A 112,167-nucleotide genomic window follows, 5' to 3' on the forward strand; every position below is an offset into this window, starting at 1 on the left:
ACTTTGGCACCAGCTTCTGTGTCCCAAAAATTATCTGTGAAATTCATTCTCCCCAGTAAAACACTGGGGTGTTGCAACATTCCAAAATATTGTAAGGGCTGCACAGATTAAACTGCCTGAAACTTCTGGAAGAAATTACAAAAGGCATGTGCATTCTCAAATATCTAGCATTTTATCTTATAGAGTTAGTTTTTAGATATTTTAAAGAGCACAGTTTTCCTGTCACAGGGCATGATATCGGAAAAAAGAAAAAAAAAAAAACCTTCAGAAAAAAAGAAGGGTGAGTTTGAGAGCAACTTTTAAAGAATTCCAGCTGTATTTTATTCCCTGTTCTCTCGTATCTCTTGCTGCTGGCCATGGTGACAGGGAATTTTTTTTAATGACATAATCGAATGGTACAGAAGACTGTGAGGAAATATTACCCAAGGTCAGAAATGGCCTCTTTTGGGCTGTCCTTGGGCCTGTTGGAATATTTCACTTACTAGATGAATCTTCCTTAAGGCTTTCTTTTCTTTTCTCAAACAATCATTTTTCCAAGGGCAATAATTGTGGCAAAATTATTGATCTTATAAGGGCTAAGGAACTCAACTGTACTTTAAATTTATAACACAAGAGTTTATAAAGCCATACAAAAGGCTAACCTCAGGAAATCCAAGTAGAAAACCTAATTCTACCTACGTTTCCTTTCATTGTTAATTTTTCTCTTAAATTATTTAAATAATCTACTTTGTACTTTGATTGACACTGCCTGGAAATATAACTCCCTTCTAATAGAGCATATTTGAATGAGGGTTGATTTTTTTTCTCCTTCTACAAGTGAACAAAACCATGTAGAGGTTCACATATAGTATCTTAGTATCAGTATTTGTAGTCAGATGACCCGAGATTGACATTGATTGACAAGCGCCTTGATTTCATTGAGCTTTTGTTTATTTATCCATAAAATGGTAATAATAATTTTCCTCTCTGACATTACCCCATGTATATGAAAGATGCGTATGAATGTAGTCAGTATAAACACATAGACTGTACTCAAAAATATAGCCCAATGCAACTAATTTTCTCTTCTCTACCCTTTGGAGTTCAACTTTTGTAAGGAAAGAATCCGAAAAAAAATTTTTTAGGTTTACTCTAATAAATATACAAAAAACTATTCACATACATATGTAAATATATGATTTATTTATGTTTTTAATACTGAAGAAACTAGGGAAGATCAGTTCAGTTGAACGTACAAATAATTTTATCAACATAGGATTTGCAGAGAAATAATTCACTTAGTCAAAATATCACAACACTGAATTTCACAGTTAAACCCACATGCAGGTTGAATAATTGTGTTACAGAATGTTTTGATAGAATGTGTTAAATATAAAAATAATTCAATGCAATTTCCATTTAGCACATTGTACAAAACTCATTTTTAAATGGAATTAACAAGTTTACAATCTTTCCCATAAGGTGCTATGCATTCAAAGTGCTCTGTAGCATTGAGGTTGAAATCAGAAAACAGATACTATAGAGCTCCCCAGTAACACAGCTCAGTAATAAGTGAAATTAATTGTAATGAAGATGCAATCCACTCAAAACCATAAGAGTGATGGAGATTTATGATGTGCAATGAATAATACTTATCCTTCAATAAGGGATGGAACAAGAGTCTTCATATATGTATCAATATAATCATAACAAAAATGAATTTAAGATTGACTTCACCACTTTTATGTGAATATCATTTCTTGGAGAAAGAAAGAAAAAAAGAGAAAGAGACAAATAAACCAAAAGAAAGACAGAAAAAAGAAAGAGACAGAGGCATAGACAAAGAAGGAAAGTTCACAGTGCTTTTGCAATCCATTTTCTGAGACTAATCCTCAGTGCAATTATAGTCCATGACAGCAGTTTTCAGATTTTAGTGCACAACATAATTTCCTGGATTAAACCAATTAAAAATTTGCTTAGTAGGCCCCACACACAGTTTCTAATTTAATAGGTAGAAGGAGAGACCAGGAACACATTTCAGGTGATGCTGATGTTCCTGATCAAGGGACCGGTCCTTTATCTGGTTCATTATATCCAGAACAGTATATCTTTGATCACTAAATGGCTCCATTATTCATTAAAATGAAAAAAAAAAACTTATAACAGTTATATGCCTGGTCCCTAGGGACATTAAGTATAGGGTGGCCAGCATGGATTGTGTGATGATTTAGGGCAGCGATTCTCTACTTTGGCTACATAGAAGAATCACGTGAAAAGTATATATATATATATACACACACACACATATATATATACTGGTGCATAGGCCCATATAAAACTAATGAAATCTGAAAATCTGATTCTCTAGGGTAGGGCCAAGGGTTGAGCCAGTTAAGAAAGTCTGGTCCAACTTTAGGAAATTCTTTCACCTCATCACATAGAGAAAAGGTAGACAAATAAGTGCCTTGTGGGGCACTGGTATGTCTTCAAGGAAATCAAAACTCCTAGGAGGCAGGCTGATACACAACTAGAAAATAATATCAGGGTAATTTAGGAAGTAATTGTGACTGTTGATTTATAGTGGACTGCAAGTTTAGTTCATGGGTTTGAAATAAAAGAACTTGGGAAGGTGAGCAGCACACTAATTTAATCCAGGTTACTTTGCCATGAATGACATCAGTCTAGACTGCTGGTGTATGTGCTGATGTGCTGTTTACCTTCTATAATTATTATACTTATTCCACTTAGCTAAATTATTTACTACTATGATTGAAATTTGAGTGGCCCTATAAATAAGGCCCCCAGCGACAACATGGAAGTTACCATTTTTCTAGTCTACCTCAGAAAGCAGAACTATAGAAACACACACAAAAACTCAAAGGGTATTTTGAAATAAGATTTCGACTTTAGTCTTCTGGCATAAATGAAAAGAATGAATATTTCTAAGTATAAGTGAATATACATGCCATGGAGTCCTTTCCTGGAAGGACTTAGAGCTCTGGAGCAATCTTTAGTCTTGAGTGTACATGGAAGGAACTTTAGAGCTCATTTTCACAGACCAAATCATTAAAGCCCTGAGCCACAAATTGTAAATAAAACTCCATATATGAAATCCGGATTATGGAATGGATTGGGGGCTATGAAACTGAGATTATGGATTGTAAAATAAAAAAGGAAACAAACTCCAGACATCAGGACTGGGCCTTTTGGTGATCTTTGGTAAAAGTCAAACATTTGAAAGCCATCATGTGTATTTGAATATAGACAAATATAGCTGTATAGAACGTGTGACAGCCTTACAGCTCTCCATTAGGGACCATAGCTCCTGTGGAGGGTCCTGCAGATCTACTTGAGCCATCCTCAGAGTGCTTTGCTTACTGAGCTACTGACCGGCACTGACAGACTGAGAACCACCTCAAACACAGTGATTAAAAAAAAAGGAAAAAAATTTCAAGTCCTGGTGAGATGATTGGGTGAATCTTTCTCCATTCTTTATATCTTCCAGAAGACATCTTTTAAATATCCTGAAAAATAACAAAAAGAATAGTAGTACTGTGGATACAATCACTCAAAAGAGTAGAAATTAGACACTAACGATGTTAGGTAGGGGTCAAATCTGCAGGAGGCCAGGAAGGGTGGTTCCTAGGGGCAGAGAAGCCACGGACCAATCAGGGGAAGGGACTGCAGGAAAATGCAGAATACCTGATATTCACTTGGTACTATCCCACGCCTCCTGTAAGCCCACCTCCATCGCACCAGGCCAATAAAAGGAAACCACCTGGGAGTCCCCAACATCTTTTTCCACGTGTGGAGACTGACCCCTTCCTCTCTCTGGAACATATTTTCACTTTGAGTAGCTTCCTTCTTTACTTTCACTTTGTAAAGTTTCTTCTTTTTCTGTAATAAACTGTTTGTGTGGGATTGCTTTGTGTTAGCGACCATTCCGTCATCGGCTCAACTCAGTACCAGTACTCAGTCTGGACACTGAGAACCGAGGCCAGAACATCAAGACAGACCTAACAAGGATGTGAGGGCATCAAGGCAATACCAGGATATGCAAAAAAAAAAAATTTTTTTTTTGCTTTTTAGTTCCCCTCTTCAATATTTGTATAATTAAATATATATTAAACAATATATAATATTTATGTCACATATATAAAAGGTATATACAGATTAACTTTTAAAAAACTGCATAAATGAAGGCACAGAGCCCATTTAAAGGCAAATGATCACAGACAACCTTCATTCCATCCTTGAAAACACTAAAATGGAAATGAATTCTGGACTAACGTTTGATTCTGTACTTCTGTGGCCTGTATCCTCTGTATTTCATCTTTGGGGCCCTGTCAGGGAGACAGGGATCTCACTGCTTCAGAGTGTCACTTGGTCACACAGGGAACAGCCGTGGGTTTTGGCCCCTGCTCCATCTTCCCTAGCCCCTCTCTTGCCCGGCTGGGGCCAAGTGGCACAGAATTGAAGCCCATGTGTTTACGTGTGCCCAGACACCAATAAAGGGGCATGTCAGTCCCCAGGGCAGGAGACCCACCGCAGGGTTTCTATTCAGTCCTGCAAACAGATCAGACTTAAACTCACCACCTGCCAGGAAGCCTCCTACGCCTTCAAGTCACTCAGGGAAACATCTGCATCCTCTTTTTTTTGCACTGCATGCTCTTGCTTCTCTTGCGTTCCAGTGAAATCGGGGTTCACAGGAACCTGTGCTGTCACCTCCTGCAGACCCTCACTACTGGGTGGTCTCTGTCTCTCCTGTGATAATCCTATTTGGGATTCTTCCACTGCTCCCAGCTCCTGCCCTCCATCACCACTCCAGGTTGCTGCCTGCTCTCGAGCTGCCCCTCCGTCTTGGTCCTGTCCTTGCCCTGGGGCCTCCCCTTCCAGAGGAAAAGGTTCTTGGGGAGCTCCCACCCAGCCCTCTGGTGTTGACGTCACTGTCACCTCCTCCACCGCTGGCACCCCCTCCCTGCTCGGCAGCGCTAACTCCTCTACTGCCACCCTCTCTGCAGCTGCTGTTTTGCCTAGTAACTCATCCTCTTGGTGCCAAGTTTCTTTCTCAGCAACATCTGAAAAGGAGGAGGCTTTATTTGCTACTGTTTTCCCTTCAGCTGTCTGGGAACCTGCCAACACCTCCCTCTCTGCAGCGGCTTCTGCTGCCATTCCTCCTCCTTGGTGTAGATCTTCCTCAGCCGCAGCAGCCCCTCCTCCCATGCCCCAGGGCCCCTCTGTGTTCCTGTCCTGCATCACTCCTGTCCCCAGAGCGCACTCTTTATCCTCCTCCTTTGAGTCCTCATCCACCCCTTCTTCACCGAGCTTTCCTGCCACCACACGATCTCCCTCAGGAGCATCTTCCTGGGTGGTTATCATGGTCCCCATTCCTTCTCCTACAGGCAGAGGCGCTTCTTCATCCCTCCCCTCCGGCCCTGGGAGGCAGTCTTGGTCTCTGGCCTCAGGCTCCTCCACCACATCTGGGATGGACACCTCCACCTTGGGGGCCTGTGCCTTTCCTTCCAGCTCACTGGCAGGAGCGCCCGAGGTACCCTCTCCCCGGCCAGGGCTCTTGTCCTCCAGGGTCACATCGTCCCTGTCCAACAGCTCTGCCCTGCTGCCTTCCTGCTGTGTGTCTCCAGCTTCGCTCAGTCTCCCCTCTCTTCCTTCTTTTCTCAGAGCTGTTACGTTTTCCAGTGACTTTTCAAATCCAGGTGTGGCTTCAAACATGCTAGCCTCTCTCTCTCTCAGTGAATCTTCTAGAAGCCCTGGATCTTCAGACAACTCAGATGCCTTCTCCGGTGCTGCATTCTCTGCATCAGATTCCGTTTCATTTGGGGGAGCTTTAGGGTTTTCCTCAGATCTTTCTTCCTTCGCTGTTTTCTCCTTTTCCCCTTTAAGTTTTTGCTCTTTTTCTAAAGTGTCTTTGTCCTTAAGTTCATTTGCCCTTGTCACCTCTTCTGTCTCAGATTCGGTTTCCCTCAGAGGTGTTTTTGGCCTCTCAGCTTTCCTTTTCTTTCTTGCTACATCTAATTCCTCAGGTAATGACTCTTTCCTGTCGTCTTCCCTATTAGATTCTGCCTCATTCACAGTCTCCTCCTTTTCTGCGTCTTCCTTACAGAGGACTTCAGGGCTGCCCTCTAAGGCCCGCGTCCAGCTGGCCGCTGCCTCTCCGGCTGAGGGGCTCAAAGGCGTTTCTGTTCTCACAACTTCCTTCCTCTCTTTGGCTGGTTCCTCTCCCTCAGGAGTTGCCTCTTCAGAGCCATCCTCTCTTTCAGATACTGTGTCTTCCATGGGTCCCAAGTCCTCTAGGTCTGTGAATGTTTCCTCTTCACTTCCCTTCGCATCTGGTTTTATGGACCCTGCCTCACTCCCAGCCGCCCCTCTCCCAGCCTCTCTCCTCTCTGGTGTCACTGCCTCTCCCCGGGCTGCTGCTGCCTCCTGAAGATGCTTTGGGTTCAGGGCCGCCGCCTTGTTTGAAAGCACTGCCTTCCCCAAACCCTGTTCCCCTTCAGAAGCTGCCTCCACTGTCTCGAGCGCGGATAGCATCAAGGCCTGCTCTTCCTGAGCCTCATCTTTATTCAGACTCGCTGTGTCTCTTGCTGCTGCTTTTCCTATGGGGTCTAACCCCACCCTACACAGCCTTCTTGCCCCTTCGGCCTCTGCCCCTGCCTGGGCCCCACTTGCTATGGCTGGAGGGCTGTCTCTTTCTTCTGCAGACGGTTCTACTAATGCTGGCTCTGCCGTTGGCTTTCCCTCCCCCAAGGGAACCTCCTCAACCCCTGCTCCTCCCCACAGTGCTCCATCCCCTTTTCCCTCTATTGCAGCATCTCTGTGCTGAGGAGTTTCATCTTCCTCCACTGCTTCTTTCTTCCCCAGTGTATCCGTTTCTTGTGCAACTTGCTTGGGTTCCTTGTTTGAGTTGACTGTCGCTCTTTCCCCCACCACTAACTTCTTACTTGATGCTATAAAAATAAGGTTAGAAAACAAGGTTACTTTACTCCAAGTGGACAAAGGAGGAGCTATTATAATCTTACATGTATTTATAATATGATATATTTATATGTGACATCAAGAAGCCACTGACTTTATATATAAAACATGTTCTCCATTAGTTCTGTGATGCCATCAATATACATCATGACTTAATAACAATGGCTTTTCATTATGAAAAGAAATACTTTCAAATTCAATAAAGGAAAGTTGGACATCAGAAATGTTGAAAATGAGCAATCAATAAAACCTTCATGTCCCCATGTTTTAGAATCAATAAAATATCCTTCTCATTGTCTCTCTTATCTCCCGCTTTCTCTCTCTCTTTCTCTCCTTCACACACATACAAACCTCCTACTTTCATTTGAAATATTAAGACTTGCAGGAAAATTTTGTAATAAGAAAAATAGTGAGTATTTCTTCTTTTTAAAAATCATTATTCCCAATAGCACCATAATATGTCCATCTTCTGCCTGTGTTTTTGGTACTCAGGTGGGCATTTAGCAACACAATCATAATACAGTGAGCTGATCATTATTATTCCCATGTTGTAAGCTACCGTATCTAGATTTAGTCATCAAAAAACTTTGTAGCTTAAGGAAAGACTTTTTACTGAAGACACCAATTTGTATTATAGGTCAAAATACCTCTTATGTACGTTCAGAAACTAATTTGCCTTTGGCAAAACAGGATCACAGAACATTTGTAGACTAGGACAATTTTCAACATAAATAATCTTCTTGAAGTATTTTATAAGTCCGTATCCACAATTCCCTGGCAAATTTGGGTGTACTATTTATCATGCTTCAATAAATATAGGTTTGATATGTTTTTTAAAAGGCTTCAATTGAATTTCTTATTATTTAACAAAGATATATATTTTTTTAGACTTATAAAAAAAGACATATATTTTTTGCTCCATGCAAAATAAGTTAAGAAAGGTACATCATACCACATGCCAAAAACATTTAAATTTCCCAATTGCAGAACAGTAGTCATTAGGGAGATAGGAGCTTTGAAATAGTCATCTTAATAATTTCTACCATTTAATCTTCTTTTTCATTTTAAAGAGACATTGGACTACATGCTATAAAACAAATTATCACATCAGGGTGTTAACTTCTAAATTACATAAACTTAAGAAGTTGGCAAATGTGTCTTCCTCATTTATTTTTTACTTGCTTGCCATTTTGGCTAGCCACCTTAACACCAACACCATCACCAACAACCTACCAGAAACCTAACAGTCTGTTCTTACTCACTTCTTCCTTATTCTTATACCCCATCCAAGACTGTGTTACCATTCCATTACCTCTCCTAACACAAAGCGTGGCTATTCTTTGTTGTGTTTCTTCAGTTTCTTGCCAGCTACTATGAAAACCATTTTGAGGTAAAGCAATAATAGCTGATATTACATTTCCCTTGAAAATGTATTTAGAAAGTAATTTATGATGTCTTCTTTCAAAGGAGTAAAAACAATATCAGTTCTATCCATGGGGCTGAGGTTGACTTTTATAGGTTATCCTCTGCCTATCACAATAGTTATTTTCTAAATTTTATCTAAACGCTCCTAAAGAGAAATGTAGAATCCAATGTTTACTCAGAGAACAAAGTAGCCAATGCACCTGAGAAAATATGGTCCATTTTATTTCATTATAGGTTATTACTGGATTTAAAACAAAAGTAAATTGAAACAATGAGAAACAATAATATGTGTCAAGTCTCAATAGTATATCTGCTGCTATTCAAATTCTTTCATGAAGTATATTAAAAAGTCAGTTATGACAAACATTTAAATAAAGTCCTCTATTTTTCTAAGCCAGCCTCTAAATTTATGGATTAATTAAAAAACATTCAGGAAAGCAGGGGAATAAAATCACCTAGCCACCATGTAATAATATACTATGCCTAAATTCTAGGAAAGAAAGTGCCAATGGCATCCAGCTGGGCTATTATATGAACACACACACTATACGGAGTCAGCCATAACATGCCTGAAGCAAGGGAGAAAGAGTAATTGAAGCCTTTCTGAGAAATATCAGTATGAAACATGACATGTTTTTTGATGGTAACTTCATGGGCTTTTGAAAAAATATTTAATATAAGATAGCAAGCAATACTCACAAACAGTGGCAATTTGACTTAGTGGAATGAGTATGTGCTTGGGAATCAGACAGACTCAGTGAAAATGCCAGCTCTGCCACTTGCGAATTGTATGAACTTAGGAAGTAACTCCTCTCTAAGCCTTCATTTTTTTATCCATAAAATGGGAATAGCAATGCTGGACACATAGAATCCTCGTCACAGTAAATGTGATAGCTTATGTAAAATGCTTTGCACAGTGCCCGACATACAGAATGCCTAACACATCTTCCTTCCACACTCTCCTTCCACTGCTTACAATTAAATAGGGTTTCTTTGCTTTAATTAGATTTGATCAATAATAACTACTATGCCTGCATGGCAAAATGAATAGGGAAATGCACTAGAATGCCTCTAGTTGAATGCCCACCATGGAAGATTTGGGTTCTCCAAGCTCAGGGTCCCTCTGGTGTAACTCAGCTCACTGCATATTCAAGTGTTACCTGGCCCTCTTTATGTTGCCCAGGAAGAACTGGAGGTAAGGAACCAGCATAAATACAATAGTCTATTTGCTGTAAGTAATAATGTAATTTTTCTCTGAGCTGGGAGTCTCGTGTCTTCTGCCAGCATCCATAAAACTATGGCTGGCTAAGTTGTTCGCTCGAAAGTAGGCTAAAATCTCAAATGCCTTACAGTGCTTGCTGACTATCTTTTAATATTAAAGGTGGGGGTAATGTGACCATATGATGAATAAAATGATTATCTTCCCCATGACATACATACATATATTCAAATCAGGACTTTTTTAAAAAAATCATTCACTAAATTTGGGAAACCCTGATGTCAAGGACATGGGAAGTTTGACGAGATATGTATGAGTTGTGGTCTACCGGATCACTCTAACTGGCACTCTTGCAGATGGAATGTTTGTCACCAAGACACAGGTCATATGCTGATGGTAATGAATTCTTTTCTAGTTGAAAAAAATCAAGACATTCAAATGAATCATTGTGAAATGCGCCCTTGGTTCTTGAGGTCTCCAATTGGGTCAGTTGGGGCAAATTCACCTACCTGGTCAAATAACTGGGAGGCAGGCTATGAAAGAAGACTAGTCTCAAAATACCTACCAGTATTTTATAATCTAAAGTCATTTTTTTCATACCCTAGGCACCAATGTATTCAAAAAAGAATAACAACATTCGTACCTGATGTTAGTTTTAAAGCTCCCCTTAGGGCCTTCCAACCACTTCTGGTCATCGTATTCATTAGTTGAAGCGAGGGGGGAAAAGGTGGCAGAAGGGAGGCTGAGACGGGTGGATTGCTCGAGGTCAGGAGTTTGAAACCAGCCTGAGCAAGAGCGAGACCCTGTCTCTACTATAAACAGAAAGAAATTAATTGGCCAACTAATATATATAGAAAAAACTAGCCGGGCATGGTGGTGCATGCCTGTAGTCCCAGGTACTCGGGAGGCTGAGGCAGTAGGATTGCTTGAGCCCAGGAGTTTGAGGTTGCTAGGCTGATGCTATGGCACTCACTCTAGCCTGGGCAACAAAGTAAGACTGTCTCAAAATAAATAAATAAATAAAATAACAAAAAAAATTTTTTTTAAAGATAGCAGAAGGAAGAAACAAGGATAAGAGAATGAAAGATGGAAATAGGCTGTCTTTTGCAGAGGATTTCTGAAGGTCTCCCCTAGGTAATGATGCACCCTTACCTCCACCTGTGTCCACCTCCAGCTTCCTCGAGGGCTTCCACTCCTCATCTGCGCTGCTAACACCAGACTCAGTGTCACAGTGGCTGTGGCAGCCTGATGCCACAGCTTCAGTTATTATCTGGCCAACTGATTGAAGATCATAAAAAATATCAAAAGGTATAAAAACAGGTCATGGGAACATGGCTGAGCTATTGCATATCCTTTAAACAAGTGGGGTCGGTTTAAAAACATTCACATTAAAATGTGACCTTGTTTTTAAAATCTCTTAAGATTGAACAACTCCCAAGCTATGATTTCACAAAGAAAACAATATACAGAAGAAGGTCATGAATTAAAGAAATCCATGCAGAGAAATACTTGCATTAAAAAAAGACAATAGCCAGAAGCAGTGACAGATTTGCCAAGTGCACATGCAATGAAATGATTGAAAAAAGCAGTGTAGTTGCCTTTTCCTTTCTAGAAACGTGTGTTATGGCTTTTATGACACCAATCATCACCACTCTTTTAAATTGCTAAAACTACTAGCACTGACTACACTGTGAGCATTTCATCCATTAGTGGATTTTAGTGATTTGACCCCAATACTCACTCTATGTGGACAGAAGCATAAAAGCTGTCACATGATTCCTATAAATTTGACAGTAAAAGCTGTTGTAGAAATTCCTGTTATCTGTAGCTGATTACTAAACACAGACTTCAGGATCACAGAGACCAAAGACCAAAGTTCAGATCCCATATTCCATATTAACTATATCACTGTGGGCAAGTTCTTTGGCCTAAGCCTATGCCTCTGTTTATCCATTTATCAAAAAAGATACCTACTCAGTAGTTCTTGGGAGGATTACATGAAGTAATATATGTAGGACATGCTCACTTTCCACTTATTAGCAAGTGCCTACACACTTATTAAATAACAGCTATGATGATGAGGATGATCATGAGCATTTCTATTATAATAAGTAGCATCACCCAATGTGGTACAATTCTAGGCAAAACTGTAAAGTCAATTAAATTTGTCTTTAGTTTCTGACAATTTCCTGTCTACATCCCTTGCTTTTTATCTGATGGTCCATGTCTCTAAATCCCTGACATTTCTCATCCACTTACCACCTCCTGGTAACAAAAAGCTTATTCAAATAAAACTGGACCTAGAGCTGCCTTTTGAGGTAAGAACATGATATTTCCAAAAGAAACTTCCTTCTTTCCTTTTTTCCTTTCTTCCTTCCTTCTTTCCCTTCCTCTCTTCTCCTCCCAATATTCTGATATAGCTGATTCAAATACTTTACTTTGAGAAAAACAGAACTAGAATATAGTCTCTTGCTTATTTTAAGGTGAATTGCTAAGGGCAATTACTTACTGACCTCTTGGTGTTTGGAAACAAATAGTGAAATATGTATCTCAAGTGGGTTTTGACAGCAAAATGGTGACTTAACTATATTAATCCTATGAGGACAAACATGGAAATGATAAGCATAATATAGTTCAAATATATTCTCTTTAAAAATTTTTTGAATATCAGCTTTCTTCATTCATTCAATATACCAAATTAAAAAGTGTTTTAAAAATAACATAGTTCAGAGATGACATCAACTCATGACAATTATGCAATAGTTGGATTTGTTATCAAGTCAATCTTTATTTTAGGAACTTTCTAACCATAGTACATATGAGTTAAATATCATCTTACCTATTATAATAATGTTAATATTATCATTAGAGAGTTGAAATAGCAGTGTTTTAGATCTTCCCTAGAAATCTGTTTGGCTGACTAACAGAAATAGAACAAGGGGATGGGAAGCGGTCTGACTTAGTAGCAATTATGTGAAGCTTTGTTTCATCTGTGCTAACAAGACATCTAGATTTTTTTCAGTTAGTCTACAGGCTATAAAGAAATATAGCTTACAACAATAATAAACAATAATTAAACAATTAGCAGCTACTGAACCAAAAGGCTATTCTAAAAAGCCAAGCAATACCAGCATAATCTATAAATTATAACTCACTCAGAAATAACAGTGAAGCTGTAGTCACTCTGTCTCAGGACTATAATCACCACTTGCCCACATCTGCTGGCTTCCCCTGGAGGTTTAGGCTTTGGAAGTAGATGAGAGCCTGTATAGTTAGGTATCGCCTAATTCAGGTTCAGCAAGAATGGGACCCTTGGCCTAAGTATCAAGGACGTATTAGGTGTCAAACCAGAAAAGGCTTCACTTGGTCAGTTTTTTTCTCAGATGTTCTTCTGAAACTGAAACTTAAAAGCAAGAACTTGGTCGGTGTCTAACCTCAGCTGTTTTCCACCCATAGTAAGAGAGGACTGTGCACGCTGAGACTCCCATTTCAGCAATGTGATACATCACTTTGTTTCCTCTATCTATTTAGTCCTTCATCCCTTAAGGCTCCTGTCCTTTACCTCTCCATAAAGGTGACCACTAAAGGCAAAGGTAATTGTCAGTTCTCACAGCATTAGTAGCAAAATGGAATAGTCTCATACAGAGAATTTCTTAGAAAAATCACCTTTTTCTACTCAAATGATATAGGATACTTTGAAGTATTTTTTAAATACCAAAAATATTCTTATATTATAATTTTAGTTTTTTTATTATGAAAAATGCATTTTTAAATAATATATGTTGTATTTTTATCTAAATATAAAAATAGTATATATTCATTATCTAAAGTTTGAAAAAAATAAAAACATACAAAGAAGAAAATAATAATGACCCATAGTTTTACCACTCAGAGAGAACTACTAGTTAACATTTTGGTAGATTTCCAAGCTTTCTTTTTACTCTACTCTTATTATAGATAGTATTTTGTATCCCACTTTACTCATTTAGCAATATAGTGTGACTATTTCCCAATATCACTAAATAAAACAATTCTTCAATAGCACATAGAATATTATAATAGTCTTACTAAAATTTGGTTAACTAATTGCTTATTGTTGGATATTGAGTTACTTCCATTCTTTTGTAATTATAAAGCTATTTTAAATACCACTTACAATTATTTTTGTATATATTTCTGACTATTCTCTTACAATAAGTTCCTGGAATTGGAATTGCTGGGTCCAAAAGCATCAACTTTTTAGAAGCTTTTGATACATGTTTTAAATGTTCCTTGGAAAAGAAGGTATCAATTAATAATTTCATCCATAAAGACTGAAAGGCCTATGTCTCTGCACTATTGTGACAATTTCTACCAATTCTCTCTGTATTTTATAATTTAGTAATTGAAAAGTGGTGGCAAGGATAGAGCTTTCAATATTAGTAGGCAAGCTTTTCTTCTGTAAACTTTTTGCTATATAATGTATATTCTTCTGTTATAGTATTTGCCTTTCTCTTATTGATTTGTAAGAACTCTTTATGTATTATAAACACTAACCCTTGTCATATACATGTTGCAGATTTTTCTCCAGAGTTTTAGTTTTCCTTTGATACAGCATGTTTTCATTTTGTTGTTGCTATAGCAAAGAATTTTATATTACTTGGTACTATTTCTTCCAAATTAATTTAAAGTTGTTTTTCAAATCCCCCATATATTATTTTTAGGATTTGGAGACATTCTACACCAAAGTTAGAATTTAATCTGGCAAAAAACATCAGCATCTTTCAACTTAGTCTTCTATTCAAATACCTAGAATATTTGATATTCTAAGTAAAAAATACTTACAATGATTTCCCATTTATCATATTTTTCTTATTCAGTCCATATGTGTTATGCTTTTCTTTCTTAAACATCTCTTAAAGTAATATAATAATAGATATTGCTCTATTATTGTTTATTACTGTTTTTGTGTGTGTGTGTGTGTTATATCTTGTGTGGTGTTGTTGTTTGAGACTACAGTTTGAAATTGGTCACCTTACAAATACCACTTGTTGGTTCCAATAATTGCACAATCAATTACGTAGGGAGTTTATTTTTTTTTAGACCCCAAAATTACTTAGAGTACTGCTTTTAAATTTCTAATTTTTTTGGTGAGAGTCAATTATATTTTATGAATAATTTCTAGTTTTATTGCACTGTTATCATAGAATGTGGATTCAGCAACTTCTGTGATGCTGAAAAAAATAGGCACATAGAGAATAATAATTATCTGATAAAACAACTTTCTAAATTATATTAATCCTCTTTTCTATTTTCTTATTTATTATGAAAAGGACTGTTTGTGTTTATATAAAAATGAGAGTTGTTAATTTTGTATTTTCCTTTAAAAGACAGAGGTTAACTTATTGGATTCTCTTAAATCCCAGTAGGATGCATATCTTCCTCACAAATGTTAAGCAGGAGTACTTTCCAGTTCCAATTCAGTGATCCAAGAGCGAGAGAAAAAGGAAAGGAAGGTGAAGTTTTGAACCCTCTTAGGTGAAACAGAATTCTACGTGTTAGTTTCCTATGTCTTAGTTGCAGGAGCTGCCAGGCTTAGTCAGACACTCACTCTTGGCATTGCCATCTTGCTCGTTAGGGAAGAGACCCTATGAGTTCAAGGGGAAGACCCTCTGCTAGTGCCGCTGACTGTGTGTTTGGTGTTGCCTCCCAAGCTTTTCCTGAAAGTAGGTAATGCTGAAGAACCCAGAGGAATTAAAGGGCTGCCACACTGTCTTTCTGCTTGCTCGTAGCTCATCCCTGCTTCCAGACTCTACATTCTAATCTTTGAGGTCTCCGATTATCTTTTAACTTCCAAGAGGCCCTTTGAGATATCTCCAAATATATCTCCAAAGATATCTTCTCTGTGGAAAAGAATTTCCACAGAGGTTTGGTGCTCACATGGCAATAATATTCTCCAGGGATTAGGGGGTTGGGGAGGGGGTAAACTCACAACTAAAGGACACTGTGAGCATTGTAGAGGGGAAGGGCATGCCTGTAACCCTCGCTAGGGTGAAGCAAAGACATAAAATGTAACCAAAATGTTTGTACCCTCCTAATACACTGAAAGAAAAAAAAATTTCCATGGGGCCACTCCTCCTTTTGATGGGAAAATAAATTCACAACAGCTTCTGATGTCTTTTTCTAAATATGCCCACAAAATTTAATTTTGTACATGTGGTACCTTTTCTAGATTCAAGAGCAAACTTTTAAAACCTTTTAAACTGCTACTTTTAGATATTCTTCCTTATTTCAGAAAGATCATAGGGAGTGAAATGTCAGGTACCTGAGTACATATCACCAATTGGTATTTCACAGAATTTTTCAGATTTACATTCTCCTTAAGGTTTATAGCCTTCATATTACTTGCTGTTATGTTAATGCAGAAACATAAAAACTCACTGCAATAATTTAAATACTTTTGTGGAAACAAATCAAAGCACTACATTTTAAAATTCAAGCTATCATAAGTGACATGTAAAAGTTGACTCTTTAATATCTATTAGTCAAGATGCAAATGGAAGTATTAGTCATAAATATTTACTAAATTAAAAAACAACGTTCTTCTGATGATTTTTGAAGCATTTTTTGTTTACATGGTTTAAATGGATAATTTGGAAGCATTGAGAGATTTCCTTACCATAAGCTTTGATTTTAAGAAAAAAAAACATATTTAGAATGATGATGATGAGGGTTGTAATCGTGTAAGCTGGACATAGTTGCAGGGTAGCACGTATTTCCTTTTTTCTGATTTTTTGGTGATTCTTCTGTGCTCATTTCATTCCTTCCTATTCCTTTTCCTTTTAACCTCCCCACAAATTAACAGATATTCTAGGCCATTTTTTTTCTCCTTAAAAATAATGTAAAAACGGGCAGAATAAATCCACAGTATTTCTTTTCCGTAATTGACTGTTCTGTACGGTAAGGCTTTAGATGTCATTATTAGCCAGCTCAGATGAAAATAAAAATATGCAGAGAAATGAGAAGGAAAGTCTAAGAAATCATCCAAGAACTTCAATTTATTGGGTATCATGGGTTTTTTAAGGATTTGTTGTTTGTTTGTTTCTTTTTAGAGTACAGTTTTTTCTCCTTCTCTGTGGGGGATACATTCCAGGACTCCTAGTGTGTGATTGAAACCATAGCTAGTATCGAACTCTACATATACTATTTTTTTCCTATACATACATACCTACAATAAAACAATTTATGTAGACACAGTAAGAATGCAGTTGGCAGTAGGTAACTGAAACTGCAGAAGGCAAAACCACAGATAAGGGCGGGACTACAGTACTTAGTATTTTCCGGCCAATGGTGTCTGAGGGGCTTGGGCATCAGAAAGGTGAGGGGAAATAGAACCACCAATACATGTAACTTTAAAAAAATGGTTTAAGCCATAAAACTAAAATGCCAGTCTATTCCATGTAATACTTACTTTAATCTCCATCATCAGAGTTCCTTTTCCCAGATTCCCAAATGCCAAAACACTGTTCTAATTTAGTACACATTACATCTTTTACATTCCCTATCCTGTGTCCTCAGTGACACCCAAGTCATTCCCTCTCCTATGCTCCCTTTCAAACAAAACAAACTGATCCCATCTTAAAATATGCTAGAATCCTGAGCAATTTAATATGAGAAGAAAGTTTTGCTGAGAATTTTCATCTGAATTTTAAGAACATAAGAGTAAAGATATGCCCAAGTTTATTCCAGTTCCCAGTCACCTTGAAAAGTATCCTTGTGCTTTGAACATTCCTTGTGTAGCCAGTCATTTATCTCCCCAACAACTCACCATGATAAAATTCATGACTAACATCATCAACCTACACAGTAAAGATGTTCTTGTGTTACCTTTGACATTGAAACATAGCCCACACAAAAAAACAGGATTAATTATGGACTCAAGACCACAGCTGCTCAAAGACAGTTGCAGAAAGCTAGCCTATCCTCTATCTAGTAGCCAGAATAATCTTTTCAAAGTTTTCAGTTCATGTCATTTATCTGCTCAACTCTTGCCAGAGGAAAAATTTCCTATCTCAAAATAAATTCCTCCCCATGACTTGCGCTCTTCTCCCTCTGACCTCGTCTTGTGCTACTCTTTCACTTGTCCATTCCACTCCTATCGCACTGGCCTCCTTTGCAAATCCTTCACTCAGCAACTACGCCCCCAACTTGGGGTCTTTGGACTTGCTGGACTCTCTGCTCCACAGGCTGTTCCTACAGATGATAGAGCGCCCCTCCCTGCACCTCTGCCTCTCCCACTTCATTCAGGTCTCTGTTCAAACGTCCCATTACTAGAGAAGAAATCCCTAAAATAACAACCCTTCCTCAAACCATCACTCTTTTCCCTCACCTGTTTATTTCCTTCTAGCACTCAGCCCAGATACCTCATAGCTGCCTCCTAGAATATAAACTCCATATAGACAGGGACTTTGTTATGCTCACACTGAGAACAGATATTTCTCAACAAATATTTATTGACAGAAAAAAGAAATCTATTGGAACGAACAACTACATCCTTTCACAGTTCATTCAGAAATTGTATTTTAGACCTCAACTCGTAAACCATCTCCTTTCATCAGGACCATTTTATCCTGCCTGCATGATGGCAAAATTACATTTCACTGTAGTTATAACATTATTTGGGTTTGGCTAACCACTATGCCTTTTCCTGATTCGCATATAAAAATGTAAAATGCCTACTTGCATATACATTCTACACTATAATTTATATTAAGATATAGTATATTTTATTTATATTTATAATATATAAATTATATTAACTTCACAAATGCACTTGAATTGTTCCACCCTTAGAACATATTGCCAAGATTGTGTCACAATGCATTATGACATCTTAAACTGAAAATAACAGAAAAAAGAAACATATTAAAACATAACTATGCCCTATAACACCAAATTAACTCCCAAGGACACTATCTCATTATAGCTAGAAATTACAATCTTTTACTTTATCCACTTCACTGCGTACAGTGAATTCTATATAATTCATCTGACTTGTTGATGGACTGTACAAAGCCCAATTAAATGAAACATATTATAAAATAAAAAGAAGGAAGATATCATTTTATGCTATCAACCTAAAAGTTATGATTGACAATGACTGTACTTATTCATTTATCCAGTGCTATGATCTTCAGTAAAAACAATTCAGATTAAATTGTATTAGCTTAGACACTATAAAATATCATTAATTGTATATAATTTTTTAGCTTTTAGGTCTATTCTTAACATAATCACAGTTTTTATTCTAAGTATAATTGAAAAATGATTAATTCAGGAACGTACAAATATGAGAAATAGTCTTTTATACATCATCTCAGCCCTCATTTCACTTCAACCTAAGGTTCTAGTCATGTCAGGGATCTAAGTAAAATAACCACATTTCAATCTTGGGACTTCCCCAGCCTTCTGTTCTAATTACATGCACTGTGTTTTGCAGAATAGCCACCTCAATGGACTTTCATTTCAAACATACAAATTTGGTTCCATCCCTCTCTTCCTGAGCCATCTCACTGAAGACTCAATTAAGAAAGTTGAACTTGCTGTAACATCTTTGTTTGGTGTCAGTATTGATATAATGATCTATACATTCAGGATCTGGATGATTTTATCTGAAGTTTTCTTAGAAGTTTTTTATTCAGATAAAAAACTTTGAGAATATTTATGACTTTTTAAATCTGTTGTCTAAAATATTTACAAATTTATTGCATCATTTCCCTAAAGATTAATGATTACATTTAAAAGACATGAACACCCAACTATTATGGTTTATTCACTCTTAGGTTTTTGATAACATTAATCCTTCTACACCGTTCTGAAAATTTTATATAGTCTTTGTTTTGTTTTGCCTATTAATGTCTTATTTTCCAGTGTGCTTTATATTCCCTGCCTCCAAGCTTCCTAACCCCAAAATTTTGTTCTTTTGTGGAAGATGCATCATAGAAAAAAACTGAGTTCTTGCACAGAAGGCAACACATTTTAAAGAAAATTTGCAACCTTATGAAATATTATGGTGATACAAGATGTAAGGTGAATGAGAACAAAATAGAGCTGTCTGCTGATGTGAAAAGACATCAAAGATACAGCGTTAAGTGAAAAAAATCAGGTCACAGAACAAAATGTATCCTATGTTTCCATCTCTATATAAAAATAATGTATATACATATATAATATATCTATACATATATATACATCTCTATCTACCTATACATACAAAATTTCTGAAATCTTACACAAAAAAGCTGTTATCCACAGTTATCTTTGGTGAAAAAGAGTAGAGGTTGGGCAAGGAAGACTTTAAATTTCACTTTATTCTTGTCTGTTTTGTAATGTTTAAACTTTTACACCAATCTTTTGTGAGAACAAAAGTATCAAAAACCTTGGAAATCTGTAACTTTTGATACAGAAATTATACTTATTGGAATCTATCCCAAGAAAATAATTATCAATTTGAAATTACCTTACATAATAAGATACAAAAATACTAATAACAAATAGTGAAAATAGGAAAAAAATATAAATGTCCAACAAGGGGCAAATGGTTAAATTATGAGAAAACCACAAAAATGAATAATATGCAGACATTAAACATGTTCATAAAGATCACATGATAACATAACAACAAATATCAAAAAGTGATTATGGTATATTGTTAAGATAAAAGCAGAATACATTTTATAAAAATATGACAATATAACTTTGTAAACCCTAAGTTTAGAAATAAAAAGCCTAACCAAATGTTAAAAGTGGTTTTTTTATGCATAATAAACGTATGGGTAATTTTTCAAAACTACTTTTCTCTATTTTCTAAATGTCATTCCATGTGTATTTACTATTATTAAAAAATTAATAAAAAGATTTTGCACATATGTCAGAGCTTAACGAAGATAAACAGTCCCAAACCTTGCCATCTAGTGTTGAACCAACCTTAATAAAAAGATAATAACAAAATGTTTTGAAATTATGGATGTTATCAAGTCAGGAACATAGGTTTCTCAATATATTTGAGAAAGATAATAAACTGATACCCTTTTCATTTTACAAATCCAGAAGAAAAAAAAACTACTCCCTTTCAGGAAACATGATCAGAATCCAACATCTCTGCTATCTATCACCTAAGTACAACCTCCATTAAGTGCAAAATGATGTTTACTTACGTAAATCCAGGTAAACAACCTAGTTTTCTGAAGTAAAAATAAAAAATAAACAAAAATAATGTCAATGTTTCTACTGAAACTTAACACCTCTACCTTTTTGATTAGCAGCTTGCTACATTGTGCAAATTTTCTAGATTATACCTTATATGCACCAGAATTTAATAATGAGATCAAACATTTGAATTATTTTATAAAGGGTAGCAAATATATTTTAACAAGAGTCTTGATTCATATAGGCAAAATCCTTTTGAAAATGTTAGCAGTCTTTGTATGATTGTAGGGCAGGAGTTGACAAATCTTCTCTATAAAAGGCCCAGTTAAAATTTTTTGAGGGCTTTGTGGGCCATTTAAAAATATAAAAACCGTCTTAGCTTGCAGGCAAAACAAAACAAAAAAATATAGAAAGATAGTAGTGTGCCAGATTTGCCCCAAAGGCTCAAGTTTGTCAAACTCTGTTCTAGAGCTATTTTTGAAAATTTATTCAAAGGTCATACCCTTTGCTATACCCCACTCTCTGGGATGTTTTTATCCTCCTACATCCCATCTTTAAAATTTTACCTAATCTTAAAGTCTCTCAAACCTGTCCTTCATGAAAACCTCCAATGAAATGGGTCTTCTCTTCCTTTGAAGCCCCGTAGCATTTTGTGGGTACCTTCTCTGATTTTACGTATGACTACTAACCGGGGGTCCTCAAACTTTTTAAACAGGGGGCCAGTTCACTGTCCCTCAGACTGTTGGAGGGCTGAACTATAGTTTAAAAAAAAACTATGAACAAATTCCTATGCATACTACACATATCTTCTTTTGAAGTAAAAAAACAAATGGGCAAAAACACCCGCATGTGGCCTGCAGGCTGTAGTTGAGGACGCCTGCTACTAACCTTTGTCCAGTAGTGTGCCAAGCCTTCCTCTTAACATTTTATGAGAGGAAGCCTCTCTTACACATTTCTTTTTGACTACTGCGGCTTGCACACATAGTAGAAGGTTAAGAATAATAATGGTTGGAGTGATAGGTAACTATTCAACATCCTCAACTCCTAGAAGTAGGTCCCACTGGTTTGATAATAGCTTTAAGGGCCTAAAAGAAACATACCCATTAAAAGTATTCATAAGTTTTTAAAACACAGATGGAATTTAGTAATAATAAAATGTGAAAGCAAATTGTGTCCTGAATCAAGAATACTCACTGCATGGGCAGAGGAGACAGATGAGAGAGAACAGGAGAAGGACCACGAACCAGTTACAGGACACAGGATACTATGAGCCAGGTATCTGGCAGGCACAATTGCTGTCCACAGAACACAACCCAAGCTTTTCACTGTCATCCCATAGTTGAGAAAAGCATCAGACTTTTACGTGTCTAGGATCCTGAGGCCTGACTGTCCTGACACTCCTTACTCTTCCAATTTCAAATGGAACAATCTTACACACTCAGGAGCCCCATGGACCAGAAAGTATTCATAACTCAGTTTTAGGGAAGAATTCAAAGTGGAGTTCAGGATTTCTTAGAAATGTTCATTTTTTTTTATCTATATCTAATTTCTTACTACACAGATACAGTAGGAAATCTTTACAAACTCTGGAACCACTCTGCCTGAATTCAAATCATAGGAAGGCCCCTTATTAACTGTATAATCCTTGGCAATGTACTTATCCTCCTCAAGCCACAATTTTTTATCTGGAAAAAGGGATGATGACAGTAGGACTTAATTCACTGAGAGATTGGCCTGTTGTGAGGATGCGAAGAGATAATATATGAAAGTGTTTAGAATCATGCCTGGAACATATTAAGCATCTATCAATGTTAGTTAGGTATATATAAATCCATATATAGCAAAGACCAAATGGCATTACTAGTATTAAGTAACCTCTAGAAAGCCACACATACCCTTGCCTTCAGACATACGTTGTGCTTTATTTGATTCTTGAGCTAGAATTGACGGAGTTTACAGAAAATAGGAAACAGGCTATATAAGAATTATCAGGTAATTTTTAAAATGCAATAGAAGGGAAACAGCAAGCTGAAAATACATGTATGATCATGTGACAAAGAGAGAAACAGAAAAATATTGAATCTCTAAAGCATATCACAATAGTATTTCCCAAGCTTTGGCAGAATGCAATGACCAAACAGCTTCCATGCGAGCAGACAGTGACGGCTCAACTCAGTGGCCATACTTACCACCTTTCTCCACCCCAGGGAAGCCTGCCTGTTTGTCCTTCACCTCAGCAGTGCTTCCTTCCCATAGCCTACTCTTATCCTTTTCCTTTTCTTCCTCAGACGAATGTTTCCTGGACTTCTCAGATAACCTCTCTGCAATCCCTTGGGTTCCCTTCTCCATTTCTTCCTCAAGAATGTTCTCAAAGCTTCCCTCTATTGGCAGGGTTTTGGTCTCCACATCTGCTTTTGTTATTTCTTGTTCTTCAATTTCAATTTCTAAGGATTCCTCAGTTGGGAGGCGGGCTTTTCTTGGCTCATCATTTTCACTCAGTTCCGGAGAAGATGAACTTCTGGCACTTTCTCCTGCACTGTTTTCAGTGTGGGCTTCCCTGTCTCCTGCTTGAGATTCATCCTCACTGCTGCTAGAATAGTGGTGACTTCTGGATGAGGCTAATGAAGTAGTTTTTATATCTATAAAAAATAAAAATGATGACATCATTGTTGTTCCATAAAGCAATCAGTTTAATTTTAAGACTTATGTTAATAATTAATCATACTAAAATTTTAAAAATATACCTTAGTATAGATTTGATGCCTTTCCCCATATAATCTACATAAGTGTCATGATAAAGAAAAACCTATATAAACCATGAGTCTGTAGAAGTTTCCAATAGGAGATCCCATTTAACTAAAAACCAACCCTGTTGTTTTTGTTTTTGAAAGCCATTTTATTGGAAAACCTTCATAAATATCTACTTTGCTATAGAAAAAAAAATTGAATAATCCTTTGTACAGCAAGAGCACTTATTTCTTTGTATAGCCACAGTATTTTATGTGCATGAAACAAATTTTTATCTACCGTAATATCCTCAGTCCTATTAATAGTATACCCTGACATCTGGGTATAGTAAGATCTATGCATTTGCACAGTACCTAGACACTTAATATTTTTAGGTGATGTTTGTGCATGTGTGTGTTTGTGTGTGTAGAAGGAGGTTTTGTCTTCTTTCGAGTTCCTCAGAAGCAGACATGGACTTGAAGATTCATGTGCAGGTGATGTATTAAGGATGTGCTCCGAGAGAATCTCTTAAGGGAGTGGGGGAAGCAAGGCAAGGAGGGGATGAAATCAATCAAGGAAGCTATTTCAAGCAACATCTCAACCTCAACCTGATCCCACAGGGGCCTCTGAAGTGTAACTTATATGAAGGCTATCATTTATATTAGGAAGGAGCTGGGCCTTTGTACTTTGGATCAATCAGACATTAGCTATGGGCAACCATAAGAGGACGTCAACTCCCTGGCATTTCCAGGCTCTTTGTGGCCGAGGGTGAAGCACCTCCACTAGCCCAGGGCAGTTCTCTGAAGAGGGCAGAGGGTGCAGAAGCTGGGAGTTGGGCACACAGAGTCGGTAAAAGAGATTCTAGGAGACCTAGGCATATATATATTGATAGGGTGCTACAGATACACAGTTTAGAAACTTACAGTAGCCCAGAATGGTGTATGTGCTACTCAAAAATCTTTTAACAAACTCCAAGAAAGTAACATATGCACTGGCTAGAGAGCAAGATGCACAGCATAAAAGTCACTGCATATACTGTCGTGAGCCAGAGAAATACAAGCTCGCTTTTGCTTTTTTAACCAATAGGTCTGTGTTTATAATTGTTTTTTATAGAATATATTTTCAAATAAAATATCCTGCATTTAAATGCTGCCTGGATTTCTTGTTTTCTCTGCACTCCTCACTCTTCTTTCTGTTTCTTTCATTTCTGTGGAGCTACAGCTACACAGATGGCTGTAGCAGCTAATGCAGAGTTTTAGGGAAGAAACACCTGTCTTTCCCTTATCCTCTTCTCTCCATCTCTCTGGCCCCACCAGCTCTCCGTGACAGCCCTTGGCATTTTAAGCATAGTCTCAGAGATGTTATTAGAGTTGCCACAAAAATTCGTGAGATTACACAGAAGTAAAACACAAACTCAAAAAAAGCCTTTAAGCAACAGAACCCCTTAAGTACAATTCCATTTGTTCTTATCTACCGATACGTTGACAAACACCAGATGACCACTATTTTTCAAAGAAATCACATACTCTAGCCGCTCATTCTTCATTCTCTATTTTGTAAAATCTGGATATGCTGTCTCTCTGTAGGGAACAGCAGATCAAGGAGAATTATTCCACATCTTATCTGTATCAATTCAGAAACTTTAGGGTCTATGAGCTCCCCCAACCTTAAGCATATTATGCTTTTTTTTTTTTAAAAGCAACATAAGTGGTTTATTCAACGGTTTTCATTATTTGTGGTTTAATCATTAGTTTTCCTTAATTCCACAGTTAGCTAGGACACAAGGTTATACTTGTTCTGAGCTTCCAAAAATATACCTACCATCTGAATATGAACATGATGACTCCCACTTTTGTCTCTGAGAGTTTTTCACATAATAAAAAAAAATGAGAGCTCCTCTATCTTTCTTTACTAGCCTCTATTAATTGTATTATTTTATTTCAAAGGGCTGAAACACACTCTGGTTCAATTTTGAGTCAGTCCTTCAGAGAAGAAAGATCAGGAGAATGAATGGCCTCCAAGTGGCAAGGGCACCTGACCTCCATATAAATTCATTTCAGTTTTCAAATTTCTCTCTAACCTCATGATATAATTCAGTTTCACTCTCATTTCTTGCTCTCATTTTCATACAGACACTGGGGCAAGACTTTGCCTACAAAAAAGCTCCAAAAGCTTCAGGGCCATGGAATAAGATTTTCAAAACTAATTTTATTTATTCTTTTAGAAACAAACCACATGTTATATAAAGTAATTTTAGAGAGCACATATATAAATCTGTTTTGTCATTAGGAGGGGGAAATTATCTTTAAAGCATGCTGGTAAACAACTCTGCTTCCTACCCAATTCCGTTTGTCCCTTCAGTGTCCTCTCCTGGTACTTACTCTTCAAGGACCTGCCATTGATCTTATTGGCAAAGAAAAGATCTGCACTCATTGCCAGAGGCCTTGGCCAAAGCCAGATGGTTTGGTGCCATTGTTCCATGTCCTAAGCAGGACCTCTGACTTTTCTCTCCCCACATTCAATCAGTCCCCAGATCCTTCTTCCCTTTTCATGTCATTGGTAACTATTCATTGATAACTCTTCCTCCTTTTGCATCCTATAATTAAACTCTCATTTCACACAACATAACACTGAAAGCAAATAATATGTTCTTCTGTAAGACAAACTTAGGTGTCTCAATCACAACTCAGATACTTATAAGCTTTGACTTTGGTTACGCTACTTAACTTCTCTGAGCCACTGTTTTCTTGGCTGTAAAATGGAGATAAATTTACTTGCTTTCCATAAGTCTTTGTAGAAATTACATGAGAAAATTTTTAAATTAATCAAGTGGAATAATCCTTTCTTTGTAAATTAGTCTTTTTTTCTCTATGACATCATACATCAGGTATAGACTAATAAATTTCTTTCTTGTGTTATTAAGAGTAATACCATGGCTACCATTGAGAAAAAAAGACAAGACTTGATGATGATTATGCACCTACTGTATATCAAACAATGAGGTAAGCACTTTATAAAAATTCCATTTAATTTTATGGAATAGTTGTTATTTTCTTTTTCTAGACCCAGAAAGTAAGGTCCAAAGAGGTAAAATAATACTCTGTGTCCATTACCTATAAAAATAGCAAGTTTTGTACAACACTTACTTTGTAATGATAAACCAAGACCCTTCTACTTGCTAAAAAGCCTTCAAACAGGAAACAGGGACTCACCATTGCCCTTCCTAGCTAGTTTTCCACTGTTATCACTCAAGGATAACAAATGGAAAATAGTTCTCTGCCCACAATCAAAATGCTCCCCAAGGTCAAAATACATAGTTTGTCCTCCCTTTTATATCTCTAGTGGTCATTCTTCATTTCGTCCACCACTCTAGAGTCCACAGCCCATTTAGAACAGTCTGAGGCATGCAATGTGAATACAAAGCAAAAATTAGCAGTTAAAACCTTCCCTGGTTTCTATGTTAATAAAACATTGACCATGATGCTATTTGTATGAACATATACATGCCATTCAGTTACCTAACAAATATTTGTGGAATACTGTGTGGGCATTCATAAAGATGGGATGTGTGTGTGTGTGCCCGTATGCCAGTAATCCCCACTGTCTATACTGCCTGGTCACCAGCTTGATATCTGCCTGACCAAAGGCTCCAGTCACCCACATAACCACACATAACCACACATAACCACAGTCAACACCAGCCCAGAAAATCCAGGATGAATCCTGCTCTCCCTCATAACTGAAGTTCTGAGTTGTCCTCTACCTTCCTACCCACTTACATGGATTCATTTGTCCACTAAATGCATATTGGGAACCTCCTATGTGCCAGGCAATGTACTACAAGAAAAAGGAAGTTCAGGTCCCTGCTTTCATGCAGATTACATACTTTCAACAGAGAGTAACTAGTTATATCCCTCCTTTTTCATGAGGACAATAGATCAACTGCACCTGCTCAAAGTATGCATTCATTCTCCTAACAATGACTGGATAATTCTCTCGGGAGCTGTTGCCATACTCTTACTGCAACAAGTAGCCACAGTGTATGTTTTAAACCAATGACAAGTCCTGACCTTAGTCTTCAATCATTTTTTCACCCCTTAGCATGGAGCATGGTTTTACTACAGTTTAAATTTACCGTTTCCTCAGTTAGTGTCCTGATTGTATATACTTTGTTTTGGGTTTATTATCTGGAAGCAAATACAGATACCTCAATTTAAGTACACAAACTAAAATGGCAAATTCAATTAAAAATTTAGATCACCCCAACATACCATGGATTCCAACCCAATGGATCCAGTACACTTCTGAACTCTAATACTGATCAAATGTCTCTTTCTTATTCCTTAGTCCAAGGGCTCACAGCAAAATCTGCACAAACGCTATTCCTCTTTTCTTCAAATTAGCCATGACACATGAATTTATATATCCTACTATTACCTGTATTAATAGTTATGTCTTGATTATACTCATGAGTTCATAAAAATCTGTTTATATTCTATATCAGACACTGTAGCTAAGTCAAATTCTTCATGTATTATAACTAATTAGACAAGTGTTTTATACTCAATAAATAGTGTAGAATCAATGTGTGCTTAATGAAAATAAAAGTATAAATCATTAAATTCCAGCTATAAAAATTAACTAGATTTTTGTCTTAAGAGAGAGTATATGCCCTCATACTGATAGTTATTATCATGAATTAAAATATCCCATTTATTGATGACACAAATATATATATACATTACTTTGTAAGAATACATAACTAGGGGTAAATGTAGATATAGCCTAAGAATAAACATTAATAAAGCTTAAAATTTCCTCCATATTTACCTTTCATCCCACTTTCTAAACATTAAAAGAGTTAAAATATAGAAAATTCAATCAAATCATGTGATACTTTGTGCTGCATGTATCATTTTACTTGTATCCATTAATCTAGTCAATCAGCCTGTTGTTCACAAGACTTTACTGAGTGCCTGGGTTGTGACTTTGCTATATACAAGTTAGATTCAAAACTATAGAGAAATACCTTACATAAAAGTATCTTATGTGAACTAAATGGTGCTGCATTTAATTAGACAGCTGAAAATTGTGACTTCTTACTTCAACAATGAAAAAGTGACTATGGATTGAGGAATTCTTACCATTAAGAAAATTAAAGTTTGCCTAGCCATGCAAAAAATTCACATATAGTCTCTAACCAGAAGCTGCCCATAATCTTCCCATAGTTCTCTCTGATCCAAGAGGCAGGCAAGTTACACTGAACTCCAAGGGTGTGGTTTCAAAGTACATAATAATTTCAACACAGAAGGAGAAGGCTTCACCCATATGCTTCTCTTCAAGCCCTTAATCAGGCCAAAAAATAAGGAGATTCTTGAAGTCAGTAAGTCAAGTAAGTAGAACATTATTGTGATTCTGGGATTTTAAATCTATAGGCCTGTTTCTTCAACAGACTGGAAAATAACACAAGTGAAATCATTATCTTTCTTACCAGAAAAAAAATGCTTCAAGTCTTGCTTTCATTTCTTTATAGTCTGGGAAACATTTTTTCCTCTATCTCTACCTCTACTCTTTCTTATCAGGAACTAATTAGTCTTTTTTCATTATTAATTAATCATTAAATTTATAATTGACAAATAATTATTGTACATATTTATGGAATACAGTATGATGTTTCGATGCACGTATCTATTTCATAATGATCAAATTAGGATAATTACCATATCCATCACTTTATGCATACATCATTTCTTTATGTTGATCCATTCAAAATCATCTCTTCCCACTGTCTTGATATACATACTAGGTTATTATTTGCTAGAGACACCCAGCTGTGTATTAGAACACCAGAACTTATTCTTCCTGTCTAACTGTAACTTTGTACCCGTTGACCTCTTACTCATACACACTATCATCCAAACTGTTCATGAAAGTATACTCTCAGCGACATGATACTTTTCCCCTCAATCTTATAACATTCATCTATGACAATATATTTTCAACTGGTGAATTAGTGCCTGGGGTTGCCAACACAAATGCAGAGAAAAGGAAGCTGTCGTTCTTTTTAAATGATAGGAACTCTCACACATCATTCCTAAACCAGGGTCCTCTCTTAGTCAGTTTTCAGCTGGTAGCACTCTATCACTCACCAGCTGCTCAGCGCAGTGTATTCATCAAGGCGGGCCAACGCAATTGTTAGCTGGCAGTTTAAATGGGGCCGACTTGTCACAAGAGTGACAGCCTGGGCAATTGTTTGCCCTCTGGGAACAGGTGCAGGCAGGTTCAAATGAAACACATCCAAATACTAACAGCAAGATTCTTAATCATGTCAATAAAAAGGATGTACTGGTGTCTGGGATTCAGTGGTCACAATATGCCTTTTACCCCTTTGAAAATGAAATGCTGCCTGGCTTTTCAACAGAGTGTTCCAAGGAATCTATCATGTCATTATCATTTTTAATACATGCTACTTGTCTGCTGGATGAAATTTCTAATTCTGATACTCCGCATGCGAAAAGGCATGTTTTTGAATAACACAAGGGCAGGTTATCGAAAAAAAAAAAAAAGGATGGAAAATAAGAGAGGCTGGATGTGGAGGAAAGAAACGGTAATAAGCAATGAGATTTTATTTCAGAATAATGGCACTGTTTTAACATAAATGCCGTGGATGCAAAAGAGCCATTAAAAAGGGTAGCTTTATAACATCATTATTGAAACATCAAAAGAAAATAGCTGGCTAATTTAAATTTTGCCTCCTAAACTTCCCAACATTTGTGGACTAGCTATAAGCTCTTATAACTTTCATTGCATATCTATTTTAAATATTATATATTCTGTATCTATACAATGCTACTAACTATATAACTTTTTCAATAAAAATTTCCATAACAATCATATAGCCTAAATTGTAACTAGATATCATGGCACTAACCAAAGCACCTTAGTATTTCTGGTGTTGCCACTCAAGTATAATGAATGCTTAATATTTACAAAATATCTTTTAGGAAATCAGCTCTGTGAGAAATAACAAAAACAACATACAGTCTTAGCTTTTCAGAGTATAATTAATTTGTGGGTTATTAACTTGTGTCATGAATTTGAGGGGCAAAATTTAACACACATAAACAATGAGTGAAAAATAAACTACTGAATGATAGGTTTTCATAAAATAAAGAGCTCAGTGATGGCTGCTCAGGTAGGAGAGAGTCATGGGAGAGGAGGAAGATGAGCTGGAACTAAGCAAAAGGCCTGGGAGTTGGTAGGGAAGTCCATCCAGGAGAAAGGTAAATTTAGGTAAAATTAGAAACTTTCTCATTTAATTTTCTTCTTCACAAACAAGTTAAGAATTTAATCCTGGGCTTCCTGAGAGCCAAAGTAGAGAGTAAAGCACAATGTGAAAAATTTGAATAATATTAACTACTGGTACATTTGAAAATAAGATTTGCCATCATTTGTATTACAGTTGAAAGAACTACCCAAGAGTAATGGTCAGGCAGTGAACATTTTAAAAGTCTTAAACAAGGCCTTTTCTGTAGTTTTTCTTAATACTTATATTTTGTTTCTTAGATTAGACATGCCTAATACATAAGCTCTTTTCTCAGAGCATCATGGTCCCATCTCTGGTTATAAAATTATCTTCTCTTTTCCTCTAAATAATTTCCATTCTGTATTTTATGGCCTTCTATATGCCTGCATGAAATTTTAGAGTAGGCTTGCTTGACTTCTTTTAGAAGAGAGTGGAACCATAAACTAACTAGTTGCTCTTATGATTACCTGATTACTTAATTTACTTTTATTTTATATTATGCTAATAACCTACATCTTGAATTTGAAATTTTGAGATTTCATACCCCAAAATAGTTGAGAGGTGAAAACAGTGGCAGAAATAGCAACTCAAAAAGTCATCATAATGTAACCAATCTTGTTCTATAGTTAAAAGCAAATTGTGAAGACATACACATATGTGAATATAAGAGAGGGTTTTTGTTATTAATGATAAATGCCCAAGATGCACCAAGGTAAATCGTTGATTATATAAGAACCACACAGCCATGGCCAAACCGTCTTATAGGAGAAAGAAGTAAGTGGGTTTCTTTTTTCACTAAGACAGAATTTAGGTGAATTAAGGTCTTTAAAAAGGTCTTAAAAATTTAAAGTATGCCTCAGATAATAAAGGTTTCTTTCTCTACCTGAAAAGCTCTGTATCTTCCCTGTGAACATATACAAGTCATTGTAGAGTCAAAGATTATAAAAAAACATACGAGTAACTTTTCTATAAAACTAATATGTTATCATCTTATGTTCAAAGTAAAAAAAAAAAAAAACCTAAGGCACAAATCACAACTCTTCCTTTATTGAATAGGAATTACTTTTTATTTTTCCAAAGCCACAAAAAGGTGTGTATGTGTGTTATGTGTGCATGTGTGTAAAAGGAGATAGTTTGGGATTAAAAAATGGTAACTTTCTAAGTAAATAGAAGACTAGTCACTGCAAGCTTTATCTGACATCTTATGTAACAATCTCAGCAAACTAGGAAAAGAGAAAGGATTAAAGAATGACTCTATAATTTGGATATCTGTGGAAGGTTGATTGACTGCCATCCTCTGGTTAAGGAACCACACTCTAAACATTCCCTTAAAAGAGGATTATCTCACTAAATAGAAAACAGAGAAATGTGGTAAGCACAGTCACTAAACAGCCTATGTCATATGACAAGCTACACAACTCGCCTTGTTTATCCTCTTCTGAGTCACTCTCCGAGTATCCATCATCACCATCTTTCACATTGTCATGGGCATCTGATGCCTTCTGTGATGAGCTTTCACTCTCTTTTTCAAGGTATAAATTATATTTTTCATCATCTGAGGGTGACTTTGAGATTCCATTCATTTGATAATCAGCCTGTCCTTCTTCACTAGCTCTCTCATAGTATTTGTCGTCATCCACTTCAAAATCTTCTTCATATTCTGAAAAAAGAAAACCTCCACTATAAGAATGAAAATAGAATCCCCAATATTTAACCTATTTCACTTTAATGAGAACTTTGACTCCATTATCCTCTCTTTTCTGAGACTTTCTTTGCTTCTTCTTTTTCACCCAATTAGTGAACACAGAAAACTAATAGCAAATGATCAAAGATTGCCATCAGTTACATACACAACAGCATAAAAGAAATGAAGCTCCAAATGACAAGGCTGAAACCTAATAAAAGTTCATTTACAAATGGACATCATCATCCACAATGACCAAAATGGAAAGAGAAAAACTTGATATAAAACAATAAATTAGAAATAAATTAAAAACGAAGAGAACAGGATTATAATAATGAAAGTTAATTTGAAGACCCAGTGAGGTCATATTTCATATGAAAAATGTTCAAAATATTTGGATATCACGTTAATGAATAGTGAAGTGGAAAAATTCAATTAATCAAGTCCAAAGGCCCTGAGAAGTAACACTGTGAATAGCACATTCTTTGAGAACCAAATGGACATTGAGAAAAGGCATTATGAAAGATTCTATACCTAGGCCAGAACTGAAATCATATGCATTATTCATTCCTACAATAAATGAAATGATTACATTCCAAGGATAAAAATTCATACAAAATAGAATATTCCTGTCACGGCCACAAATTTGCTTCATTCCCTACTGAGGTGCAGCAAATCTGTAGCAGGCAAAGGAAATTGTCACATCAGATAAACCCCAGCTGTCCCTTGTGGTTATAATTTTTCACCTTTCATATTTAATTGTTCCCCTTTTTCTTCCACCAAAAACTAAAAATCTTGAAGTGACAACATGCCATGGATAGAGAGCAAAAGGATCTCATGCAGAACCAATTAAGCAAATAAACAATTATCCTTAAAATAAAAATTACAGGGAAAATAATGGCTTCCCAATTTTGTGTGTTTTAGTTATTAGATATTCTGGCTTCTCTTCCAGTGGTGGGGGCCTCTTGGGTAATTTACTTAAGGGTTGTGCATGCTGCTGCAATGAAAGAAACTTAATTTAGAAATGTATGCTCTGTGCATAGGAAGAAAGCTCTGTAAATGCAGAGAATGAGTGAGGGAGATATAAGAGGAAAAGTGAAATCAAAAATGGTAATGAAGAAAGTCAAAGAGAATTAATCACAAAAATGTTTTCACAAGAGATTTAATACACTTAAGAAATGTGAATAACAGTAAAATAAAATCGCAAAATAAGCCAGAAGGGTAAGAATCCTCTTTATATTGCGTGACAGAAACAGGAAATACTAACAAAAACAAACATATTTTGATCCAAGTATTGCTGGCCAAGTTATAGGATAATTCCTTACTTGGCCCAGTTAACTATCAATCAATAAAGCTTTATTGACAGCCTTCTCTGCAGAAAAGGATAAAATTGCAAGATAAAAGACATTACAATAAGACAACACCTGCCATCAAGGAATTTCCAATTTCTGTTGAGGAAATAAGATGTAGGTGCACAAGAGATACCATACTGATTTTATAGTAGTTTTTATACATGGCCCTCAGTAATGTTAGTTTCAACACTACTGGGCTCAATTGCTATGGATTTTTATATAGGACTCACAATTAATTGTGGGAAGTAGTGTCAAGTAAGTGGAATGGAATCAAAGGAGGATGAAAAGTCATTTTAAGGGTTCAGGGAAGACTCCATAAAAGGAGAGGGTGAGGTTGGCTCCAAAATACACACACACACATGCATACACACACACACACACACACACACACACACACACACACACACATAATTTTACAGGTATTTGCTACTGGTCACAAGATAAGCAGAGGGCCAGACAGAATATGAGTGCATTGCTGCAATCCCTTCTATAGTATTATATAGTAGTGAAATGTGAGGGTTTTGGACTCAACCAATCATGTGCCCAAACCCAGTTAAAACACATACTAGCTATGTGACCTTGGGCAGTGTGTTTACCATCTTTAAGCTTAAATTTCTTCATCCAGAACATGGATAGTACACAAAGCTGTGGTGAGTATTAAAAGCAAAAATTGATGGAACCTGCTTAGCACAGTGCCATGAACAGCAAGTGCCTAATAAATATTAGGGATTAGCAGTAATAGTGGTTGAGATCGGGTAGTAGAGGGAGTTGGTCATAGAACAGAATTAATCACACATAATGCATGTTCCATTGACAGCAATACACTTTAATGGAGGCACCTGATTAAACTTGGAGCAGCACAAGTGTCCACAATTAGGACACAATTACAGTTAAATAATTGACATGAGCACGAAATTGAAGGAACATGTAGTGAACCACAAAAAGAGTCCTTGCATCCATCCCATTTTGCAGGAACTCCTGTGTTTTCTTTCAAATATGGAATTCAAGGCTCCCCTGGCTGTGTTCTACCCCTACTATCATCATATCTCAAGATCAGCCTTCTGTTAACCAAGGGCCTTCCATCAGCATTATAGCCCAAAGCACATCACCTTTGTGTCATCAACTCATGTTTTCAATATGAATGAACTTAAAATGAAAATTACAAACAAAAAAGTGGCATGCTTTCTGAAATCTTTTTCATAATTTCTTCTCTTCACCCCCCATCCCATTTGCCTTCTTATAGAGAATTTAATTAGCCTGTTGTTTACCAACCTCACTAATGAAGTTGTGAGTCAAAGCCAGGTCAAAACCAATCCAGCTACAGCCTTTCCTCACTGACCTCAACTCAGGCTTCTTGCTGCCCTTACTGATAGCTGATAGCAGCTATTCTGCAGTGCTAAAGCCTTGCTGCTGCTTTTTATTAATGGAAATGGACATTTAAAGTCCATTAACTAGCCAACACAGAAGAAAGACCACAGGAAACGCTTTATCATAGCTATAAAGTATGTCACACATAACACTAACCGTGTTGGTTTAAGGAAAAAAAAAAGAAGAAGAAAATGAAAAGCTTTTATTAAACCTAACTTTAATAAACCTTCATGTCTTAAAAGGTAAAACACAGGAAAATACAACCCATTTGTCAATCTCTCTGCGATTGCTGTTGCAGTAGACATTTTAAATTTCCAGTTCAAAATAAGAATAAAGACTAGATGGGATCTTGGAGAGATGTGAACTGGATAAAAGTGTTGTGAGTGAAATCTTTTTAAAGATAGACATATTATTTCAGTAATAAACAAACATAAAATCCAGTGCTTTAGCAGGTGCTATAATTATTCTCTTAGATTTCTGAAAACCCTGAGTAGCAACAATATGAGATGCAGAAGAAGATACCTAGGAGTTGCCCCTTTCCTGAAGGCAGCTCTTCCACCACAGGTCACCCCAGCTCATGGCTACCATTTCTCTAACCCAGGCTTTGTCTCCTGGGAATAAGGACACTCAGGCAGTTCGCTCTCTCTCCGACGGTTTGGATACCTCACCCTGTGCCTGATTTCCCTCTGTGCACATGTATGCTCATTGATTACTTCCAATATAATAGCAAATACATGTGGTATTTATGTTTCCAATCCTTAGATACTTCACTCAGCATAATGGTCTCCAATTGCATCCAGATTGTCGCAAAATGCATTAATTCATGATCCTTTTCATGACTGAGTCGTATTCCATGCTATACATATACCACATTTTGTTAATCCACTCATGAATTGATGGGCACTTGGGTTCATTCCACATCTTTGCAATTGTGAATTGTGCTGCTATAAACATTAAAGTGTAGGTGTCTTTTTGACAAAATAACTTCTTTTCCTTTGGGTAAATACCCAGTAGCGAGATTGCTGGATTGAATGGCAGGTCTACTTTTAGTTCTTTGAAAAAAATCTCCATACTGTTTTCCATAGAGTTCGTACTAATTTGCTGTTCCTTTCTCTCTGTATCCATGCCAGCACCTATTGTTTTTTGACTTTTTAATAAAATCCATTCTAACTGGGGTAAGGTGATATCTGATTGTAGTTTTAATTTACATTGCCCTGATGATTAGTGAAATCGAGCAGTTTTTAAAAATTTCAAGAACTTTTCCTTTGCATTCACAACTTGACTAACTGGCACAAGAGACCTAGCTTTTGGCCTATCTTAGCTTTAGATATGCCTTCCTGAGTAAGATTTATCATTTCTATCTTTTGATTTAAACTGCAACTCTTCTTCTCATTTAAACACTTACAAACCATTGTAGGGTTATTAATCAGCCTAATTTTAACATTGTTTTGTCCCAGGAAATAGGCAGGCCCAAGTAGAGTGAGAGAGATAAAGGAACAGCTGGCTGGTGGAGCAGTCAGAACACACACAGCATTAAGTTGGCCGTGTTATCTGGGTGCAGTTCATGGCACCTCAAAACAGTTACAATAGTATCATCACAGATCACTGATCACAGATCACCATAACAGATATAATAATAATAAAGTCAAAATATTGCCAAAATGTACGTGACACAGACGCATAATGAGCACATGCTTTGGAAAAATGGCACCGACAGACTTGCTCAATGCAGGGCTGCAACAATCCCTCAATTTGTAAAAAGCACAATATCTGCAACGTGCAATAGAGTGAAGCATAGTAAAACAAGATATTCCTGTGTATGCATGCGTGTGTGTGTGCACATACGAATGTGTGTATATGTGTCTGTGTGTGTGTGTGTGTTTGTGTGTGTGTTTGCATGTGTGTGTGTGCGTGTGTTTGTGTGTGTGTTTGCATGTGTGTGTGTGTGTGTGTGTGTGTGTGTGTGTGTGTGGAGAGACAGAGAGAGAGGAAGAGAGAAGGCAGGAGAGAGAAGAAAACAGAGAAAAGAAGAAAGCCAAAAAAAATGCAGACAGACAGGCTCCAGGACTTTAGGCCTATGTCAACTGCTTTTAGTTATGGAATACGCTATCACCATAAAATCATATAGGTTATATCTAACTGATGCCGAAGCAATTCATCAGTTTCACCAAAGCAAGTACATCCAAAAACTAAAAGGATAGGCAACATTCTATGTGGTCAAAATGATCTCTGCCGAAGAAGTCAATAGAGCTCACACAGACATCGACTACCAGTCGTCCCCTCCCTCGTGCCCACAAGAACCTTCAACCTCTCTGGGGTTAGGTCTGCCCTCCTCTAAGGTAGATGACACAGGACTCTGTGCAAAACAGTAGAGGAAAGTGATCGGGGATTCCTAACATGCCACAGAGTTGCCTACAGCCCACACCTGAGTAACAACATTTAAGGGATATTTTTGCAAATTTTGATAACCACGTTTAAAGACTTAAAACAACAGCAGCGACAATGAAAGAACTCTGTTATTGATTACCATATTTTAAAATATTTTCCTGGTCATCTTCCCAAACATCTTGACCTGCTTTTCCTTTACGCTCCATTTCTTCCATAGCAGTTCTCACTTCTCTGACCCCAGTTTTTATTTCTTGAACTGAAAAAATGTCTGAGACAGAGATTTTGTCCCCGTCCATCTCATTTCTTCTCGATGTCATGTACTCTGCATTCCTCCTTGCTTTCCCCTCACTCTTCCTCAGTTCCAATCTTTTCTCAGTGTTCTTTTCTTTCCGAGGTTTTGGTAAAGATGTTTTTTTATCAAGGCCCATTGCAATAATGCACCTATGAAAAAATATTAACACAATATGTCTATTAACTCTTATATATAGCACAGTGGAATCTCAAAGGTTTTTAAATCACTTATTTCTAATTCTAGTAAGAGATGACACAAAAAATATTTTTATTAAAGTACACATAGGTTAATTAAAAATAAATTATTTTCTCTTTATTGATACTAAAATCTTGTAAATGAACACAAAAAATTCTTAATAATTTTACCCACAATAATAAAAAAGAAAGAAAACAACTCATCAACCAACAGCTAGTGTCAAATTAAAATTTGTGACTTAAAGTACATTTTTGGCTTTATAACAGTCATATGTAGATATAGATACATAAATAGATATTTTTATATGTGTTTATAGATATATAAATATATATTTCAACTCTTTAAATGAGAATTATGTGACAAAAGAACATTCAGGTTTATAAACACAAGGAAGCTGATATAAAATAATCAGAAGAGAAAAATGCTATTCAGTCTTTGATCATTTATTATTCCAACAACACAACAACAAAAGAGTTACATACAAAACTCTAAATAAATAGGATTGATTCTCTAAGAAACATATACAGTCAAATGTTGTTCCATTCTTTAAGTAACTCATTAGTCTGCACCCTTATTTTAATAGTACTGCCATTATTGCCTTTAGAATGACCTTCTGAAGCCTGTGTTACAATCTTCTGGTGATTTTTACTGGCAACAAGCTTTTGTTCCTTGAAAATGGCAATAATTTACAGAGGTTACAAAGTCATTCCAAGTCAAATCTGGTGAACTATGCACATAATCTGAATGCATTATGACATTAAAAAATTTTTAAATCAATTATAATAAAAGTAATGTGAACAAATTATCTTCTATACCTTTTTTTCTATCTCTCGTTAGCATCAAAATAAGAATTCCAATAATGGTAATATATACATTAATAACACTGCTGATCATGATAATGATAAGATTATTAAGCATTCCCTTATGCCAAGCTCTTCACTGGGTACTCTATATCCATTGTCTGAAGGAATTCATTACCTCACAGATCAATAAATTAAGAACTATCATCACCACTTTACAAATGAGGAAACTGAGGCTTAAAAGGTTCCAGCAGCCCAAGGTCACCCAGCAGATTAGTGATAGGGCTTGACCTCAGCTCAACATCACCTCACACTGAAGCTCAACCATATTTTAGTATTCCAAGTGTAGCCCTATAATTACTAGTTATGATATAACCTGCAAAAATGACTAGTTACACAGACAAATGTTACACTCTTGGGTTTACTACCAGAGAAAATACTCACGCTCTTTCACCAGAAACTAACGCAATCTGGAAAAGTTTCCAGCAAGGCCTGGAGATGATCCATGACCCAAAGTATCTGGAAGTTATCAGTCTCCACCTTCCTCCTTCCCTACACTGCTATGCCCCTGCTCTGCAGGCTATACCACTGTAGGAGAACTGAGTGATTTGTACTGGGTGAGTGAAAAGGGATCAGAATGCAGTCAAGACCTGTCAGTCCAGGAAGAATGGGAATAATATATAAACTCTGAATCAAATCCAATGACAATTTCTTAAACTTAAGATTTCACTGAATTTGAGCCATCTCCAGCCTAGAAATAGCATAGGAATTGATCTTAATAAATTCTTCCAACAAGCAAATATGAGAACGGAGTTATATCACTTAACTTTTCAATATCTCGTCATAAAATGAAGATAACAGGATTTGCAATCAAAGTAACTATCAGGCTGTAAAATGTGAGATAATAATAATATACTTATCTTGCCCATATTAAGCCAAATAAATATTTCCTGACTGTAATGATGATGTGCTTAGCACATTGCTCTCCTTGAAATAAAGGTGTCATGAATCTTCGCAGAATGTGATGACGAGCAGTGCCTTCTGTTCAAGCTGCTATTCCCTTATCAATGGCAACACCAAATGCATTGATTTGGAACCCCTGATATGCTGTTACTTTTAGTTTATGTTGTGGCTACGTAAAGGTTTTGATGCCTCCCTACTGCATGTGCAGACATTTTACTGTCCATCTGCTGAGGAGAATTGGACAAAGAAAGTGAATAACATCTGTGCTCTCCCCGTCACTGCCTATTTGACTTCTGAATATAATTTGAGGTGTTGATTCTGATGACTAAAGCTCAAAGCAGGCTGCATTCTACTTGGTTAGGCAAGGCTTCTTCCTGTGTTTCACTCTAGCTATTAAAAATAACCACTATGCTTCTTCAAACAGTTCCCGTGATTGATGGGTGAGTACAACTGTAGAACTTCACACTTTGGAAGTGACCACTGCTCAGCTTTTCTTGTTTTCCAAGGATCTTAAGCAGGTAATTCCTAATTATTTTTAGGTATAGAACTTCCTATTGTTTTATTTTACCACCCTCTCCTTCTTTTCATTGTAAAAGTTCCAGGGACCAGTATTTTTTAAATGAATTAAAACTAATTTCACTTTTAATAAACTGGAGGAATTAACATATATTCCTTAAAATAACCAAAAGTATCATTATGGATGTAACAAAAAAAAGGCTATGCAATAGAAGTGCTAACAGTCTCCACGAAGGTAGTTCTCAACTCTCACTGGATTTCTGCAGCATCAGTGACTCTGGAATAGCCAAAGCAGCCTCAGGTGGGGACGAGGCCAGACAAGCAAGGCTCCAGCACTTACCCTTCTACCCCCATCCTATTTAAACCATGCTGACTTGACTCTTACCTGATCTGCAGCAAAAATGAGTTAAATGACCTAACCAAAAACAAGCAGATAGCATGTTTGGATTGGACCTGGAAGGCAGTCCAGGTGGAACCTAAGTACAGCGGGGCATTGGTACTACACTGCCTTGGGCCATTCACTCTCCCACTCTCTCCTAAAACCTCCAAACCCTCCTTCCTCAGTCTTAACCTCTGCTGATAAATTTATTTCTTGTTGGAGAAAACAGAAGCAATCAGCAGAGAACTGCTAGTTGGTCCCAGCACATCCAACTAACTTACCTCTCTCTCTAGCTTGTATGCCCTCTTTCCTCCCGTTACTATGGAAGAAACACTTCTCCCCTTCCTAAGGCTTACACCCCCACCTGAGCCCTGGATCCCATCTTCTTCAGTCTACTCAAGCACTTTCCCCCTGTATACTATCCTTCATCAGTTTTTTTTTTTCTTCTCTAGGATATCAATCCTACCTATTAGCATACAAACATAACATCACCCATCTTAAAAAATAAAAAGTCCTATGGGTCCCTATATTCTCCCTCCTGACTACCATCCAATTACAAATTTTTGTAACAAAATGATTTTTAAAAGTTTTCTGTAGTCTCTGGCCTTAGTTCTTCTCCAATTACCTCTGAAACTCACTCCAATAAAGCTCACTTCCCTACTGCTCCACTCTAATAACTTGGACCAAGATCACCAATAACCAACGCACTATCAAATCAATGTTCAAGTGTCAGTCTTCATTTAACTTAACATATCCATATGCTCACCTTATTCTTCAAAGATTTTATTCATTTCCAAGGTTTTATTCATTTCTACTCTCTCTAGGTTCTCCCTCTAATCACTGGCTTTCCTTCTCATGCTGGCTCCCCTTTATCTCCCTTGCCTCTGAACTAGAGTGACATGGAGCTCATTACTCAGATAGATCTTCTCTATTTGCATTCAATTCTTAATCAATCTTACCCCATCCTATGCTTTAAATGCCATTTATATGCCAAATATTCTCAAATTTATGTCTCCAGCCTGTACCTCTCAACTGACCCCATATTCTTATATCCAACTGCCCACTTGACATCTCTACTTGCATGTCTCATAAATGTCTCAAACTTAATGGCTCCAAAACCAAAACCCCTTTATTCTACTCCTAAAACTGCCTCTTCTATAGTCCCATTTTAGGTACACGTTAACTGGACATTTTTCCAGTTGTTCAGGCCACAAATTTTGAATCGTCTGTGGCTCTGCTCATTATCTCATGCCCTGCATCCAATCCATCAGTAAATCCTGTGAACTCTATTTTCAAAATGTATCTAGAACCTAATCACTTCTAACTCATTTCACCATTATCTCTTCTCTGGATGAAAGCAGTTTCCACTCTTTCTCCCATCTCTCTAGTTTACCTTTCCCATAGGAGTTACTGTCAAATAATGACAGGTCATTGTTTAAACCTACCTTAGAGGCTTCCCATCCTTCTCAGAATAAAATTAAAGTCCTTGCAGTGCTCTTCAGACTCCACATGACTTGGCATCCTTGTCTCCCTGACCTCATCCCCTACCTCATTGTTCTATTCCTTACTTTTGCTCTGACCATACACTAGCTGAGACACACCAAGCATGTCCCTGCCTGCTGCCCTCTCTATATGCTTTTCCTCTACCTGAAAAGCTATTTGGAGGAAGAGAGTTTCTTTTTCCTGATTTCTACTCAAAGACATTCCATCAGAGAGGCCTTTGCTGACCATCCTACATATATAACGCACACCCTTATGACCCTCATTCCCCCTCACTCCCTGACCCTGTTTTGTGTTCATCATGCTCACTATCTGACATATATTAACTGGTTGATTGATATGTTATTTGCCCTTCCCCCATTAGAACAGTTCCATGGAGACATGTACTTTAGTTGGTTCACTCCTGTGTTCCAGCTTGTCATCTAGACAACTGTGTACGAGAACTTTCAGAAAAAAATGAAAGAAAGCCCACAAGCAAGACTTCTAATTTCAAACCGAACATCCAATATGCAAGCTGATAACAGCAAAAACTGACCTTTTATCATGCATTTTGTTATACAGGAGATTGAAACCAGGGGGATGAGAATTAAAACTGGGCCACACCATCATGCAGGCACACCTCTAATATGCATAACCTGTTATATTCAACCATGTGAGTCAGATGCTTGGCACATGCTTCAGGGTTCACCCCTAAACCAGTTCCTCAGAGGAATACAAAAGAACAAGAAAACAAAAAAAACCCTTCTCTCCTTCCCTTGAGAAATAGAATTTAAAGCAGTATGAGGAAAGGGACAGATAGAAAGTAGAATAATTTAAAATGCCACCAGCTTTTATCTGTTATATAGTACATCTGGAAATCTGATTTGTATCTTATCATTTCAAATACAACACTCAGGGTTGTAATAAACAACCCTTAACTTACATGTTTTAGGCTCAGCTATATTGATTTATCTTAACAAATTGTGCAGACAAATGCATTAGTAAAGCATTAGAAGAAAAATGTAGCAAAATTTGCCCTCTACCAAAGGACATTTGTTTCCATACTTGTAGCAAGGAGATGATTTCTCAACACACACAAATCCAAAGTATCCTCGTTTGCCTCCAAGTCTGGAACCTTTTCGGTGCTTGTATTCACAGCAGGAGCTTAACCTATTCACCTGCATCCCATTAAGGAAAAAGGTGAGACTGAAGGGGAAACCATGGTGCCTCTTGGAAATAAACTGAAAGGTCTCTGGAATGGAAAAAGAAATATATTAGTGGAATCAACTAACATATTCAAAGTTACATTTTTCTATTAGATAAGTACAATATTATGATCTAGATCATCTTTTAATTTAAGGACAATTTTTAATCATAAAACTGTATTCTACTACTTTTATTTGTAATAAATACTCCAAGTCTTTATAAAACTCTTTGATTATTATTATAAAATAATAATATGTAATATTCTATGAGCACTTAGTATGACCAGGCATTATGCCTGATTATCTTCGATATGTTGTTTTTCAACAATCACATGAAGTGAGAATATTTCTATCACTAGTCTCTAGGTGAGGAAACGAAGGCTTAGAGGGGTTTAGTAATTTACCCAAGATTATACAGTAAGTGGGGGAGTTAGAATTTGAATCCAAACATCTCTCTAAATTTCATGCCTCTATCTTGTTATGCTATGTGTTAATAAAGTACTTGATGACAAAAGGCTAATGTGAGCTAAGTAATGCTTTTTAAAAATTTTTGTATTTTTAGTTGTGACTTTAAATATACTAATACACATGTGAATGAAGCAATTATTCATCTCCAAGCCATACTCAATTCAGTTTAGATTTGAGATTCCCTTCTTTCTGCCCCACCCACCCAAAAGTCCCACCAATAAATTAAGAACCACTGCCTAAAATTAATAGCCTATAATCATTCCAAGTTTTTATAATGCTCTTTGAAAAGGTCCCACTCTAGAGGTTCTAAACCATAAATCCTATTCCCTACAGAGTGACTCAAAATCCTGCTTCTTATGAACATTTCTTATGTCACTTTCTACAAAAAAAAAAAAAAAAGGAGCTTCATTGGACTATTCCACTTCTAACAATAATAGAGTCAACAACTTTTTCCTCTCTGCTATGTACACATTTTCTATTGTTGCACTTACCATGTTGTATTAGAATATAGCTACACCAGTGGTTTTCAAACTTTAATGTGCATCAGAATCACCTGGAGGGCTTATTAAAACACAGATTGCTGGGCCTTACCCCTGAATTTCTGATTCAGTGGGTCTGGGGTAGGGCCCAGAAATTTGCATTTTTAACAAGTTGCCAGATGATGTTGATGCTATTGGTATAGGGTCCCGTGCTTTGAGAACCCTCTAGATGTTTGCTGCCCTGCATATTTGTGAAATCTGTGAGGGCTGAAGCTAGTCTCATTTAGTTTCCCCAGGTCCAGGGGCAATGGCACAGAAAGCTTCCCTCAAATAATTAGTGAATTATTACTATAAACTCTTTCTTTCACAGTCATACAGAAATACTGTATATATACCATATTTTGCCCCCAAAAGTATTTCTAAATTGGATGCAATTTATTCTAAAGAAAAGAGTTATTAAAAAGATTATTCTATCATTTATACCTCAGTATTTGTGATATGAAAGTAAACAAACTAGGAAAGAGAAAACTGAAAAACTTGGTGTCTGGGGAAAGTAAGATACAAGTCCACTTGTCTTAATGATGAATGAACTCCTCAAGTGGTGACTAGAAGGCAAGTCTAACTGCTTTCATTACAGGAACTTGAATCCTGCATCCATGTAATGTGATCCATTCTGCTGCAGTATCACGCCCCATAACTCCCTAAGTACCAGTCAGGAAAGAGAGTGCAGTCAAGGAAATGCCGAGATTGGGCACAGGAAATCAACTTCTACATGTGACTACCCTTCCATTTGATGCCCATGTAGCTGGAAAGCACACCCAGCTATTACTCCATTTTGTTCTTCTTTTTTTTTTTTTTTTAGGCTATGGAACAACCTAAAAAATTGACAACCTCTGCTTTTACTCCTTTGATAAGTATTTTATAATTTTGTATTTTTTAAAATATACTGACACCTCCCAACCTTGACTAGATGGTTTCTTCATGGAGTAGTGGGAAGGAAAAAATAAGAAATCAGAAGACTTTGTTCCATAACCCAGCTGAGTGTCCCTTGCTGAGATATTTAACTTTGTTGCATTTCAGAATTCTCATCTATAAGATGGAGATGGGGGTAGGAGACTGTGTCCTAGTCTACTAAATTCACAGAGCAGTCTTAAAGATTACATAATGTACAAATTAGAAGGCATTTTATAATGCTTGTACAATGTAGTTATTTATTGTTCACTGATGGTCAGTAGCACTATTTTAGCCACTAAATAGAAACAAAAATACTGAAAAATATCAAATTTGGTATCCTGTCTCAAGAAGTTATAATTGAGCAGGAGAGGCAAAATTAATATACCAGACTTCTGGAGTAAGGTCATCAAATCCTGTCCCCTTAAAATGTTATCTCTAGAAATGGAACAAAGACTTAACACAAACTGAGCAGCACTTATTATGAAAAAATGATTGAATTTTAGGTAAACAGTAGGAATCTGTGACATTCTTGCCTGGGACTACTCTCACCCCCCTCCACCTGCCACTACCTCCTCACAGCAGTTCTAATAGGGTAGGGCAGGCCATAAATTACCAGCAGCCTCAGTGTCAGTGGGGGCTGATGTGCTTTGGAGCAGAAGATGAAAAACTCTGGGCCTGTGGCATTACCAGTAATAAGTAGCAATCTTGGAGCAAGCTAAGAGGAAAGGTCAGAAGTTCTACTAGTCTGAGACTATAGTTCTCATTAAGGCAAGCAACAGGCCAGTGGACTAACCAGAAATTAAATAGGGAGATATAAGCAATAAGGCAGTCATAGAGGCATTCAGTAAGCTGTCTACATATCCCCAGCTAACTGGAAGCCTATTCCTACATCTCCAGCCCACTATGAACTTTCACCTATGCATGGAAAAAACATAAGAGAGCCTGGTAGAAAATATTTATAAAAGTTGGAGCAGACTTGAAAACTGAACTTGGAATGTACTCAACTCACTCTAGTGGGTTGAATCATGTCCTCCAGAAATTCAGGACCACCCAGAACCTCAGAATGTGACTTTATTGTAAATAGTGTCTTTACAGATACAATTAATGAATGATAAAGCGAGATCATCCTGGATTTAAGTTTTGCCCTAAATCCAATGACCCATGTTCTCATAAAAAGATGAGAGGAGACACACAGAGATACCTGAAGAAGAATGCTATGTGAAGGCAGAAGCAGAGATTGGAATGATGGAGCTACAAGCCAGGGAACGCCAAGGATTATCAGGAGCCACCAGAAGTTGAAAGAGTTAAAAAAGGCTTCTCTCCCAACAGCTTTTCAGGGAGTGTTGGTAGGGACCAACACCTGGATTATAAACCTCTGGCCTCCAAATCTGGAGAGAAGGAATTTCTGTTGTTTTAAGCCATAATTTGGGGACATTGGTTATGTTAGCCCCAGGAAACTAATATGCCCCCAAACAGATTCATTGGTAGTAAATGGAGGCTTTACTGGCTCAAGATGTTTGAACCCAGCCTCTGACAAACCACTGGGTGATTACTAAACTATGAAGGCACAGAAACAACCTTAAGAGACCAGACTAAAAAACTAAAATTTTCTTTAAAATTTGTGCCAAAAATTATTGACTGTACACCAGGGTGATGGGGACTGAATTTCACAGATTTAGTCCAGATAAGTTACAAAAAAATTTTTAAAAAACAGCAACAACAACCTTTCATAGGGAAAAGTCAGAATCCAGAATTCATAGTAGTTTTGGCAGCTTTAATACCCTACATAAAATATCAAATTTTCAATAAAAACCCTAAAGACATATAAAGAATCAGGAAAGTGTGACCCACTCAGGAAAAAAAGAATCAAAATTATTCCTAGGAATTTAATCAAGAGAAATGACAACATATGTCTACACAAAAACTAGTATTCGTATGTTGATAACAGCATTGTTTTTAATAGTCCCACACTGGAAATAATACAAATGTTCACCAGATGGGGAATGAATTTTAAGAATATGTGTTAAATATACCCATTTCATGGGATATATTCAGCAATCTAAGGAGAGAGCAATTATTGATGGACAATACAAATGCATGACTTTCAAAAACATCATGCTAAGTGAAAGAAGCAAGATAAAACACTACCACTGTATGACTTAATTTATATGAAATATCCAGAATAGGAAATTTGTAGAGTTAGTGAAGCAGATCAGTGGTTGCCTGGAGCTGACAATGAGAGTAGGAACTAACTGCCAATGGGCACAAGGAAACTTTTCAAGAAGATGAAGATGTTCTCAAATTAGTTTGTGATAATGGCTGCACAACTCTGCATACTTCCTAGAAGTCATCGAATTTTGCACTTACACTAGATAAGTTTTATGGTATTTAATTTGTACTTCAATGAAGCTTTTTTAAAAACTACATATATATTTGTATAATAAATAAAAGTAAAAAAAAAAAGTTAATATAGGTCAGAGTACAATGAAATGCTTCGGTTTTGAGTGTAGACTGAGAGCCATGGTCCATCGGGATAAACCAGAGTGTAAGTCAGATGAGCCAGCTGTATAGCCTTAATCTGAATCCTAAAAGATAGGCAAGATTTGAATTTTAAAAAGAGGAAAGAAAGAATATTCCAGACAAAGGAAATAGAACAACCAAAGGCACGACAACAGCATGAATGGGACACCACAAAAAGCTGTGTTTGGGGAGCCATGAGGAATGCAAACAGGCACAACAGGATCAGGCTATGAAAATACTAGAAAATGGGGCAGAAAAATAAGAAATTAAAAGAGGGCCAGAAAAAGAGTGTTACTTCATTATTGGCATCCACATGAACCCAAGAGGCCAAGGTTTGTCTTGTTTGATAGGATAAACATGGCAAATAAAAATGCCTGTGAAGAAACTGTACCCTTTACAAGTAGCAGGAAATATTTAGTGACTTCACAGGTACATGTAATAAACAATCAACTCATAGCTTGAAGTCTAAAATCAAGCTACAGACATCACGATTTACTATGAGAATAAACGATCCACTTGCCACATTTCTAAATAATTAATTTCATTATTATTTCAAGTGAAGAGGCAAGATAAATTAACAAATGCCACATTTTAATGAGTTTACTGCTCCAAGAATAATATTAAATGCCAGCTTTTTTTCTTTTAATAGAAATCTTCTAAAAACCTATTCACATTTCACTGAATCATGCACAGCTTTGATTTGGAGAAAGGGCAGATTCTTTTCAGTTCAACTAAACTACTAAGATTGCTGAACCACAAGTCAACTCTGAGTCACCCAAGTTTTCAATTTTGAACAATTACGTTCTTGGCGATCAAGGGTAAGCTGAGACAAAATTATCACGAGGACAGGATTCAATTATTTAAGTCCCCATTCCATCCTATTAATCAAGACTGTCCAATGCCATAACTAAAGGTTCTAGCACCAACATGTATGCAAAATAAACACAGAGCCAGGTAACACCCTTTCTCCCACAACCTTTGGTTTTACACTCTCATCACAGAATGTATATTCTGTGATATTCTGCCTACCAGAGAATCATGCAGCTTAAGCTTCATTTCTTTTTTTCTGGTAGTCAAATAGACATTATATATGCATTTTGTTGAATGAAGTGTGATCTAAGATCCAGGGCAATTTTCATTATGTCAATTCCAATTTTAGCCTTAGCTAATTTTGCCATTCTCCTAAATTAATAGCTGAAAGTTATACCTTTAAAAAAATAAGACTACGTATCTATGCCACTATTATTAGGATTTCACAGTCATATTATGAAAATGTAGGAAACTGCTACTGAGAATATAGCTAATGAGGCTGCACAGAACTTAGCAGGGCCTTGCACCCCGGCAGGGGCCAAGGTCTGCTCTTAACGCTGCCCAGAGTGTGACCTTGGGGAGCTGTTCTAACTATGAATTCATCTCACCTTCCTCATCTACAACATGGAAGGCACAAACTCTGGAGTGCTAGGACAAAATAAGACAAAGTAAATTACATTTCCACCAAATATCTAAAAATGGGAAAAATAATTTCTAGCATGACTGAGCATCATATTGTGTTTTAAGTTAAAACTAACATTCAAGTGTTTACTCTTTGTTATGTCAGGAAGTTTTTAATATGTAATTCCTATATATGTAGTTACAGTTTCTCTTTAAGGACTTGAAATTTTTTAAATCAATACTCACTGTTTTTGATTGATGGAGGAAATCAGAAAGACCAAAAGTAAAAATTCCATGTTTGCTCCCAACAATTCCCTTAATTCTTAAGTCTATTTTAAAACTACCCAAAAATAAATATTTCTTTTAATTAGTAACAATAATATTACTTTCTAAACACAGTTTCTAAAGCAAGGAAGTAACAAATATAATTCTATAAACACTCTCTTTTTATTGCTGTTCCTCTGAACTAAATGTTGAATAAATACACTACAGTATAATTTGTAAAAACATATACTGGATATAAGAATTATCTTATGCTGACAAACATGGATTTACAATCAAATGAAAGCAGAAATGTACTAAAAATTTATTTAGCTAAATTCTGCACCAAGTTATTTAGGTGTGATTCACCCTGAAGTTTATTGGATTTGTGATTTTTATCTCCACATACCTCTAAAGAACAAATTGCCAATCTGATATTTTTCTCTTAGAGTAACGCACGATATAATTCACTATGGCAAGCCAAATAGTTAACTTGTAATTTGGGGGATAGCTTATTCATGCAACATTTTAATGATCATATATCTTTATCCCAAAATTAATCTGTTACCAGGTTAAATGACTCCAAATCCTTTCTTCCACAATCTGCAAGAGTAATTGCTATTTCAGTTTCAATCACAGAGCAGTAAATTTAGATTTACTTTTAGGCAGCTGGTTTATAAGTCCCTGGATATGCATAATTTCATAAAGTGATTGAAGTCATTTTGATATTATATCAACAACAGCTTATCTATAGCATCAACTCCAAGCAATTAAAACAAATTAACGTTTTATGTGTACCTTTCTCAAGTAGTTTGCCTTGGTAGACACAAAGATTTTCCCCACCACAGTGCTGTTGATAAACTCTTATTTCATCTCGGAAGTCTGGGTTATCATAAGATAGGTGTACATTTTTCCCCAAATAGATCATTGTAATAGCCGCATTACTATGCGGCGATGTTTTATAAATACATCTTGTATCCTAAAATAAACAAAAAAATGAGGTTTATTAACTAATTACTTTCTAATCAAAGTTCTCATTCTCACATGACATTATAATATAAAGAATTAAAACGGCTACTTTTATGTACCTACCAACAAAACCTTTATAAAGTGGCAATTTACACACTGCAAAAAAAGTGAAGCCCATTACAAAATAAATCCTTCTAAATAACTATAACGTATAAATTTTGGCTTTGTATTTTTGATGTAAATAGTAGGTATTCAGACAGAGTGTGTCTTTTTTATTTTAAGTGTGTATGTGTTACATACATAAGATGTCAATGATGCTAAGAGGAAACTGGTTTTGTTTCTTTTAGCTGGTTCTCAAATAAAAATTCAAACAAACGAATTAAATAAATATTGGTGACACCATTTGGTTCTAATTTGAATTGACACTGATTATGATTTAGCAATAGATTTTGTAATCAAATGCTTTATCCTGCAAGTGAACACTGACAACATAGCCTTCCCTGGGCTTATTCCATCTGAGAGGAAGATACGCACATTGGATTCCTTCTACGGCCACTCTGAGGATTAGCGATCATGTATGTTATGAGTCTGGGATTATCCAGATTCACATAAGGCATTCAGTTCAATGAGAAGAAAATAATATTGCTAATATTGTTTTTAATATCAAAACAATATGCTCAAAAAAGTCTTAAAAATTACCTGATAAGCCTATCTGATATTCTATGGTATTTCCCAATTTAAATTATTTATAAAATATGCAATAAATTTATATGCCAAAAAGTAAAAGAAATGTCTCAGGCATTGCTTCCTAATTGATAGTCTGAAGTGTTTTCATAATAGTGAATGAGTATAGTGTTAGTCTAACATCTAAGGGGAGGAGGAAGCAGGAAATGGAGAAGGAGGAAGAGGGAAGAGGCAAGAGGCAGAGAAATAGGAAAGGCTGAGAGGGTCAAGAGACATTAAGAAGGCTTCGTGAGAACATTGCAGACCTTTAGAATTAAGAGGCCAGGCTTTGCTTCTCATCTACTTCACTTTTCTAAAAATCAATTTTTATCAAAAAGAAAAATATGGAAAGACTGACTTTCAGAGGATCCAAGGTAGTTATTTGAGTTTGATTTCATCAATTATGGATGCATGAGGAGCATGCATTTTTTTAAGAATAACAAAGCTGCAACAAAATTTTTTGAAGGAGCTACTAACATATTTCCATGCCTAAAACCATCCCCTTCCACCTCACAGGATTTTTTAAATCCAATTCTATTGTTCTGAAACAAGAAACAGGAAAAAAATCTGATGAAATGAAATTCTGCAAACAAGTTTGAAAAGTATAAATAGGGGAGAAAATCCAAGAGTTAAAATTCAAGCAAATTGCCCTGCCTATTGGAAATAACAGCTCCCAAATAAAGAGATAATCAACAGACATATTTTAGGGGCATCGAGAGCTGCAGAGGTAAATCAGCACACTGGATAATTCTTTGCAGGTTAGAAACATCTCCCTGAATCAAAGTTGAAGCAAAAGGATGATGGCAGGCCTAGCTCCTACTTGCAAAATCATAATCTCATGTTTCCTCTTGCCCGAGCAACTGTGGAGCTGTGACACGCACGTGTACAGCCCACTGCACAATCAGCAGACCTACAGCAAATCCAGCTCCAAGCTGCAGCCAGCACATTTAATCAAGTGATTGATTAAATAAAAGCATCTCCTTTTTGTTAAGCAATACTTTCTAAAGTGGCATGGATTTAGATAGGCCTGTGAGCTTCCAGGAGATAAGCACTATATAAATACAAGGTAATAGTGGGATTAGAGTGGGAGAAAGACCTGCATCATATGTAGGAAATGAGAAACTAGAGGGAGAAACTTTAAAAAGTAAAATAAAGGCAATGGCAGCCCTTCACCCTTTTCATTTCCTCTTATTCATATTTTTTTCTGCTAAAGCATATTTCTGATAGTGACATTTCTTTCCTCTTGAGTTTAGTTATTTTTAAAAAATATTCCCCAATTATTGTCACCAAGTAAACTTTTCTGGGTTCTGACAGGAGGCCCACGTGACAGCTCGTTATTAAATACATGCACTAGGAACCAAACAATTGTTTCTTTCAGTTGACCAAATTGCCTCTATACTTATCATCTTACGAGGTTATAATGACCTCGGACAGATGAAACTTTAACAGGGTTTCACAGCCCTTTCTGCTGCCCTTGAGCAAGTATAAAAACCTTCCATGAAAAGTCAGTTCCATTTCAAGAACAAGAGCAAGTCCTCACACCCCTTACAATTAAGGCTTATCTTTCTGACTTTCCTTCTTATTTCTTTTCATATTTCTCAGGCAAGAACAATCTCAGCTGACAAACAGCAAGCCCATTGAGTGGTTAACCAGTCACCCAATATAAATTTGCAATATTTAGCATTCCAATGATATACCAAGTTTTCACTGGGATTTCTTTTATCCCTGCCCAGGCCTGTGTGAGGAGTAAGTTTAAGAGGCAGTAGAGGCATCAATGTGCCTACTCTTGTTGAAGTGTTGGGCAGCAACTCCTCTCCTTCCACTTAAGCCCCAGTGAATTCTGGACATCATAAAGTCCTACCTGGACCCCTGCAATAGTAGGGTGACCATAGAATTTCCCTTCCAAACCGGGACAAATAGAGAAAGGAATGGTACTAGTAATTATTGTAGAGGGAAAAAAGAGCAGAAATTTGAACTGTTTCAGGAAAACTGGGATGTATAGTCACCCTACTAATTAGTCTCCCCACTTTTAGTCTGATATTGCTCAAAATATCTCCTGCCCTGGGTATCAGAGTACATTCCTCTCTCCCAGTAGATAAGGGTGGTGTCTACTGATCTTTATGCCCCCAGGAGTCTTAGCAGTGCTGACACCTAGTAAGGACCTAAAACACATTGATCTGACTGGACACAGACATGGAACAATGAGGCATTCTACATTTTGTTCTTTGCTGAGACAGAACGTACAGTAGGTTGGCCCCACCCTAAAGTGGACCCTTTCTACATTTATAGAAACTCAATAAAAACTGATTCACAGTGTCCTATTAAATTAAACAGCAACTTTGGTGATTATTCTTTGATAAAGGTTGATATAGACGCTTCCCTGGTGGATAAAGGTTGATATAAAAGCCAGATTGACCATAAAGAGCAGCAGTCCCCATGTTGACTAATGTTGAATAATAATAAATCCCACATTTTTAAATAGCCAGGCAGAAGAATATACCTGATTTTATTAGGAAAGGGGCAGCCAGTGAATGTGTTAAGCAGTGGGGGAGCATGTTGGGAGCTTTTCTACAAAGTTTAATTTAGTATCATTGTGAGAATCTACCAAAACTGAGATGATTTTGCTTACTCTTTTTTCCCCTTCTTGCTTTTCGCCCTCAGCTCCCTGTTTCTATCTGCTAACTTCCTACTCGTTGTTCAAAGCCCATTTCAAATGCCACTTTCTCTCTGAGGCATTCTCTAATCTCCTCAGTCAGAACTAGTATTTCTTTCCTCTGTGTTCCCATTGTGCTTTATTTAGATCACAATGATAGTACTCATCACAATGTATCATGGTTAATTGCATATATTTCTGTCTCCCTTGCTAAACTGAAATATTTCAGAGAACAAGGATTTACTTTTACCCATCTTGGTAACCCCAGCACCTAGCTGATTATTGTCATAATCAATAAAAGCTACAATGAGCTATTTGTTCATTTAGAGGCAGGACATAAGTATAAAGATGATTGCAATAGTCCCATTAAGAGTTAGTTAGCAAGCCCTTGAACTAGAGATGTAGCAGTGAAAATGGAAAAGGATATTCAGGTACATGAGCCATTGTCGAGGTGGAATCTAGAGCTGTGCTCTCCAAGACAGCAGCCATTTGCTCCAGTTGGCTGTTGGGCATTTGAAAGGTGGCTCATTCAAATGAGATGTGTTGTAAATACAAAATACTGAATTTCAAAGACATAGTAAAAAAATATTCAATACCTCACTGAAATTTTTCATATTGATTATATGTACAAATGATATGTTGGATATAATTAATTAAATAAAATATATTATTAAATTTGTTTTGTATGTTTCTCTTTACCTTTTTAATGTAACTATTAAAAAATTTAAAAAATCACACATGTAGCTTGCCTTCTATTTATACTGGATATCTCTGATCTAGAGGGCTTAGCAATTAACCAGATGTGTGATGCAGAGGGAAGAAGAAATTCTAGATTCTGAGACCAAATTACTGGTGCTTTAAAAGAAATAAGGCAATTGTATGAAGAAGCTGGCTTAAGTTGTAACCACGTCAAAGTGGAGACATGGTTGATACTGCCTTTCAGTCAGGCATCTGAAATTGCACCAGGCTCATTTGGAGTCTAAGAGGTGGATATGGGGCTTTGATGGGATGTCACGAAAGCCCTAGATTATCATCATAGTTGGAGAAGCTTTTTGCCCTCTCTTTTAAAACACATATAAGAAATAAAAACAAACTTTGTTATTTTGAATAGATAAACATAACCATTCAGGAGGATCTTATTTGAAAGCCTGTATTTTCACATTTATAGAAGCTATTTAAGGGACTACCCACATTTTCAGTAGGCTTCTGTGCAGTGTAGGTGACTAGTAAGATCAAGGTCTCTCAATCCTGAGTGGGAACATTAAAGTCTGGAGGTGGGTAAGGTAAACTTCAGTGCAGAATCTAACTAATCTCAAAGATTCTGTAAATGCAGCATAAAGCTCTGAAGATGTGGAACAAAACAGGACAAAGCAACAGGGTCCAGAGCTGACTGGGAATCCTGTCACCTTGTTATTTGGCTCCACTGATCATCCTCAGAGACACAAATCACAGAAGCCAGGGACCATGTTGTTCGACACATTCATAGAGGAACAGATGATGGGCTACCAGCAAGCCATACTTCACTGCCTTTTACCCCTTTCTCTTCTTCCTTTTAAGAGCCTTTGAAGGATACTTTGGTGGGCAGTAGTCATAAAATGAAAGAGCGAATTTAATGTGTAAGTTAGTCACAAGAGCCATCTCCCCTTCAATGAATCTTTTTTATATCTAAATAAAATAAATTCAAGTACTAATGTAAAAGTGCATGACTCTCCCCACTGAGCTGATTTTACCCTATACCAAAGGACCCAGGGCTAGAGTCAAATCCAAGAGACATCTAGCAAACTATCAAAAGCATGTGAGAAGATGACTACATCTTGAATACAAAAACAAGTGTCAAGGCTGACACCTTTGGCAAAGGCTAGATTTAGGGGTGAAGACAAAGAAGAGTCACAAAGAAGTAAGACAAGTGGTAAAGGGAGTAGCAAAGAACCATAACAGTAGAATGTCATGGAAGGCAAGAGAGGAAAGTTGTAAGGAAGAGGCAATTAATATCATACAATACTGCTATCAAAGAAAAATCATGATAAATAGTAAATGCAAACTAAGATGGTAGAAGTAAGTCTAATATACTACTATGTAAAATAAATGTAATTGAAAAAACTAAACTTATTAATGGAACAGATTCTCAGATTGAATTTAACACAAATTACCCACATGCTGCATAAACACATTTAAACCCTAAAGTTTAAACCTAAAGACACCAAAAGGCTGAAAGTAAAAGGAACACACACACACACACACACACACACAAATGTGTATACACAGAGTTGACACTTGAACAACATGGGTTTGAACTGTGTGGGTCCACTTATATTCAGAGTTTTTCAATAAATATATTGAAAATTTTTTGGAAATCTGGAACAATTTGAAAAAACTCACAAACTTCATAGCCTATAAATATCAAAAAATCAAGAGAAAGTTAGGTATATCATGTATGTAGAAAATATATGTAGACACTAGTGTATTTTATCATTTGGCACCATAAAAATATACAATCTATTATTAAAAAAATTAAAATGTATCAAAACTTATGCATACAAACACATACTGTACATGGAACCATTTGCAGTCAAGAGAAATGTTAACAAATATAAAGATGCAGTATTAAATCATAACTGCATAAAATTAACTACAGTATATATGATACCATTGTAATAATTTCCTAGCCACCTCCTATTGCTATTGTAGTGAGCTCAAGTGTTGTGAGCATCCACTTAAAATGCCATGTGACACTAATCATCTCTGCTTAAACAATTCATCTCTCCAATAAATTGCTTATCACAGTAAAAAGTGATTTTTCGTGATCCTTGCATATTTTTCATTGTGCTTAGTGCAATATTGTCACCCTTGAATAACATCATAAGATCCACACCAAGTGCCACTAGTATTGCTGGAAGTGCTCCCAAGAAGCAGAAAAAAGTCGTTACATTAGAAGGAAAAGTTGAATTGCTTGGTTTGTACTGCAGATTGAGGTCTGCAGCTATGGCCGCCCTCCATTTCAGACAGAAGATTCATCTTGGAAACAGATGACATAAACTTATGTCATCATAAATATAGCACTGTACTATAAATGTATTTTCCCTTCTTCATGATTTTCTTAATATTTTCAATTAATATTTTAGAAATTTTTACAATTTCTCTTCTTCCTCTAGCTTACTTTAAGAATACAGTATATAATATATAACCTACAAAATATGTGTTAATCTACCGTTTATGTTATTGGTAAGGCTTGCAGTCAAGAATAGGTATTGGTAGTTAAGTTTTGGGGGAGTCAAAAGCTGTATGTGGATTTTCAATTGTGCAGGGGTTGGCACCACTAACCCCTGTGTTGTTTAAGGTTCAACTATACAGACACACACATACACCCCACACACACACAAACACACCAGTTAAATCCTAATTTAATATAAATAAGGAGAAGCACTACTAGAAAAATAGATTTTAAGACAAAAAGTAGTGATAAAAAGGATCATTTTTTAATGATAAAGGATCACTTCACTAGTAAGATAAAATAATTCTAATCATGAGAGCATGTAACAAGATTTCCTACACATTTACAAAACAGAACTTGGCATAATTACAAAGAGAAATTGGCAAATCCTTACTTAACAGAGAATGAATTATTGTGACAACTCAAGAACTAAGAGACCATGTAGACTTAAAAAAATGTGAGGATGTAAAAATATGAGTGACATAATTAAAATTTATCTACTGTACATTTATAGACCCTGATTCCAACATTTAAAGAATTATATTCTTTCCAAAAACTGAACGTATATTAGCCCACAAAGCAAGTCTCCACAAATACCAAAAAATTAAAATCATACAGAACAAGAATAAGATGCTTTTTAAAAGTAGCATTCTGTGAACACAAAAGGAGTTCTTAGAATTGAAATATGGCAGAAGAAAAAACTCAGTAGAATGTGTGGAAGATAAAATTGAAAAAAAACCTCTCAGCAAGTAGAACAAAAAGACAAAGAAGTAGAAAGTAGCAGAGAACAGCTAAGAATATTAGAGCCTCAGTCTAGTAGTTCTAACATGCCTAAAATAGGAATTCCAAAAAGAGAACAGAGGGTTTTTTTGTTTTTTTTTTTTAAAAAAAAGACCAAGTCAGACTGAAGCCCTGTGACTCAAGAGACAGACATGACAAGGTCTGTCAAAGCCAGGATGCCTGCTGACAACATGCTGTGCCTCTAACCTGAATGCAGAATCCCTGGGGAATGCGGTTCAGATGCTTATTTGTGCTTCACTTGTCATGACCTTGGGATGAAGCAGGTGCTGCTCTCTCTTCCGTGCCCAGCTACAGAGGCCCACTCTGCTGACCGTCTTCCTGCTGGACGTCTCATGTCTGGTCCACACGAGGACCTCACCAGATACCCTGACTCTGGTGAGCCCCACGTTTCCCAGGACCTACTTGTTACCTGGCCTTTCTGACTTCCCCAGAAAGGGCTCTTAAAACTGTCAATAAACCGGACCCAGACTCTGCCCCAAAGATTCTTTACAGCTTTTTCTTTTTCCTGGAATTATTACCTTTTCATTACAGTACTAGGTTTGAACTCATTACTGAAGTTTTTTGCATATAAGCGACAGAATGCTCAAGAAAAGCAGGGAGACAAATTAATTGGCCAACTAAAAATAGAAAAAATTAGCCGGGCATGGTGGCGCATGCCTGTAGTCCCAGCTACTCAGGAGGCTGAGGCAGAAGGATTGCTTGAGCCCAGGAGTCTGAGGTTGCTGTAAGCTAGCCTGACACCACGGCACTCTAGCCCAGGCAACAGAGTGAGACTGTGTCTCAAAAAAAAAAAAAAAAAAAACAGAAAAGCAGGGAGACACTTAACATGGAAGTCAGCAGTTGCTCTGGGAAGGAGTAGGGGCTGTGATGGGGTAGGAAATAGGGGCTCTGCAAAATACACAGTGGAGTTCTACTTCGTGAAGAAGTCGTGTAGTCATGGGTGCTCACTAGGTTATTGTTAACATGTATTATACATACAGATTTTAGACATTCTTATAGTTTAAGACATTTAAGTAAGTTATTGGATATGGTAGATTCTGTTGCTCTGAATATTCACTGGGCCTCTCCGAGAGAAACTGATGCTTTCTACTTCCTTGAGATCAGTCTTGGTCACAGACTTGCTTTGCCAAATGGAATCCAAGTGTCAGTGACATGTGACACTCCTGAGCCAAACCTTAAAAGCATTCCATGGTCCTGCTGTCTATGAGGCTAACACACCCCAGACCCCTCCATTCTGAACTGCTCCTACAATCTGGGTCCCAGAATTGCAGCTGAACAACAACAGACAATAATGTGAGCAAGAAGCAAAGCTTTGTTGCAGGCTAAGTTGCCTGGGGTTATTTGTTAGTCTAAGCTCCAGTAAACTATTTTTCAAAGAACATCTGCAGTGAAGAAAAGGAGAAAACAGAAGTCTAAGGTTACAACATGTGAGGAAAGGATTGGGTTACCCTATCTAAGTACTGCGTGTGTTGAGAGGCAGAGATGAATATTAGAAGAAGGCTGGAGAGGAGAGTGACAGACAGTGCACGGTACCAAAGGCAGAGGAAGAGTATATAATCAAAGACACAGGGTAAGGTTGGACCTCAGGGAAGAGGGAAAGAACCCTCTGTCAAAGGCAGCAATGAAGGGAGTGAATTCAGTAAAAACAGAGTTGAAGGGAGGAAATTTAAGCAAGTAGGAGGAAGATGGTCCCAAACTTCTGAGGGGGTTAGAAGTGAGGACAGCTGCTATCCTCACTTGTCAGTAGTGAGATGGGGACACAGGGTGTATAATGGGAGTGTGATGGAGTCACAAGGTGTATAAGGTCCCTGAGAGTGAGGTTGGATTTGAAGAACCAGCATACAGAGTCTATGTAGATGTTGGTACTTAACTCCCTGATGTTTAATCAGTGAAACGTTGACCCAGCTATTTGCTAGTAATCACAAAAGTTACATATAATTACTATTTTTTGTATATTTCCACAATAAAAATGAAGAAATCTTTTGACTTCTTACTAGCCTGTATCTGTATAAAATCCAACTGACCTTAGAACTATTTTCTTTTTCAATATTTTGAGGAAATGAGTACAAAAAACTAAAATATTTTCAAAGAACATTGGAAGAAAAATTTTTCTAGGTATTACATGGAAATTTGCCATAAAACATTAAAAATAAACTTTAATAAAGTATATTATGTTTTTTAGATATATTTGCATTTCTAAATTTGTACAAATTAAATGTTAAGATATTTCCAATAACATGTGATTGTGTAGGTAAATTAAAGGAAGTAATTTGGAAACAGATGTAGTTCAAATTAAATTTGACCGTAAGATTCACTGACTCTTTTATTATTAACTGTGCTATTAATAAATTTGTTACTCAACTGAGCTACTCAAATCTTTGGTTTCAGATTCATTCAATCTTATGATTACACTTACAAAATTATTATATTTCTTTATGCAAGGCATTTTGCATGTGATTTCCCTAAGTTCTTTTACTACAAATCTAGAAATCTAATAATGCAATGTAATCTGTGCTAAATTAATAAAAGAAAAATTTACTCCATAATCACCTTGGTAAAGAGAGGTTCTAAGCCATTTGGAGCAGTGGTTGGACGAAATGTTCTCTTTTTCCATGTTTCAGATTTATTTTCTCTCGTGAATTTTCTATTTGGGGGAGGAGGTGGAGGAGGAATAGGTCGCATGTAACTGTTAATGTTTGGAAGTCGATATAGATTCATTCTCTGTGAATTGCCTGTGGAGTTTTTGAACTTCATCGCTGCCTTCTTGCCCTGTAATCACATTTCATGACATAAGAACCAAGAAATAAAAGTGGTGACCCAATGTCACCCAAAATTAAAGACTAACCTGTATGATTGACATTGCATGCAAACACAACTGTTATCAATAGACAAACTCAAAACACTTCAATCTGTTGAAAGGTGGCACTTTGTTGTATCCATAGCAAATTAAATATTCATAAATTTCTAACCTTATGTAGCATATTTTTTAACAAACATACAGTGATGGCACTTTGATAGTACTTTGGGGGATTTTTCCTCAACAACTGATTAAATCTATGGGGACCCAGTACAATTAAACAATTTAAAATCAAGGAGTTTGAAGTGTTATACTTTCAAGCAGGGCTGAATAGTTCACTTAGCAATGAGGAGTTAGTACTTTTCTCATATTCTGATTTCACCCATCCAGGTATTAGAATAGCTAAGGTTGGCAAGGCTGTGAACAAGCTAGTAATCTCATGTACTAATTAGAGTAAATTATTACAACCTTTATGGAGGACAAATTGGAGTATTTATCAAAATTTCAAGATATATACTCTTTGATTTAGAAATTCTGGTAGGAACAAATTCTACACAGATAACTACACAAGTTCACTAATATAAATGTGTATAAGGATAACATTCACACATACATTTAGTCAAAACATCAACAAATGTAGCATCCTAAAAGTCCATAAATAGGAATATATTTAAATTTTTCTTTGTTCATATAATAGAGTCTCACTAAGTTTATAATGAATGATGTGGATCTATTTATCCTGACATTAAAAGTCCATGAGACATGATCATACATTCCTTTTAAATAATTTATATGTGGATTTTGATTAAAAAACAAAAATGAAAGAATTTAAATGTGAGGTTGCCTTGAAAGGTATATATTCACATTGTTTGAAAGTTTAATCAACATGTATTACCTTAATTATTAAAAAAAACCAGGAGATTGGGGATAGGAAAAAATAACATCAAAGATATAGTCAATAATTATATTACATTTGTCAAGTATATTTGAGTCCCTGAATTTTCATACATTGTTAATTTTTGTATATCTGAGGTAATTTTCCAAACTTTAAGAAATATTTAAACATTTTTATCTGTTTTATGCCAATTTATTTGTTTTTATATTTATGTAATATTAATACAAATTGTATTTATATTTTTTTTTAATTCTCTAATTAATTTTCAACCAATCAAGTCTTTATTTTGAGATACTTATTAGTGAAAAGTTATTTTCAAGAAAGGGAAGTTATTCTCCAAATATTTCTCATTGCTAAGTGAGTAAAAAACAAGTTAAATAAAGGCATGTGTAGCTCAAATTTGAATTGAAAACATTTATGTGATTTTATATTAAAATCACTTTCATCATCAATGCCAGGAAAAAAATATACGTAAAGACATATAGTAACAGTATATTTTGCCTATGTAAATTACACTATATGCTCCAATAAGTTACTTTTGTCTGTCTTGATGCCCAGAGCAGTACCTAGCCCATACTTAGCCCATACTCCAATAAATATTTACTGGATGAAAAGTGGTTTTAGCTAGTTGAAATTAACATGGAATCAACTTCAATCTTGTCAGCACATGTGAGCTACCATCAAGTGCCTATCCTTCAAGAATCCATACCCCCAAAACTTGGAAACAGAAAAAGAACAATCCCTGTCCAGATTCAATTAGTAAAACCATCCAGTGGCTCAGAGAAGATTTGGCAAATCAACTGAAAGGAAAAAAAAAATGCTTCCCAACCAACACAATTTTGAATATTACCTGATTGATAGTGCTCATATATCTAACAGGAAAATGTATCCATCAAAGTATAATTAACAATTATAAGAACTTAGAAAAGAATATAATCACCTTGGCAAACGCAGAAAGTACCCATCCGAGTACTATCTAGGGGAGAGGAAATTCTACCCATTGGACTTTGAATATTTGCAGTCCTAATAGCAAAGGCATCCCTGGAAGACACAGAGGGTTTTAGCCAAAGACCTTTGAGATTTCTGGTACCTTTGCAAGCCCATTCCTAGTGGGTGTATCAGGCCATCTTAGCCTGATGCCATCAACATTCCATTACATCACTAGGCAACATTCTCATTGTGATTTATTTGGCTTCTCATGTGCGTCTACCTACGAGGGGAAAATGTACTTCTTATATAAGCTTTGACTATTTGATATCTCTTGGTGAATTAATGGCCTCTTATTAAGATTTAGTTCTCTGTTTTGGTTTATTATTAAGGGGAAAATGACCTTGCTGTGATTTATTTAAGTTAGCTTGAAACAACCACTCAGGACATGTCCATTCCTGTACTCTGGCTGAAACGGGTAATCTCTGGGCCTTGTAAGTGAAGACCAGATCCTAGAAAGTGCCAAACTAATTGGCATATGACCCAACAAGTTCCTGTCTAGCTCTAGACAGTCCACCCTAGACAAAGTACCACCACTTTTGGATTAATTTTTCCTGTTTTCTAGGAAACTACCATGAAATCAACTGATATAAGGCTTATGAAAAGTGCTTCACAAGCTGAAAAAGCACATTAAGTGGATTAAAATATTACTTATTATTTTTAGAGTTATATTTATACTTTTACTATGAAACACAATCATTTATTTGTCTGAATTAATTTCTCAGTATCAAGGTTATCTGTAAGTTAAAGATAAAAATATCTTAATTTTATATGTCTTGTGTTTCCTAATCAGAAATGGAAGATAATTCACTCCCTTTGAACATAATGACAATTGTACTCATGGCACAGGTTCTTTGTTAAGCTGGTAAATGTTTTGTCTTCATGTTAGAAATACAAACAGTACTCTCCTTATTATTGAATGTCCTAATTCTTTATCCCTGTCTCAGTAACTCATATTTCATGGTTACCATATCTCCTTCCTGAGCTTTATTAAAATAAGTGAAAATTACCTGAGACATAACCTTGAAAGGGAAGCAGAGTCAACCTCCTATGTGTGATTAATTCAGCATTTTTTAAAGATGGACATTCTTTTCTTTCTATATTCAACCTTCTAAAAGTCAAACTTGAAGCAATTTCATACACTGATGGGAAAGTAAGTCGGCATGCAAATGCAAACCTATTCTTGGAAAGTTTCATTTCCTAGGTTTCACGCATTTAAAATTTGGAAGGAGTCAATACTGGGTCTTTTCTGATAGTAAGAAAAGTCTTTGTTTTTCAATCAGCCTTTCAAATTAATGAGAAATCACCATATGTTATTACAAATCTATTTCTTACTTTTTTTGCTCAATGACACAGGAACTTATAGCCCTTCTGATTTGAGGAAGATATAATTAAACGAAAAAGTACACAGTAAGTGCGTCATAAATGCACAATATAAATTTTACTGTGCAGATTAATTGAATATAACACCTTAACAACTGATATCCTAATATTCTAATGAAGACTTAAAACATATTTCTTGAAGAAAGTAACATTTACCCCAACCGGAAATGGAGCTTGACCTTCCAGCAAGAAGGTTTTTGATCTGGACCCCGAAGGTATCTTTGGAACAGTTCCCACTGGAGGATTCCTGGGAAGAGGCTGTAATCGAATTGGAGGCCGCATATTTCCTGGAGCAGTATATGGTCGAGGGGCTGTCTAGACCATTAGGGAAAAAAAATTCCATTTAAATTAGTATCTTGACATGTTTCCAGAACCAGTTAATAACCCAATAAATTGCCTACAGTAATTAATGGTACCTTTTTACTGAACAGATTAAACTTTAATTATGTCTTTCCATTATACATACCCTTATGACCCAAAGTATTTGTTAAAACATATGGTGCTGAAGTCCTCCACATAACTAAATGCCACAATTGCAGAGTATACTGGACAAAGGAGATGTCCTCTATGATGTTTCTGCATTTTTGTTCATACTGTGAACTCACAGACAATACTTAATTTATGCTGTTCATAGAATGGCTTTGCTCAATTAAAGGTTAAGTTGAATAATGTTACTATTTTAGGGGTCTGAAGGGATATTATTGGAATGGACTCATTTCTATTTAAATGTTTTCAACATAAACTCTACTCTGAATCCTTTAAGCCTTAAGATTGGTATGAAGTAAAAGCAGACAACATGATATTTAATACAAACAAGAGAGGAAAGGCAGATGCTTAACCATAATGCATTACATTTAGTCAACTGCATCCTTGAAATATTAAGAACACAAAAATAAAAAATTATAACTGGCAACTTTGGAAAATACTATGTAAAAATGGATATATTTTCCATGCTGGGTATTTTCTATTTGCCCCTCAAGATCTACTGTTCACCTTCTCTGCCCTGCTCTGGGTCTTGGGAGTTATTACTCCTTTCAAGCCTATACCAGCTAACCTTAGGATTGTGGTTGGAGTGCACCAATGAAAGCCACTAGCAGAAAATAAAAGGACAGGAGGAGAATGAACTTAGAGTCTTTATTCTTCTTCAGGGTTGTAACGGGCCAGCTGGGTACCTCTCCCAAAGTCAAGTCCACAGGTCCTGTTGGGAAGCTCTCCCCTAGCTACAGGTACTAGCTGGCGGTTCTGGTAACCAATCCCTCTCTTTCCCCCTTAGGCCTAGGCTGTGCTGACCCTCACATGCTTAACATCCCTAGTTGGTTTTCCTTAACCTTTCCTGCATCTTTGTAAATAGTTTCTTTATTAAACACTTCCTAATCACCCTATTTGTGTGAGCCCTCTGTTTCCTGTTGAGCCCCTGACTGATGCATTTTCCATCAGTCAAGGGCTGTACTACAGCAAATACCAAAAGTGCCAGTATGGAGCATTAGAAGTGCTTTTGGGGGCACTGACGGAAAATAGTGTAACTTTAGTATATAGATTAGCAGTGTGCTGAAAGTGGAAAAAAGTGTGGCTTTTGGCCCAGTTCTTCTATTACAATAAGATAATAGAAAATGTGTCAAGAAGAGTACACACATATTTGGGTGAGAGGGTGTCAGGTGTGGTTTTTGAGAGGTGTTATCCTGGTTCTTTGGCTCCTCGATTGGAATAATCGCAAGCAGGGCCGGAGCTACGGTCTGACGACAGACACGAAGCACTTCCATTCAAGCAGCTTTTATTGCAAAGCGAAAGTTAGTTTCAGAGAGAGATACAGGTCTGTCCCTGTGAGTGAAGATGACCTTGAGGTTAAAGACAGAGTATAGAAAGTGTAGTACACTCTCAAGGTCAGTAGAAAAGCAGACTGCTCCAATAAAGACCAGTGTCACCCAGGTTAGGGTCTGTCCTTTATTCTAATTCCTAATAATATGTTAGGCTGGGGGAGGAATATTTGTGTCTTTTCAGGGAAGTGGGTGGAGATTCCCAGAATCATGTACTCTCCCATTCTCTCCTTGTATGGCTGGCTCCAGAACTGTCATGGCGCTAGGAGGTGTGAGTTTTACTATGTTAATGAGGGAAAGCTTACCTTTGGCCATAAGCTCCTAGCTTCTACACACACACCTAGTCAGGAAAAGTCCCCAACCTCAAGTCCTTGCTGTCGTGGTTTCTTTTTTCTGTCTTTATTGGTCCCAGCCCTCAGCCTTTGACCATATGCCCCCTATTGTCTGCCCTGCCACTCATCCCTACCTAACAAAGTGTGAGAAGGATGGTATATAAATGACTCATGAATAAGGCTTAATACATTGACTCTAAAGAATGGTGCACAACAAATATTCAGCTCTGAAAAGTGTATGTCAATACATAAAAATGATAATAAGGCAGCTCCTACTACCAAAAATTGGTCTTAGTGCCATCTTAAGAAGCATGTCATATGTTGTTAAATCTCTGATTTTGTTTTGTCATCATGGTCCCATGACAAGATGAAAAGTAATTTTTAACATCTAATGGCAACACAAGACAATTAGTATCAAATGAACCACACAAATACTGCCAAACACAAAATAACAACAAAATACCTGAGAATAGAACTTAGAACTGAAAGTTTTTAGAATCCTTAGAGTAAGTCAATGAGGCTAATAAAAATTAAAGTTTCACAGAAGCAGTTGGATTTTAGAAAAATGGTAAACAAGAGAAGAAAATGAATAAATAGAGAAGAATAGTAAATTTGAACATCCAAGTAATAAGAGAGCTTCTTATGAGCAAGACATGGCAAAAGCAGCAAAGATAATATTCCTGAATATCTGTTTTCTTTTCTTCACTAGTAACAGAATTTTTATGTGGAAACATGGTTATCATAAATAAAGTTATATTTCCCAGCAGCCCTTGTAACTCTGTGTAGATGAATGCCTCACGTTTGGCCAATAAAACGAGCAGAAGTGATACATGAAGCATCTAGATCACATCCTTAGAGAGAAGTGTGCCCTCACTTTCCCTTTTACCTCTTTCCTCTGGCTAAAATATCCACATGGTGATACACCATGTTGGCTTATGTGGATGAAGGCAATACCCTAAGTTTAGAAGATCAATAACAAAAAAGGTGTCTGGGCTTTTAATGACTTCATAGAGCAGAGATGACATACCAGCTAAGATTCACATATGTGTGTTGGGGCAGGGAGGGGACCTAATGTTTAAGCCCTTGTCATTTGGGGTCTCTGTACACAGACCTATATCACAACCAATATAAGAAGCCAAGCAGATTGACTAGAGCAGCATTTGATTTAAAGAAAGAGGAGATAAGCCTATATAAACCAAAAGGTGAAAGGTCTTAAAACCCACAAAGAGAAATTAAACTAGAGGTTTCTTATCAAGGGAATCAGATCACCCAAAAGAATTCTTTTGAACTCTGTTATATAAACATGTCTTAGGACTCTCTGTCAAATAACTGAACTGAAGACAAAAATATGAAAAGTCTAATGTAGAAATTTAAGAAAGCAGGTTACTGCAAACTAGAACATGATCTATTGGCTGTTCTGCTCTAAATTTTACTTCCCTGAATTTGCATGCAGATATCATTCAGTTAGATGAATGTGGCAGTCAAATGTTTAACTGATTACGTTTATCTCTAAAAACAAATCTGCACCATTAACTAACAGCTGTGAGCTACAAACTGTTGTAGTTCACATCAGAAGCCACCTTAAATTTGCTATATTTTAAATTGTTTGTAATATATTTTCTTGGAATAAATATGGCACTGTAGCTTAACATTCTCAAAACTGCACCAGAATATGAATTGAAATTGACTACCTGGTGATTACTCAGCTTAGCTGAGCATTTCTAATTCTTAGTAGAAGATCTCTGGGGGTGAATTTTCCAAGCATATGCAGAATTAGTGGAAATGACTTTCCACAGTTTTAATGGGAGCAGTGCAGCTAAAAGCCTGTGTGCTATTTTGAAAGTTTAGGTGCAATTAGCGACCAAGTGCACTAATACTGCACTGCATGCTTTTCTTATTTGCTCAAGAAAGTTAAGAAAGAAAGCCAATGGCAATACCCCAAAAGGATTACTATCTTCATCTCAGTAGCACATGGAGGTCAGGAGTCAAATTTAAAGAATATGCATCCAGGATGGCAAAACAAAAACGGGAACCTGAATTTCTGCAAAATGGTAACTACAATTTCAAGACCACAATAGTCACCCCTTAAGGTGCAAAAGCACCATCAGGGGTGACCAAGTGAAGAATCCTGGCTTACCAGAGAGAAAGGCTTTTTAAGTGCTGGTGTCAGTGTTTCCTGTAATTTTTAAATTACTTTCTCACTCCTGTCACATTAAGATCTCCTGGCTGTATCATAAACTATTTATTGAGGGTGTTCAGCTGGAAAATTGAAAAGAAAGCCTTTCAAGAGTTTTTCCTCTCTGAAACAGGTGGGAAGACAGAAAACGGCGCTTGATTGTTTCTTTTGTTTCACCCAGGTTAAGCTTTTGGAAGTCTAGTGAATTTGCCATCCAATAAAAGAATTTGTATATATGTACACTCAAATCAAACCTGGAAATAAAGTAATAACAAAGGGAAGACAGTTGCTTTTCATCACTTGGAGCTGTTCATCAGGAAATGTCAAAACATATTTACCCTTTGAAAAATGTCAAAGCTTAACATTATATGTGATGAACCTACTTCAACAATCTGTGAAAGCATTGCAATTTCTCCACAAATATTTTGCAATTCAAAAAAATGTTCATGCTTACAAGGAAATATATTAGATGGTGCAAAGCAAGTATAAAGATGTAATCAAGCAATTCAGTTAGAACTTAAACCATCAACCTCTAGTAAATATTTTGCAAATCTTTTCCTGTACCTATATTATTTCAAGGTACCTTCCCTTCCTTCAGGCAAATACTACCTCTAGGTTATAAATGAATCAAGCTGGAATAAAATATCAGTGTGTAACTTCTACAACTAGAATTTCTGTATGTTTAATTATTTTTATCTTAGAGTTTGGTACATAATTTTAATGAAAGAAGCTCAGATATTAGTATCTAGCCCAACATGCTACGCAGTACCATTGAATTTGTTCAGATAAAATAGAAGCAGAAGGAATAGCAAGAACAGAATTCAGAGGTCAGAAAATATAGAAAGCGTATGTAACAACTAGTGGTTCAATTGTGCTGCACTGTAGGATGCTAAAGGGTAACCATGGGGAAAAATACTGGGATAGCTAAACTGAGGTCATATGGGTTAGGGTCTTAAATATTCTGTGAAAGAGTCTGGGCTTTTCTGCAGGTAATACAGAGCCAGGGAAGGTATTTGGACATGTACGTGACATAAGTAATCTGCACTTGGAGAAAACTATTCTAGCAGCAACAAGCAAGATGGATTTGCAGGAGTGATATTGATTGGAGATGGGACATTCAGTAGAGATAAAGTTGAACAGATATAAGACTATTTTTTCGTCCAGCGGGACTAACAGGATTATGTAGACATGTTCTCAGAGAGCATTCTTTCTGAGATTAATAAGAAATCATAAATTAATTAGCTGGGAAACTGCATGACAAAGTGTTTAATATGACTCACCAGTGCTAATGGACTGGAATGTCCTTCATCAACCAGAAGAGGATGGCCACGATTCGTCTTTGGGCCAACTGGGGGGTGGGGAGACAGGCTTGGCATGTTATTTTCAATAAATCGTCTTGTGTGCTCTCCCTGGAATAAGAAAGCAATTTAGTGAATAGATGCATAGTTAGTAATCGAGGTTTGGTTAGTGCCTGACATGTAAGAGATACTATATGACTAAGGAACTCTTTTCTCATTTCTTTCAAGAATGTTACATTTGAGGACTATCTTGGTCACTGGGGAAAGTTTCCACAGCTGTGTTAGAGAGTTAGGCTGGTAAAAAGCAGGGAAGTGAGTCTGCTTTCACTGTGCTAAAAGAAATACCTACAAAAGCAGTGTATGCTCAATTTCAGCAATACTGTTCATTAATCTGCCTTAAGACAATCACTACATAAAAGCGTAATATTCTTCACTACTCTCATCAGTAGACTACAAGAAAGTAGTATTTTCTATCTTAAAAATAATTAAATAATGCCAGTAAGTAAAAAGGGCTTCATATTAAATAAAAGGGACCTAAATATATATCTTACATCAACTGCAGCTATAAAGTGAAAATTGTTACAAATAAAAATCACATGAGAAGGAACCGGAGTATCTATAGCAAATCTCTGCCAATGCTATAATATGACCAGGTACTGAGTCTAGCGTGTCTGGTAACCTGGGCAAGAGTGGGAAGAGCACAGACAGAACAGCTCACGCTGCTTCCAGCAGTATGAATCACTCTTTATTTCCAGCCACCATTTTTCTCCATCAACATTTAAGCAGATAAATTATAAAATCTATGACTCAGTCCTTGATGTAGGACAATATCAGCAAAGTTGAATTAACCACAAATCTCTATGCACCAACTCTTTGATCTTCAAAAACTGACCCATCTTCTGTCATTTAATAACACTTTCATAATAAGATTATCTTTTGACCCTGATAAAATAGATTTGAGTCTTAAAAGGCAAGAGGGGAAAATTACTATCTTTTATGGCAAGTTATTCTGAAGAAGCTTTACAAATATTCATCAGTTTATGAAACATGTCTTAGGCCTCACATTTGTAATGCAGCAGTATACAGAAAATTAAGAAAAACGTGAGTTTGAATGGCACAAAAAACTGAGTAAAACTGCCAACCTAAACTGAAATCCATCAAACATTGAATCTACGTCTGGATTCAAATTTGTATATTTCATAAGTTCACTACAAACAAGGGATATGAAATAAATAGAAAACAAACAAGGAATTTTAAAATGCCTTGTACGAATGCCTTATGCTTTCTTTTGCTGAAGAAGATCCTTTCCACCACATATTTTCAAGGGTCATATTCACGTGAAAATGTGCCATTGTATAATTCCTTTTTTTCCCCCCTTGGCACTCTGGAAAACCTACAATAATTCTTAAAAAGCCTGTTTTTCATGACATTGGGAACATTATCATCTATTTTTACCTTAGGACAAAGAAAATTCCTTTAGCCTCTATCACAAGAAAATATAAAAGCAAAGTTTTAAACTTGAAAAGAACATTTTCAAGTTTGTCTTTGAAAGGTTTTATTAAAATTTATTTCTCACAAATAGCTCCTATTTTTGTCATGACCCTCTATAATGATGACGGCCAAGATTTAGGCTTGGTAGAATCATCATTTGACCTTATCTATGTGTTACCCAAAAATAAGATGCCTCAGAGAACTTGAATAATAGTATCACTAGCTTTTGAAATCATAAAATAATGTTATGAATTAAAAGAGAGCTATGTGGCTCCTTACCTTAAATCTCTGAATTCTCTCCTTCCTGGCTAAGGTCTCCAATTTCTTTTTTATTTCAAGCTGATGGTAACGCTGAGCATATAAGAAAGAATAAAGAAGAGAATCATATCAGTTATGGCAAAGAATTTTTTAAGGGAAATAAGTCCAATAGTCAACTATACTCGCAATTACCCCTCTTGTCATTGAGATGGAGAAGAATCACCGGCATCAATGTGCAACTATTTGGAAATCCAATTCTGAACGTATATTAGGCAGTTAAAAGTGTTCATAACCTTTAACCAGTAAATTTCACTTCTAAACCTGAGGATAATCTGAATAATAATTTAAAAAAAATGTTTTATGCACAAAGTTGCTATCTGAAAGTTTTTCTTTTTCTTCAAAGCAAAAAAAAAATGCAGATATATATAAACTTTGAGGAGAATGGTTACAATTTTGGCACATCCATGGATGAAATAAAATATAATAAATCCTTAAAATAAAGTTCATAAAGATTTTGTTTAATGCAGGAAAAAAGCAGGATCCAGAATTTCATAGAAATACAATTTAATTGATTAAGCTCACATTGTGTATGTCCCTATGCTAGGAATGTTCTTTGCTACCTCATTTCTCTTGAACAACTCTAACTGCCAAAGCAGTCCCATTTTACAAACAAAACAACTGAGGCAGGGAATCATAAACTTGCCCCAGGTCATACATCCATCAATGGGACAGCTGTAATTTGAACCTGGAATGTTAGCAGTTATCTCTGAAAGAAGGAATTATATGTGACTATTTTCTTTTTTTATGCTTTTTGTGTGTTTTCCAGATTTTTTGTAATATATTATTCTATACTTTAAAATAAAATATAAAATTAAATAAATAAAATATACTTTAAAAGTAAACCTCACATAAAAACAATCTGCTTACAATTCCATTTGAAATTATTCAGACACATTTGCAAGTGTTTTATTTATTGGTCCTTTGAAAAATGTTTTTCCCCTATTCTTGATTCCCCTCCTGCTGCCTTTGGGACCCTGCAGACTCAATCATTTCCCGCCTAAGTATCATCAATCCGCATCTTGACACTTCCCTTTCCTCTCTCCATCTTCCTTTGATCGCTCTCCCACTTATCACCAAACTATTAAATTCACTATCAACCACCTTCCACCTTCCATTTATCTCCAACTCACTGCAGTCACTCCCCACCAGGGACCTACCTTCACCACGGCTGAAACTACTCTCACTGACACCTATGTCTTTGTCTTCTGGGTCAACCTCGATTTCCATTGCTCCCAGTGCTCACCTCATTTACCCACTGCAGCTTGTCAGAACCTCCTGGCTTCCAGGACACTATTCTATCAAGCATGTTTTTCACCATTTGATGCTTTCTTTCCAGCCCATGTATGTTTGTATTCCTGATCTCCTTGGTGCACATACGACCGACCAGGCTAGAACCTCAGTTGCTCTGGGCCCCTTCTCCCTCACCACTCCCTCTCCAGTCAGCTTCAATCTTTCTCCCTCTCCAATTTCTCTGTAGACAGCTGCATCTCCCAGCATTACTGCTGCTGCTGGTAGCCTTCTTCACCCTTTGGCAATAGCTTCCTAATTGACCTCCCACCTCTAATCTTTTCCAGCTCATTAATCCATCTTCCACATTTTTAGCAACATCATCTTTCTAAAACAGCTCTGCTAATTTATTTCACTCCCCTGCTGAAAAGTGTCTCATTGCCTTATCACCTACATTTAAGGCTCTTCAGAAACTGGGCCCCACCGTGTTGGATAGTGCCACTTCCTGCCACTCCTTCCACCAAATCCACTGTGCAGTCTGGCCTCGGTAAGCTTTCTTTCCATTCGCAACATCCTTTCACACCCCTGCAACTTCATACTTCTAGAATGCCTTTTCCACATTTTCATGGGAACTCTTACTTGGTCTTCAAGGAGCAGTTCAAACAGCAGGACCTCTGTTAACTTCTTCTGACTCCCACAGGGGAAAGTCATCCTTCCCTTCTTTTCTGAGCTTGGTCTGTTTGTTCCTTTCTTCTAGCACTCAATTACTTTCTACAGTATTTTTTAAAAGTTATATCTCACAGCTACAATACATAGCCTCATACTAGCACATGGTAGTATGTGAAACTTGAAATTACTGCTTGCTGCATGAGTGAATATATGTATATTAACATAACAATATTAGTAAACAGCATCAGCTTAAAGTGAATGTGAGATAAGTGTGACAATTTAAAAAGAAATATTTGTATGTTCTATTAATATATATCTTATAATTATTATGTATTTGATTATATATAAAATATGTTATTTAGTATATTACATATTAACATTTATCTTGGATATTTATTCCAAATTTTAAGAATGCACAAAGATTCTTAAATAGTAGCATATTTAACAGTTATGATGTGTTACAATGTTTCAATTGTATGAAATTTTGGAAAACTGAACTTCAAGGATCAAGGCTAATACTGAACTCAGTGCCTGTTGATTATGTTTGAAACTAGATATAGATAAATTTTATGCTCTACTATTTATTTATTTTTTTTAGCAGAGTTGAAAAGTTGCATCTAAGACTTATAAACAAAGGAATTTCAGGGACACTGATTCTGTATTATTCATACACATGATATAAAGCACAAAATGAATTCTTAAATTAACAGATTATGCACACCTTCAGTGAACACTCCACTTGCTCACTATAATGGTGGCATAATAATAAATATTTTAGTGGCATTACACTTAGTATTGGTTTACTGATGATCCTACAGTTGTTCATAAATGTTTACTGCACTTACAGGTCAATGGTTTTATGAGCCAAGTTTTCTGATTTACTGCTGTACAGGCAAGCCAAAAAGTGACACACTTTTTCACAGAGATTAAAATGCTGTTGATGCTTGAAACTACAAGCTCTATGGAGCAAGGCTGAAATAATTTATCAAATTAGCTAGATATCCCATAAAAAATGCCCGGTCAGATTAAAAAAAAATTGTTGATGCTTGGATTGTGAATCTATGTTGACCGATGTGTCCTAAAGTAGGAGGGACAGCAGATGTTAAAATGCCTATTCCTTGAAACCTAACATACGGCTGAGCTTCAGAGCCTTAAAAGAATAACAGATCTGAAATAATTCATGGTTGTGGAATTACTGATATTTAAACAGATGTCACTTTTTTTTTTTAGCAAATGAAAATTGAGGTACAGATGGTGAGGGCTGGTATGTTTTAGAGTAGCCATTGTGGATTAAAAATCTACATTTGGAGAATTAAATATCACAAAAATATAATGATGTCCATATTTTTCCCCAACTGAAATGAAGAAAAGCTTACACTAGCCTCCTGGCTGCTGGATATCCAGAGAGATAAAGAGTATTTCTTTGTTCCCTTTCCTTTTTAATGAAATATAGGAAAAAATTCCTCTGCTTCTGGGTTACAAAAGCATTGTTAATTATCATATTAGAAAATATCAATTATAAAGAAAATAGTAAATATTTGTACCTCCATATCAAGAACCTTATGGAAAATAGCCTGGGCCAAGCACTCCCGGATATATTTTTGGTGATCTCGCTTCATGATGTTTAGTTTGTATTCTTTTTCAGAAAGTATTCTTCCACTTCTTGTGATCTGTCATGATAAATAAAATATACATAGAAATACAAAGTAGAAATGTGTTCTTAGTTGCCAAAAAAGGAGGCAGGGAGGCAGACAGGGAGGAGGGGGAGAGAGAGAAAGAAAGGAAGGAAGGGAGAGGGAGAGGGAAAACGTAGCAGTATCTTCTAAACCTAAAGGAGTACACCACTATGGCTGATACACTTCCCTTTTTAATGAATATTTCATAAGGCAAAAAGGAGAAAGGCGGTCTCATATACCCATCATTGTGAAAACACACGCAGGTGGTGCACTTGACGTTTAAAACAAGGTTTTCATTAGAGTAACAATTTTCCCTTGATGGAACCCAGGTGTTCTTTTCATTTCTCTTTTTGAACACTTTCCGGGGAGACGAGGGTGGGGTGCTACCTTGAAACAATGGACAGGAGCAGTGATCACAGGACTGATGATCTCACAGGAAATACTCTGAAGGGCAAACATGCGAGCTGCAGAGAATCTTATCATTTGTTTTAAAAATAATTGGTTTCATTACTTTGTTTTCCCACTGCTTTTTCTTCTGCTGCTCTCTAGCCCAGAATGTAATTTAATTTGTTGTGATTCAGAATTTTACATATTATGCAGTACTATAGATAGAAGGTATTCAATATTGCTTTCAATTGGCATCATTGCAAGTCCCAGGAGTGGCAGTTTCTGTTTTTTTATTTGCTTATTTCTCTTTTCTTTTAATCTTTCTTATGAGTGTATTTGTTATATTTTTCTCTATCTCCATTACACAAAAGGTGTTATCCTTCTGAATTGTTCATCTTCTTGTTTTCCACGTATTTAAACTCTGCTCTCTTCTTGAGGTTTAATTCAAGCTGTATATTTCTTAATAATTTTGTTCTTAATTCTGCTAACTGTACTCTTTTTAACATTGTTGCAACATACTGGACTATTGAGATCACCTAGAGTTGTGCTACAAGTGATGGGTTTTGATAATATTTTTTAAATAAATACATTGCTCCAGTGGAAGAAATAAGTGTGGCTATAGAAAGTGCTTGGAATTACAAATAAACCAGCTAGTCTTTGAATGTGTTATCCATGAAGTATCATGTCACATGTGTCAAATTAGGGGAAAATGTTATAACATCCTGACTGCCACTTCTCTGGCAGTGAACATGTGTCATTGTAATCTCTTCTCTGGGACTACGCCTGATCTCCCCAACTGGACTGGAAACTGCTATAGGATAGTGGTTCTTAACCTTGAACTTGCATTGGAATCACCTGGAGGGTTTGTTGAAAAATCAATGGGCCCACACCAGAGCTTCTGATTCAGTAGGTTTGGGGTAAGGCTCTCGCATTTGTATATTCTAACAGGTTCCCAGGTGATGCTGGTTGAGGACTTATATTTGAACCACTGCTCTAGAAAAAGGGCTGTATCTTTCTTGAGTTTCCATGCAGTGTTCAATAAGTGCTTGTTAATGATGCTGATAAGTAAATACAAAGTCTTCCCATTTGTACATGAAACTCACAGGCCATTTTCCAAAGCAGTGACATTAATAGTAACAATAATATCAACACCCATTTATTGCATGCCTCTAACTGTCACAACAATCCTGAAGGGCTGGACACAGTGGCTCACACCTGTAATCCCAGCACTTTAGGAAGCTGAGGGGAGAGGATCACATGAGACCAAGCTGAGCAACATAGCAAGATCTCATCTCTACAAAAAAATATAAAAATTAGCGAGGCATGGTGGCACACATCTGTAGTCCCAGCTATGCGGGAGGCTGACGCAGGAGGATTGCTTGACTCCAGAAGTTTGAGATTAGTGAGCTATGATGATGCCACTGCACTTCCACCTGGGTGACAAAGCAAGACCCTGTCTCCAAAAACAAAACAAAAAAACAGTTTCTGATAGCTGGGTGTCATCCTCGTTTTACAATTTAGGAAGTTGGGGCTGAAAAAGTTAAGAGAGTTAAGAGTGATTTGCTTAAGATTCTAAGTCTTATAAATGGCAGAGCCAGGTTTCAGCCAGTTCTGTCTAATAACGAAGCCTCAGGAGTGGAAAAGCAAGCTCTCTGAGATCTATCAGCTAGAGTGCCAAGCACATAAACAACAATTAGAAGCTCAATGCATGTCCTTTCAACACCATGGCAACAATAGTTAAGGAAACCAACTGTGTTTCAAGAAGCTAAACAGCTAACTGCTTTCCATAACCACACCCCTTTCTTTCAGTGAAAAACCATAATATTTTTTAAAGGTTTTCACATTATATACATTTAGGGGAATGGAAATTTTGTGAAAAGAACAGTTTTGAAGCCATATCAATAAACCATCACAGGAAATAAAAACTTAAAAATTCAAGGGGAAATGTTGAACTGTTCACGTCTTCCACACCATATTCTGTGAACATTAAAAATAATATTTTTTCTGAAGACTGTAGTCTGGATCTTTAAACCCTCACAGTTTCTCACTCACAGAATGTGTCTGATAAATATGTGTTGAATGAATGAATAAACAAATAAATGAAATATGCTGTTGGAAACTCATGGGGCCTTTTCTTCAATCGCTTACAAGTTTCGTTAGCAGGCAGTGTGACCTGTCTTCCCATCTTTTGAAAAAGCCTCAAATACATAAATCAGAACTTTAGAAAAGAAGGGATAGTTCTAAAATGAGGAAGGGAAAGATGTCACTGGTTAAAGAGGAAACCTGTAAAGGTAGGAAATTACTGGACTTAATGAAACAAGAAAGTGAGTAGAAAGTAAACCAAATCTTACCAGCCCTGATCTCAAGAGATGCCGCCTTATCCTTGTATTGTTAAAATATCCAGTCAGGTGTTTATCCGTTAGGCTATCATATGCTGCAAGTAACCTGAAATAGAAAAATAGAACCATGAAGGTTTTGTGAGGGCTGCTTGATAACCAAGGCAATTTTTAACTTTCTTGTTCCCAAACTGTATAATCACTCAGTCGTCCAGCCAGCCAGTCACTCACGAATGTGTTTAATTAACATGTATTGAGCACTTACTATTTTCTATGTCTTACGTACAGTAAGAACCGGAGACAGTTCTGACATTGGTTATCCTACAGACAAGTATGGAAATCAGGCATGAACAATTAAATTGGGTGGAAAAAGTCCAATAATAGAAATATGCAAAAAGTCCTGGGAACACAGAGAAGGGAACTGCCAGCTCCAGTTGTCAGAAAAGGCTTCACAAAGGTGGCCTGATGGAAAAGTAGCAACTCCTTCAATGGACTCTTCAGCCTCTCATTACATACCCTAAACTCTGGCAACTCAAACTTACCTGCTCTCTCTCCTGTCCAGAATATGACACGGTCGTACCTCTATGGTGAAGACCCTTTGCTCACCTGTCAGCCATGCGTGCTGATGGTGAGCATGATCAGCCATGAGCTGATGGCACGCATGGTGCACGAGCATCTCTCCTCCCAGGAAACAACATTTCCTGATGTGGACTGGGTGTGTTGTGCTGCTTTCCACCCTACTCCCATAAGATCCTGACTTACATTTCACATCACGCAATATGCAATTGTTTATTTCTTAGTCTCTTCTGCTAGATTGGAAGGTCAATATAGTGCATCCTTACTGATGTTATTTGTTGTGTACCTAAATAATAATGTGTCTAGTAAATAAAAACACAATTTTGTTTGGGACTTATTTTTTACTGCTCTAAGTTTCTAAGTTTAAGCTCAGCATTTTGAAGTGTTAACTTTCATATATATATATATATATATATATATATATATATATATATGACAGTTTCATTAATTCCATATCCAGTACCAAAAAAAAAAAAATTCATAGATTACTTTGGATTTTTAGGGTCTTTTAAGAGATAAAAGAGGATAAATTCATTCCTTGATTACATGCTATACCTTGGTAGACGGTCAGTCTCAATCTATAAATCGATGTTGAGCCCTATTGATGTTGAGCCCTATTTTCTGTTTTAACCTGTTCCTTATTAATTATTTTTATTATAATTCTAATTATTCATTATTCTAAATTATTTACAAAATCAATTATTCTTAATTATTTACAAAAACTTATATGCATATATGTATGATACATGTGTGTATGTACATACATATTCATACAAATACATATATATAAATGTTAGTGTACACAGTAGTTCCCCCTTTAACCATGAGGGATGCATCCCAAGATCCCCAGCAGATGCCTGAAACCATGGATAGTGCTGAACCCTATATTTTCTGTGCTTTTCAAACTGGTAACCAAGATAACTACTACGTGACTAAGGGGTGGGTAGCGTGGCATGGATACACTCGACAAAGTGATAATTCACATCCTGGGCAGGACGAAGTGGGAGGGCATGAGATTTCAACAGGCTACTCACAATGACATGCAATTTAAAACTGACGAATTGTTTATTACTGGAACTTTCCATTTAATATTTTTGGACTACATTTGACCACAGGTAATTGAAAACACAGAAGGTGAACCTTTAGATAAGGGGGGACTATTGTGTGTATATATTTGAGATATATATATATATACATATATATATGTATATATATATATATACATATATATATGTATATATATATATATATATATATATATATAGAGAGAGAGAGAGAGAGAGAGAGGAGAAAGGAGACAGAGACAGACAGAGGGAGACGGAAAGAGGCGAAAAAGAACGAGCAAGCCTAAACACAGCCCTAAAGTAAAGCTGCCTTTTTAAAAAATTCATACCCTGTTACCTGCAACAAAGGTTTACAATCTGTACGTTTTATAAGCAGCTGATCCTTAGCTTACTCCAAGACCAGAGCAAGGACTCATATTGTAGAATCGAGTAAATGTCATTAGCAACAATTTTATTTAGCTCTTTGCACTGCCTTAATTACATGGAGATGGTATTGGTGACCTCTTCCTGTCTCTTTTCTCCTTAACAACCCATTGCAGCAAAGTTCCATGCTGCCAAATGGTAAGAAAAGTTTAATTTTGTCCACAAAAGAGACTGAAAAGCAGTTACAAAGCTTAGAAGCCAAGGTGCCACATGAGGGTTGCAGACATATGAACAACTGCGGAAACCATTATTTCGCTGGATTTATGTAAAAAGACAACCCAAGAGCTTCAGTAAAGCACATAGAAAACCAGCCCCAGATAAGGCTTTGAAACTGTCTTTTAAATGAACTGTCTTGGTGTCCTATAGTTCATCAAAGGTTTCCTGTCTCCAAAAGGTCAACATTGTATACCTTACCCTTTCTAAATCTCAGAATATCTTTTCAGCTCCTTATTTCAGAAAGGTGAGCAGGTGTCTCTCAGTCCTAACAATCATGATTCCACAGTTCACAGATTCTTAAGATAAATCATTAGAGTGATATCATATATAGTCTTTTGTCTGTTTTTGAGGCTCAAGTTTTAAAAAAAAATCAATAGTTTTGGAATAGCTGGGAGTGCTAAAATCCCAATTAAATGAAGTAGAGTCAAAAAGTTGGGGTAACATGGACTTCAACTTCCCTAATGACTGATAAATTATCCTATTCTTTTAATTTGGGCTTTGTAACTTCTTTAATATCTAGGCCCTAATAACAATGCTTAGCCAGTTCTGGCACCACCTAATTTTCATTCTGCGCTATTGGGCTCCTACTAGATAAACATGTGTGCATGATGCCCCTCAAGCCTTGCTGAAAGGTCCAGTGGGTCCAGTTGGGTTGAAACCTTTGTACACACCAGTTGTCTCCCCTTTTCCTATTTGGGAATAAATGCAGGTCCCTGGTTAGAATGCCATTTGTAAAGCAAATCGTCATACGATTGGCCTTGGTAACACGGATGATGATAACCAGCAGGTCCACCAGGGCTCAGCTATTTCTTTGTCAGACAATGCCCACATTTTTTTAACTGAGACTTTAGATTAACAAATTATTTGAGAGCAAGAAATTGCACTAGAGTAAATTACATACAGATTTGGTAAAATGGTCGATACAAACATTCCCAATGTATACACATGTCACGCTCTTTCTAATCATGAAGACTCCATTCCCGGGGAGGTGGTCAGAGTGGGCCAGTTCAACCACACCGTTGTCTATCTGATCCTTTCTGTCGCAGCCCTCCTCACGTGTGCGTGGTGCGGGCTTGTAATGATAAGAGGTTTGCTGACCCAGATGCAAACGTAGGTTAGTAGAGCTTTTTCGATGTTTCTGCCTTTGGCTGCTGCATTCACTGCCACTTTTACCCCCGACTTTTCTTTCCTTTGCATTTGACATAACCATAGGCCAGATCAGGTCACCTTGTTCTGGGCTGGGTGATTGTGCTGCACTTTGAACACTCCATTCCTTTTGTATGAAACTCTCTGCGTCTGTTGTCAAAGCTAGACTTCCTTGTCACACTGCCTCAGTCCTGTGATCCTCCCCTGCTCCCTGTCCATCAACAACTCCACTGGTCAAAGTGACCACCATGCCATTGTGACCATACTACTCACAGGACACATTGTTCACACCAAGCCCCACAACTCACTGGCCAGACCAGTCTAACGTGTTTGCTTCTTTACATGACAGACAAGACTGTTTACTCATCCCCTGGTCACTGGGTGGGGAAAGACTTACTTTCTGGCTCAATGGACTAGGGAAAACAGTCACCCAGGAAACAAAGCAACCCTGTCTCTATGCTGGTTCGCCCACTTCAATGCAAACCCCTTTCCCTTCATGGCCTGTGGATGAGAGGAGCTGCAGCTGAGCCACTGGGGGTGTCACCTTCCCTGCTGCCACTTTTCAGCACTTAACCCTCAAACCCTTGAGTCCCACTATGTAGAATATATAAACAGGGCACCGTAGTAATAAGTCAGTGATTCCTATCAATCCCTTCATCTGGCCCCAAAGAGAGACAGTCTGTCCCATAAAGACCCCAAACAAAACGAGAGACACCATAATAGTTATTAATCACAAACATTTTAGGTCATTCTATAAAGCACTGAGGACACAGAAATGGCAAAGACATTGCACTCATGGAGCTTGTAATCTAGTGGGGAAATACACATGTACATACTGTGTATGTGTGTATATACTTTATTTCTTCCTGAATCATAAGATTATTCATTCACAAATAGTTACTGAGTGTCTCCATGTCAGACAGGGTGCCCTGAGCTGGGGAACGAGTGTGATATCCATATGTCATTCTGCAGATTGCAAAGCACTTCCACATACATAGTCTCACTTTTTTTCTTTTAGGCCTTTGGAATGACAATATCTAACTGTCACAGCTCTTCTATATTCCTAAAATGGAAAAGCACCAAAACAAGATTATTGCTTAATGTAAATCAGTCCTAGGAAAACCTAATTAAGGCCACATTTATTCATGCATCACAATGATAGATCATTTCTTCTGTCCTGAAGCACCATTTAACCCAAACCTCCTCACCGTATACTGCCCACTCCACCCTGTCAACTCTTGGAGAGGGAAAGGTATACAGCAGTTACAACTCCAGCTCTGGTTCCTTTCTGGTGCCCACATTACCAGCCCCATAACTGGGAGCAAGTGACTTAACCTCCCTCTGCCTCAATTGTTCTACCATCCACGAAACACTAGAACATGAATACAATTCAGCCAAGTTCTTCCCCAATTTATAACAATTGTCTATTCTCTAGTTCCAAATAATATGTTCCTTGTTTCCATTTGAGACTTCATCAGAATGACCTTTAACATCCATATTCCTTTCAACATTCTATACGTGGATTGTTTAAATATTATTTAAGAAGAGGAGAGTCTTTCTTTCCAGCTTCCCTCTTTTTTTCTGACCACTCACCAGAATCACTTTTAAAAATTCCTTCACAGCAATCTAGCTGTTCTTTTTTAGCATGAACCTCTAAACTCTTCCAGACTTTACCCATTACCCAGTTCCAAAGTCACTTGCACATATTTTGGTATTCGTAATAGAAGCATCCCACCCTCAAAACCAATTTCTGTCTTAGTCTATTTGGGCTGCTATGACAGAATACCATATCCTGGGTGGCTTATACAACAAACACTGTTTTTCACAGTTCTGGAAGCTAGAAGTTCAAAATCAGAGTTTTATTCTTGGTGAAAGTCCTCTGCCTGGTTTACAAGTGACCATCTTCTCATTGTGTTTTCACATGGCAGAGAACAGAGAGACAGGCAAGCCCTTTCATGTCTCTTTTTATAAGAGCTTTCATGACCTATTTACCTCCCAAAGGCCCCATCTCTAAATACCATCACAATGGGGATTAGGGTTTCAAACATAAATTTTAGAAAGATACAAACATGCAGTCCATAAGAAAAAGTAGAATCATCCCCATTTTATGGACGAGGAAAACAAGTCTTAGTTTAAGTCACTTGCCAAAAATCATATAACCTAAAATTTGCTTCTGATAATATACAACAAATCATAGTGAACATCACCAACCAAATCTTGCTAAGGTGGGGACTGGAGGATGCCAAGTATAACAATAGAAAAATTTGAATCATGAAATATTCACCAAGAGATGTAATTCTACCAATTCTCCAGAAAAGAGATAGAAATATTTTAAATGAAAATTCTTATAGGCTTAAATCAACAAACATATAATTTTCCTTTATAATTAGCCAAATCACTAACATAATAACAATGTGCTAAAATCTTTCAATCAGCTGACCTCTTAAATATATATTCCTGCAATATGCTTTACACTACAAATTTCCTGAGCAAACTTGTTCAAAGAAAAACAAAAAACAATTTTTGTACAACAAGGTTAGTTTTATGTAACCCAAACTGTGATTTAGCCCATCTGAATTAATTAAGTCTATATCAGTTTCTTATTGCTGCTGTAACAAATTAGCACATACTAGTAGCTTAAAACAACACAAATTTATTACCTTATAGTTCTAGAAGTCAGAATTCTAAAATGGGTCTCACTGGTCTACAATTAAGGCAGCATTCCCCCTGTAGGCTCTAAAGGAGAATACATTTTTTTTCCTTTCCAGTCTTCTAAAAGTTGCCCACATTCCTTGGGTCCTGGCACTCTTTTACTGCCAAATCCAGCAATGGCTGGTCAAGTCTTTCTCACAATGCCATCTCTCTGGTTCGGCTCTTCTGCCTCCCTTTTCTCCATTTAGGGACTCTTGTGATTACATGGGGCCAACCCAAATTCATCAAGGATAATCTCCTTATCTTAAAGTCAGCTGATGAGCAAGCTTAATTCTATCTGCAACTCTTCCACGTAAAGGAGCATATTCACATGTGCTGAAGACCAAGGCATGGACATCTGTGAAGGCCACTCTTCTTCCTACTGAGAGGTTTCTCCCATATGCCAAACACCAGGAAGCAGAAACACTGGACGCCGAATGTGACAGTGATTGAGCTGTGTCTTAGTCTGTTTCATGCTGCTATAACATAACACTGTGTTTCCCTGAAAATATGACAAGGGCTTATATTTATTTTTCCTCAAGGAGACACCCTAGGGCTTATTTTCAGGGGATGTGTTATTTTCCCCTCAAAGCCTCAGCTTGCAACATGCAAAGGATGCCCAGAAACTGACAAGAGGAGCCGACCTTGTTGGTGGGGCTGCCCACACCTTTCCAGTCACCTCTGGGATAGTAGCTGTCACAATGGGCAGATGAGAAGGGCTGATCATCTTCTTTGCCGCTATGTGACGAAATGCATGGGGTGTGCAGATACACTGCGTAGCCATGCCCATCACTAGGTCTTATTTTGGGGGTAGGGCTTATATTGCACAAACGCTTACAAATCCTGCTAGGGCTATTTTATGAGTAGGTCTTATTTTCAGGGAAACACGGTAACACAGACTGGGTAATTTATAAAAACAGAAGTTTATTTCTCATAGTTCTGAAGGCTGAGAAGTCCAAGATCAAGGTGCTATCATCTGTTGAGGGCCCTCTTGCTGCGTTATTATAGGATCGCCCAGTTCCCCTGCTTTCTTTCTGCATCCTCACTGAAAATCACAGAGTACCTTGGCTGCTTGGTGACCTAGCCAGCTGCAAAATTTCCCAGTAGGCTTGAACCAAACTGAGGCCTTGAACACTCCCAGGCACAGATAAGAAACTAGCCCCAGCCCTGAGCCAAATTTCCTAAACCTTCATATAGACTCCATATCCTGACCCCCTCACTATGGACATACCCAGGTAGCACATTCTTTTTCTTTCCTGCCCATTGCAAGGAGATGCTGTAGCACTGTGTTCTTCTAATAAATGTTTTGGACTGATCACTCTGGTGTTTGGTGCTTCTTTCTCTGGAATCCCAACCAGCCCCATCTCTGGATGGTTTGTGGCACTCTTTTGAGGGAATTCTCTTGAAGTGGCACACTTTTGGGTGCCTCCATCCACAGGTTTAGCCGGACAAAACAGCCATCACCTGGCAGAAAGTGAAAGGACAAAAGCGCAAGAGAGCAAGCCCACTCCCACGAGCCCTTGACTTGGGGTCCAATTCTAATCCTATCCCTTAGAAGATACATGACCCTGGAGAATTCAATCTTCTTCCCCTAACAATGATCACCATGAAGTAAAATTCTGGGACTACTTCCTGAAGTGGGTGATCTAAATTTACTAGCCTGGAAATATATTTACTTGAAGCTACTACATCATTGGATTACAGAAGCTCACATGTGAAAAAAACCACATAGGATCTGGCCAACTCCCTCATTTTACATTCGGGAAACTGGGGTTCTAAAATCTGGCATTGTTCATCAATAATCCCGAATCAAAGGCCTCAAAAAGAAGATACCAGAATGTCATAGGAGTTCCCCTAGAATTGTACCTATCCCTTTCCTAGGGTCCTTATGCCGCTGCCTTCCACTGGAATTTCTTTCATCCATGTTTAACCACTCCCCTTAGATGTATATAATATTCTTTCCTGTATTTCTCCTACAAGGTATAGTATGGAGCCAGGCACACAGTAAACTGACACAAACTCAGCCAATGTTTGTTGTGTGAATGAATAAATCAGTTAATGGAAACAAAATATATTGGCCCAATTCCTTGCTACATATCATTTTTAAAAATCCACGTGTGAGGACCATAACTTTTCTTTTCATCTGCTTCGGGACAATAACTGGAACCTCTATGACAAAAGAGGTTCAAAAGCATGCTTTGTGTATTTTGGCTTTTTTGTAATGCAGAATGTTCTATGTGGATGATCCTACTAACAACATTAGTTTGGGGCTTTTTGTTTTTATTTTTGTTTTTATTTTTATGGACAAATGGTGCCTTTGCAGTGTGCTACAAATTGCATTAGGGAAGAAAAGTTCCCAGAGAGGCAGAAAAATGTCCTTTTGAGGAAATTTGGAGAAAGACAAATAGAGAAAAACAATTGACATGAGGGTCAATTATTTTCCATTCCTTTATAAGAAAACTCTTTGCCAACTAAAATTAGACCATGAGTCTCTGCAGCCTGCCACATTATAGGGGGTGATTGAACTGGTATCATGTAAATGATTTTATATTACATTCTTCATTCTTTCTTATTTGCATCAAAACCTGCCAGATCTCAGCAATTATGCTAAATATTGATTTACAATTTCTCTCAGCTTATTTTAACAAGGCAACCAGATGAGAACCATAATATTATTTTATTTATAGCCTTAATATGATGGTTTGAAGTGACTAGTAAAAACAAGACTGGTCTCCAACTGTGCTGACTGCTGGCAAGATGGTTTTGCAGTGTTCACAGATGAAGCAGCAGGAAAGTGGGGCATGGGCGGTTCAGTAGGCCTGGGACCCACTAAGTCTCATCAGTTGTCTATGAGACATGGTACATGCTTCCAAGCTCCACTCTTCATAATGTTACATCTTTGAACAGGAAAAAAAATGTGACCACTTAAAAAAATATGCATTGATAGAAAAATAGTATCTAAATTAAGAGAGACAAATGAAGCTGCTCAGAGGAAAGGTGAGCAGAAGACAAAGTTCTGGAGACCAATAATTTTCATCACTAGCATTTTTTGAGCACTTACTTAAATGTTTGTAGTGTATAGAATATACACTCTATATAACATGTACTGCGCATTTTAATTCTCACAACAATTCTGTGAAGTACTGTTATCTTCTGCCTTCATAGATGAGTAAACGTAGGTGTAGATTGGTTAGACAACTAGTTCATGACTAGTTTAAAGGCAGATCCAGGACTCAAACTAGGACTGTTCTGCTGTCATCACAAAACTGAATTGTCTTTTATGAGATACAGTGAAAAGCCCTGTAGAGTTCAGCCTGGAGGAAGAAAAATGTAGAAGGGGTCAGATAAGCAATTGGTTGACCTGTGCACAATAGTAAGAAGGGCAGGATTGTCTTATAAAAAAACAAGGAGTGAAAATAAAAGAGGATGCTTTGATCTGATAAAAGGAAAGTTGCTTAAAAGTCAAAGGACTGGCCCATAAGATAGGGTGCCCCATGCTCCTTAGACTAGTTTCACGACAACAATACAGAAGTTTTAAGCCTGAAAATGGCATGACCAGATTATTCTAAATCTTTTTTAAAGACAAAAATCCTCCAGCTGTGTCTTGAAGAGACAGATCGAGTTAGTGCCCTTCTGGAGTACTACCTTATGGCAGATGAGTTTGATGTCTCAAGTGAGATTTTCTGAGTTTGAATCCTAACTAGATTATTTAGCTGATTAGTGACCAGGGGCAAACTACTTAATTTCAGTGAACGTTGGAAGTTATTACTGAGTATATGCCTCTTCTCCCATCACCAATTTATAACCAGACTGAAATAATACTCTACAGGTAAAACTAACTACTCCTTAAAGACTTCTACCATGAGTAACTTCTCCCCATTTTTAACTCCCCTCATTGGCAGAAAACTCTTCCACAGAAGAGTTTATAAATAAAATCTACTTCTCCCTCTTTGTTCCTCAAAGAATGGTTAGTTGATCATTATTCTTTTAGTAAAAAGCTCACATAAATCCATGCACTATCTTCTTGGGGTTAAAAAAACAAGTTCCTTGTTATCTTTTCTCTAGATAATAAACTCCATGAGGGTATTAACTCAATCCTATTCACTAGTACCTAGTATTTCAGGTACATGAAGCACAATGAGTGGCACTGTTAGTTACAGTTTAGCTATAGTGTTATTAGCAATGTTTTATTCTTAAATGAACCATATATACATTTGCCAGGCTCTGAAAGGGGAACATAAGCCATGTTCCAGTATCACAAAGAAATGCATCGAGGGGAGGCCGGGCACGGTGGCTCACGCCTGTAATCCTGGCACTCTGGGAGGCCGAGGCGGGCGGATTGCTCAAGGTCAGGAGTTCAAAACCAGCCTGAGCAAGAGCGAGACCCCGTCTCTACTATAAATACAAAGAAATTAATTGGCCAACTGATATATATAGAAAAAATTAGCCAGGCATGGTGGCACATGCCTGTAGTCCCAGCTACTTGGGAGGCTGAGGCAGGAGGATTGCTTGAGCCCAGAAGTTTGGGGTTGCTGTGAGCTAGGCTGACACCACGGTACTCACTCTAGCCTGGGCAACAAAGTGAGACTCTGTCTCAAAAAAAAAAAAAGAAAGAAAGAAATGCATCTAGGGCATAGGTATATACAAACATAATGAGTGAGATATACAACGTCCTGTGGATGCTCACACTTGAAGCTCTGACTCGAGGGGGGAGGGGCAATATACATAACCTTAACATTTGTACCTCCAGAATATGCTGGAAAAAAATAAATGGGAAAAAAAAAAAAAAGAAATGCATCGTGGAGACATGGGAGCAGGGGGATAATTTAAACATTTCACGAATGAAATGGTGAAGTCTGAGCCGGTAGAAGGAAACTCAGTAAGTGCCAAACCATGTCTGGGGGACACAAGAGAACTTCCACCAGTGTTGTTCTAGGAAGAGGGACTGAGGTACACAAAGGCCCAAGGAAGAGAGAGGGCCATGGTTCTTGTTCTTACCCTGTCCTCTTGTTAGAAACTCCTCTTGCCACAGGTGGCGCTCCAGTCTTCGACCCTGTTGCACACACGTGTGTTTGTGTGTGTGTTCCAGAGCCCCCACTGGTAGTATGGAGGACCCCCACCATGTTTGAAAGGCCAGAGGCTAAAACTGAGAGGAAGGTGGTCAGTCAGCATGTCTGCTGCCAGACACAAAGAAGATTAGTATAGTTTTTTACACAACAAATTCAGAGTGCTTACTGGGTGCCTGGATTTGTGCTATCCCATGGCTACAAAGCCATGTAAGCACAGTCAAAGCACTCAAGGAACTGACAATCAAACAAAGGAAATGATGGCAGTACAGTCTGATGTGCTACCCTCATAACAGCTACCATTTATTGTGCTCTGCATGCATGATTTCATTTAGTTGTCAAAACATTCTATGTATCAGGTTATTATCCCATTTTACAAATAAGTGAGCTATGCCCACACAAGAAGGGTATCCAAGAAGAACCAAAGTCTAAACTGGTTCCCAAACGACAAGCCAGGTGTTGAAGGGAAGAGTAAAATTTGGGTGGGTGGTGATGGGGGCAGAGGTCTATCTGGACTCATTCTTAGGAGCAGGAACATCATGGTGCACAAAGTCCCAGAGGGTCAGATCACAAATTCTCGGTAGCCAGGTTGGAATTTGACTTTTTAGCATAAAATTTATATAATAAAAGGGAGTTGAGTTTTATAGTATTATTAAATTGTCAATTTAGGCAATTACACATTCTATGTGAAATGTACTTTAGTGGGCTCTCTTGGCTTAGAAATCTGATCACTCTTTATTTACATTTGATCTTGGAATACAGTCTCTTATAGACACAAATAGCCCATTTAAACTTTTTAAACCACTATACACTGATTAAAAGAAGGCTGAATATATGTGTGTATGCACACATTCACAGACATAGAATGATGCATTTAATATACACACACACACATACATGTATATGTAATTTTCAGTTCCTCCCTTGTTTTTGTGTATTTCCACAAATGCTCTCAGGAGGTCCCACTAGTTTTCTACAAGGCAAGTTATAGAGTCTGCCCATATGAATAAAACTTGGCAAATTAAAAAAAATCCCTCACATGTTTTTTCAGTATAAATTAATAGTACTGTTTCAATGTCCAATAGGAAAAAATGTTGAGGAATGATCCCACAGAGTGATACACTGGGACAAAGAAAAAAAGAAGAAAAAGAAAATAAAGAAAAGGGGGAAAAAGGAAGAAAAACAAAAACATCAAGCTTCCAAAGAGGACAACACCAACAAAATTACTGTGTGTGTTGGGAAGGGAAACATAATCAACCACTTTTAAAACCTCCTCATACCCCTAAAAGGTAATTCGCATGTGCAGTATTGAGGTCTAAAATGGTAATAACATCTGATCAAAGGTTAAACAGCTTGACTAAATTTTAAATGTGCAACCATTTAAAAAAAATACCCATATGATTTTCACAAGTTTTTCTACCATTTGTCAATGTCAAAGTAATGATACAGCTTCATGATTTTGCCTTTAATTCTCAAATATAACAAGGGCGAGTATGCCAGAGAAGAACAAATGCTCTGGGTCATAGTTTCCATATTTACTAAAATCCTCAGTTGTCCAGAGCATGGTTTCTTTCAAGGGGCAACCTCATTATGGGGGTCATGAATTTGTAGGTCAAGTTAATTTTCTTTCTAAAAATTCATGAATCTAAGAACAGGTTGTCATTTAAAAGAGATTAGTTTAATTGAACAAGAAAGTGATTTACGAACTAGAAACATCTCCATCCTCTCTCCCAATTGGTTTTGGACATCTCTGCTTATTTTTGAGCTGTATATTTTATTTATTTTTGGTTGAGGTACTTTAAGAGTTAAATCATAAAGACTAAATACACTACATACTAGCTGCCATTCACTGAGTTCATATTATGTGCCAATATTCCTGTAAGGGAGGTTTTTATTAGCCCCATGTTTTGAAAGAGGAAAATGAGGCACAGGGAAATTAACTTTCTTAAGTTCACATAAGGCATCACTGGGACTCAAACCTACATCTTCTCTGACTCCAAAAATAATCCTTTTTCTGCTATTGCATCTTTATCTCATTTTTTTATGGAACGTTGATTTTCTTTTTGGAATATCAGTCCTTTTACTTTAGTGGGAGAGAAAAAAATAAGAAAGATGAGTTTCAGAGATTTCGAACCCTTGTTCGTACCTCCTTTGAAATGGTCCAGCCTCTTGTCTGCATTCCTGCCTTCACTTTCTGAACTTCTTTAGGCTCTGTCTCCCACCTGCCCTGCCTGAGTGAGCTCTCCTGCTCCCTGCCACAGTGTTCTCGAATTTGATTCTGGCTCCATGTTGTTGCATTTGACCCTGAAACTTCAGACCTTCCATTTCTTTTTCTGAGCCCATCTCTTCACTAAGGACTGAAACTTCAATATCCTTCTTCACACACTGTGGCCCGAGGCCACTGTCACCAACTCCCTACGTTTTTTTTCTGGAAGACTGCAGCCCCAGTAGAAGCCCCATGTCCCCACTTTGGCTGAAAGGAAAGAATTGTAGGAAAGAAGAATTCAACAGTGAAAATCTTATGGAAATCCCTATGAATTGTGGTGAAATAGTCATCTGCAGCAGTTACAGAGAGTGATTTCCAACTATTAATTCCAGGAAAAAGAAAATATTCAAACCCATTTTTATAAATGTTTAGGACATAATCAGAAATAAATCTGAAGTTAATTTCTGACTTAAAATGGAAGGCAAATATCATTTCATTAAGAAAGAAAAACCCTAGTGTATACAGTTAAATGTTCTATTCAAGGTTCCAAAAACCAAGCAAGACACAATAAGTAGAACCTAAAAACAAAAACATATTAAAGGGCTTAACTTCTTCGTACAGGCCAGCTTTCACTTGGTTTTATAGCATCCTTGCCTACTCCTAAGAAAGTGTCACCTAAATAAACAAGTAATGCTGCTGTCTCTTGTCAACTTTTTCAAAGTCATAATGGGCTACTGCAGTGATAACTGAAGTTACAATACCATGTTTTGAAAGAATGCTTTTGACTATTTTAAAATGTTTCAAAATATATTATTTTATGTCTCTCCCCTCCTTCTCCCAAATTTCTCTCTCCAGGATGCTTTTTCCAACTAACCCAGCTCTACATCTAGCTCAGGACTTAGGTACGGAAGTTCTACAGAAATTTGTGCCTACTTATATATCATTAGAACATGAGCTACCAGGCACCAAGCAAGCGTGTTAACACCCACTACGTGCCAGGCCCTGTGCTAAGCGTACTAGAGTGTCTCATTTCATCCTAACAACAGCCCCAAAGCAATTAGATTTGAATAAAAATGTCAAATCTATTCAGAGGCATTGCAAAATTTGCTTAGGGTCACACAGGAGCTATGCGGCAAATCTGACACTCTAAAACTCGGAAAATAGAAGTCCAGGGCCAGACAGCCAATCACTAAAGCACTGTAGCGAATGCCGCTGGCTGGCTACCAGAAGCCATTCCCAAATCTTTGCCCATCTCCCATGGCAGAAGTTAGAAAAGTCATATACAGTCTTCCCCACTCTCCCTTGTAGCCAGGCTTTCCTTTCTGTTTGGGGTGGTTTTATAAAGATATAATGCCTAGATCTAGGGTAATCATCTTGCTACCATAACACAAGACAAAAAAAAAAAAAAAAATTGCAGAGATAAACCCCCAGCCCTGGTATGATTAAAAAATTTAATCATCTACCTGTATGCTACTTGCAAAATAAATAATAAATGTTGTCATGGTTTAAGCCACTGTTAGTTTGGTTTTCTGTTACTTGCAGCTGACCATATTCCTAACTGACACAATATCTATGCTCCCTAAGGACAGCAAAGCTCAATGAATGCTGATGACTACTGACACTTATTTTTAAAACTCACTATTCAGATTTTTTTTCCATAACTCAAATGAATTCTTGTTAAATGAATTTCTGGAACATAGTAATTGCTTAATATCGTAGCTTAGTAACTAGCATATAGTAGATAGTAAATATTAATTGAATGCATAAGCAAATATATTCTTGGGACTTACAATAAATGGTCACTAAGGTAGGAGACATATGTCAACAATTATTGTGTTAAGTTCAGGGCATAGTTCTGGGATACAATGAGGAACCCAAAGATGTAGTGATGTGGTCTCCACCCTAAGGAGTTTGCAATTTATATGGGAGATATAAAGACAATTCAAATGCTATGAGGGAAGTGTCTACATGGTACTTGTTGGTATAACTTTAAAATACTATAGTGAGAAACAGTTTTTTGAATAGTATAGCTTTATCAGTATAACTTTAAAAATAGAAATAATCAACAGAAATAATCCACAGGCACAAGGAATAGAAAGAAAATGACAAAAACTCTATATATACGGATGGTAGGATTTCAAGCAGTTTTGATTTTCCTCTTTGTACTTTTCTGCTCAAAGTAGAAAATTTTCAAAATACAGATAAATACAAAGAAGGAAATAAAAAACCACTTGTATCTCTAGTACTCGGAGATTTGAGATTTCTTCTAAGTCTATTATTCTAATTTACAGCAGATTATTTTTATTTGAATCTAAACAACAGGAACAATATTATTGTATATATCTTGGAGCAAGCTATGAAGAGAAACAACTTCTTTATATGAAAGCCAAATAACATTCACAAATATAAAATATTACAATCCACGGCATATAGAGAATCCCAAATTAACTGCTACTATAAAACACTATGATTCAATTCAATTTAAAATCCTTAGTTTTTAATGCTATTTCATAACTACTATGTGCAATTTATATTGTCTGTTTAGTTCCCTGCTGTTTCTTTCCTTGCTTCAATATTCTGCCCTAAGAATTTTCATTAATTTATAAATGTTTATGACTATTATAGAAAAATAATAACAGTCGCAGAAAAATGGATCACAAGCTTAAAATGTTCAATTTTCTATCCCAAGCAGCATCAGGCACTGACAGATAAGGCGTAATTTGATAACTAATCAAACTTAACAGTTCAACATTTACCTGTAGAGATGTTGACTTATTATCTTAATTATTTCTCCTCACTGGGCCTTTACTCATATTTTCTGTTAGCTTTGACTTTTATCTCCCTTTTGAACTTTTGGCTCCAAATTTCCATTCCCATATCATGGACTTAATGTCTGTGTCACCCCACAGTTCATTTGTTAAAATCCTAACTCCCAACGTGACACTATTAGGAGGTGGGGCCTTTGGGAGGTGTTTAGCTGAGGTTGGAACTTTCATGCATGAGATTAGCGCCATATACAAAAGAGACCTCGGAGAGCTCTTTCATCCCTTCTGCCATGTGAGAACACAGCAAAAAGATGGCCATCTGTGAACCAGGAAGCAGGGCCTCGCTAGACACTGAATCTGCTAGCACCTTGATCTTAGAATGCCCAACTTCCAGAACTGTGAGAAATAAATTTCTATTGCTTATAAGCCACCCAGTCTATGGTATTCTGTTAACACAGACCAAATGGATTAGGACATCCATGACTCCCATATGTTATAAATAAACAAATAAATCATCTATTTTCTCTGACTGCACTTTTAAAGATCACTTTCAGCCTTTGCAGAGCCAAGTAATGAGGCACGTGTGTCAGCAGTCACAAACACATGGTATTAATTCACTAGGGCTGCTGTAACAAGGCATCACAGACCAGTCAGCTTTAACAACAGAAATTAATTTTCTCATGGTTCTACAGACTAGAAATCTGAGCTCAATGTGTCAGCAGGGTTAGTTTCTTCTGAAGGCCATGAGGGAAGGAACTATTCCAGGCCATCTTCTCGCTGTGTCTTCAACATGGTCTTCTCTCTCTGTGCCTACGTCATTGTCCCAATCTCCTTTTCTTAAAAAGACACCAGTTACATTGGATTAGGGCCTGCCCCATTGACCTGATTTAACCTTAATTACCTCCTTAAAGAACCTGCCTCCAAATGCAGTCACATTCTGAAGTACTGAGGGTTAGGACTTCAACATACAAATGGAAAGAGAGGGTACATGCAGCCTGTAACACTGGAATATGCAGAAAGGTAACCAATATAAGTATGTAACATGGATTTAGACAGAAGAAATATGGAACAACTAGAAACCCAAAATGCTACACCTTGATTCTGAATTATCTGTGCTGGCAAACAGAAAAAGATTCTTGATGACCATGAAAAAATGGCACAGACACCTTCTGAATTTCAGTACCCACATGTGTAGGAAGCTGGGATGAAAGAGGAAAGAATAATGAAGCTCTCCAATGTCAGTGCCCAAAGCATGGGGAAATCACACTTCCACTTGCAGAAGAAGAAACTGCACTTTGCAGTAATCTGCCCATAGACCAAAAAAGACTTAATTTTACAAAGGGGACAAGGAAACAAGAAGAGTGAGAGTGAGTAGACCCACAAGAGAAAGAGAAATTTTTAAGGAATCCAGATCTATATCAGATCTATATATCCACACTTTTCAATGTTCTTCACTTTTAAAGTATGCGTCCTGTGGTTCACTATAAAAGCAATGATTTCACAACAATTCTCAAAAAACTTTTAATCCTAATACTGACAGAATCTCAGTAAGGCATGATTTTTCAAGCTGCACTCTTCAACTTGTCACATTTTTTTCTCTTTTCTCCAGAAAAACATTAATCCACAAAGGCAAGCTCTCAGGTGAATTACTTTAATCCAAGTATATTTCCTGATACAACAATTTGCAGCAATGATGTTGTCAACAAAGGATGTGTTTCTTTACTGGGACTCGCGCAAGAAGAGAGTGATTTAGAGCTTCTGGTGAGCGAAAGAACCAAATGACTTCTGCTCAGCTGGAACCCAGAGACATAGTCCTATCTTATATTTGGGTTGACTTTTTAGCCAGCACAAGATGTAAATATACTACATGGTAAAATATATTTTTTTCAAGGATATATATATATATATATATATAATTGTATATATATATAATTGTTTGAAAATCATTTGCTTAACTCATAAAGTACAATAAACATGATTTTATATATGATGCACTATTCAATAATCCTTTGTATGCTGAAGTTTGAGAACCATGGAGCTAAGCCAAAGGAAGAAACTAAAGAAAAATTGAAATGCAGTGTCTACACACTCAAATAATTCTCCTTGGAGTGCACTGCATAAGTCTTCTTACTCAATATCATCAGGACCAGTAGTTGGTCATCTAAACAAAAAAATTAAATTAGTGAGATAACTATATATGTGTATATATATATATATATACATTTACCTTAAGTTGTTTAATTGAAAGCATAAATGTGTATCTTTTCACTGTTTTTGTAGTGCCAAAGATTTTACTTTGGGTATTACTCAGCTGATTGCCCTCTTTCTTTTCTTTTTTTGCATAAATCATACACTTAATACATCATTTGAGATTTCCAGTTTAGGGAAAGATGACAAAGACACTTGCAAGCCAACATGAGTTTTAAATTTTAGATTTTTTTTTCTTTTTTGGAAATATTATCCCCATCTATCTTGACAGTTTTATTATAAACTTATGGATATGTAAGGAATCATTCCATAGCCTACACTATTCTCAACTATTGATGTGGGGAAGTGCATCTTCAGAGAGGAGCATCTACTGCCCTCAGTCTGCATACTGTTTCTCTTGGTCTGTACCAATTGAATAACTAAAGATTGAAAGATTATTTCAGTGCTGTCCTCCAGAGGATGATGTTTTCATTGAAAATTATATTGCTGTAAATCTAAAGTCTCAAAAATACACAAACGCCACCTCAAATTCAAATTATTTGGGGCTGATTTTAGAGTTGAGAAATGAGTCAGAGAAGTTTTAGTTTCCCATCTCCCTGAAAAACTTTTATGTAGTTACTATAATCAAAATAAGTTGGGGAAGTCTCCACTTCTCCTCCCCATTAGAGATGCTTTGTCTCGGCAGAGACTAAGAAAGAAAGTGGAAGCTACAGTAGGCCACCTCTGATAGCACCCTGCTCTCTAAACTGGGATATGCACACACCTGGAAATACCGAAAAGCTTTTCTGGGGAAGGGAGACAGGGGATTGAGCAAGGATAGTTTTAAGGAAATCAACTTCTATTCCTCAAGTTTCCTCTGTCCTCTCCTAAAAGTGATCTTCCTGAAAATGCACTTCCGTTCATACTCATTTCCACCTCCCTTTGTTTTTTTTTAACCAAAGAAAGGCACATCTCTCATCTGGTATCTTATTAGGGTACACTGAACTTAGAAAAACATATGAGAAACAAAGGGACAATTTAAAGTACTGCATAAATGTCGATACAACAAGTAGATTTTGTGACTGGACAACAAATCTGATTGCAAGTCAAATACTGTAGTTTCTAATTCGTGGCTTTCAATACAACTGAAAGAAGACCTAATCAAGTTGTCATTTGAAAGATCATGGAAAACAGTTTTTTAGTGATATACCAACTGTGTGGTTTTTGGCTTATAACTCTGAAGGAATTAAGAGAATTCAGTGATGTTGCCATAACAAATCCCTTCTATTCCCATCTACTTAGGTGAACAGGTTTATTAAAGGGATGAGAGAAGAAATGGCATCTATATATTAAAAAAAGGGCAGAAGCTATATCACAAAATGATCAGAGAGGAAGCCATGACAAATAGCCTGTTCAATTTACCTCGTTTAAGCATAATCAATTTAATCCTTAAAGTTAATTTAATATTTAACAGGAGGGTGAACAGAAACTACCAAATTTGAATTTAAATAGTGACTACAAATCAGAAATTCTGTGTGCAAGAGAGAATTTTGGTGGTTGGGAGTGGGCAATAAATGGACTAGAATGCTATACTGTATGTATACTAGAATGCTATACTGTAATGGCTATACTGTAGCCATCCAAAGTACCACACTGTTAACTGAGAAGGCAAAGACAATGAACACCACTCAAGAGTGCAATGGACACTCCTATAGTAAATAAAATAGTGGGTTTATAGTTTTTGTCACTTTTGGATATACAGCCATCCTATCTAAAAATTGACAGTCTTTGTATTTTTTACTCTACCTTTGATGAAGAAAGATTGAGTTATCAGATAGGACTAAGGATCTGTTCATTCTTTCCCACACTTCAGTGTACTCACATCTTTGCATTAAAAAGATATAAACTAACTTAATGCCTAAACAAACAAACAAAAATGCTTCTAAACTTTTGAACAACCTTTCAAAACATATATCTTCTGCATTTTTTTGTCATGAACTAAAATGCTTTTCATTCTTCCTTCCTCAAAGGAAATTTACAGATGAGTGTGACTATCTCTACTTAGAGTTAAGTGTATCTTTCACACAAGGAGCAACTTCACACGGATTCAGTGATGATCCTTTGAAGGAGCCAGAAGAGCCATATCATTTTATCCTCATGCATGACTGAGAGGTATAAAATCCCCATTCCACCTCTAGGACTAGTGCGCAACCCACAAACATACACAAATAGCAACTCGGGTAAGATTTAGCAAACTAAAGGGACTATCTGTTGAAATTTTCCACTCTAAAACAACTTCATTAGAGATGGCAATGCTGGAAATGGCATTTTATAGTTGACTTCCACCAAATTACCATACAGCTCATATTCAAAGTCTCTATTATCTTTGGCAGAAGTTTTTAAGACCATTTTTATTTACTCCAAATTGTATTTGAACAAAGGCAGCACAGGCCCTTTGCAATTTTTATGTCAAGTGCTTCATGCTGTAATTAAGTAAGCAGTAGAACTCAAAGAAAGCACCAAGAGAAAGCATCAGGACATCACTTATTGATGGGTGAAATTTTAGGGATTTAAAATTTCTGTCTTAGTGTACAACTGCATTTTATTACTGTTTTGTCCTTAAAATGTAGTAAGTACAAACTGCTTCAATAATGATGAAAATGCCTTCCCAGCTTTAATGAAAACTTTTATTTGCTACTGAAACTTTTATTATTTCCAAATGGTAACATAAGCCAGAAAAATAATCACTACTTTTATTTGAGGGAAAACTTTAACAATTTAAATAACTTTGTTCTTGGGTAAATTTTAAGGCATTTAGATTTGTTATAGTTATGCTTATTATTTTGATGAAATAAGCCAAAAATATATACATATATACACTGTTATAAAATTATTATCTAATCATATATTGAAATACTATATAGTTACATACAGCTATTCACTGTCAGATATTGGTCTAATCTGAATAAAAATTTCTATATATTTAGGTTCCTGCACATCTCAGCTGTTGACCATGTAAGACAACATAAGGTGATGGTGAAAGGTGCAGGCTCTGAAGCCGGACTGCCTGGCTTTGTGTTCCTGCCCCGATCCTTCCTAGCTATGCCACCTTTGGAAATTTAGTCCTCGGTTTCTTTATCTGTGAAAATTAAGGTGACTAAAATCTGCCTCATGGAGTGAATGGGAAGATTCAATAAGGTATCACAGGTAAAACAGAATAGAGCCTGGCACATGGAAAGCACTTAATGAATGTTTAGTTTTAACATGGTTTTCGTCTGTGACTACATGCATCTCTAGTCTGGATGCACCTTCAGGCAATACCATTCATTCAACAAATATTTGTTGAGTTTTGCTTTATTCTGAACACTTTCTTAGATAAAGGGGCACAAAGATCAATAAGATATGGTGCCTGCTTCCCAGGAACTTACCATTAAGGTGCAAAATATTTTTTGCCATCTTAATACCTTTCTTAATGAGTACCATGAAGCATACTGTTTCATTAAATCATACATTTTCCTTTTTCCCCATGTGCTCAGAACCAATGGAGCTTCAGAAAAATTTGACTTCAGTTTCTGAAATCTTAATCATGCACCATTTAATAAGCAGCTACAGGTTTTTCCACATTTTAAAATAGATGATTAAATGGTCTAATCAGATTCCAACTTAGCCAAAAACTTGAAAAACATAGGAAGACAACCATGACTGACACATTCATTTTCTCGAATGCAGACATACTGAAAACAGCAGCTGCAGAAAAATAGTGCTATTACGTCTTAACGCGACCCACAGCTAACTAAAATTGCACAGAAATTCAGCATTAAAATGTTAAAGTACCTAAACTAAATTCAATTTGAAATAAAATAAGAAGTTCTTTTAGGTATAGCTACATCACTTTTCAAAAAGTTCTGAAACTGACTTCCAATATGGCACCTTATATGATTTTAGTTTTTTCAAACATTTTTGTTTATGTCATTACACTTAAAAGAGATTTCATTAAAAAGTAAAATCTCCAAATTTGAGTGTAAATTCCAAGCACAAAAACTAATGTGGTATTTCAGACATCACAAACTCCAAATGATCTTAAATATGTTGTCCTCTGCTAATTTGCTGCTCTTGAAAATGTGCCATAAATGCAATTAAAAAGGAAAGCATCTTCAAATTAGTTGCAAGATCAACTAGGATATATATTTATCTTCTTACTAGATGTATCATAATAAAAAGCCATCTAATATACATTACGTTGTTTAATTCAAAAGAAAATTGGATAGTTTCCTTTCCAATAAAAGAACGGAGACCATTTTTCTTTTGCAACACCCAATAATGATGGAGCTAACTTTCTAGAATTGGCTGAATATTGCCAAAATAGGTCTTCGGAGGAATCCCCCTACCCAAAGCAAGGGAAGAGCACACGTAAACACTGGCACACAAGTCCTTCCTGTCTCTCTTTCCCTTCCTGTGTCATATCTCCTTCCTTGGTCAAAATACTTTTAAAAGACTCATATGATCCTTTTGAGATTCGGTAGATAAAAACCCTGAAATAAGCCCACCCCCATCCCCAGTGAAACCTCCCTCAACATTGAATCAACTCACACCACCTTTCTACGTAAGCCTACAGTTATGGTGAGAATTTACCTCTCAGTCTCAAATCTCCAAATGAATGCATACTTTGGTAACCTCTACTTTTGCATTTAAACACATATGTTCCCCCACAGGATCTTCTTGATCCCAGCTAACGTCCCTGCTCAATGTATGCATTTTTCTCAACCATTTTTTTAAAACCTTCCAGGGTGAAGATTTCAAAAGGGGCGAACGTCAGTGAAAGAAGCGAGGAAGCGGAGGGAGGAGATACGACGCCTGGGATTTCTGCCATCCTCGCTGCAACCCAGAATTCGTATTATTTTTTTTCCTCACCCAGCCCTCCCTCTCTCTCTCTTTCGCCCCTTCCCTTCGCAGCAGGAGGGAGGAGGGGCGGCTGGCTGAAGCCGCCACCTGCCGCAGCGTGGAAAAGCTCCAGTTGTCACTTACCCAGCAGGGTGAGAATGGCTCATTTTTGTAGGATCCCTTTTAGACCCCGCGGCAGGTGCAGAGGGTGGGTGCGTGGGGCCCCGTGCGCGCTGGCGCTGCGACAGTCGCGCTCGCAGGGTGGCTTCCTGCTGCGGTCGCCCGTGCGCCCTGCACCTGGGCTGGGCCGCCTCCGCCACTTGGCGCCTGGGCTCCCCGCAGCCTCCGGCCCCACCCGCCCGCGGTGTCCACAGCCTCCCGGTTGCTAAGGGAGGCGGGAAGGCGAGCGCCCAGGGTCTGCAGGGGCCGAGGCGCTGCTGGAACCCAGCCTGGGGAAGCTGGAGGTAAAGCCAGCTTCCACCCCTTCTTCTGGGCCCGATGTGGGAGGAGACCCAGGCCTGCCCCTGCTCTGTTGCCCTGGGGTGCGGGTTCCCCAGGTACCAGTCATCTGAAAACACAAACGCACGCGGGGCGCGCGCGCGCACACACACACACACACACACCACACGTTTTGCCTGGCATGCTTCCTGCTAGGCCCTGGAGAAGGAAGGAATGGGTGGTGGCAGCGGGATAATAAGGACTGGGAGCAGCCACGGCGTGGTGCGGTGGTTTCCAGTCATAAAACAGACCATAGACTGCAAGTTCAAGGGGAAAAAAAGAAATCTCCTTTCTCAATCTGCTTTGAGTTTTTAATTTGTTTCTGCATCTGCAAGGCATTGCAATAGACTCATTTCCTCCTTCGACAATCCCCATCCTTGCTCCTAGCTGAGGTCCCCACTTGCTGCATGCAGGGCCCACAGTGCTGGCTACCGGAAGATGAGAGAGATGTACTTTCTCCGCAAAGCATAGGAGAACAGTACTTGTACTGGCATCCAGTACACAGAATGCAGGGCTTATATGAAGACGTCTGAATTTCAATGTGGGCCTTGGTGTGGAGGAAGTTTAAGCACTGAATTAAGATAACTATTCTTAATCCTCTTCCTGGTCAGATTTTTTTGCTTAGGTGACTTAATCTCTGGCCTGGTATTCCTGGCATGTAAGGGAAGGGTTGGACACAGCAGTGGTGACTGAGCTGACTATGGATCTCTATTCAGACCCAGTCACACTCAGAGGTGGGAAGGGCATCACCTCTTTAATGTCATTCTGCTTTGCCACATATCATAAAGATCCGCTGACAAGACAGAGCCCCATCTCCTTAGCCTGATACTCAAGGCTCTTCTGCATCCGGCTCCAGCATCCTTCTTCAGACTGTCTGTGACACTTTCTCCACCTTTGCTCCCTTTAAACCCTAGGAAAACCAAATACATTACCTCTCTCATGGGAACATATTTTTACCCTTGGCTACCTGAAAAACTTCTATTCATCCTTCCACGCTTAATTTGAACACTGCGTTCTTTGACATTCTCAAGTGTGCTCATGACTCTGGCCTCTGGGGCCCACCCTGCCTGGACCTGCCTCTGGTTTGTACTCACCCCACCCTGCCGCACTTACTGGGGTATGTGGATGCCTTTTCTACTCAAATGTGAGCTCCTCTATTTCATTTACACATCTATTTTATTTTTCTATATTCTCAGAAGCAAGCAACAATTTAACAAATGTTTGGAGCATAAATGAAAGAAAAAAGAAAGAGAAATCTCTTCTAAGTGGTAGCATTTTTATTGAGTATGTACTAAATGCTCTCCTCAGCTTTTTATCGAGCACTTACTAACTGTTCATTATCTCATTTAATCCCCATCTACACTTTATGAGATGAATTTCCTTCTCTATTTCATAGCTATCCAAACTAAGACATAAAGAAGTTATTTATCTTGCCTGACATGGCTCCTAAGTGGAAAAACCTACGATTCAAGTCGAGATCAGTCTGATTTCATCCCACAAGTATTTTTAACAATTGCAAAGTGATTCCTTTCTCCACTGCCCCTATAAATTACTGCAGAAGCCAAATTTTCTATACCTTTAGAATTTTCAGACCTGAGAGACCAGAGCCAATTAGAGTGCCAGCTCAATAGCTCAGATCCTGAGACTGAAAGATGCAACGTTGTTTTGGAGATCAAATGGTTAGAGCTAAACAGGGGCAGAGGTCATCTCTTCCCCTACCCCCATATGTATGTCCCCACTAACTGAGGTTCCTACTTGAGGTTGCCCTTAATGCTCATTTTAACTAGATTTTTACCTGGATAAAAATTGCAGACGGGGAGGGACTGGAAAGAGACATAATTTGCCACAGGTGCTGCCAATCCCTAAGGATGATGTAAATAAGGTAATCTTATATAGGTACTAGTTATTACATGTTAATCCAGTTTTGCAAATAGAGGCATTCTCTCACTGGTAGGCTAAGAAAGGAAAATAAAATATACTATTTAGATACTCAGGATTCATAGAAAAGATTCCCAGGCACTCTGCAGACAGCGAGGTGCCCTCAAAGCATGTATTAAATCATAAATGGGGTTTGAGTTCTCCACCCCTGTGAGCTTCACCATTTCACATTCCTGATGAAAACTGCAAGGAAGCTACTAATTTTCACTTCAGAAAATGCTCACTGTGAAAATGTATTGGGAATTTAGCCAGCATGAATTTTTATGTTAATTTCTAGAATGGAGCTAGGGAAAGGGAAAAGAAAAAAACTAAAACTGTTTTAAGACCAAATAGTCACTGGAGTCATTTTCATTTTCTCACAGGAAATAAAGTTCCCAGATGTCCCCAGTAGTATCATAAATTTATAAAAAGATCTTGTTGTGTAGAAAGACCTATGGAGTGGGAGTTTGGGTCAGGAGACTGAGAGAAGGGGAGGAAAGACAAGGATTACACCTACAGCGTTGCTTGGATTTCCACACTGGGTAAAGAATTGCTGCACTGAGGAATCACAGATTTAAACCCCTAGCGACTGTCTTAGTTGTTTTCTGTTGCTGTAACAGAATAACACAGACTAGATAACTTATAAAGGAAATAAATTTATTTCTTACAGTTCTGGAGGCTGAGAAGTCAAGGTCCAGGGGCTGCATCTCCTGAGGGTCTTCTTGCTGGGTCATAACTTGGCAGAGGGCATCACCCAGAGAGAGAGCAAGAGCATGTCACCTCAGGTCTCTCTTCCTATTCTTATAAAGCCACCAGTTTCATTATGGTGGGGGGCATACCCAGATGACCTTACCTAATCCTAATTACCTCCCAATGGCCACATTTCCAAATATTAGCAACATATGAATATGGGGATTGAGTCTCCAATACATGAAATTTGAGGGACACATTCAGACCATAACAGTGACCATGTCCTAGATCATGGGCAGTCAGTCTATGGCTTGCCAACTAAATCTGGCTCATTGCCTGTTTTTGTATAGCCTACAAGCTAAGAATGGTTGCTATATTTGTAAATGCCTAAAAAAAATTCAAAAGAATATTACATGATGCATGAAAATTATATGAAATCCACATTTCCAAGTCCATGCATAAAGTTTTACTGGAATGCAGCACATCCATTTGTTTGTAATCATATATGGCTGCTTTCGCTCAACAATGGCAGAGTTGAGTAGTTACAAAAGTGACCTTATAGTATATGAAAACTAAAATATTTACTATGTGTCCCTTTACAGAAAAAGTTTGATGACCTACAGCCTAGGTCATCACCACAATCAGAGGGGTCATTTGCTTTCATGGACTTTGAGAACAAGTACAACATCTTTTACCCTGTATCCCCAGCACTTATCACAATGTCTCTCACAGAGAGGGTGCTGAATAAATAAACAAATGAAGAAATAAATGAATAGACTGGAGGAATAAGAATTTTTCTTTCTCCTGAAATACAAAGTTCAAGTGACCAAGACTTTCTTTCTAGACATAACTCCAAAGGCATTTTTGAGATCTTCCAAGGCTGCCACCCCTATTATAGGCTCAGGGTGCCAGGGCCCTGAATCATGACGATTTTTTGTGACCCAGGGCTACCTTCTTTTATCAACACTATATAAAACCCCCATGGGAGGTGGGTAATATAAGTGTTTCATCAGGACATGCTCAATTGTGCTGATGGTTAAGTTTACAAGAGAGCTTCCTAATACCTTATATCTCCTCCAATGGTAGCTTGGTTTGCTTAAAACTGTAGCATTGAAAAGCTGGAGAATGGAGAGATATTGTACAAGGATTTAACTTTGAATATTTGAAAAAAAAGGTTCACTTCCCTAAAATTGCTTTCCTGTAGCTATGGTATGAATGTCCCTCAAAATTCATGTATTGGAACTTACTGACCAATGTGATAGTATTAAGAGGTGGGGGTCATTAGGAGGTGATTAAGTCATGAGGGCAAAGCCTCATAGATGAAGTTAGAACCCCTATAAAAGGGCTTGAGAGAGTGGGTTCACTCTCTTCTGTCTCTTCTGGCATGTGAGGACTCAGTGTTTATCCCTTCCAGAGGACATAAGAACAAGGCTACATCTTGGAAGCACAGAGGTGCCAGCCCTGCCAGTGCCTTGATTTTGAACTTCCCAGCCTTCAGAACTTAATAATAAGCTTAATTCCAGTGAGTCATTTTGTAAAGCAAAATGACAGTAGATATAGAAAAGGGTGAAAAGGCATATACAATGGAAAAAGTGACAAATTCAAAGGGATAGCCCTAATTTAATGTTCTAAGCAACCTGGATAGGCTTTATTTCTAGATCCTTCTGTCCCTATTTCTGAGTTGGATCAAATCTGCACACAGACATTTGTAATGGGGGCAGTCAATGGATTTATTTATGGGCCATGGAAAAATCAACGGTATTTACTAGCATGTGGTCTCAAACATGAACAGAATTCCTGTCATCCCTCAAACTTGAAGTGTATTGCCTATAAAGACATGCAGACAAAAATAACGAATGCTGAATATTATGATAGAAGTTCGTGTAAGGCACAATAGGGGGTGTCCCCTGACTAATGTTCTTGCCCAATACCAAATCCTCACCATTTCCAGCCATGCACCTACTGGAGGTGAGGCTAAACATCACTTCCCACTAATCACATTATTGTTTTCTCTAGCCTTGAGATCCTGATTATTTCTTACCATCCTGTCCCAGGGATTCTATACCAGGAGAGGGAAGAGACTGGCACTGATGGAAGAGAAAAGAAGAAGAAACATAGAGGCCATTAGAGAGGCATAACTACCAAGAGATCTGCAAGGAGAATAAAGAATATTTATTTTTATATTGTTTTCAAATAATTATATTGCCCAAAAAATAAATTTCCCACCCCCACCCTACACTGTTTGTCTAGAGAAGTCAGGAAAGGATGCATAGAGGAGGTAGGGCTTAATATGAGACTTGAAAAATGTGTGTGGATCGGCTGGAGAGGTGGGACTTGGGTGGGAAGAGGCAAGTCTTCCCCAAGCCAAGACCTGTCATTGAGGCCTCTCTAGCTGAGGGTGGACTCAGCCAGTATCTGTAGAATCTATCCTGGCTCCTGTAGCCCAAACATTAATGGAGGTTGTGATTTGGAACAGAAGAAAGGAGAGGAAAAAAAGGAGAAGTAGGAGATGATTTCATCAAGGAAATGGGATTCAAACAGGGCTCAGGTACGTCAAGCTCTGCTGCAGGGTCACCCCCTCTTCTGTGTGTGTCGTCTGCATCACTCATGCCGCATATCCACACGCTGTGCTGTTTCTGTGCCTGTCTCATCTCCTCCAACCCCAGGGTAAGTTCTTTCCTTTAGTGCCAATCAAATCACCATGAATTTAGGAAGTATTTAGTATTTGTTGAATAAATGATAGGAGGAGCAAAATCCATATTTTTCTTGATGCTCCAGTGGAGGAGAGGACATGAAGAATGTAACATAATTAAAAGTCATAAATATTGTAATCCTAGGACTCTGGGAGGCCGAGGCGGGAGGATTGCTCGAGGTCAGGAGTTCGAAACCAGCCTGAGCAAGAGCGATACCCCGTCTCTACTATAAATAGAAACAAATTAATTGGCCAACTAATATATATAGAAAAAATCAGCCGGGCATGGTGGCACATGCCTGTAGTCCTAGCTACTCAGGAGGCTGAGGCAGCAGGATTGCTTGAGCCCAGGAGTTCAAGGTTGCTGTGAGCTCAGCTGATGCCATGGCACTCACTCTAGCCTGGGCAACAAAGCGAGACTCTGCTTCAAAAAAAAAAAAAAGAGTCATAAATAAATATTTCTCTGGCTCAGGCCCCACCCATGCATAAGTGAATCTGTCAGATGTTACGGAGCTCAGCATGTCTTTGATTGTCCACCATCAGCCAAAAGTGCATTCTCATCCACAGGCATTGAATTTTGGGAGAGGAACTGAGTAGAGCCAACATAATGGCCTGATGCAATGGAAGACACAGTTTGCTTATTCAGCCAACGGTTTCCAAAGCAGCTACAGATGGCTGACATTACTGTTTGCCATTACAAATAGACAGCATACTTGGCATTCACAGAACTAAGGTTCCACTTGGCCTACGATCAGGTGATATCCATTGACTGTTTGCTATGTATCACGCACTCATCTAACCCTCACAACCATGTGGTGGGTATTATTTTTATCCCTGTTTTACAGATGAGGAAGTTGAGGCTCATATACCAGCTAGTCAGTGGCACAGCTGAGATTTAAATCCCATTTTCCATGATTCCAGAAGTCACACTCTTAACACTTTGCCTATTCCTTCCCAGTTCTAAGAGGTAACAAAGCATAACCACACAAGGGGAAGGCAATAATCACAAGGTCACCGATCTCTAATGAAAGCTGTTCTCATTTGCACCAATAGTTCTCCTAATCTTTCCCACTCACGATGACTCGATAATGTGGGTGGTGAAAAAAATCTGAATTGCAGGAGTTTCATTTATTACCACACATCTGTTTCCTGACAGAGTATATGGAATACTCCACACCCTCTCACCCTTAAGAGCAGCCATCTCTAAAAATTTTTATAACTTCATTTGGTTTAAATGACATTGGACTTGGCTCTTCCAGGGAAGCAGAACAGCTCTAGTCTTTGAGCACTGTGGCATCATAAACTGCTGCCTGAATGATCTTGTTCTCCTCTTCTCTACAGCTGGAAGAAAAGGAGAAGAGCCCTTGAATTAGATTGTATAGATAAGAACATTACGTTTCTTAAATGTAGGTTAGAATTAGATTCATGGCCTTGAGCAGAAGACTGAGATTGTTCACCTGGGAGGTACATGATAGTCAAGCTCATATAACAAGCTCATATAACAAACCATCAGAACTATAATATCTTTTTAAAATAGAAACATAGCTTTATTACTTACATGTTCATCTTGTATCTCAAACTTGATTAAGGAAGTGCCACCTGATAGGGACATTCAGAAATAGATATTGACTAGATAAAGATACTTTGGGTAATTGCCATATTAGTTTTTGTAAATAAGCACCCGTAAAGAAGTTTATGACATTTGTCTCATGGAACTTAAACATTCTCCAGCAAGCACGCTTTCACTCATAATTGCCTAGCCAACATTTTCTCCCCAAGGCTACCCAGGTTAAAAAAAAGTTTTGTCACTGCTGGAGTGATCACACATTCTTGATTATTGAGACTTTCTTGTTAAGATAAAAGACAAGAACTCAATGGAAGTTGTAGAATACGCATCAAAGAAAATACAAAGGAGAAAACACATTACTGGAGAATGAGATGGAGAGAGCGAATTTCAAGTGGTCACTTGCAGGAAATCCCAAAGCAGTGAGAATAAATCCGTAAGTAGGCAGATTACAACAGCAAAACCATGCTACTGAAGTGCTACAAATTCACTTGTAGAGAAAAATCTGGGGATTCCTTGGACTGTGGACAGTTTTGTAATTAACACCTACAGCTGAACTGAGGTCAGAATTGTGGGGTTTCTTCTTTCCTCTAGGCTTCTTTTTCAGTAAGTGTTTCTCTCACTTAAAGGGCACATCAGAATCTACCTTTTGGTTGAGGAAGAGGAATCATGACTGCAGGGTTTATTCTCTGCCCCTGTGTGAGGCTATCACCATAGGGACCTGTTATCCCTGAACTAAATGGTCAGGCGGGACGTAGGAGAAATGCTCTGATGAGCTGAGGTTCCACAACACTGGAAACAGAAGCGCAAAATTTCATAGCGCTCGTCACTCTGATGTGTTCTGTGGTCACACACAGCAATCAAGGCTATTTCCTAAGCTGTAAGCCAAGGAGGAAAAAGCAAAGTGGCTAATACTGACGTGTGCTATGGTGTGAACAAATATTTAGTAAGCAGGGAAAGAGAGTCAAGAGAAGGGAATACACAACTTTACTGACTTAAAAGGCAAATAAATGACAAAGAAAGAGGCAATGTCTGAAAGGAAAGGTACCTGGTTTCAACAATCCATAATCACAAAAAGGAGAAAACCTATAAATCCTCTCCACTTTGCCTGGCACCACGCTTTTTGCACTTGGACTTGAGTGGTTGCGCATGTGATATTGTAAATTCTGAGAATTTTCTTCTTTTATAAGAAGGACATGTTATAAAGAACTGGTTTAAAAAGAGGTGAGATGTTCCTGCTCCCGTTTTGTCCACATATAAACCAAAGACTGGATCTGAATCGGAATTCTGTCACTGTATATAGGTGTTAGCACTTTCGGTTATCAGAGAGGCTTGCATGTCTCCCTCCCTTGATGATGGGTGTGGCCCTGTGATTTGTTCCGGCCAATGAAATATGAGTGAAAAGTGATGCGTGTCGGGTAGACTTTTTAAAGAGCTTCTGCAGTATTTTCCATCTTCTCTCCCTGGCCCCAGCAATGAGCAACATTGCAGATGGTGGTGTTCTCCTCAGTCTGTCCTCCACAACGTGGAGCCCCCACAAACCCATGAAGAATGTGAATGTGAACAAGAAACAAACCTTTGCCGGTTAAAGCCACCGAGATTTGAGGGCTCTTAATTCACAGCAAAACTGGCTTACAGTGATTAATGCAGCCATTTATTAGCTATGTGACTTTAGGAGAGATATTTGCCCTCTCCAAGCCTCCATTTTCTCATCAGAATATGAGGAGGGCCTGGAATATAGTAAGTATTCAAAAAATGGTAGTTTTCTCATCCTCATGGTAATAACTACATTTTATTAGAAACCTAAACGATACCAGTCACTATCTTCCCTGTATATACATCATCTCTCATCCTCACACTAATCTTAAAAGGTAGGTAATATTGAACTTTTTTTATAGATGATGACACCGAGTCTCAGAGAGGTTTACTAGGTTAACAAAGGGCAACCAGCTTCTACATAGAAGAATCAGATCTTTCTGGTCCAGAGTTCTTGCTAGTCTACCACGATTCCTCCGCTAAAAGAAAGCAGCTAATTCGCCACTAAATAAGTACTAACTTACTGATAACATAATCAAGGTTAATATTAAAGAAACAAAATAAAAAGAAAATAAATTACTTACAGTTTTAAATCATCATATTCTTCAATACACATAGCATTTTTCTCACTAAATGATTTGGTTTTATTGATTCCAGCTGAAGCCATATCGGGCCATTCTCAATCTGGGGTTGCCAACTCCTCAAGGTTTATTCAGGTAATAATATAGGTTTGCAAGCTATTCTCAGAATTTTCACAAGTCTAAAAGAAATAATTCTAAATAAAAATAAGTTTTCTTTATTTTTTCTTTTTATCAGAATAATGGGTCATCTCATTGTGGTACATTTGGTTTTCTCAAAGGAAAACATTATTTGTTATCATTTCTGAATAAAAATATAGTTTTTTCAAAACACCAGGTTCATGGTGGTTGAAAGAAAATTATACAAGGGGCCGTTGGTTACAAAAAGACTGTTAAACACTACTATATCCCAAATCTCAAATTTTGGCCAGGACAAGCCTAAATTCGCCTTTCTCTTTCTCTTTGCAACTTAGCTCTTAATCACCCAGGTTGCCCCTACAGTCCAGGGAGGTCCTAGAAAGCAGGGAATGGATGACAGCCAAGGGAGGCTGGCTCGGGACCCAGTGTTAATAGAGGGACCTGCAGGGGGCTGGCTTCAAAGGAACTACAGGAAACCACGCCCCTCTTTGTCATTCTGTGGAAGGAAGAGCAGCAGGAGAAAATGAAAGTGACAGAATCCAAGTCACCTTGTCATTTGGGGGAGACATCGACAGAACACCTAGAATTGGAGGGAGGCTATCTCTGAGAGAAATTGGCAAGAAACTTCGCAGGAAATGTGGGTCAAAATGAATGAGACTGTCGAACTGGAATTCCGTGACCATTCCTCGCTCTACCTCCCCCTGCTGGAAATCCGCTATTTATTTTCAGACTAACTAAATTAAAGGCTCTTCAGTCGTCACTAGAACAAGGACCCCGGTTACGTGCGAGCGTTTCAAAGACATTCTTTGTCCAGATTTCTGGAGGCTAGCTATAGGCCTTGTCATCAAAGCAAATAAACTCTCTTATAGTCCAGTTGCTGGGGTAGTAGTAATGACAATAAAAAAAAATACTGACTACATGCTGAGTGCCAGGCTCTGTGCTAAATGCTTCAAATGTCATGTTTCATCTTATACTCAAACACTATTATTTTCCCCTTTTTACAGAGAGCGGTTCTGAGACGCAGGGAATTGAAGTAATTTGCCTGAAGTCACAGGCTTGTAAGTGGTGACTCCGCCTCAGCAATGGCTCTCAGCCCCTGTGTTACACTGTCCCCTGCAGGGTGGTTGAGAATGAGCGAAATCACGAATCGTGGTGTCGTCAGGGAAGGAAGAACAGAGCCAGTATTTATGGAGTCATTCACCGTGCCACACACATCATCTCATTTAATTCTCAAATTTCTGGGGAGAGGTATTATTATATTCTCATGGTACATATGAGAAAATCGAGGCTCAGAGAGACTGATAGTTAGCCAACTAAGTAGAAAATGTGAGTGCAAATCAATGCGTTGTAAATACACATTTAGTGATGCTGTTTCTGTAGAAAATTGCTTTTCATTTAGTCCCCCAAAATTATTTGCCCATATAAAGTATCAACATATCTGACCAAATTTCAGGCCACATGGAAATACATGGATGTTTTAGTTGCTCGGAAACGCAATACAAAGCAATTTTGTGGCATGCCAACTAAAAACATCAATGTGATATGGGTTTTTGCTCTCAGATGTGCAAGCTCCTTTGTGTCTTACATTTGAACTGATCACATCTGGAATACTGTGCTTAT

At 37.3% G+C, this 112,167-nt stretch overlaps 1 protein-coding gene across 2 annotated transcripts; it reads right to left on the reverse strand.

Moving 5' to 3' along the window:
- Window positions 1–738: 738 nt before the first annotated feature.
- ERICH3 (glutamate rich 3) lies at window positions 739–101,510 on the reverse strand. Of its 2 annotated transcripts, XM_012760368.3 has the most exons (15): window positions 101,079–101,510; window positions 77,729–77,822; window positions 74,859–74,984; window positions 71,380–71,451; window positions 69,592–69,720; window positions 64,146–64,304; window positions 60,478–60,696; window positions 50,369–50,549; window positions 43,318–43,504; window positions 37,768–38,069; window positions 32,260–32,496; window positions 22,993–23,442; window positions 10,769–10,894; window positions 4,573–6,944; window positions 739–3,503 (listed from the first exon to the last, which is right to left on the reverse strand). In XM_012760368.3, exons 1-14 carry the CDS (start codon window positions 101,099–101,101, stop codon window positions 4,591–4,593), a joined length of 4,659 nt encoding a protein of 1,552 aa, XP_012615822.2. In that variant the 5' UTR covers window positions 101,102–101,510; the 3' UTR covers window positions 739–3,503; window positions 4,573–4,590. The 2 variants fall into 2 exon arrangements, with proteins under 2 accessions (XP_012615822.2, XP_012615824.2); XM_012760370.2 differs by lacking the exons at window positions 64,146–64,304; window positions 69,592–69,720; window positions 71,380–71,451; ... (1 more) ...; window positions 77,729–77,822; window positions 101,079–101,510 and adding an exon at window positions 62,560–64,016.
- Between the last annotated feature and the right edge of the window lie 10,657 nt (window positions 101,511–112,167).

The sequence above is a fragment of the Microcebus murinus genome, chromosome 2 (genome assembly GCF_040939455.1).
Source record: "Microcebus murinus isolate Inina chromosome 2, M.murinus_Inina_mat1.0, whole genome shotgun sequence".
NCBI classification, from domain to species: domain Eukaryota; kingdom Metazoa; phylum Chordata; class Mammalia; order Primates; family Cheirogaleidae; genus Microcebus; species Microcebus murinus.

What these genes read in the sequence shown, in the direction of transcription:
- ERICH3 (XM_012760368.3), bottom strand. Translation starts at nt 101,101, where the DNA reads ATGAGCCATTCTCACCCTGCTGG. An exon ending in AGCCATTCTCACCCTGCTGG is followed by an intron (nt 77,823 to 101,078) that starts GTAAGTGACAAC and finishes TTTCTATTTCAG; the next exon opens with GTTACTTGCAGCATATGATA. An exon ending in AAGCTCCATTTCCGGTTGGG is followed by an intron (nt 60,697 to 64,145) that starts GTAAATGTTACT and finishes ATGTGATTACAG; the next exon opens with GGCAAGAAGGCAGCGATGAA.